Below are 143,320 nucleotides of genomic sequence, written 5' to 3'. Positions count from 1 at the left end.
CTCAGAATATTGCTAAGAAATACCACCAAAACTTCCTTTTATCCAGCGCTGATGATCAAATCCAAGCACTCTACCACCCAAGCTACAGCTGCAGCCCTCATTTTGGTTTTTGGAGACAGGGTTTTGCTATGAAGCAATCACTCTGAACAATCACTCTGCCTCCTGACTACTGGGATTTTAGGCATGGACCACCACACCTGCACAACTTACCTGTTTTAAATTCTATCTGTACTTTTGAAAAACCAGGGCTTCAGAGCCAGGGTTGGTGGTATACAGCTGTAATTCCAGCACTCAGAAGGCTTCAACAGGAGAATAACCAGGATTTGAGAGCAGGCATAGGCTATGGGGTCATCTCAAAAGAGCAAACAAAACATGGCAGGATTTATAGTTTTTAAGCAAGAGTGGACCATCATTAAGGTGTGAAGATGTGTGCATACGTGCGTCTTACTGTTTCTTTTGGGGAAACCTGACCCAAAGGCAATTCAGTTGCCCCAAGCTCCCTAATGTAATCAAGGGATGCAGTTTATGTTTACCTTCCCCCCTCCCCCCACTCCGCCCAAGGAGCTCACACCTGCACAGAATACCTGGGATGCTGTCAGGGAAATACACACTTTATCATGAGCATGCCCCATGGGCGGAGCTGCAGCATATGAAGTTTGCCACACCCCCTTTCCTGAGGTGCCAGAAAGACTGCAGCTCAGGGCACAGCCCTCCTCTGCCTATAACGAGCCTCTTATCTCCTGGGACACTAGGAAACAATTAATTTTGTCTCCTGGCTTCCCAGACTTAGTAATTACCTTGCAAGTTCTCAGACACACACATTAGTCATTGCTCGTGTTATGTAACACTTGCATGTCTTGCATCTACAGAGGCATGATAGATCTTAAGCTTCCCCTCGACCTGTAGACCCTTTAAATAATTGCATTTATTGCATGTCTCCCAGGGGCAAGATAACATTGGATAATGGTTTCCTAGTGTAAATTTGTTAAACCTATTATTTTTTAGACAGGGTCTCTCTTATATGAACCTTTTCCTTTAATACAGGAGTTCATTGCTTTTCTTATGTATGTGTGTAGGAGTTTTGGGTTGGTTGGGTTTTGGTTTAAGACCCTCTTGAGAGAGGGTCTCTGGTAGCCCAGATTGGCCCCAGGATGGCCTCAGACTCGCCGTGTAGATGAAGAGGGCCTTCAGCTCCTGACCCTGCTGCTCCACGTTCCAAGTGCTAGAATGGCAGACATGTGCATATTTCTAAGGTGCTGGGGGCAGGGAGGGGGGAGTCCAGAGCCTTATGCCTGCCAGGCAAGCACTCTATTGCAGCTGGTCTTTGCTACTTTGTGGGTTCATCTTTTCCTACCCTTTATACCCTTGGTCTCACCCTTCTAGACACTAGATAGGAGAGAAACAAGAATAGAGGGGAGAGAGGAATTAGGAAAATCAAATTTCTTTTTTTTCTTCTTTTTCTTTCTTTTTTTTTTTTTTTTTTTTTTTTTTCCTTTTTTCGGTCTTTTTCAAGACAGGGTTTCTCTGCATAGCCCTGGCTGTCCAGGAACTCACTTTATAGACCAGGCTGGCCTCAAACTCAGAAATCTGCCTGTCTCTACTGGGATTAAAGGCGTGTGCCACCACACCCTGCTCAAATTTCTTTCCTTTTGTTTCTTTTTTGACCATGGCTACTAGCAAACCACAACTGGCTTCCCTAAATGACCAATGGGGCTGTAGCATTTATGTACCCTCTGAGAAGTTCCCAGAATTCCAAATCTCACACAATCGCAGAAGCTATCTACAGCGGGCAAAACCACGCCTCTGCTAGAGCACAAGGCAAATCATAGTCAGCTGCTGTGGACAGTCCGAAGCAGCCCCATATCTCTACACCTGGGATTAAAACAAAAGCACAGTCATATAATATTTCTCTACCAACTCAACTGCATCCACAGACTTGTCCGTTTTGTTTGTTTGCCTTTTTAAAGACAGAGTCTCCTATAACCTGGGCTGGTCTGGGACTTGCTATGTAGCCAAGAATGACCCTGAACTCCTGGTCTTCCTGCCTCCTCGGAGTACAACAGGATACCATGGTACCTAAACTGTCCTTTGTCTCTGAGTGTATGTGTGTGTGTGTGTGTGTGTGTGTTAGTGTGTGTGTGAGTGTATGTGTGTGATGTGTGTGTGTGAGTGTGTATGTGTGTGAGTGTGTGTTAGTGTGTGTGATGTGTGTGTGAGAGTGTGAGTGTGTGTGTGTGAGTGTGAGTGTGTGAGTGTGTGAGTGTGTATGTGTGTGAGAGTGTGTGTGTGAGCTTGTATGTGTGTGATAGTGTGTATGTGTGTGTGATAGTGTGTATGTGTGTGAGTGTGTGTGTTAGTGTGTATGTAAGTGTGTATGTGTGTGAGTGTGTGTGTTAGTGTATATGTGTGTTAGTGTGTGTGTATGTGTGAATGTGTGTGATGTGTGTGTGAGTGTGTGTGATGTGTGTGTGAGTGTGTATGTGTATGTGAGTGTGTATGTGTGTGAGAGTGTGTGTGAGCATGTATGTGTGTGTGTGTGATGTGTGTGAGTGTGTGTGTGTACATGAGTATGTATGTGTGTGTACATGAGTGTGTATGTGTGTGAGTGTGTGTGATAGTGTGTATGTGTGTTAGTGTGTGTGTGAGTGTGTGTGTGTGAGAGTGTGTGTGTGTGTGTGAGTGGGTATGTGTGTGAGTGTGTGTGAGTGTGTGTGTGTGTGAGTGGGTATGTGTGTGAGAGTGTGTGAGTGGGTATGTGTGTGAGAGTATGTGTGTGAGCATGTATGTGTGTGTGTGATGTGTGTGAGTGTGTGTGTACATGAGTATGTATGTGTGTGTACATGAGTGTGTATGTGTGTGTGTGATAGTGTGTATGTGTGTTAGTGTGTGTGTGAGTGTGTGTGTGAGAGAGAGTGTGTGTGTGTGTGAGTGGGTATGTGTGTGAGTGTGTGTGTGTGTGTGAGTGGGTATGTGTGTGAGAGTGTGTGAGTGGGTATGTGTGTGAGTGTGTGAGTGTGTGTATGTAAGTGTGTATGTGTGTGAGTGTGTGTGTATGTGTGTGAGAGAGTGTGTGTGAGTGGGTATGTGTGTGTGTATGTGAGTGTGTATGTGTGTGTGTGTGTGTGTGTGTGTGTGTGTGTGTGGTGTGGTATTTGGGTCACCTGCAGCTATAGTCAGTAGCAGTTGTGAGACACCCAGCATGAGCCTTGGCGCTCTCTGTAAAAGCAGCAAGGCTCTTAACTACTGAGTCATCTCTCCAAACCCTTCCCCCTGCTTTTTTGAAACAGGATCTCTCATGAATTCCAGGCTAGCCTCAAACTCACTAAGTAGTAGAGGGTGGCCTTGAACTTCAGATCCTCCTGTCTCCACCTCCCAAGTGCTGGGACCACAGATATGTACCACCGCACCCTGTTTATGCAGAGCTGGGTAGCAAGCCCAGGGCTTCATGCATGCTAGGATTAGCACTCTGCTAAGTCAACTTCATTTCCAGCCCCCTGTTACTTGTTTGTTTGTTTGTTTGTTTTTAACCTCCAGAAAAATACCATCCCTAGCATGGGGAAGGGTGCTGCTGCCACTTAAACATTCGGACCAATCCCCAGAGGAGACACCATCACTGTGACACCTGCTCTTTTCCATCCGGCCCTCCTACTCCTTTGTCCTGGGCTAAACTTCAGACTTCTATTTTGTGCTGAACATACTTCCTTTTTCCCATATGGAAAGAAGGTCAAATATGTGGTCAAAAACAAACAAACAAATGACAACCATAAAATTGAAGGTGGAATTGAAAAAAATAACAAAAACGTTAGAAATAGAGTTTTCCTCTGCTTTTCCCTTTTAGAGCCAGTGGTGGGGTTGACAGTCTTCTATGTGTTTCTTATAAGATGTTTCTAATTACTTTAATCCTGCTTCCCTCTCCATCTGTTGAGTGTTTAGTATGTTACCCAGACTGGCATTGAACTACTGGGTTTAAATAATCCTCCTGCCTCATCCTCTGACTACAGTAAGTAAGTGAATCAAGTAACACTCTGAATACAGGGAGGGGGCTGGATAGGTGGCTCCGTGGTTACGAGCACTGGCTGCTCTTACAGAAGACCTGGGTTCCTATCCCAGCACACACTCAATGGCTCACACCCATCTCTAACTGTAACCCAGGGGACCCAATGCCCCGCTCCTGGCCTCACAAGCACAGCACTGCACACACATACGATGTCACAGCATACATGCAGCCAAAACCACCCATGTATATAAAATAAAAATAAAAGGTTAAGTTTTTTAGATACATAAAAATATGGAGTTTCTTTTTTTTACATTTATTGTTGATTGTGGAGGAGACATGGACATGCCAGGATGTGTGTGAAGGTCAGAGGCCAACCTGCACCTTGTGGGAGTTGGTTCTCTCCCTTTTCCACTTGGGTTCATGGGATCAAACTCAGGTCAATAGTCTTGGCAGCAAGCATGCTTACCCAATGAGTCATCACACCAAAGCCATACGTATGAGTATTTCAAATGTGCTGTTATTTTTTCCTTCACAAAATAACCCATTGCACATTGGTAGGTATTTCATTATATATATATATATATATATATATATATATGGCACAGTCCTGAAGTGTGGCTTGGTGGTAGAATGTTTGCTCAGCATGTATAAGAACCTGGGTTCAAGGCCAAACTGGCAGGAAGGTAGAGAGGGAGACATTGCAACAGGCAAGAGGTTTGGGGCTAACCTGAGCTACATAGTGAGACCCTGCCTCAAAAGCAAAGAAATGAAAAGTCTCTTTATTTTAACTATTTCTAACAGGGTCCCTTTTTATTAAGACAGTAGTCCAGGTTAGTCTTGAACTCGCCACAGTCTTCCCGATTCAGCCTCCCAGGAGCTGATGCTACAAGTGCGTGATCTCCCAGAATGCACTTCCCCAGCACCTTCTAGTTTGAACATTCTTCCAAAGTGATGCTTGGTTCTGTTGCTCATAACAGGGACTGGGTTATCATTCATTTGTTCAAACCTTTACTGAGAAACAAATACCATATTTTCAATTGATTTGTTATAACAACAGTTTATTTAGTGAATATCCTTTTGTGTAAACTCTTAAAAGTGTTTCTTTTTTTAAATGTATTTATTTTATTTTATGTGTATGTGTGTTTTGCCTGAATGCAGGTATGTATGTAATGTACATTACATCTCTCTCTCTCTTTCTCTCTTCCCCTCTCTCTCTCAGAGAGAGAGACAGAGATGTTTGATGCCCAAGGAAATCAGAAGACAAATGCTGGATCCAAGCCTGTTAGGATTATATAACAATACCTAGGTTCAAAATAAAACACACATGCAAACACACACACACACACACACAGGGAGACAGGGATACGGACAAACAGATGATAGATAGATAGATAGATAGATAGATAGATAGATAGATAGATAGATAGATAGATAGGTTGTGGGTTCTAAAGTTTAAAATTGATAATTTTTTTCTTTACTTACTCAATAGAGATTCAGCAATTTCCTCTCCTGGAGACACAGAACAACTAATGAGGAGGGAGCATGCCACAGCTACAGTCGAACATTCACATTTAAGCCATTAATCCAAAAGAAACCATGGATATTTTTAACCCCCAAATAAGTGTGTCTTTATGAGAGTTTCTGGATCTTACAGCTATTCAGACAGTGTAATCCTTCAATCAGCTTTCTGTTAAGGAAGAGAACAGTCACTAACTGTTTGGACTAATCTGACCAGAAAAGGTTCCAGTAGTTTCCTAGTGTGCTGGATTAAGCACATGATTAAAAATAAAATCCAAAGACTATCCTGATGACAAGTTTTACAGAGGGTTCACATGATAGACAACTTCTGTTTAGTACCCAGATGCCAGGGCATTCGCCACCACAGTTCCCCCCTTTAAGTTTATAAGTTTAGTATCTAAAAAGTGCCTTCCAAAGGGGCTGGGTGGGGTCATTTCCTCCAGCATTTTGTTTGTAAGAAATTAATCTAAACTCCTATCGCTAGGAAAATGGGTCAGGGGAGCATCCATTGTGAGATGTTGTGTTTAGTGTCTGTCTGTCTGTCTCTGCGTGTGTCTGTGTGCAGGTGCACCAGTGCCTGTGGAGGCCAGAGGTGACAGTTGGTGCCCTAGTTTCATCTCTATTGCTGTGAGAAAATAAAATATCCTGACAAAATGCAACTTAAAGGAGGAATTTATTCCACACACGCCCCCCACCTCGATTTAGCTCGTCTAGCTTTCTCTAACCCCAAGTCTAGGAAACCCTAACTAAGACAATGAAGGACAGACTTAGCTTTCTATAGTCTCATATAAAGTACCAGTTCATAGCTTTGGTTCATATTTCTGTTGGCTTGCTTTTTTCCCTTTACTTACCAACATGTAGAAGTTCTAATATGTATACTAATTCTTGACATGTGTATAGTGAATATTTCCTTCCATTCTATTGCCTTTGTGTTGTTAGTCCTTTAAGAGTTTTACACACCTGTGTAACCCATTCTCCTGACTCTCCATGCCCTCTCTTTTCTCCAACCACTCTTTCTCCTCCCTCACTGACCCTTCCCCATTCATGACTTTCGGTTTTATTGTGTGATCCGTTTAGTTTAACCAGGGCCATCTATTGGATCCTGAATTTGGGAGGAGTGAGGAGAGGACCTGGGAGGGGCTGGAGGGGAGAAGGAGGAGGGGAAAAATGCTGCAATTACATTTTAATTTGGAAAAAAAAAAAAGGTTCAAAAAGAAAGTAAGACTGAGTCAGTCTGAGTAACAGTAGCATCTTCTCTCAAAATCCAAACAATAACAAAGTTGTTGAAAGGACAAATAGCATACTGTTATATTTAGATGAAGTGCCTAAAACAGTAAGGGCAGAAGGAAGGATAAGGAATTTAACAAATACAAAATCTTACGTTTGGGAAAAATGGAAAAGTTATAAGAAATGGTCTGGGAATGTGTCTCAGGCGGTAGAGCCCTTGCCTAGAATACACAAAGCCCAGGATCAACTTCTAAGCACCACATAAAACTGGGGAGGGGAAGTGCATACCTGTAATCATAGGACCCTGGAAGGAAAACCGGAGGATCTCTAGTTCAGGGGCATCCTTGGCTATATTCAAAAATTAAGTTAAATTAAAGAAAAAGAGACCATGAATTTGATAGAGGGCAATCAGAGTACATTGGAGGGCTTGGAGGGTGGAAATAAAAGGGGAAAATTAGGTAATTATTCTAATTTTTAAAACAAATTATTAAATAAATAAATATGCCCCCCCAAAAAATTGAGGGCTAGAGAGATGGCTCAGCATGTAAGACCACTCGCTGCTCTTCCAGAGGACCTGGGTTTGGTTGCCCTCTTTTGGTGTTCCTGAAGACAGGTATAGTGTACTCACATACATAAAATAAGGTAGCTCAAGAGTGTTTGACTACCACCTAGAAATGCCAAGCCCTCCCAACACATCAAATAGTGCACTCTTCAAGATTCAAAGCTCATTTGTTCATGGATACAGGAGAAGTTCTACTTCCTGCTACTTCCCAAAGGACATATGGATTCCTGAGAATAGTTCCTCCTCTGGCCTAGCACATCTACTAGTTCTGGACGGCTAGCCTTGTCTCAAAGTCGTCTTTGCAGCTTGGCTTGTCTGAAAGCGACTCTGAAGCAGTTCTTACTGCTCGGGAAGGAGGAACTTAGTGAATCTGGTCAATTTCAGGGACTTCCTGAAGCTATTGAGTTGTTTTCTTCCTGTCTTAAGAACCTTTCCTGAAGGATGAAGTATTTGAGACCCCTCACTCAACCACCTTGTCTGAAGTTTCCTGTTGCTTCCTGTTCCTTTGTATATCCTAAGTCTTAAGTTTCCCTCCAAAATGAAAGGTTTCAACTGGGAGGAAATTGCTACACAGCAGGCCAGAGGCTGTCATCTGCTGTCCTGCTGTATCACTGTCTTTGTGACTCTCTCCAAACATGTAGCATATCATTTTCCAGGTTGGTCGGCTGACCAGCAAGCTCCTGAAATCCTCCTGTCTCCCTGCACTGGAGTTACAGATACATGTGGCCACAGTTAGCTTTTATGTAGTTGCTGAGCATACAAACTTGCCTCACAGGTATGCGGCAAATAAATACTCTCTCTTTCTCTTTTGAGCTATGTTTCCAGCCCTTATTCATTTATTGCTCTTTTTTTTTGTTGTTTTGTTTTGTTTTGTTTTGTTTTTCTAGACAGGGTTTCTCTGTATAGCCCTGGCTGTCCTGGAACTCACTCTGTAGACCAGGCTGGCCTCGAACTCAGAAATCCGCCTGCCTCTGCCTCCCGAGTGCTGGGATTAAAGGCCTGCGCCACCACACCCGGCTTATTGCTCATTTTTATTATAAGTATCCACACGATTTATATAGCATCACAGAGGGTTGGCACAGAGATAAACATGGCAAAAGCACACTACTTTCATGTTGTACATAAAGAGCCGTCAATAACGCAATGTTCATTATGTTGAGAAAAATCAAGCTTTAACACAGTTACTCTTCCTAAGAGTGCAGAGTAAAGGGTCAGAATACCCCAAGATCAAGTTCTCAGCACAAAGATTTAGTTTTCTCAGAGACAGAGAGCAGGGAATAAGAGGCAATGACAGGAGATGAAGAACAAAGGGATGAGGAAAACCAGTTAGCGTAGGGAATGGCTATATATCCCCTGCCAGGGGACTGGGGACAAAAAGGACTGCCTCTGGATAGAGAGGAGACAGCCTTGCCCTTCCCCTCTTTCTCATTAAAAGCTGTTAGGTTACATTCCTAAACCTAGCCATCGAGGTCTACTCCCTTAGTTGGGTACTTCCATCTCCTGAGACTGGCTACCAAGCTCCAGCTATCAAAGTATTGAAGTCCAGCAATCAACAGCTCCCTTTGGCTCCCCCAATTAATATGCCCAATTAAACTTCAACACCTCATCCTAATAGGGAGTTTCCCTCATTACCTTTATATAAACTGCCTATGGCCCACATCTGTCTCTTTTATATCCAAAAGCAGTCCTTTGTCCCCTGGGGATAGGTATCCCTCCCCCCTCTCACTCCTCTTCGATGTCCTGTCTCTGTCTCTTATTCCCTGCCCTTTTCCTCTCTAAGAAAAATAATTCTGCTTTGTGTTGAAAACTTGGTACGTATCTTTACTATCAGCATTCTGGAGGCAGAGGCAGACAGGTCTCTGTTATGTTCTATGTTAAAATGCTCTCCATATCAAGTTTCAGACCAACCAGGGATACAGAGTGAGTGAGACCCTGTCTAAAGCAAAGCCACACTTCCTAGAAAGGAGCTCAAGCAAAATTCCTTACGCAGGAGGGATGAGAGTGGGGCGGGCGGGCGGGGGCTCAACAGTTAGGAGCTCTTCCTGCTCTCTCATGAGGACTGGAGTATGTAGCCCAGCCTGTCACCCCAGCAAGAGGTAATTGCAGTAACCCATGCATGCACAGACACATGACCCCACACACACGCACACATACACACAAACATACACAAATAAGTACAATTAAATGTTAGTATATAACTTTTTTTTTCTTTCAAATCACATACACAGATTCAAGGAGCCTAGCATAGTGGCTCATTCTTGTAATCCAAGAACTCGGGAAAGAAAAGCAGGAGAATTTCTGTAAATGTGAGACCGGTGCGGGCCACACCCATAGAACCGTATTGCACTGTCAAAGTCAGTAGCAGAAATTGTGTCCTCACCAACGTGCTGGCTGATGAGCCTCCTGAATGCCTTGCCTGTGAACGCAAATCCGGTTCATGGAGATATCCTAAGGAATAAGTGGATTCCAGGACTGTGGCACTGTGCATGTTTCTCTGGGAATGATCCACCAGAGGACGTGAGAGGCTGTCTTCCTGCAAAGTTCAGAAACGTCCAACACAGCATCCGCCATCAGCCCAGCTCATCTGAGGAGCTGCCCTTTCCCACAAGACCCTTCCTTGTCCGTGTGAGATTGTCCGTGTGAGATCCTAGGTGTCTGTTTCACACTGCTGCTGCAGGCAGCCTGCCAGCCTCAACTAGCCTCCTGACTCTGTCTGACAACACAGTGGCGGGGCTATTGGTGTGCTCTGCCATACTTGGCTTTTTAAGTGGGTGCTAGAGATTCGAACTCTGATCTTCACAATTGCACAGCAAGAGCCCTTATCCGCTGAGCCATCCCCCCAGCCCCCAAGGCAGTGATTCTTGAGCCTGGTGGATTCAAATTTAATTCATCTACCCTTCCCTCCTCTGCCCTTGAGGGTAACTCATGACAACATAAAAGAAAATCTAAAACAAGGGCTGCATGCTTGCTTACCTAGCCCTAGCCCTGGCTCACTGAAAGTGAGTCTCTTGTGATTGCTCTGTGGTCCATGAAGAGCCAAGCTGTCTCACAGTTAAACAAACGACAAAGAGTTTCATTCTCCCCAATATCTAAAGAGGCAACGCGTGAAAAAGACACACTCCCCACAATTCAGCCCCTTGCCTAAATTCTCATTGACCCTAAGGCTTCTTCAGCCTGCTGACCCCTACTAAGGCCTTAACAAAGCCCCAGTGACATTGGCAAGGCCCTCCAAGCTCCCAAGGGGCTTTCCAAGGTCTTTCCCCAGGCCACAGCTGTCACAAGCTGACTGCACCATCATTAAAACCTACCTGGCCCAAGATAAGCCCATACAAACCTCCCCTCTGAGATAAACATCCCCACACATGAAAGGCAAGGCTTGGGAGCAAGGCCAATGCGGCCTCTCCTGAAACCTTGGTCTCTCCGTGTTTATTCTCTTGCTTCTTCCTAATTGTGTTTACTTCTTACTTATCAATTTTCTGACCAATGCACCGAATGCTGGACCGTTGTCACGGTGCCCAGGGAACTAATTACGCCCCTCCTCAGAGCTCTAAACAAAGCCAGACAAGACAGCGGAATGGAAGGAGACGCCAGATCACTGTTTATTCCTGATAGAGCTTGATTGCTAAGTGTAGTTTAATGTGAGAAGCAGAAGAGTTTCCCAACTCAGTGGTCTGAAGCTTTATTGGGAAAGAGCCCCAAATCTGCCAATTAAGCCACAGCCCAAGGGCAGAGCTAGGAAAGGCAGCCAGGGAGAGCCGGGCTTATACTAACATAACACAGCTCTCTACCTAAAAGGACAGCCAGCCTTTGGTTTGTTTCAAATTGTTTTGGTTTTTGAAACAAGGTCTCCTATACCACAGCTGGTCTTAAACCTGATTTGTGGCTGACACTGACCTTCAACTTCTGATCCTCCTGCCTCCACCTCCTGAGTGCTAAGATCACAGCTTTGAGCCGCTACACAGTTGATGAAGGTCTAGGGATCAAACCCAGGGCAAGTACTCACTCAAGTACTCGAGTCACCAAACTAAACCCCAGCTTTGGTTCGTTTTCCTTTCCTTTTTAATTGTTAGGTTTGTTGTGTGGATGTGTGGATGGGAACCAGTGTGCCACAGCGCAGGGGTGGAGGTCAGAGGACAACTTCAACCACTTCCTGGGCTCTAGGCATAGAACTCAGGCTTTGAGTGCCCTACCCACTGAGCCATTCACTTGGCCTTGGGTCGGGTGCTTTGGGCTTTGTGTGGAACAGCATCCTGCTGTGTTCCTGGGGCTGGCCTAGAAGTCCATATAGGCTGGGCTGATTGCTCTATTTGTAGCTAAAAAACAGTTTTGTTTTGTTTTTGTTTTTAATGTCCCAAGTCAGTCTAAGGAGATTAAACGTAGGGCCTGGTGTTTTCTAAATAAGCATTCTACCACTGAGGTATACCCCCCCCCCAAAAAAAAGCGTTTTTTACTTAGATACATTTGTTTTATTTTGATAGTTAAATCTCTTAAGTAGCCAGGCATGGCTGCACTGGCCTGTAATCCCAGGAAAGAGGAAAACAGACAGGAGAAGGAAAACAGAAAATGTTGGCTTGAGGCTAGCCTGGATTCCACAGTGAGACTCTGTCTCAATCGATCAATTATCCCTTAACTAATCAATTAGTTAAATGAGAACTTCTCAGGCTAACACACCACTTGGAGGCATCAGATGTGCCTCTGGAGCCTTGCTGTTCCCAGGTAGGCATTGACCTTGTGGTAATCCCCCTGCCCCAGGCTCCGGAATTCTGAGGTTATAGGTGTGTGCTACCTTACCCAACTTGAACATTTAAAGAAGGAAAGAGAATGTGAAAAGGGAGAGAACGCTCTTTAGACTGTTATTTGCATTTCCTTGCTTGTCTTCAAAAATTGTGTAGCTAATCCATCCCGCTCCCCTCTCCCCGCTCCCTGCTCCCCACCCCCAACCCCCACCATTCTCCCCTTCTCAAACTTCCAGTCCCTTTCTCTTTTAACCACGACCTCTCTCTGTGTTCGGAAGAGCCTTTTGGCCTCCTCTAGTTCTCCTCTCTGCCAGTGCCCCTGCTTAGTTCAACAAAGGCGCTCTAGTGAGCACAGGGCACAGAGGGTACAAAGCTACAAAGCTCGCATTCTTCCTGGTAGACAAGAAAAGAGGTGTTGGCAGCGCGCATCATTTAAAAGCGTGTATCCTCTGCCCCAAAGGCATAAATAAAATTCCAAGTAGGCCAGAACTCAGCAGGAAAGAAAAGAAAACTCAATGTCAAGGGTCACTCAGGAAGGGGATCTAGGTAGACTTAAATTTGTTGTGACTTTGGTGGAGAGAAATCAGAACCGTGAATCTTGGGTGGAGGCAGACAATGAATGAAATGAGATTCCTAACGGGGCCAGGTCCCCGTCTGCAGGCCAGGAGCTGGGAAGGGCTCTCCAGAGATGCTGAGCATGGGGACAGGATGAAGAGTGAAGAGGAAAAAAAAAAAAAAAACGATGCACGAATTCACAGCAAGCATGCATGGACTTCACTGACAGCTACAGATTCTGGGAGGGACAATGAGAGACAGCACCAGAGTCACCTAATCCACCTCACCATGCAGAGCAGAGGAGTCAGGAGTGCAAGTGACACTTTCCAGTCACATTTAAGAATATCACCAGCCCTCTACATCTGTAAACCCCCTGTGTGGGTTCAGCCACCTGCTGGTGGGAAACATTTGAAATATATTTGGATTTTTACTCTTGTTATCTCCCAAACAGCGCAGGATGACTGTTTGCATAGCATTTATATTCTGGTGGGTGTTGTAAGCATTCTATAGATGATTTATAAGATTTATCGTGCTTTTAATTTTATGTGTCTGGGTGTGTGTGTGTGTGTGTGTGTGTGTGTGTGTGTGTGTGTGTGTGTGTGTGTATGTACAAGGAGGTGCCATATTGTCCGGAAGAAGGTATCCCATCCCATGGAGCTGGGGTTGTAGACAGTTGTGAGTGGCTCCAAGTTCGTGCTGAGAACTGAACCCTGTCCTCTCTGAGAGTAGTATGCACTTTTAACCACTAAATCACCTCTCCAGCCCATCTAGGCTCACTTAAAGCCCAGAGAAGGGCATGTGTCCGTTGCAGACAAATGCTGTACCATTTTACAGGAGGGCTGTGAGCACCCAGGGAATCTGATTCCAATGGAGATGCTGGAATGAATCCACTGGAATACCAAAGACTCGTGTAAGCATTCTTAATGTGCCAGTGTAGCATGTTACCACCGGCAGCCTAGCACACAGTCAATACCTCACATATTTGGGACTGACTGATGAGGTGGCTTAGGGTGCTAAGATGCCTGCTTGAGTTTGATCTCTAACTCCTGAAGGCTGTCATCTGACCTCCACACAGGGGCTATGGTATATGAGGATACATATATACATGCATGCATACATAGATTCATGGGTTTCACCGGGGCAGAGTTCCTTTGTAGATGTTGTAGAAGACAATCTACCTCCCTGAAATCCTGCTTCTTTGGCCTTATAACCTCTTTATTTTTCAGAACTTCCAAGGTTGCAAGGTAGAGTCAGTCCCCATGTCACTACGGTTCTATCTGGTCCACATTTCAGGATGATGTCATTCCAATAGAACCATCTGAATGATCCAAGCTGACTCCCTACTGTAAGGTCAGCAAATTAACAAATTTAATTCTCTGCAGCCTTAATTCTCCTTTGTCATAGGACATAACATACTTGCGAATTCCAGGTTTTTTTTTAAGATTTATTTATTTATTATATGAAAGTACACTGTAGCTGTCTTCAGACACTCCAGAAGAGGGCATCAGATTTCGTTATGGATGGTTGTGAGCCACCATGTGGTTGCTGGGATTTGAACTCGGGACCTTTGGAATAGCAGTCAGCACTCTTAACCACTGAGCCATCTCACCAGCCCCAGGTTTTTTTTTTTTTAAACATCTTTTTTTTAAATATATTTATTTATTCATTTGTTTGTTTGTTTGTTTGTTTTTATGTGTATAGGTACACTGTAGCTGTACTGATGATTGTAAGCCATCATGTGGTTGCTGGGAATGAAGGTTGCTCGCTCCAGTCTGCCCTGCTCCCTCTGGCCTAGAGATTTATTTATTATTATATCTAAGTACACTGTAGCTGTCTTCAGACACACCAGAAGAGGGCGTCAGATCCCATTAGAGATGGTTGCAAGCTGGACAGTGGTGGCGCACGCCTTTAATCCCAGCACTCAGGAGGCAGAGGCAGGCCGATTTCTGAGTTCAAGGACAGCCTGGTCTACAGAGTGAGTTCCAGGACAGCCAGGGCTACACAGAGAAACCCTGTCTCAAGAAAAGAAAAAAAAAAAAAAAAAACAAGAAACACAGATAGTTGTGAGCCACCCATGTGGTTGCTGGGAATTGAACCCAGGACCTCTGGAAGAGTAGTCAGTGCTCTTAACCTCTGAGCCATCTCTCCAGCCCAAATTCTAGGTTTTAAGATTTGTCTATTTGTTATTTTTCTTGGCACATTGACTGAATACCTACCAGGAGCAGCTTTAGGGAGGAGGAGTTTACTCTGTCCAGGGGATGCAGTTAAGGCAACTGGAACAGACCCTTCAAGGCAGCACCAGGGAATCAGGAGCAGCCTGCAAAGTGGAGCAAGAACTAGCCTATAACCTTCACGGCTCACCCCAAAGCCCTGTTTCTATCAGAGAGGCCTCATGTCCCAAAGGTTCCACAACCTTGACAAACTGGGGATCAAGTGTTCAAACTCATCAAACCATGAGCCTATAGAAGGACATTTCACACCCAAACCACAACAGACCCTCTTTGGAGAGGGGATTTTTCTTCCCACCATTTAGCCAAAAATGCTATGAAGACAAAGGGATGGAAAGAGGAATGGACCATTCTTCCTCAGCCTTAGCTTCCTCTGAAAAAAATGCAAAATTGCTCTTGTTTGAGTTTTGTAGCTTTCATGTTATGATGTGTTGTGTTGTGTTGTGTTGTGTTGTGTTTTGTGACAGGGTCCAGGCTACTGACAAACTTTTGATCCTTCTGACTCAACTTCCTTATGGGTCTATGCTAGCATCGTTGGCTGCTCTTGGATTTTGAGGATTCATTTGATTAAAGGCCCTAGAATAATCCTCAGTCCCCTCCATTCTAGGGACCAACATCAATCTCATCTACAAAGGCCCTTTTACCATGTCATATAACCCAGTCACAGACTCTACAGGGATCTCTGGAGGCCATCCATCTGTCTGCCACATCATATTTATTATAGGACTCTGAAGGGACTCTAAAGTTGCACATTGCTAATCATCATAAGGACTTTATTGATGGGTATGATTATTACAATTCAGTCAGAAAGCAGAAGTGAAGAATCACTGCGAGGGCTGGAGAGATAGCTCAGCGGTAAAGAGCACTGACTGCTCTTCTAGAGGTCCTGAGTTCAAATCCCAGCAACCACACGGTGGCTCACAGCCATCTGTGATGGGATCTGATGCCTTCTTCTGGTGTGTCTGAAGACAGCTACAGTGTACTCATATACATAAAATAAATAATATTTTTTAAAAAAGATTCACTATGAGACAGACTAACCTGGGCTACATAACAAGACTCTACCTTAAAAAAATAAAATAAAAATAAAAACCTTAGAATGGGCTGGCAACGTGGCTGGGCAGCTTGCCACCAAACCTGATGACCTGAATTCCTTCCATATGGTGGAAATAAAAAACCAGCTCCCACAAATGGTCCTCAGGCCTCCATACTGGTTCTCTCTCTCTCTCTCTCTCTCTCTCTCTCTCTCTCTCTCTCTCTCTCTCTCTCTCTCTCTCTCTCTCTCACACACACACACACACACACACACACACACACACACACTTTTTTAAAACTCAAAACAAGGGGTGAGCCGGGCGGTGGTGGCGCACGTCTTTAATCCCAGCGTTTGGGAGGCAGAGGCAGGCAGATTTCTGAGTTCAAGGCCAGCCTGGTCTACAGAGTGAGTTCCAGGACAGCCAGAGCTACACAGAGAAACCCTGTCTGGGGCGGGGTGGGGTGGGGAGACAAGGGCTGGAGAGATAATCCAGCAGTTAAGAGCATCTGCTGTTCTTCCAGAGGACCCAGATTCAACTCTAACTCCAGTTGCAGGGGATTTGATGCCCTCTTCTGGCTTCCTCAGGCACTGCATGCAAGTAGTGGATACATGTAACATGTATACATAAAACACCCATTCACATACAATAATAAAAACAATAGATACTTACAAAATAAATAAATAAAATCAGCCGGGGTGGGGGGTGGGGTGCACACCTTTAGTCCCAGCACTTGGGAAGCAGAGGCAAGTACAGCTCTTGAGTCAGAGGCCAGCCTGCTTTACAGAGCGAGTTCCAGGATAGCCAGGGCTGCATAGAGAAACCCTGCCTTGAAGACAAACAAACAAAAATAAATTAATAAATAAGTAATATCAAAATATACACAAATGGGGACTGGAGAGATAGCCCAGCAGTTAAGAGCACAGGCTGCTCTTCTAGAGGGGCCAAGTTCAGTTTTCAGCAATGACACTGGGCTGCTCAGAATTGCCTAGAACTCCAGCTTCAGGGGCTCTGATGCCTTCTCTGATCTACGTGACCATCCAAATACAAGTGGCAGACACCCAGAGATACATACACATAAATAAGATAAAATTTCAACTAAAAAAATACAGACAAATAACTGACAACATTTTCTATCAGTTCCCTAGACAGGGAATGTTTACCTGTGTGCGTTTTTTTTTTTTGTTTGTTTTTTTTTTTTTTTTTTTGTTTTTTATCTTCTCCTGAAACCTGCTTTCTCATAGAACTCAGAACCACTACCACATGCTGGGCCCTTCCACATCAATCGAGAAAATACACCACAGGCTTGCCTATGGGCCTCTGCAGATACATGGCCCTGATCTGGGCCTTCTCTGCCCTGGAAGAAGGCAATGTTTGAGAAGCCCACACCTTGGTTCTTGGTTGCACTTTCCTTTCTTCCAGTGCATTCTCCTTTCTCTTAGCCCTAGGGCTTCAGTTCTACATTAAAATCTCATAATCGCCAGCTCTGCTCTAAAAACCTTAGAAAATACAAAGAACTTTTCACACCCAAGCTTCTATGAGCTAGCATACTTCTCTTACCGCAACATGTCCTGTCCTTTGAGAAGAGATTTCCCAAACCTGGTTTACAGTAGCTTGCTGCCCACCTCCACCCCTGCCAAATAAAGTGATGTTATTCTGTGTGCTTCAGAAGAGACGGAGGCACAGACAAAGGTGTGTTCTGTAGTGTTCTGCACAGAGAATTCAGAGGACAACCTTTAGGAATGGGTTCTTGCCCTCTCCGATGGGGTTCCAGCAGCAAGCACTTTTACCAACTGACCTATCTTACCTGTCCTGTTTTTTTATTTCATTTAATTTTGGTTTTCTTTTGGGGGGTAGTGTGTGTGTGTGTGTGTGTGTGTGTGTGTGTGTGTGTGTGTGTGTGTGGTTTGTCATTTGTTTGATTTATCCCATTCCTACCATCACCCCCATGAGGCAGAGCCTTGTCCATCCAATGAAAAGGGTGGACCCTCTGCAATGCATTGTGTGTGTGCATGTGTGTGTGTGTGTTTTGTTTTTTACTGTGTTCTTTTTTTAAAGATTTATTTATTATGGACCCTCTGCAATGCATTGTGTGTGTGTGTGTTTTGTTTTTTACTGTGTTATTTTTTAAAGATTTATTTATTATTATATGTGTGTGTGTTTTGTTTTTTACTGTGTTCTTTTTTTAAAGATTTATTTATTATTATATGTAAGTACACTGTAGCTGTCTTCCGACACACCAGAGGAGGGCGTCAGATCTCATTACAGATGGTTATGAGCCACTATGTGGTTGCTGAGATTTGAACTCAGGACCTTCCGAAGAGCAGTCAGTGTTCTTTACCGCTGAGCCATTTCTCCAGCCCCTCTGCAATGCATTACCAATGAACTATGGCGCCTTGGGGCAGCTTGTCCACCATAGCTAACGCTGATACAGAACATTTGTTTTTATGGAAACAGTTTCAGAGCTACAGATGTGGTTCAGTTAGAACACTCACCTAGCACGCACAAAGCCATGGCATGACAATCTGGGCGCACCTTTAGCTTTGGTGCTTAGAAGAAGGAGGCAGGGGGATCAGAAACTGAAGGTTGACCTTGGCTACACAGTGAATTCAAGACTGGCCTGGACTGCATGAGACCTTGTCTCAACAGAAAAAAAAAAATTATAGAAGATATCAGGCTATCGTTTTTCAATAAAGTGGCAGGGCATTGCTGGCCAGAAATATTTAATCACCATAAGGTCTTTCAGTTTGGCAGCCTGAAAGGATAAATGTGGGATCAAGTGTCGCACGGAGACAGTTGGCCTTGTTCTCCTCCAGATTATTTATAAGAATGACAGGTCACCCTCTGAGCCACACAGGAGTCAGCAAGACCTTAAACTGCCCTTGCTCAGCTGCTCTCTGCAGCCTTGAGCCACAGCTCCGAAACGGTTTCTTCACCAATACAGCTGCTTCCCAGAGTCTTCGTTGGGGTTAGAATACTAGCCAGCCACTCAGCTGCTGGCACACGGTGCCCCACACATAGCAGCATCGTTACCGTTTAACCGGAGAAAACAAAGTCTGTGCGGCAGATGGCAGGCTTCAGCGTCTTTCTCCTCAGAGCAGATCTTACAAAATGCAACCCAGGAACTTCAGAGAAGTACCAGTCAAACCCTAATAGTTGAAGCTGGGCATGGTGACCTAAGACTGTGAAACTTGCTGATGCAGGAGGATCGCCAAGAGTTATGGGCTGCATAGTAAGTAGCAGGCTAACAGGCACTACATAGCAAGACTGCATTTTTAAAAAGGAAAAAGAAAGAGAGAAACAAAAACAAGCAACAACCACACACACACACACACACATACACACCCCACCCCACCCCCCCACCCCCCACCCCCCCACACACACATGAGAAATAAGAAAGAATTAAAATTACCCAAACAATCCTTTGGCAAAACTGTAGAGATCCGTACCTGAATAGTCAGTAGTGGTTAAATTCTTACACGTTATTTTGACAAAATCAAGGCAAAGGACAAGGAGACATAATTAATTAAAAAAATATTTCAGGCCGGGCAGTGGTGGCGCACGCCTTTAATCCCAGCACTCGGGAGGCAGAGGCAGGCGGATTTCTGAGTTCGAGGCCAGCCTGGTCTACAGAGTGAGTTCCAGGACAGCCAGGGCTACACAGAGAAACCCTGTCTCAGGAAAAAAAAAAAAAAAAAAAAAGATATTTCAGGTAACATCTGTCCTCCCCGAGGTGGAGAGAAAGGCTGAAGGCCACAGCTTTAATGGAGTTGAGATATGAAGGTGAATTGTGAGGCTTCTGATTATTTATCCATGCCAAGTTTGAAAGGAACCTTAGAGTCCCAACATATACTTTTAAAAGCTTCATTTATCTTATGCATATGGGTTTTTTTTCTACATGCATATCTGTGTACCATGCTCACGTCTGGTGCCCAGGGTTAGAACTGGAGTTATATAGATGGCTATGATCTGCCATGTGGGTGCTGGGAGTGGAATGTAGGTCCTCTGGAAGAGCAACCAGTGCTCTAACTGCTGAGCTATCTCTCCAGCCCCCAACTAAGTTTTAAGAAAGAAAAAAAGAAATGGAATAGTGTCGGGCATGGTGGCGCACACCTTTAATCCCAGCACTCGGGAGGCAGAGGCAGGGGGATTTCTGAGTTCGAGGCCAGCCTGGTCTACAAAGTGAATTCCAGGATATCCAGGGCTATACAGAGAAACCCTGTCTCGAAAAAACAAAAAAAAGGAAGGAAGGAAGGAAGGAAGGAAGGAAGGAAGGAAGGAAGGAAGGAAGGAAGGAAATAGTAAGTTAATACATTTAGTTCACAAGAGATCTATGCTCTGGAATTAAGATTGAATTTACTATTATTATTTATTGGTGTGTGTGTGTGTGTGTGTGTGTGTGTGATGTGTGATGTGAGAATGAGTGCAGGCATGTGGGTGCCAAGGTACAAGTGAGGAAGGCAGAGGACCCTTCTCAGGGGTCAGTTCCAGGGATCACACCCAGGCTGTCAGGTTTGTGGCAAGCAGTTTTGCCTGATGAGCTGTCTCCCTGGCTCTGGACTTACAGTTTCTTACACAATAGAAAAAGATGGTAAAATCCTTCGTTACATGGGGCCAAGCTACTCTCTTTTATGTTGCTTTAGTAGTTGTGCTGTGTAACTGAACTTTTTTATGGTTTTTGGTTTTTTTTGTTTTTTGTTTTTTTTTTGAGAGGAAAGTCTAACCCTGCAGCCCCCTGGTCCCTGGACTATGTCACCCACAGTCACCTGACCTTAAACTCACAACTGTCTTTCTGCCTCTGGCTCACAAGTACTTGGATTACAGAATGAGCTAGAACCGGAGTCTGTTCATATTTTTATAATCCATATAAACAGTAAATGTCCTTCTAACGTAAAATGGAACAGTCTTGCCTAATCTTACGATGATGAAGTTATTATGAAAATAATAAATTAGAAATAGGTAGTATATGAATTCATGCTATAAGCTACAGAAGGATGTACATCTGGGACATTATTTACAGTTGCTACTCAGTAAAGGATATCTTCATTAGACTTTGATGTATTTTCATTAGACAATCACGTGTAACAAAGTCCTTTCCTTGGAGACGCCTGCAGGGAGTCACTTGACTTTCCTGTAATGCTGATACCCCTTCCCGCTCCATTCTTTACCTGCTGCTCTTTTTTTTAGGCACAAAGAGTACGCATCTTCTAAATAGCCCAGCTTTGAGGCCAGCTGACAGGAGCGGACTTCAAATTACTCCATCAATAGACGTTTAAAGAGCCACTGTATAACAGTACTTCAGCAGAGGTGTCCTGGGGGAAAAGAAAGTCCGTGACACCTTGTGAGGTGTATTCTCACTGTCTGCCCCCATCTGCCAAGCCATCTTTATCTCCTGGTACCCTCCAGGATGCTCCACTCCCACAGATCCACCACTGCAGAGCCACTGAACAGGCAGCATCCATTCACCAGCTCAAACTCCGTCAAGGACTTTTCTATCAGTTAAGATTTGCATTTGGCAGCTAGTAACAGAGCCCAGAAACAGTAGTGGCTTAAGCCAGATAAAAGTTTATTTTTTTCTTTTCTGTAAAAGAATTCTGGAGATAAGAGATGCAGTCCGGTAGAGCCTCGCCTATATAGTTCCTGTATCTCCCCCTTCCACAATGGACTCTCTATCTTTACAGACAAAGAGGACGCCTCAGGTTGCTTCCGCCTTCTCCATTTTGTGGACAGCCAACAGGAGACAGAAGGACACAGGGCAAACTTCTTTTCACATGACCTCAGGGCTTAAAGAGTCCAGCAGCGCTGTGAGCAGCCTCCTACGAAAGCACAAATGCAAAAACAATACAAAACAAAAATAACTTCATTTAATTATTCGGATATGGGTTTGGCTGCATGCATACATGCCATGGTGGTAGTGGTGGTGGTGGTGTGTGTGTGTGTGTGTCTGTGTGTCTGTATGTGTGTCTGTCTGTGTGTAGATCAGAGGAAAACCTGCAGGGCTCAGTTATCCCTTCCAGCACCATGTAGGATGTAGGTCCTGAGAATTGAACCCAGGCCCCTTTATTTACTGAGCCATCTCCTCTGTCCCAAGACATTTTGTGGCAGCAGCAGAGGGATACAATTTACCATGCACAAAACTTCACTATAAACATCAACAGTGTAACCCAGCGTGGTCCCCTAAGTCTGTAATTCCAGCATTCTCAAGAGAAAGAGCATGCTTTCAAGCTGCCAGTATGCAGACAGAATCCCAGGGCACCCTAAGTTACACAGCAAGACCCTGTCCCAGAGCGACCGACAGCAAAGCAGGGAGTGTTGCACACACCTGTTGTCCTAACACTTTAGGGGTGGAAACAAGAGGATCAGGGGTCAGGGTCATCCTTGGCTACATAGTGAGTTAAAGGCCAGCCTGGGCTACATAGTGAGTTAAAGGCCATCCTGGGCTACATAGTGAGTTAAAGGCCAGCCTGGGCTACATGGTAAGTTAAAGGCCAGCCTGGGCTACATAGTGAGTTAAAGGCCAGCCTGGGCTACATGGTGAGTTAAAGGCCAGCCTGGGCTACATGGTAAGTTAAAGGCCAGCCTGGGCTGAATGAGAACCTGCTCATAAATAAATAAATAAATAAATAAATAAATAAATAAATAAATAAATAAATAAGCAAGCAAGCAAGCCAACAGACAGTATAAGAGCCTGCTAATAAATAAGATAGATAGATGGCAAACAAATAGTATACCAAGACTGGAAACTATAGGGTGTAGTTTGAAACTCTTACAAGGGCACATTGCTTTTTAGAACTGTATAGTTAGGAGCTGGGTGTATAGGTGACTGGTATTGAGCACTTCTCTAGGACGTGCAAGACCCAGAGTCTGGTCCCCAGCAAGAGTCGGGGAAGGGAGCTTGGGGGAGTAATAAGAATGAGATAAAATATCTACATAGTTGGCTCACTATAGTATATGAAATTTCTGGAATTAAATATTTCACCCATTGGACTAAGAGACGACACCTAAAAAAATAAGAAAGAAAGAAAGAAAGAAAGAAAGAAAGAAAGAAAGAAAGAAAGAAAGAAAGAAAGAAAGAAAGAAAGAAAGAAAGAAGGAAAGAGAGAAAGAAAGAGACTACACCTCCAGTAAAATGTACCATATTACACCAAGGAAGCAGGGACGAGAACAGTAAGAAGCAACTTTAGTTTCCTTCTAAGCACTTTCATGCTGTGTACATCAGACTGTAGCAGAAGCAACTACAAAAAATACTGTCCCTCCTGCCAACACTTGATGTTACAGCAAGCCCAGCTTATATTCTGCCATCAAGTATGGCTTGCCCATCAGTGTGATGGAGCATTAAGAATATCCTCAAATCCAATGGTCTCATCGTTTTCCCTCGAAATATCCAGTGAGAGGTTTTAGCTCAGAAGAAATGAAAGACGACTGTGGCTAGCTAATGGATCCAGGTGCTTATGTGTGGCATGCAAGCATTTACAGGCTCCTAGAGGGATGTTGCACAACCCTTGAAGGGGAGGAAGAAGTACAAGGGAAGGCCATCTCTACAGACAAAGCAGTGATGGTCCAGGTATCTCAGACAGTGCAGCTTCAGGGCATGGGATACAGCTTAGCTGGCAGAGTGCTTGCCCAGGGTTCACGAAGCCCTGGCTTGCCGCCCTACACCTCAAAAAGGTGCATGATGGAGCATACCTGTCATCCCATTGCTAAGAGCAGGAGGATCCCAGGGACTCTCTGACCAACCTTTCCAGACAGTTAGGGAACTCCAGCGTGGAAGGCCATGGTTTAAAAATGCAAGTGTGAACAATATAGGAAGATGCCTGACTGATATCTAACTTTAGCCTCCACAAAGGGAGAGAGAGAGAGAGAGAGAGAGAGAGAGAGAGACCTTCTCATGGTTAGAAAGTATCATATCCTACAGTAACAATATAATAAAATACGGACTACAAACTTAACTGTTATTTTATGCAGGCCTTTTACTTAGCTAAGATTGTACAGAGAACCAGGCATAGTGGTGCACACCTTTAATCCCAACACTAGGGTACAGAGGCAAGTGGATCTCTGTGAGTTCAAGGACCGCTTGGTCTACATAGCAAGTTTCAAGACAGTCAGGCTACATAGTAAGGTCCTGTCTCAAAATTAATAATGATTACACACAGTTGGGAGTGCGAGGTAGCACATGCCTATATTCTTTAGAAGTAGAAGGATTGAGAGGTATAGGCCAGCCTGGTCTACATAAGATTTTTGTTTCAGGGGAGAAAAAAAAAAAAAAAACGCAACGGGCAGGGAAGTTCTCAGTGCAATCACACAAGAGCAACGCATTGTTGCCAAGCCTCCATGGAAGGTCCCCAGGAGACATCCCCTTTCTCCTCTAGATAAGCAGCCAGCACTCCCCCATTGTGCGCCCTCTTTCCCACGGTCCACAACTCAGCCAGGGACATGAGAAGCGAGCTCAACGTTTCTCAGGTGTACAGCAGACTGGGCCCCAGCGCTGGCATTCAGCTGGGGATCTGCAGGAGATAAGCGGCCACTTCCCTCCAGCTAGCTTTCCATCCCATCATTCTTTTGAGTGAAGATTGGTTTTATTTTGTCTTGCTTGGAAAGGGGAGGCGGGGCGCGCGTTGGGGGTGGGTGGGAGGCAGAGCAGAGGAGGGAGGCAGGACAGAGTGGGGAGAGGGCAATGTGTGTGTGTGGGGGGGGCAGGACAGTGGGGGGAGGGGCGGCAGAAAATGGAAACAGGTGATAAGATGTAGGAGTTATTTCAAGGTTGGGCCCACAGTTTTTAGTTTCAAGAAGTATAAAAGGTAAGACTTTTAACTTTTCTCTTTCTCTGTCTCCCTCTCTTCTTTTTTTTTTTTTTGAGAGGATAGACGCCAGCTTCCACCTCCTAACTGCTAGGATTAAATCTGTGCACCACCACCATGCCACCATGCCCAGCTCTTTTTTTGGAGTTTGTTTTTCGACATTCCCGGGGCAGGAGTCGGGGGTTGGGGGGGGGGGTCTTACTCTGTAGCCCAAGCTGGCTTGTACCTAACTATGTAGCCCAGGCTGGCCTGAAATCCATTCAATCTTCCACATCAGTCTTCCAAGTGCCTGGAATTACAGGCGTGAGCTACCACACCCAATAAAAACTTCTTTTCCTAAACATGGAAGACTCTGCAGTGGGAGACTAGGATTTAGCCCCCCGTCAGTAGAGTGCTTGTCTAGCATGCACAAAACTCTGCCTCCCCCGCACTACAGAAAACTGGCGCGGGGGTAGGGGGCTCACCCCGTGGAACCCTAACACTTGGAGGTGGAGGCAGAAAGACTGGAAGTTTAGAGTCATCTTCAACTACACATGAATGGTGGAGGTGAGAGCGGGGACTGAGTTGGGGATCAGAGATCACATTCACGAGCTCCAAACAAACCTGGGTTGACAGCTGAAGAAATGAACAGAAAAATATTAAGTTGTTAACTGAAAAACCCAAAGACAGCTGATCTGGCCCGCGGCAACTTTTGGCCTAGCCTCGGATCAACTTTGGTCACTGTGCCACTTTGGCCAGCAGAGGGCTCTCTTTGCTAATCTTCAAGTTCCAAAATAACAAGTCAACAACAACAAAAATCCCTGGGTTGCTCATTTTTATTATCCCCCCCCCCACACACACTTGGGAGAAAGCCGAAACAAGAGGACAAAGCTGAAGGCTAGCCTGGGTGACTAGTGAGACCTTGCCCCGAAGCTAATAATGGTCAATAACTTTAAAACAAGAAGGAAGAGAGAGAGAGAGAGAGAGAGAGAGAGAGAGAGAGAGAGAGAGAGAGAGAGAGAGAGAGAGAGAGAGAGAGAGAGAGAGAGAGAGAGAGAGAGAGAGAGAGAGAGAGAGAGAGAGAGAGAGAGAGAGAGAGAGAGAGAGAGAGAGAGAGAGATTGAGAATGAACCGTGGGTGGGTGTGAATGGCACGCACCTATGATACTAGCTGCTTGGAGGTTGAAACCGGAAGTTAAAATTTCAAGGCCAGCCTCTACTTCCTAGGTAATTTAAAACTAACCTGAGCTACATTAGACTTTATCTCAAAAAACCAAAAACAAACAGACGAACAAAAGACAGAAATAAGGGCTAGAGAGATGGCTCGGTGGTTCAGAGCGCTTGGTGTTCTCAAAGAGGACCTGACTGTGATTCCTCCTCGTGGGGTAGCTCACAACCACGCACATCTCCAGTTCCAGGGTGTCCCACATCCCTTTCTTATCTCCACATGCAAGACGTGCACATAACATACATGTAGGCAAACACTCAAACACATAAAATAGTTTAAACACACACACACACACACACACACACACACACACACACACACACACAGAAATAAGAAAACAAAAAAAGCTGCTGAGAGTCTAGAGGATCCTCGGAAGGTAACGATGCTTGCTGCCAAGCCTGATGACGTGAGTTCAAGCCCCAGAACGCACACGGTGGAAGCGAACTGATTCTCCAAGTTATTTTCTGGCCTTGGCACACGTTCAAGTGCTTGTGTGTGTGTGTGTGTGTGTGTGTGTGTGTGTGTGTGTGTGTGTGTGTGTGTGTGTGTGTGCGTGTGCGTGCGCGCACGCGCGCGCGCGCGCACACACACACACACACTGAAGTTTTTTTTTTATGCTGGTTCTTTAAAGAAAATGAGTCTTTTTTTCATCCATGGGCTATTAGCTTATACAGCCAAATAGCAAAACACCAACTGGCCCAAAAATAGCACAAGCAGCCACTCATTACGACAATAAGAAGGGAACTCCCGCTAAAACCAGTAACTGGGTGGAGAAGTAGCCTTGATGAGGTCGACCTCCTGAGGCCTCTGATTCAACAGGCAGACTCTACACAGAGTCTCCGCAATCCAAACTGGCCTTCAATTCTCACTCCCTTCAGTGCTGGGGAAAGAACGCAGGCTCTGTGCTAAGCAAGCCCCCTACCTCTGGGCTGCATTCCCAGCCTCTGGCCTCATATGCCTGGCTCTTGCTGGGATCTCACTCTTCAAATACCTAAATCCTGTTACTATGACCACTGTGTGGTCTGATGGCTCAAGTATGTCGTCCTACATCAGTTTCACTTAATGAAGCTTTTCCTTTAATAGTCGTGTTTCGTGTGTGCTAAGCAGCATACCAAGGAAAGGCTGGGTGGATGCGTGGTGGCAGAAGCCCATGTCTCAGTGCTCGGGGGTGGAGGCAGAGGATTAGGTTTGGGACCTGGAGAGCCCTGGCTGTCCTGGAACTCACTCTGTAGACCAGGCTGTTCAGTAATTAAGAACACATACTGCTTCTCGAAGGACCCAGCACCCACATCAGGCAGCTCATGCCACCTATAACTCTGTCCCCAGGGGGTTCTGACAGACGCTTCTGGCCTCTGAAGGAACATGCATACAAGCAAACATACGTATGTGGTTTTAAAAATAAAAATAAGGGCTGGAGAGATGGCTCAGCAGTTAAGAGCACTGACTGCTCTTTCAGAGATCCTGAGTTCAATTCCCACATGGTGGTTCACAGCCCATCTGTAATGGGATCTGATGCCCTCTTTCTGGTGTGTCTGAAGACAACTACAGTGGGCTCACATAAAATAAATAAATATTAGAAAACAAGGAGGAGGAGGAGGAAGACAACAAGGGAAAAAAAAGAAAATGTCTTCTAAAAAAATAAATAAAAATTAATTTTTTTTAAAGAGGCTTTGAGCTGGGTAGCACATACCTTTGATCCAAGCACTCAGAAGGCAGAGGCAGGTGGATCTCCAACTTAGAGATTTGCCTGGTCTACAGAGTGAGTTCCAGGACAGCCAAGGCTACACAGAGAAACCCTGTTGGGGGTTGGGGGTTTGGACCCAGGTCCCAGCACCCACATGGCAACTAACAGCCCTGGGTCAGTCCAGCTCCAAAGGAATCTGATGGCCTTTTCTGGTCCCCATGGACACTGCACACATATGGTGCATGTACAAACAGTGGCCAGAGCACTCACCCACATAAAAATATAAATAAATCTTTTGAGAAAAAAATTCAAGGTGTTCCTGTGCTAAGGAGCTCCAGGTTCAGTAGAAAACTGTCTCAAAAAATGTGTAAGAGAAGCCGGGCAGTGGTGGCGCACGCCTTTAATCCCCGGACTCGGGAGGCAGAGGCAGGTGGATTTCTGAGTTTGAGGCCAGCCTGGTCTACAGAGTGAGTTCCAGGACAGCCAGGGCTACACAGAGAAACCCTGTCTTAAAAAAAAAAAAACCAAACAACAACAACAAAAAATGTGTGAGAGATTGAGGGAGACAGCCAGTTTCAGCCTCTTAGAAACACACACACATAATACATAATATGCACATATTTAATAATATGCATGCATACATACAGAAACACACATAATATATATGCATACACACATACAAACACATACGTACATAATATATAAAAATATGTATTCCATATTTGTTTACTTATTTATTTGGTATGGGCACACGTGAGTGCACACACATGCTACAGCCAAGCATGTGGATGTCAGAGGGCAGTTTGAAGCAGTCAGGGCTCTCCCTCCACCATGTGGGTGGGGTCCAGGAATTAAGCTCTAGTTGTCAGGCTCTGTGACAGCCGCTTTACCCACTGAGCAATCTCTGTAGCCACTTTTTAGGGTTTTTTTTTGGAGACAAGGTCTCATGTAGCCTAGGCTGACCTTGAACCTCTGATCCTCCTGCCCCACTTCCAGCATGCTCAGGGCATTCTAGAATTTATTTTTTTCTACCTAACACCAATAGCATTAAGCGCTGTATCGTGTGTTTGGTTTCCTAGGCACGTAAGGGAGGCATAAATACCATCCCCATTAACTGGAGGATGCCTTAACAAACCACAGAAAACTGAACCTCTTCCATCTTCTTACCACGTGAGATCTTACTGGTAACATTATCCCCAAACTTGTATTCCTTGATCTTTCGCAGCTGGCACACCAGAGAATGCCTCCTGCGAGACTAGCTCTTCCGTGACTTACTCAAGAGCACTGTGCACTGGGGAAAATCATTTTACATTTCCATTACCCGACCAGTCTTTAGTTACCACCCTGTACTTGGCTGACCTGAGCTGGATCACAGAATATTGGGTACACGAGGTCACTCGCCCAATCTTTCTATTTACAGATGAGAGAATTCTAATTTGTAATTTCCTGCAGGGACTTTAGACAAGATGACTTATAGGTTCCTTCTGGCCACAGTCCCAGGATTCCTATTTCCTTGCTGGCATCAATGCATTCCACTGACACAGCTCAGGTTATTTTCCAAGAAAGCTAAGTTCCTAATTCATGGCCACAAACTACATACTCACAGGAGTCGAGGAAAGCAATAGTCCCTTCGTGCGGGATGAGCAGTGAATATCTAGGCTCTCATTAGAAAAGGAAGACCATGTGACGATGTTACCTGATGGCTTAGGAAAGCCAAAAGTGGCTTCATTTTGCAGCCACGCTGAGGTCAGGCTGTTATCTCCGACATGACTAGTGTATTGTGCTCATAATAGTCTGCTGGAGGAGATGGACAGGAATGTAATTACTACAGAGAATTAGGCAAGTGTTCTAAAGGCCAAACACTAGGAAGGGGCCTCAGTACTTCAGTTTTATGCCCTGGTGGTTCGAGATCTTGAACAATGGTGTTTAGCTGAGCAAAGATGTAGGAAGAAAAATCTAAAATCCTTCTCTGGGCCAAACTGTGTCAGCAATAAATAAAATACTACAAAAAAAAATTACCAAACACCAGGGACCTTAAAAAAGAAAAATCTATCACCAAGATTGAGGTATGATGGCACACTCCTTTAATCCCAGTACTGGGGAGGTAGAGGAACTTGGGGGTAGAGGTAGGAGGGATCAGGAGTTCAAGACCATCCATGGCTTTGTGGCCAGTTTGAAGCTAGTGTGTACTATTCGAGACTTTCATAGTTAATGCTGTCAATCTGAGAGCCATTGATAGCTCAGAGAGATAATACACTAGTCGCCAAGCTCCTGAGTTTGACCCCGGGACCCACTCGAAGGAGAGAACTGACTCCTGAAAGTTGGCCTCTGACCTCTCTGTGCACACAAATAAATGCTTAAAAATTATACATAAATCTGAGAATAATCATGCATGCCTTTAATCTCAATACTCGGGAGACAGAGGTAAACGGATCTCTGTAAGTTCAAGGCTATCTTAGTCTACATAGAGAGTTCCTGGACAGCCAGAGACATGTAGAAAGAGATTTTGTCTAGATAGATAGATATCTAGATAGATAGATAAATAGATAGGTAGAATTTGTATATACATGCACACATATATACACTGTCAATTAGACAAGATCTAGAATTACTTTGTCATGGTTTGTTTCCTGTTGCTGTGATAAAATACCCTACCTAAAGCAACTGGGAAGAGAAATGGGTTTATTTTTAGCTCACAGTGCCAAGCTATAAACATTCATAGAAGGGAAGTCACAAAGGCAAGAGCCTGAGTCTGCTGGCCACAGTTCACCCACAGTCAGGAACAGACAACGATGAAGGCTTGTGCACCAGTGCTCAGCTCAATTTCTTTACTCTTATGAGGCCCATGATCTTCTGCCTAGAGAATTGTGCCTTGTCTTCCCACACCAATTAACATATAAAACAATTACCCAGAGGCATGCCCAGTGGCCCATCTCCCAGGAGGTTCTAGAGTCTGCCAAGTTGACTATTAAGAGGAACAATTGCGCACCTAAGAGATACTCTGTCTCTGGGCACAGCTGTGATAGTTACAAGACTGAGTTCATTGAAATGAGAAGAGCCACCTGTTATGTAACAATTTACACCAAGATTGAAACATTCCATCTAGCAGGGAAGCTCTTTAAGCAGGGAGATAAACAACTCAAAAAAACTTCAGGAAGTCCCTGAAACTGACAAAATTCACTGTGCCCCTCCCTGCCAGAATAAGCAATAAAAACTGAGATTCCCTCTCAGAAAAGCTCAGCTGAACTACAAAGACTCTCAGGCAAGCAAAACTTCAAGGAATCCTCTGAGACTAGACCAGCTACTTAGAAGAAGCAGAAACTAACAGAGCTGTCTGGAAGAGGTTTAGACCAATGAGGCAACTCGAAAGGACATTCTCCAACCTAGTGAGCTGCCTGCAAGCTATGCGGTGAGCTCCAGGTTCCCAGCTTTGTGAGGTGTCACCTGTAGTGGCTTCAGTGACACAGCTGTCTTTCAGTCATTTCTGCTCCTGTAAGTAACTCCTCACCCATATTCCTATAGGTGACCCCAATAAAACTCACCAAGTTGGACTTCGGTGGTATCTGTAATTTGGTCTGTTACCAGCTTCCTATGTGGGGTGAGTAGATGTGTGTGCTGCATTTCCCCTGGAAAAGTTTTGTCACACAACACAATCTTAAATGTGAGTGACACTAGCTTCATGGAGGACCTGAGTCCCAGATTAAGCAAAAAGGAAAAAGTGAGCTGAACACCATTATTCATCTTCCTCTCTGTGTTCCTGACTACAAAGGCAATATCACCTGCTGCCTCATGTTCCTGCTGCCAACTACCATACTAATCCAAGTGGGGTACCATCCCCTATGTTCCAGTGACTTCCCTGTAAGATGTATGACTTTAAGCAATGCTTCCCTGCTCCTCGAAGGGAAATCTGCAAGAGATGCCAATGTCTGGAGAACCAGGGGGCTGAGCTGTGTCACCAAAGCAGGAAGCAACAGGGGAAAGCTTGCACTTACTTAAAAGAATCGAGGGCTGCTCCCAGCAAAAGACACATACATGTCACCTGAGCCTGTGAAAAGTGAAACACCTGGGGATATGTCAGACAGAATTGATCCCGTGGAAGAGTAGATTAGCAGCATCATGAATGCTAAAGCCAAAGTAGAAGACTCAGTCTCTCTAGACCAGAGAATGCCCCAGCTCCAGATATTAAGAGAAAAATCAATGAAGAACAGGCAAGACCTGAGGTTGGCGCATCAGTAGAAAAGCTTGGGATAAAGAGAAAAGAAAAGAAGACAGAGCTATAGAACCCAGATGACAGAGCCAAAAAGTCTATGTCTAGGGGCAAAGTCGTGTAAAAAGACCGCGCTTGAGGTGTAGAGGGTGGAATGAGATCCATCAGCCTCCTGCAGAAGAAGGGAAAACAAGAAGAAAAAATGCTGAAATGCTGAAAATGCAATCTGGTGATTGCAATTGAGAGAAACTGGAGCCACCTAGACTGGAACCTCAGGGGAAAAAAAATCCAAAAGATGAAAACATTGTATACACCAAGAAATTAAGAACAAGAATTCAATGGGACAGGAAAACATGTAGTAAAGACATTTAAGAAGGACAAATTGGCTTAGTGATAAATTCCAGTATGCTTTTCACCTCCAGTGTAAAGGGGAACTGTAAATAATGCTGGCCATATTTAAGGAAGGAACGAAGGAAGCTTGGAGCTTTCCTGGCTGTGCACTCTTCAAACTCCGATGGAGATCAAGACAGGGCTCATCAGGGGTCTCAGAGTAATTTAAAAGTTTTGGGGTGGGCAGGCAGGAGTCCTGCCCTCTGTCCGGCACAATAAAGCTCTGAATAAAAAAAGAAACAAATAAACAAATAAGCAAAAACAAAAAACAAAAAACAAAAAAACAAAAAAAAAACAAAAACCCTCAGCCTTTGAAGGGGGAGAAAGAAGCCCCCTGCCCCCTAGCCTCTCACCTGGGAGTGAGGACTAGGAAGCAAGGTGAGAGCTAGAAGCTGCACAGCCTAAAGGAACAAAAAGAGGAGCTGGGCAGAGCCAGGTCAGGCTCAAGGCAGGAAAGGTTCTGGGAGCAGATGATAGTGGTCTATAACTATAATCCAAGCACTTGGGGCTGAGGCAGGAGAATTGCTACTACTTCAAAAGTGAGAGACAGAGAGAGACAGAGACAGAGAGAGACAGAGAGGGAGAGAGATAGTGAGGGAGGGAGGTAGGGAGGGAGGGAAAAAGAGAGAGAGAGAGAGAGAGAGAGAGAGAGAGAGAGAGAGAGAGAGAGAGAGAGAGAGATTGACTTCTTAGGTACCCTTGTAGACCAGTGGTTCTCAGTATTCCTAATGTTACAACCACTTAATACAATTCCTCTTGTTGTGGTGATCCCAACAATAAAATTATCTTTGCTGCTACTCTATAACTGCAGTTTTGCTACTGTTATGAGTCGTACTATAAGTACTTTTGGAGATGGAAGTTCGCCAAAGGGGCCTCGACCCACAGATCGAGAACTACTCTTCTAGCTAAGTGTGTGCATATTTATGAGCCCTAATTTTTTCACAAGAATGTTTCATTTTGTAAGTATTACTCTTGCTTTTTGCCTCCATATAACAGGGCCAACTTCTCCTACCAACAAGTCAAAAGTGCTCAAGGTGGGCTTCATGGTTTTGGTTTCCCATTGCTGGAGACTGAATCTCCAGGCAAGCACTCCCTGCGTGAGCTATTCCTCAGCTCTCCCTGGACTGTTTGCATGTGTCATTTTTTTATATACCATCAGTTCCATCAAATAATCAGTCCTGTATCTTAAAATCAAATGGAGTCTTGGAGCTAGAAAATGGCTCAGTGGCTGAGCGCTTATTAAGCTCTTACAGAGGATCCAGAGTTTTGTCTCTAGCACACTCACATCAAGTGGCTCCCAACCACTGCAAACCCCAGCTCCCAGAGACCTGACACTCTCTCTTGTCCTCTAATGGCATACACGTGTGACATACACTCTCACACAGACACAAACATATACACATGATTAAAAAAAAAAAAAAGCCAGGTCTTGTGAGGAAGCTTAGACTGGCCTCAAACACTTGGCTATCCCCCTGTCTCTGCCTCCTAAAAAGGGGGACTACAAGCTTGAAGCACCATACCCAAAATCAAATGTTTTGTTCAGATACTTTCTTGTTTCAAAATAAAAACTTACAACAATATAAGACCATTCTAGAAAATACACATACCTGATTATTCCCTGTCTTAGTCAGGGTTTCTATTCCTGCACAAACATCATGACCAAGAAGCAAGTTGGGGAGGAAAGGGTTTATTCGGCTTACACTTCCATACTGCTGATTATCACCAAGGAAGTCAGGACTGGAACTCAAGCAGGTCAGGAAGCAGGAGCTGATGCAGAGGCCATGGAGGGATGTTCTTTACTGGCTTGCTTTGGGGATTACAGTTAATTAGTTGGATGAATCTCAGAAGAGACCTTGAACTTTGGACTTTTAGCATTGTTGAGACTGCTATAGACTATGAGGACTTTGAAAGTTGAACTAAATGCATTTGCATTATGCTATGTTTAAGTATGGCCCCCATAGACTCATGTTTTTGAACAAGTCTATGGGGGCCAGGGAGTGGAATGTGATGGTTTGTATATCCTTGGACCAGGGAGTGGCACCATCTGGAGGTGTGGCCTTGTTGGAATAGGTGTGACCTAGTTGGAATGGGTGTGTCATTGTGGGTGTGGGCTTAAGAGTCTCATCCTAGTTGCCTGGAAGTCAGTCTTCCACTAGCAGCCTTTGGATGAAGACATAGAACTCTCAACTCCTCCTGCACCATGCCTGCCTGGATACTGCCATGCTCCCACCATGATGGTAATGGACTGAACCTCTAAACCTGTAAGCCAGCCCAATTAAATGTTGTTTTTTTATAAGATTTGCCGTGGTCATGGTGTCTGTTCACAGCAGTAAAACCCTAATACATTCCCCAAAAGTAAATTTGTAAAAAGGAATAGCAAAATAAAGAATATACATTTTAAACCAACAGTATATAAGAATGTGTATGATGGGCTGGAGAGATGGCTCAGTGGTTAAGAGCACCGACTGCTCTTCCAGAGGTCCTGAGTTCAATTCCCAGCAACCACATGGTAGCTCACAACCATCTGTAATGGGATCTGATGCCTTCTTCTGATGTGTCTGAAGACAGCTATAGTGTACTCATAAAATAAATAATTAAAAAAAAGAATGTGTATGATATGTGTGTATAAGTATATATGTGTATGTATGTATATTTGTGTGTTTATGTGTATATAGGTGCACATATGTATTTGGAATGTATATATGTGTGTATATATGTATATATGTGTACATGTGTGTAGAATATATGTGTACATATGTATATATGTTTATATATGTGATGTGTATGTATGTGTGGCACTTATTATGTATGTATGTATGTACATATTGTGTATATGTGTGAGGGTATGTATATAAGTATCTGTGTTGTGTATATATGTGTGTATGTATATGTGATATATATATATATATATATATATATATATATATATATAATTTAACATTTTCCCCAAGTGTTGTATCACCTACCACCACCAATTGCATAGCAGTTTCTTTCTGTGACATTTCACAGTTGTCATGAAAAAAAGTAATAAGTGACATTTTAGATGAGTGCAGTGGCCCACACCTGAGTTACATGTCTGGGACCCCTTTATTTAAAAAAAAAAAAAAAAGCTACTTGAAACTTTTAAGGGAATACAGTTAGAAGGAAAATCCAGAATAGGCTGACGAGTCGGGAGACTCAGCCGCTGGTGTCACCCAGAAGCAGGCTTGTGAGATGGCTGTACTGTGTCAGGGAACCTGCGGGTTTCTAGAGTAAGCAGGTGATACCACTGAGCTAAGGCTTAGGTATCTTAGGGTTGGGACCATACACGCACTGACTCTGAGACACAGCACAGTCTCCTTGCTTCCTTGGTCACCACTGCAGAAATGTCACTCAGCCTTGGAGGAAAGTAACAGTGAAACTCAAGAGCAGCCATCTTTGTTTCCTGGTGATGCTAGTTCTGACTCAGTTTCCCTAAACTTTATGGATGAGTGTGTATGTATTTTTTGTTAGTTGTGGGTTTTTTGTTTTGAATTTGTTTGGTTTTCTTGTTTTGGTTTGGGGGCTGGTTTTATTTTGTTTTAGTGGCTGTGGAGCAAGACAGGGTCTTATGGCTACCGGCCTCTAACTTGATGTTACAGAAGCTGACCTGTACAAAATCCACCTCTGGAGTTCCAGGGTTTCTAACAAGCACACTGCACACACCAGTGCTTTTTCTGTTCCCATTTGTCTGAGCCAGGATCTCACTATGTAGCCAAGGTTATCTCAAATTCGTCATTCTTTTGCCTCAGTCTCCCAAGTGTTGCGATTACAGGCAGGTGCAACTACTATCCGCTAATAAATTACCACTTAGATACATAGGTCTCAGTCCTTTTCTACTTCAATACTGTCTTTGTATGTGGGTGACTTACTAATTATTACAAATAAACCTAAAATAAGGGCCATCCCAGAAACCATTAGGGATGGGATTAAATCCAACAAATGCCAAAAAAAAAAAAACCTACTTTAATTTTACTTAAAAAAAAAAACATAAAATTTACCATTTCAGCCATTTTGTGGTAATATTAATTCTGTTTACAAAATGTCAATTTTAAGCATTTGTTTCCAGCCAAGCATGGTGGTGCATGCCTATAATTCTTAGCTTGGGAGGCTAAGGCAGGCAAATCACCTTGAGTTCAGAGTGGACTACAGAGACAAATAACAGAGACAAGACTCACCTAGTCAGAAAGCCAGACATGGTAGCCTACACCTGTGATCCAAGCACTCTGGAGGCTGAGACAAGCGGGCCACAAGTTCAAGGCCAGGATCGTGAATCGTAGGCTAGCCAAGGTTACATAGCAAGACCCAACTCAAAAAACAAATTAATTTATAACATCAGCATAGTACTGGTTGGAAAAAAAATAGCATTTGGAGAGCTACACTGTTTATATTATTTATAAATATGTGATTGCTATTATTTATTATAAAAGATATTGCGCTAATATACTGCACATACATTAATTAGTTAACTGGGTGGAGGCGGTGAGACAAGGTCTCACATAGTCCAAGCTGGCCCTAATCTGGATACATAGACAAGGATGACCTCAGTGTCCTAACCTTACTGTCTCCGCCTCCCCGGATGACCTCAGTGTCCTAACCTTACTGTCTCCGCCTCCCCGGATGACCTCAGTGTCCTAACCTTACTGTCTCCGCCAAAGAACTCTTTCAGGCTTCTTTGTTTTGGTTTGGTTTGGTTTTTTTGGTTTTTTCGAGACAGGGTTTCTCTGTGTAACCCTGGCTGTCCTAGAACTCACTCTGTAGACCAGGCTGGCTTCGAACTCAGAAATCCGCCTGCCTCTGCCTCCCAAGTGCTGGGATTAAAGGCGTGCACCACCACGCCCTGCTCGATATTTCTAATACCTTTATGAAAACAATCTCTTTATTGTATAAACAAAGAAGGAAACTTTAAAAGGCAAAATGGTTGCTCGACGTTAGATGGCTGAGGCAGAGATCAGTAGTTTGAGGCAGTCCTCAGCTACCTAAAACCCAATCTCAAAAAAAGTATATGAAACTCAAACCCAGTCTGACCTCAGAGCTTGAGACCAAACTGCTTTACCAGTGTCAGAGTGCCAGGAACGTGCGAAATTCTTTTAGCTAGAACGTGAGCGAAGGAGTTCGCTAATAGCTTGTATTTTTTTTTAATTTAATTTTAAATATTTAGTTTCTTTTTTTAATATTTATTTTTAAGTATGTATACATGCCTGTATCTATGTGAGGATATGTGCACGTGTGAAAAGGGATTTCTGAAGAGGCCAGGCGAGGGCCTGGAGCTGGGGTTCCAGGTGGTTGTGAACATCCTACGTTGAGTACTGGGAACTCAATTCTGGTCCTGGGCAACAGCAGCAAGTTAACTCTTAACCATTGAGTCATGCCTGCAGCCTCTGGGCATCTCCTTCTTTCTTTCTTCCTTCCTTTCTCTCTTTCTTTCTTTCTTTCTTTCTTTCTTTCTTTCTTTCTTTCTTTCTTTCTTTCTTTCTTTCTTCCTTCCTTCCTTCCTTCCTTCCTTCCTTCCTTTCTTTTTCTTTCCTTTCTTTCTTTCTTTTTTTTTTGAGTTTCAGTGTGTGACTAAATACACATAACACAAATTTTATCACTTAAAAATGTTTTAAGAGTCCAGTTGAGTGGCATTTAATATATTCACAGTGTCGGGGTTGGAGAGATGGCTCCGTAGTTAAGAGCATTTGTTGCTCTTGCAGAGGACCAGGTCTGGTTCCCAGCTCCCAGCGCCCACATGGTCACATGGTGGCTTACAAACTTCAGTAAGTCAATTTCAGAAGGTCTAATAATCTCTCCTCATGCCTGCAAACCACTCATCCACTTGAAAATCTTTAGAAAAATATTTTTTTTCATTCACACTACTGTGAAATCATCGCCACTGTGTCTCTCTTTTCCTTTCCTTCTCTTTTCCTTTCCTTCTCTTTTCTTTTTTCTTTTTTACTTTGCTTAGGGTACATTGTACACTGAAAAATTTTTTAATTAATTTTATGTCATTGAATTTATTGTTATTTCATTTTATGAATTTTATGTTTTTCTATCACATTTAGAAATCCCTTCTTCACTCTGAGATTTAATTTTTAAAAAATTTCAGGGGGCTTGGCAGATGGCTCAGTTGGTAAAGTCCCTGGAAAATAGACAAGAGGATCTAAGTTCGATCCCCAGAATTCCTGCAAAAGCACTGTCAACATGGGCTCTCCAAGCAAAGGTAGGCAGCACTCTGAAGTGCAGTGGCCAGCCGGTTAGCTGACTTTCTGACTTTCAGAGTCAGTATGAGCCCCCACCTGAAAAAAACCAGGTGGAAAGTTTGGCTGGCAGACACCTGACCTCAATCTCTGGCCACGCACACGCACACATGCACACATGCCCATATGCACACACTGATAAGTACATATTCCACAGACGTGACACAACCCACAACTTCTTAAAAACTCTTTCAGGCTTCTTTGTTTATATTTATGATTTTATATTTTTCTATTCCATTTTTTCTTTCAGTTTTTAAATAATTTATTTGTGTGTGTGTGTGTGTGTGCGCACGCGCGCACACATGACATGACACAAGTGGAAGACAGAAGTCAGCTCTCTGAAGTTGGTTCTCTCCCTCCACCTGTACATGGTTTCAAGATTGAACTTGGCTTTGGGCTCAGCAAGTATCTTTACCTGTTCAGCTATTTTACCCACCCCTCTACTACAGTCTTTCTAATTCTTCAAGAATTTATCCCAGTGAAAAATACGAGATAAGGATCCCATTATATTATTGTTGTTATTTGGTGCTAGATACCAAACCCAGAGAGAGCCCTGTGCATACTGACAATTGACAATCATTCTGCCATTACTACTGGGCGTCCCCCCACCCGCCCCCATTGCTCTCTCCCTCTCTCCATCCCTCCCTCCCTCTCTCCCTCTATCTCTGTCTCTCTCTCATTTTCAAAACACATGTAGCTATCATGTAGCCTGGGCTAGCCTCAGACTCACTGCAAAGCTGAAGGTGACCTTGAACTTCTTATCCTCCTGGCTCTGCCTCTGTGGTGCTAGAACCTCCGGTGTGTGGCACACATCTGGCCACTCCTGTTATTTCTTTAAAGCCAACAACAATTAAAAATCAGAAATTTTAAATCCATAGAGGACAAAAGAAGCTGGGAAAATTCTGGAAAGTGGGAAGAAACAGAGCAAAAGAATTCATCGGAGGATTTGCCTCGCCAGAAATGAAACCATAGTCTGCATTTTTAAAAATAATATGGCCCTGGGTGCATCGGAGACTAAAGGATTGAGGGAGTTGGGGGAGGGATGAAAGGAGGAACAATGAAAGTGGAGATTGGGGGACATGGCTTGGTGGCAGAGCACTTGCCTAGCATGTACAAGACTCTGAATTGGATTCCTAGCTTCTGGGGATGGTGGGGAGGATACAAGGTAACCAAAGTTTATCAGGAGGAAATTGTAAAGGCATTGATGGGAGTTATCATATTTTTCATGGTGAATGTTCCTGTCCTAGAAAACACTTCCCTTTTTCATCTGTCCAGGTCACCTACTGTAGACTCTACCCTAGAAAGAGGATTTCACATCTTCCCACCACCCTCCCGTCCCTTAAATTGCATTAGTAAATGTGGCCTGTTCGAGTTTCAGAGTTTGTTTCTTTAATTATTCCTAATATACTGGACTTCCCTGTCTCTCCTCACAGAACAGGAGAGCCATGGGGATCAAGTCTGGTTTCATCAGACTTGCAGTCATGTGTTGCTGATCACAGGGACACCTTCTGACCAATGTGTTGTTTTCGTTGTGTGTGAACACCGAGAAACTGACTGCAGGCGGTAGAGCCCCCCTGCACAGCTAGGCTTCAGGACAGGGGAGGTTGCAGCTCCTAGCCTGCATTCTGAACAGCGGCTTCTAGATTGGATACTTTGAGTGATTGTAACAATAAGATACGTGTATCCAAACATCTAAGCCCAGAAAAGTAAAAATATTGCATAAAATAGCTTACCGAGTGTGTAAAATAAGAATAAAAACATAGCAGAATAGAAACAAAACGGAAACTGGAGTGGCCGTGTCTGCCTGTAATGCCAGGACTCGAGAGGCAGACAGGAAGACCAAGTTTAAGGCCTCTCAACTACATAGTAAGTCTGAGCGTCACTCAGCTGTCTCAAAATAAACAAACACAGATATAAACTGGTGTAGCTGCATACGACTCGTCCTCAGACTAGAACATGCATGTCTGAGAGTTGCCCTGGGGTAATCAATGAGTAACAGAAAGGAATATGTGGAGACCAGTGCCACACATCACTGTGGACTTTCTACAGTGGCCAACTGGGCCAAACATCATCTATTTTAAACAATTTTTTTTCTTAGATAATAAATTAATTTCTACAATATACTGAGTTTTTTTTAATATAACATTGTTTTTTTTGTTTTTGTTTTTTTTTTTTACTTTTTTATTTTTGCTACGTAACCCAGGCTGCCCTCACACTTACTGTGCAGCCAAGAATGGCATTTAGCTTCACCTAGTACTTCTAGTGCTAGGATTACCGGCATGCAAACTATGCTTGCCTTTAAAACAAAGCAAAACAAAGACAAAAAAACACTTGTAATAACATCTAACTTAAAACACATTGTACAAATATTTTTAAATTATTTTCCTTATGGGCTTAATCTGTGAGATCATTTTTTTGTTTGTTGTTTGGTTACTGTTTTGTTTCGTTTTGGGATAGTCTCCTATAGGACAGTCTGGCCTCTTAGTTTGCTGTGTAGCTGAAGATGACCTTGAATTTCTGATCCTCCTGCCTCTGCCTCTGCCTCTGCCTCTGCCTCTGCCTCTGCCTCTGCCTCTGCCTCTGCCTCTGCCTCTGCCTCTGCCTCTGCCTCTGCCTCTGCCTCTGCCTCTGCTTCTGCCTCTGCCTCCTCTGCCTCTGCCTCCTCTGCCTCTGCCTCCTCTGCCTCCTCTGCCTCCTCTGCCTCTGCCTCCTCTGCCTCTGCCTCCTCTGCCTCTGCCTCTGCCTCCTCTGCCTCTGCCTCCTCTGCCTCTGCCTCCTCTGCCTCTGCCTCTGCCTCCTCTGCCTCTGCCTCCTCTGCCTCTGCCTCTGCCTCTGCCTTCTGAGTACTGGGATTATAGGCATGCACCAGGTTTTTGTAGAGATGGGGATCACAACTGGGGCCTGTTCATGCTAGGCAAGCACTCTCCCAACTGAGCTATAGCCCCATCCCTTCTGTGTTATTTACTTTAAAAAATAATTTTTGTTACTGTTCAAAACAAAGTTCCAAACCTATGTATTAGCCTAGTGGGATCTAGCTTATTATTACCTGAGCCAGGTGTGGTGGTGTACAACTGTAATTCAAGCTCCTGGGGGGAGGGATGGCAGAAGAAGGAAGACTACTTGAAGTTGTAGGTGTAGTTACACCTTATATTCAAGGCTAGCCTAAGATTCACTCAATTTTAGTATGCTCACCTACCATGCACAAGGCTCTGGCTTCTAGCCAGGCAGTGGAAAACAAAAACAGTACAACGACATCTACCTTGTATCCTGTCTTCCCCGGAAGGTAAAAGTTAGGGGCAGTGACATGCATAGAATTGCTCTCTCCTTTGATGACTCTGAAGGATCAGAGACCAGAAAAGAACTCTTTTAAAGTTAATTTATTATTATCGAGTATTGTACATAATTGGATGGCTGTACTCTTACACAGTTGACAGCACCCTTGGCTTGTCTGCGCCAGGAACGCCGCAAACGTGTGGACAGTGCACAGTGCTATGATATTTCAATATGCAGAACTTTTTCTGCTCTGTTCTGTGTCTGGGACCACCGTCAGCAGTACATACCCCAATTATTTGGCTCCCACCTAGTACTGTTTAAAGGTTACCTTAGCTAGTAGATTTCTTTTGTGTGCACGCATGTGTCATGCATGGGGTGTACCTATGTGGAGGCGGGGGTCCTCACTGGCATCTCTTATGGCCCTCCATTTTTTTAGCTAGAATGGCTGGCCACTAGAACCCAGGAATCTACTTTTTCTCTCTCCACTCACCAGCCCTGGGATTAAAAACGTGCACTGCCATTGCTGGCTTTTTATATAAGTTCCGGGAATCCAAACCCGGGTCGTCATGCTCACACGGAAAACACTTAACCTCCCCCTCCCCACCCCCAAGACCTAGATGTCCATAGATTTCTATTTAGCTGTTCCAGAGCCTAAATGTAAAGGCTTCACTTTAGTATGAAAAGTTAGGGTGGATACAGTAGCACGTGCCTACAGTCCCATCTGGTTAAGAGATTACGTCAGACACATCAAGTTCAAGACCAGCAAGAAGTAGAGGGAGGGAGAAAGAGGGAGGGGAGCCATTATTAGTAGTAATGCATTTATTTTTGACCTGGGACTCATAGAGATCCATCTGCCTCTGCCTCACGAGTACTGGGATTAAAGCTGTACACCACCATGTCCAGTGGGGTTTTATTTATGACCTCCTTTGTTTGTACGCTTGTTGGTATATTCGAGGTAGGGAGGGTTATATGCAGCCCAGGCTGACTGCAAAGTCTCTCAGTATCCTAAGCAGGCCTTGAACTCCTGATCCTCCTGCCTCCAGCTCCCAAGTGCTCAGATTACAGGTGTGCTCCACCATGCCAAGCCCAAGTTTCCAAGCCTGTTTTCACAGTCACGTGCTATCTGAATCTTTATCTATGACACCCCTGTCCGGGGACCATCCAAATCCCTGCTTGGCTCACACTCAAGATGAAGACCTGTTTCTGAGACTAGCTTCCTCCTTCCAGGGATGTGGTTTTCCTCATGGACTGCTCATTCTGATCGGATGTGTCCTCTGAAAGGCAGAGGTAAGCACTGAGCCTCTAACAGAGTCCATGAATACAGCCTGGAGAGCAGCTCAAACATGTTGGTTTATGGACGGGGTCAAGGAGCTTAGTGGACTGGGAGAGGTAAGGTCAGAACTAGACAGCTAAAAAACTAAGAACATGGCATACTGGTTCAGGGGCCAATGGAGGCTAAGGCTGGGCTTCTGGCTAAAACAGACTGAAAGGAGATATCAGGAGAAATTATTTTAAGGAAAGAAAAAGGGAAGAAAAAAAAAAGGCAAAGGCAAAGAAAGGTATACATATGAGATGTCCCTGATAAAGAGAAAGACTGATCTAGGACTACTGTTTAATTATTATGACGTTTTAAAAGCTTCACTGCAAAGAAAAACATAGTTGGATCCTAATTAATAAAAGCCATCACTTGTATTAGACCTGTTCTACTAATTGAATCCTCCTAGATCTTAACAAACTCTTTCCAATGAGTTTCCTGACCCAGAAATCAAAAGGGGACTTTATGTCCCCTTCTCATCCTCACAAGGGGGGGTGGGGAACCAAACCTGGAAAACAGACAGGTTCCCCCCCCCCTTTAAGGTTAAAAAGGAAGAAAATGACACCGACTGCCTTTGTCCTGATGGATTTTGACACTCTAACCCCAGAAATAACACCTCTTTTGCTCTATATAGAGTCTATAGCCACACCTTGTATTTGGTTGGTTTATTCCTATGACGGGTAATATTCATTTCTAGGATAACTACCCGCTCCCGCCCTCCCCAAGTCTACCTTTCCAAGACAGGGGAAGGTGCGTCCTCGTCGAACTCCCGCCTGTACCTTCCTAGTACCTCTGGCCAGCAGCCTGTGTGCCCGTGCTCCCTGGACATCCGTGAATGTTTGATGCTACATCTCTACCCAAACTGAAGCTTCCCGCCTGCATTCTGTCAACGGCACTTGCGGGCGGGGCGGGGGGGGGGCAACTTTTGGAACAGAAAGCTCCACCCATCCTACTCCCTACTACCTGCAATCAAACCAGCTAAAACACCCCACCTCAGACTCCCCAACTAAGTCTCATCACATGATCTACCGTACGGTAATTTTTTTTTTTTAACAAGAAAACAAGCATCCAAAAAAAAAAAAAAAAAAATTCAAACTGCAGGCGCGAGCCAATGGGGAAGCAGGGGAAGGTGGGCGGGGGAAGCGCGGCGGGCTGGGCGGGGACCCGCGGACCTGTGGACCGAAGGATTCGTAAAACGCAGCAGGCGCACGGTTTAGGCTTTTTTTTTTTTTCTTCCAAAACTCAGTTAAGCGCGAGGCTCCGCCTGCAGCTGCAGCCTCGCAGATCCACCTTAAATCTTCAGTGGACTCGGTGCAGGGGTCAGTGGGCGCAGCCAATGCCAATCAAGTTTACAACCACCAGCTCGGGACGAGGGAGGGGGGGTTTGGGGAAGGCCAGAGGGAGAAACTTCAACTTCTCGCTTTATATGCACACATCACACACGCGCACACGCAAACACACGTACGCACGCACATGCACACGCACACAAAGGGAAGGAGGGGGCCAGAGACCGGCGCTCCGCCGCCAAGTAACAAGTTTGCAAACGCTTCTAAGCTCGCTGGCCGCGGCCTGGACGCGCTTCCCGCGTCCCGACCCGAGCGCCATGATGGTGGCTGCGGTTCTCAGTCCGGGTTCTGGAGGGGGAGCCGCAAATGATGCAATCCCCCGGCCGGCGCCCGAACCGCGCGCCCTTCTCCCGGCCTTTTTCTTAACGTTCCTTTTAGAGGCGCGTCGAGGTTTCGCGCCCAAAGCATGGATAAGGGGTTTTTCTTTTGTTTTATTTTTTAAGATTTCCTAATTTCTGGTTCCTACCTCTGCTGAGTCCTTATGCATGATAAGTCTGTGACTTGGATGGAGGCCCGAGGGACTTGAGACTTGAGTGTACGTGGAAATAAGTGCACTTTCGGTTCTCCGGGATCCGCCTGTGGCTGACCCCACCCTATTACAACCCCACGCGAGTGAAATCAGGGAGACGACCCCATAGGTTTCTAAGTAGGATCCATGGCCTTTTTACCCCTCAGTGTCGTTTGCAAGGTTTCTTTTTTGCTTTAATTTTATTATTTTTTAAAGCCAGGAAAGGGGGGGGCAGGAGTAGGGTGTGGCTCAGGTGAAAGATGGCAAATGAAAAAGAATCCATGCTCTGAAAAACAGATCAGGGATCCTAAGTGGACTTCTAAACAAAACACCTTTTAGTTCAAAGCGCTAGACGAGCAATCGTGTTTTCTGGTGATGATGGTGTAATGGCGAAGGCAATTCTCTGGCTCCCAGGAAAGGTCGCTCAGTGCAGCCAGGGTGGTGGGCACACAGTGGCTTGAAAGGCCGACTGCTTGCTCCCTCCCACTAGTGAATGTCCATAGTCCCCCAATCTAACCCATCACAGCCCCCTCCCCAAATCCTTATTTCCCCCAGTTCTTCCTTGCCCAGGTCTGCGGTTCTGGACAGCCAAGGATGCAAAGGTGGGGGGCACTTTGCAAGCAGGGTGAAGGGCAGGGCTGATCACCGAAAGCGGCAGTGGTTCTCCACAGTTAGGCGCGCATTGGTGACGGTCGCTTAGCCGCCAGCGAGCCGGGAAGGCTTTCGAAATCCGCGGGGCTGCGGATCATTGGAGCCCTGCGGTAGGGGTGGGAGCGGGCTGCTGCCCTGGAGGGTCCACGAACTCCGGGAAATTGGTCCCTTCGGGCAAGTCCCCCAGAACTCAGTGAGCGGCGGGGTGTCCTCTGGGAAGGGTCGTGGGCCTTCCATAGTGATTTTCTTCGTCTGGAGGATCGATGGTGAGGAAGAAAGGTTTCTAAGAAGTAACCCAGCCCGGCTGCGCGGATAGAGGCGCGGCCGCTTTTTTGCGGCCTGCGGGCGCCCGGGGCGCGGGAACTGCGCGCAGCCACCCTGGCAGTGCGGGACTTGCAAGTAGCCGGCGACATTAAAGACTTTTGGTCTTGAGGCGCCAGCCAGCCCGACCAGCAGTTGCCACAGTGAGCGGGCGGGATCGGGGCTGCGGGACAGTTGGGGAGACTACCGGGCCGTGACCAGGGTAGTGGGGTAGCGGGTAGCTGACGCCGGCGGCCGCAAACCCGCAAAGGGACGTTCGCGGCGGGCGCAGGAGTCCAGGTTCCGGGAAAAGGACCATTTGAACCACCAGATTGTATGTGGAGGCTTGACACAGGCGTTCGGAGGATGGAGGGCACAGTGACTTGGGCGGGGGGGATGCGTTCCTGTGGACGTGCCTGGCGCAGAGAGCATCCACCTCTTCCCGGTCCACCATTCCTAAAATGCAATCTCTCAAAATTCGTATTAAAAAAAAAAAAGCTATGAAAGGAAAATGAGGTTTGTGCAGTAACAGAGGTGTTTTCCCAACTTGGATTGACTTTCTGACTCTTGGTCCTCCTGCAAGCCGCCCTTTATATTATGTTTTAAACAGAACCACAAAAACACCTTTAGTCTTTAATTAAAATAATACCTACTTGAAGGACTTGGCCCAGCGACCAAAAGATCCATTTTCCCATCCCGCACAGGAAGAAAAACCAACTTTTGCTTTATTTTAAAAAAAGAAAGAAAACAAAAGAACAAATAAAAACCCTAGTAAAAAATGCTAGAACTACCTTGTTTATAATCCCCTTTGGGTATGGTGATATAAATGGTAGTATTTCAATGAATAATTTAAACCCAAATTTGGATTTTTCACAATTTACCCATAAAAATTTCTTATAATTTACTTTCTACCTTAACCACATTTTAAAAATAAGAGTGTTATTTAGAGAATTATTTCTGATCAACCTGGCTTTAAAAATGCTCCGTTTCTGTATTTTTTTAAGTAAAAAAAAAAAAAAATTATGCATCTCTGCTGAACAGATATGAAGACACAAGACTCTGTTTTAGTATTTTAACTTATTTTTCGGATGAATTTAACTATAATATAAATATTCAAAATTTGAAGAATTTATGTATGACCAATTTCATTTAACCTACGAGTATGGAAAAAACTTGGTTCTTAAGGATTTGTGTGTTGGGCTACTGTGGACAGGGCTGGTATGGTGGAAGTAAGGACATTGATTTTCATTGCCACTTCAAAAGTGTAAATAGAAAATCTAGAAAAGTCGTTCCATCACTTTCATTTTCAGTACTGCAGATGTGTGATCAGACTACACTTATGTAAGCCCCCCCCTTTGGTTCTCACACACTCATATCCTAGAAAACATAAATATTTTAACTAAATGGGGGCTGCTGACAGTCTTACATGAAAATGTGGCTTTTCCTCTTTCCAGTTAAGCCTTGTCTACCCATATAGGACTAAGATGAAAATGGCCACTAAGAATACCCACACCCCCCACCCCACCCCCATCACCCCCATCACCCCCCCACCCCCAAATCATCTGACTGAAATGTAGGCCTAAATGTAGATGTTTGCCTTCCCATTGTATCTGGGGCATGCCAGGCTGACTAGCTCAGGCTCAGTAAAGCACAGGACAGTTGCACTCAATAAATAACTACGGAAGTTTTCTTTATTGATTGCTTGATGTGTAACAATAATTGGCATCTTTTTCACACATTACAAAAATTATACTTGGCTCAGTATGCAACCTTTTAAGCACAGCCATACTATTTAACAAAGGCGGGGGGGGGGCTAGTCTATCCAATACAGCATTTACAAATGCACAAAACATGCCACTTTGGCTTGTATATTGTCTAGATTAAAAAAAAATCTCTTTTTAACATAAATAAGTTAGTATAATTTTCAGTGTCTTTACAGAGTTATATACACAGGCACACTTCCAAGTTTTTCTCATACACAGGCAATGAAGAAACGCTGTTTAAAGATGTAGTATCCATTTCACTTACTCTACAAGTGTCCTTTTTTCCTTAAAAAAAAAAAAAAAAAAAAAAACAACTTTCCTTGGGGGCAAATTAACAAGTAGGGTGAGAAACTTTGAATTAAAAATTATTTCATTATTTGTGTAAAGTTACAGACTTCTAAAAATATCCAAGGATTTAGGATTATGTTCACTGTGAAAAAAAGAAATAAGAATTTTTCTTAGCAAAAATGATCTGGGATAATCAAATCTAAGAATTCAGAATTCCCTATTATGCACCCCAGATTTTTGCCCAGTGTTACCTGGGGTAATTACTGCTAAACAATAAACTGGTAAATTCCAATTAAAAAAAAAAATTAAGCCATTTCTTGCTCTATAACAGAATCTTCAGAACCTCCAAGTGAGAATAAGCTTCATGTAGAAATAAATAGCAACCATGTGTAGCAATTATTCAAATTTTGATTATTTTAAAAATAAAGGATCCATTCTTACCGAAAGGGACACTACATCTTTAAAGAAAGGAATTCAAACCCTTCCCCCCCCCACCCCCACCCAGGTTGCTTCTCTTTATGCAAGTCAAATATTTTTCTCCTTGCTACAAATTGAAGCAAGTTCTTCACCCCCATGCTGACTCCTCAGCCCCACCCTGCCCTCCCATCCCTAACGTTTATGTGCTACAGAGTAAAAGATAAAAACTATATACACAGGTAGTACAACAAAGCAAATAAGGAACAACCTAATTGCGCAATGCTACATCCAATGCTTTTAGAGGCAGATGGTTTAAGAGTGCCTAAAATTTTAGTGTTATTGTTTTTGCTTTCTCAGTGCTTATACAGGATGTCCATTCAATGGAGTCAGCGATATGTATTTAAATTTTTTCATGTATATCTTCCTTGCTTCATAAAGCAGTGATGTATCTAATAAACAAGGAAATATTCTTAATTCTGCAAAAGAAACAAAAGAATTAGGGAGAAGACACTAGAGTAACATTGCCAAAGTACAGAAATTATTTTGTTGCTAGCTTAGTTAACAAATACTTCAGTAATGATGGATAAATACAGGCACTAAAGGTCTGAAGACTACAGGTATCTCCGATCCTATCTTTGCTGGATTTTTGTTCTGTTTTGTGTGGTATTAGAGTCAGGGTCCTTAACAAGTGGGCAATTTTGTGAAACCCTCCCATGCCCCAGGGGACATTTGGAAATGTCTAAGAGACATTTCTGATTGTCACAGCTTCGGGAAGAAGATTGCTACTGGCATCTTGTGGGGGAGGCCAGAGATAATGCCAAACATTCTAAAATGCACAGGACTGCCTACCACAACAAAGAATAATTTGGCTCAAAATGTCAACTGTGCAGAGGTTGAGAAACTCGCTCTATAAAATCTGGGTCAAAGAGGGTGAGAAAGAAAAGAAATTCAGGAACCATAACACATCAGAGTAGCATATTTTCGTAATCTTGAAAAATACCTGGAAATGCAATTATAAAATTATTCCTCCCCACCAAGTCGAGGAATGTTTACAAAATTGCAATTTCTTACTCATATGCAGCATATCTGCACGAGTGCTTTTGACTAGAGTCTTATGGTTGCTTGGCTAATAAATGCCTCTTTATCAGAACAGGCCAGGTAAAAATCCAGGCGGCTCATCTGAAAAGCTAGGCCAGAAGCCACACAAAGCAACTAAAGCTACAGGTGTGATGGCTAGTTAGAAAGAACTCCCATCCAATTCGACAACTTTATAGAGGGTATAATATGGAAAGTGACTCTAATGGCCATTTTCCATCTCTGAAAAAATGCTATGTCTGTAGAAGGTATATCATGACTTTATGATTTATAAACACAACAAGCTGGAACCCTGTGCCATCTCTATATTCCTTCATTTATTTTTAAATTTCAATAAATGAGGACCTGAAAAGTTAATAATAAACTGTTAAGATCTATTTGTATGCTGGGTTATAAGTGGGCTTTAGAAATAGAGAATGCTGGTTTTCTTCATAAGGAGCTTATAAACTATTATAAGTAGTTAGAGCATATGAATAGTCAATCTATGTAAATTTAGGGGCTGGGTTACTCTAATTAGGCAAGTGGGGTGATGAGATTTTTGACACATGGAAAAATCCACACTTGTGTTGGACCTTCTCAGTTGGTCCTAACATCTACTATCCATTTCCCCTATAAACATCCAAACCGTCCTGTTCCAGCAAATTAGCATACGGTGCTGACGTGTGGGAAGGCTGCTTCCTCTAGCTGTTCATTTAACTTCTGCTTTGTAACCTCAGGGTTAAAATCAATTCTGTGGGAGCATTAGTACTTCTGAACTTTCCAGTCTAATTTTTTTTTTAAGTATGAAGTTCCTTTCTCTCCAAAATTTACCAGCATACAAGGCACAACTTTAAAAAAAAATAAAAAAGTACCCAGAGGTGATGGCACACAACCTCTAATCTCAGCACTCAGGAGGCAGAGACAATACAGATCTCTGTGAGTTCGAAGCCAGCGTGGTCTACAGAGCAATTCCCAGAATAGCCCGAGCTGTTTGTTACACAGAGAAACCCTATCTCAAAAAACCAAAAACCAAAACAAAAGCAAAAGATAAAAAGAACTCGAGCCACGGCAGCTCTATTCACACTCCTAATCAAACGTGCACTATGGGTACCTAGTTTTTCTCTTAAGAACATACATGTAAGTATATATTTGCCATTTTTCTACAGTTCAAATGGTTCAAAATAGGCTATTGGCTCAAAACGAACCTCTGGGAAATGGGTTCTCATGAACTGAGACTGGAAAGGAAAACTGTCATTCCCAGCCTAAGTTTTAGTGGGATTCATAAGGATACGACCGTCCCTATCCTTTGGGGCCTTGGTGGCAAGTTCTTGCTTGGGAACCTCATTCTGATTCCACTTTAAGGTAAATATCTTGGGGTGCAAATACTGCATTATAGTCCCCTCAAGTGATTCCAGCCTTCCCCAGTGTTAATTTTTTTGATCAAGGAAAGTAATTCCTCCTGGCAGGCAACTAATCTGCCAGCAGTCCTGGGGTCTGCAGGCCCCCCGGGGAGCGCAGCCCAGATGGGGTGTCAGTTTTGTGTTCTTCCTCATTAACCCACCGGAGCTGTTTACGTCTGGCGTCGAAGGCCGGGCTTCTTGGGCGTCTGCTCCACAGTGCCAGCGTTCGGGGAACCGTCTGAAACATTTTCTTCTGTTCTGTTGGCCCTTTTGTTTTGCGAAGAAGAATCTAAGAGGGGGGCAAGGGGAAATTTTTAAGAGAACACACACAAACCATCTTTATTATCGACAACAATGGCTGACAGAAGTAGGCCCAAGGGATGAACAACCCACTCACTACCTCCACCCACGACCCCTGGACCCGTCATCCCCGGTAGCATCTAAGGACACAAAATAAGGTTGTTCCCACTAACACAAGGAGTATTCTACACCCCACGTCTCTTCCCCACCCCCATCCCCACCCCCACCCCCCCACCCCAGCCAAGGAGGAGGCAGTTGGTAAACATCCGAACTTTTGTCACGTATCTACAGCTGGCTAGAGGGGAGGAACTGTGATGCGTTCGGCTACGGAAGTTATCACATCTTACTATCTCCGGCTTCTGACTTCAAAATCATAAACAGGGCAAGCAGTCGGATAGGGGGTATGTCAAACCTAAGCTTCAAACAAGTTCGATTTCCCAGAGCTAAAGCAGAACACGCTGGAGAAAGCAAGTGAACAGGGTCTAGTAAAGGGGCGCTTACGGAGACAGACAGACAGACAGACATTTTAAGTTTTCCAAAGAGTCACTACCTTCTGCAGCAGGTCGCTTCCTCATCCCTGGACACTGCTCCGCTAACCCAGCCGGATTGTCTGACGAGTCAGGCATTTGGTCCACCAAATGCCGGTCCTCAGAGTTTGCCTGAGACCCAATTAAAGGCACCGCCTGGCGGCTCCCGCTGACATCCTGGCTCTCCTGCGCCAGCACCTTGCAGGCGCTCTTGGGGGGGCGCGGGGGCCTGTAGTAGAACTCGGGCAAGCTGCCCCTCTCCACCTCCTGCCACTCGTATCTGCCCTCCAGGGGCTTATGATTCTGAAAGTCGAAATTCCACTTGCGCTGACTCGCTTCTTCCATATCCCGGCAGTGCTTCTCCAAGTCCCGGGTTAGTTCTTCATGATTGACCGGGCCGAAGAGATTTCTGCAGGCGGAAGGCTTGGGGTGCTCCGCTTGTCTGGCGTCCATCCGCTCCAGGCTCGGGCTCCCGTTAGACACTCTCACGTTTGACATCTTCCTCCTCGGGCGGGTGTGGACCACCGCCTCGCCTCTCTCCGGAAAAAAAAAAATGAAATAAACAACAAAACCGAACAAAAGCGAAACGCCACGGATGGAGCGCAAAACCCTCTTCGAAGTTCTGCGACTGCACACAGACAGTCAAATGGAGCAGAGCCAGGCGAGCGACCGCCCGAGCCGCAGTAGCGCGCAGGTCTGGGGAAGAGAGGCGCAGGGACACCCCAGCCGCCGCGCAGCTCGAGGCTTCAGTGATCAAGTGTACTGGAGGGCGGGGAAGGGAGGGGAGGAGGCAGGAGGAGGTGGCAAACAGTCGGAGCGTAGGCTGGGGCGAGCCCGTGTGTCCCGCGAACGCAGCCCCTCTCCAAACCTTGCCGCCGCGCGAGTCTCGGAGCCGCGAGTGAGTCGGGACAAGGGATGAGGGGGGAAAACACCCCAAAAGCACGAGCCCCCCTCCTTTTTTAGTTGCCCAATATGGCGGTGGAAGGGAGGCTGACGAAGAAGAAGATGATTGACACTGCAAGTCTATTTAAACAGAGGAGGAGCTCCATTGGTCTCGGCGCCGGGAGCCGCTCCGCCCAGGCTGGCGAGCGCGCTCTTAAGGTGGCCCCGGGCGCGGCGCCGCCGCCTCTCCGCGCTCCCGAGCGCGCCGCCTCCCCGTAGCGCCGCCAGGACATTGGCTGGTCGCGTGACTACTCGGAGGTGTACGACTGCCAACAAACCTGCTCTGGCTGGCCCCGGAGAAATTAAAAATAAGACAAACAAACTAGCCAAACGGCCGGAGAGCTGGGGAGGGGCCAGCGCGGCGGCCAGGCAGGGACCCGGGGATCTAGGTCCCGGCGCTGCAGAGCTGCGCTGGCAGGCGCGTCACCGCTCCCGACTGCGACCTCCAGGTCTTTGCCCGCGAAACCTAGGGCCTGGACCAGTGGGCTCCTAGGTCGCTGGCGGCTTATTAGGAGCTTCGGTGGCTAGTTCAGCCCACCTGCATTCGCCGAGGTGGGAATGGAGGAGGGTATGCGAGAGATTCAGGAAACCTTGGCTCAGGGCCTGGGGCAGCCCACCCACCCCCACCCGGCAGGGTGCCTTAGCTGGGGTGCGGAATCGGCCGCTTAGCCTGACCCCAGAAGTCTCTGCTATGTAGGACAGGCCAGGAGGTGGTTTCAAAAAGAAGCCAGGACTGACCGCTCTTATCAGGGTGTTTCTGAATCCAAGCGCTTCCACCGTAGGATCTCGAGATTGAAAACCCCCAGTGCTCTCCCAAGCCTCTCTTTAGAGCCGTCCCAGACAGAAATCAGAAAAAGCCAGTTCTGATTTTCTTGGTTCCTAAGCACAGTGAAAGCCATTGCTATAGCGTGTGGGAACTCGCCTTTATACCCTTATGTTCTTTCCCGGGCGAAGCCGTTCCCTCCACCTGAGTCCAGACGCCAACTACAACAGTGCCTTCCTTCTCTTTTTTCTCCCACCAGCCTGTTGCTTCCAACCTACTCAGTACAATATTCAAATACAAGCAAATACTTTTAGAGAGCTGCAGGTTGTTAAAGGGCGAAAACACTTTCCTAAGGATCTAAGACTAGATTTGCAAGTGATTTATAATACCACCACCACGGTATTACCAACATCTAGTAATGTTGGGTGGGTTTTTTTCAGCTCCTTGGGCAACTTCACATTTCTCTATCACTGCTGAGCACAGTGACAGAAGTTAAAACAGAATAGCCAGGCCTGTCGTATCTCAGAGTTCAGTGAGATTTTAAGGGCTTTGCCCACTAGTATTCCCAAACAGTCTTGGTTTGCGCTAAACACAAAACATGTTACAGGAAATTAAATTTCTGGTTTAGTGTCCCAAAGAAGCATGGTTTTCCTATCTTCCTCTGGTGTAGGTGAGACTGAATATTGACTTGTTTTCTTAGCCACATCTTTGCCAGGATGTGTGTGTGTGTGTGTGTGTGTGTGTGTGCGCGCGCGCGCGCGCACGTGCACGTGTGTGTGTGTGTGTGTGTGTGTGTGTGTGTGTGTGTGTGTGTGCCTTGCCTCCTGCATTCAAAATGTAACAGTCCAGAAAGTTCTTAGATAGGTTTAGCCTCTTTTTACCAATGAGGAAATTGATACTCAGGTTTCCTGTCTGGGGACTTCTATTCAGTTGGTGGCAGAGTCTCCTCATTCTCGGCTGGTTTGGGTTTTGTCTGTTTTCTTCTGGTGGTCTCAGTGTTCCTGATTTTGTCTGGATTTGGATGGGTTGCAGTCTGCAGACTCTACTCTCTTACAAGGATCCAAAAGGTCTCTTTCCAGGCCTTGGATGCCCACAGATGTCTCCTTGATCATCAAGTGCAGCTGTCACAAGCCTTTGGTATCACTATCTACTAGTTCAGCTGAAATACAGATTCCAAAAAGATGGGTGGGGCTCATTGAGTAGGAAAGAAGGCAGCATCCAGGCGTGGACTTCAAATCCAGGCCTTCTGCACTGTTCAGTTGGGACCAAGGTGGGGAGTTGCCTCTTCTGGGGTGCTTTGTTTGCTGTGGTTTTGCACTGTGTTGGTCAGGCTGGCCTTGAACTCCTGGGCTCTGCCTCAGCTTCAGTAGCTAGGATGCTCAGCAAGACAAGAGGATCAGGAATTTGTCATTCTTGACTGCATAGCTGAGTTGGTGGCCAGACTGTGTTACAGGAGATTCTGTATCTGAAAACAAAATTCAGTCACTGGGACTATGGGTCCACCCCACTGTGTTCAGGTTGTCTTGGTTTTTGTAGATTTGGGCTAAGAGATGGCTCAGCAGGTAAAGGTGCCTGCCAAAATGCCTGACATGCTGAGGTCAGTTTTCGGAATCCATATGATAGAGAGCGAGTTGACTCCTCTTGGTAGGTGTACTATGACCTCTGACCTACCTACCTACATACATATATACACACGCTATAATTGAAAAAATATTATTGCAATGTTGTGCATGACATGCACATATGTGGACAAACTCGTCATGGCATGCATGTGTGCTCAGGTCAGGAGACTACGTTGAATCAGGTCCCCCACACACACCTTACATGGGTCCTGCAGGCTGAACTCAGGTTGTCCGACTTGTATGGCAGGTGTCTGACCCATTGAACCCACTCACCAGTCTCCCAGCTGTTGCCCCTCCCCCCATATCTAACATACCTACTTAGTTTACTGAACTTGGGAAGAAAACACAGTAAAATGGGGTGAGCCTTATGTCTCCGGTATATGCCCAGCCTTGACACCAGCACCATAAACATTTTAAATTGCTAGAGATGTCATCACTGTAGAGGTAAAGGAATTCAAAGTCCTTCTCAACTACACAGAGAGTTCACAGCCATCCTGAGCTATGTAAGACCGTGTCTCAAATATTAAACTAAAAGACAATCACTAGGCAGCAAGGAGCTCCTCTGCCTCTTTCTGTGTGAACTATAGCTCTTATGTAAAAATAGAGAAATTACAATCCACTTCAGAAGGTTTTTTTTATTCATCACGATAATGTCTGTATGAAAGCAGAAAGTTAACACTTCTGTCCCTGCACCGCCGGAGTCTCTCAGCCTTGTGCAGGAGCACCATTTTGTTGATCTGTTAATCCCACATGTATAGCAGTCCTGGCCGCTCCACCTTAAGAAGTCTGGCTGCCAGCAGAAAGGCTGAGCTTAGCCGACCTCACTACGGATCTAAAGTGTTTTGTTTACAATCAAGGCACCCAAGATCGGAAGGCAAATACCAAGAAGGCAGGCGCCTACTGTAGTAGCAGCGATGCGTAAAAAAAGGAAAAAGAAAAAGAAAAAAAAAATACTATGGAGTTGTGAAGAAGGAGGCGGAGATCAGAGCACAGTCCCTTGTAGAAAGTTTAAGGACTTGCGGAAAAGGAAACCAGGGAGAAAATTTTCTCACGGGCAGAAGAATAAAGTCCCACAACACACTGCCCTTCATCAAAGTTTGCTTTTCCAAGACCCCCTAGTCCTTTGTAAAGTTTGGTCATCTTTTCCACTCCGGGTGCTTTCTTACATAGCTCTGAGAAGTGTCACTCATGCAACACCCTCCACCTCCACCCCTTCCCCCGAGTGCTGAGACTTTGAGTTTAGCGATAGAATCGAAGACCAAAACAATTAAGAACACCTGCGTGGAAGATAAGTGTCCCAACGGGGTGGCAGGCAAGTGGCTCCCAGCAGCCCGGCTCCCAGGTGCGATCCTCTCCTAGGGCAATTATGAGCCCCAACTGTGTCTGAAGAGCAGTCTCGCTGCCCTCCCACCCCTCCCACCACAAACCCATACAAGACGACAACTTTCACTCCATACCCCCAATCTCTTCAACTGCCTTATTCTTAGAGCCGGGGAAGGCGTGCCCTGTTTCTGACACTTTTAATTCAACTTAATAAATATTTACTGTGCTCCTTCGAGTTAACGTGCTGGGGGGTTTTGGTTTTGGTTTTTTTTTGTTTGTTTGTTTGTTTTTGTTTTTTTGCTCGCTTGCTTTCCTTGTCCTAGTGTCCCGCCCGCCCACCCCTACCCCCTCCTCACCCCAGCCGGGTTCCTGAAACTCACCCTGTAGCTTCGGCTGCCTTAGCAGGCCTCCTTTCTGCCTCAGCCTCTGTGCCTGCCTCTCTTCCCCTTTGAATGCTAGGATTATGGGAGGTGGACCTCCCTACCAACTGCAGTGTTTCTCTCCATTTACTTGTTTCTTTCTGTGGGGAGTTGTTTTGGTTTTCTTTGGTTGGGTTTTGTTGTTGTTGTTGTTGCTTTGAAGCGTTTCGTGTGTAATCCAAGGTGGTCTTGAATGTGCTGCAATCCTCCTGCCTCAGCCTTTGGGTTATAGGTTGATATGACCACATAGCTTGTTTGCTGCCCTTTTCCGTATGTATTGGCATCGCCAATAAAGGAGGCTTTATCCTGGGTACTGGGGATGGAAATTAAGTTGCAGTTTTCATTGTAGTAAGAGAAGGGGAGGGACAGAAGATAAACACTAAGTAACACAAGGTGAGTATGAAGGGGAGACACTCTGGAAGAGCAACAATGGAAAACTGGAAAGTGATGAAAGGGCTACACTGTGGCCAGGGAAAGTGGCTTTCCACAGAGGCCTGAGGGCTTGAGAAAACAGGCATGCCAAGTCTGTGAGAAGAGAGTGTGGCCCAGTAACTACAAGAGGGAGTGCGAAAGCTCTGGGTGGGAGCTTGCCTGATGCAGTCAAAGGACACCTGTGGACAAGGCAAAGGAAGGGGAGAGTATCCACAGGAGCATCAACTCACACTGGACCGGGCGGGCCTCAGAATGCAGCTGTTCACAGCAAGAGGTAAGGAAAGACCAGGACACCAGGAGGGTGAAGTAGCAGAAGGATCTGACCTTACCGTGGGCGAAAATTCCCAGTGCATTTGTTTCAGCAGCGTGGGGGATTAAGAGATGACTAAATCTCAGCTCTTGCCTGTGGGGAGCATATACACTTGACTGGCAGGCAGCCACACACACAAGAACTAGAGATGGGAAGCCACCATCTATAAGGACACCTGGTGTCCTCTTCTGGGCTGCAGGCATAAATGCAGGCAGAATACTGTATACATAATAGATCTTTTTTTTAAAAATTCAAGAATATAGCCGGGCAGTGGTGGCACACGCCTTTCTTTAATCCCAGCACTTGGGAGGCAGAGGCAGGCAGATTTCTGAGTTCGAGGCCAGCCTGGTCTACAGAGTGAGTTCCAGGACAGCCAGGGCTACACAGAGAAACCCTGTCTCGGAAACACCCCCCCCCCCCGCTCAATCAAGAATAAAAGAAAATGCTGATAAAATTATGAGCATATATCAGGAGGGAAGGTGGTCTCAGATGAGGTCAGACGGTCATGGGCTATAAAAGAGAGGCAGAAAGAACCTCTGTCCAAACTTGTCTCCAGAATGCAAGCAAGCAGGCCTGGGCCTGGACCTGTGTCAGTGTCCAGAGCTTTGAACTGATCAGACAGAGTGATGTCCAGCGGTGGAAACCGTGGGTCATCTAAGAAACTGTTTAAGGATGGAGGTCACTGAAACACTGGGCAGACTTCGTCCCACTGTCGAATCGATCCAAAGGGAACTGGGAGGCAGTGCTGGGTAGGAAGCAGAAAGGCCATAAGACAAAGGAGGAAGATTTGGAGTAGAGTTGGAAACAGCCTGGCATGATCCCCTGAACCTCAGGGGCGTGGTTGCACTTGCTTTCTGATGACTCCAGCCTTGGCTCTGCACAGGGAAGTAACTGTTAAGGGCCCCAAACTGTCTTGGACAATGGGATCTTTGTCTTAGGAAGTGGAGTCTGACAGCAAAAGTAAAGGTTGGGTGTGGCAAGCCTGGAAAGACTACCTGGGTAGGTAATTTGGGAGGCTGCTGAACACTCAGACAACAGATCTCGGTGAGTTAAAGACTAGTAAGGCAATGTGGACTTGGGATGAGAAGTACCCGTTTAAGAACACTTCTTCAGCCAACGTGTGATGGAGATGCCGATAGAGTCTATCTTCAGAGGGTCAGAAGAGAAGAAGAAGGAACATGTGAACATGGTCAGAGAAGAGAGAGCATGGCATTGTAGGCCTGACTCCTGCAGCTATTGAGCATCCAACTCCCTGCAGCTGATTTCAGAGACAAAGTCGGACGTTAACACAACAGTTACTCCTCTTTTGTTCCAAATGACCGTGTTAGGGGTTCCCGTTTGTGGAACTGGCCGACCATGATTAATACAGTACTTTCTGAGTCTGCTGCAGCATCCTCTGGCTTTATTGCCACTGAGCCTGTGATGGCCATGGTGTTGATGCAGACACCATGGCCATCTCATGCAGATGAAACTCCGAGAGGACTAAGTGTTCCAAAGGGTCTCAGACTAGGGTACTCATCTTCTGGAGGGGACCGAAGAGTTTTATTTCAGGAGGTGCAAAGACTTGGTGGCTTTGCACATTGCATTCCACAAGGCCACTTGGGCTTAATTAACAGAGAACTAATCAGAAGGTTCTGGAGCTGGGAGGTAGAAGCTCAAGAAGTAGAAGTGCTTGCCTTACAAGCCAGATAGAATGAGTTCAAATCTCTAAAACTCACACAAAGGTGGAAAGACAGAACCAATGTCACGGAGCTGCCCTCTGACCTCCATACATACATCTTGGCATATGTGCCCACACACACATCATACGTGCACACACAAATGATTTTTTTTTTAAAGTTCTGGGGTAAGATAAGATTCAGATCCTTAGAGAAAGTTGACTCTGTGGAAGAAAACTAGATTTAAGAAGAAGTTAGCACGGCATGATGGGGGGGGGGGAGGGGTTTGAAGCAGAAGCCCACAAGTTTGAGCCCAGCCTGGGCTACATAGTGAGTTTCAGGCCAGCTTGGGATTACAAAGTGAGACTCTGCCTCAAAAACAAAACAAAGGAGGCTGGAGAGGTATCTCAGTGGTTAAGAGCGCTTGATGCTCTCACAGAGGACCAGGTTCAATTCCTAACAACCACAGAACCGCTCACGGCCACCTGTAAATCTAGCTTCAAGCACTCCTTTGCCTTCTTCTTACCTCTGCAGGCAGCAGACATAAGTGTGGTGCAATACATATATGAAGGCAAAGGAATTGCCCACATAAGATTAAATAAATACAAAAATAAATCTAAAATATGACTCAAATAAGGTAAGGCCAGGGTTTCAAAAAAGCTGGCCATTTTTACGTACAGGAAAAAACACTGTCAAGGAAAATGTAGTAAAGAAAGGCGAGGTGAGCAGCCTGGCCAGTGTCCTATGGCTGGGAATAAATATAAAACCACAAGTTCTTCCAAAGCATGAATGTAGCTGACTTTTCATGTGTGAAAGGTGAAATTAGAAATAGTGAGCATCCTTGCCACAGGCCCACCTTCCTCAAGTCCATTTTCTTCTTCACACTGAGAAAACATGGAGAAAACATCCCATGATTCTAACCTCAATCTTCAGTTTATTCAAAGGTACACCCAAATTAAAAACAACAACAAGAGCCCAGGGACTCCCTGCTTTCTGTCTCTGATCAGTCTCTCTGAATAATCATTCACACGATTATTTGTTCATTTCTTTATTCATAAAATTTTTAATGAGCCCTTAGCAGATGCCAGACTCTTTGGGGACACAGCGGAGAACAAAAGTAACCAAAGTCCCTGCTGTCATGGAACGGTGCTTACACTCAAGTGTGGAAGGCGCACAATACACAAATAAATAAGCGTAATATGTCATGTTGTTGTGAGTGCCAAAAACGACAAAAAGACAGGGGAGAGAAAGAGGGAGGGAGAAAGGGAGGGAAGGAGGGAGGGAGGGAGGGAGGGAGGGAGAGAGAGAGAGAGAGAGAGAGAGAGAGAGAGAGAGAGGAAGGCCCATGCTGCATCAGCAGGAAAGAATTCTTCGATACAGTGGCATGTGTGTGGAGACCTGAATGGGGGAGGCGATAGACTATGTAAGTTCCTGTGTTCCAGGCAGAGGAAACAGCAAATCTCAAGTCTCAAAGGTTCAGAATGTCCTCGAGATGGTTGAGGGACAACATGTGAGCAGTAATCCAGTAGGGATCCCATAGTGATCGGGGCTGGGTGGTAGATGGATCAGAGAGGAACACAGGGGCTTGGATGATGTACAGTTTATAAACCATGGTAAAGACTCAGCTTCATTCCAATTCCAGTAGGTTGTCTTTGAGCAGAGTTTTGATCTGACTTTGGCCAACTTGAATGGCTTTGACTGTTCAGTGAGAAGCCCTTAAAAGAGCAAGAAGTAGGGGCACCAGTTGGCAGACTGTATAATACTCTAGGTATGAAGTCTCAGGCCAGGGTGGTACCAGTGTACATGAAGAGACAGGGAAAGTTGCTGGGGTTCTTCGATATCTGTGTCTGAGAGCGAGGAGACCATAAGGACGAAGGGTTTGGCCTAAACCACGAAGGAAACCATTTGCTAGGATGGAGTGTACTGAAGAAGTAACAAATTTTGCTTTAAGCATATTGGGTTTAAGCCACATATAGTAGTGTACACTTGGAATCCTAGTATTGGGGAGACAGACATTGTGTCAAATGTACAACATTTTTAAAATTTATTTATTATACATAAGCCCTGTATCAGACACACCAGGAGAAGGCATCCGATCTCATTACAGATGGTTGTGAGCCACCATGTGGTTGCAGGGATTTGAACTCAGGACCTCCAGAAGAGCAGTCAGTGCTCTTAACCGCTGAGCTATCTCTCCAGCCCCTGTAAAACATTTTTAAATGTTAAATTTGAGATGTCTATGGACATCCAGGTGGAAGTTTAAATAGGTACTTGGTTGAATCCAAGGGAGAAAGAGATCTATGTTGGCAGTGTGACTTTGACAATTTAAGCACATAGGTGACATTAACACTGTAGGGCTAGCTGGATATAGTGGTGATGCCTGTGATCCCGGCATTTAGGAGCTGAAGACAAGAAGATCAGTAGGTCAAGATCATTCCCATCCATCTTCAGTTACACTGCAAGTTCAAGGCTACCCTAAGCAAGTGATACCCTGCATTTTTTTTTTTAATTTAAGAAGCTATAGGATGGAGTGAGAGGGGTTAAAAACCCAAGCAGTAAGCATTAGGGCACTTAAATATTTAGAAGTGGTTGAAAGAATGTGTAAAAAGGATTCTAGGCAGGGGAGAGAGCATTTCATCAAATGCAGCTGATAAGTCAAGGTTGGGAACTCCAGTAGTGTTAGTTGATCTTGAAAAGACTAATGTTGGAGCAGAGTATAGTGGCTGATACACATCTTTAATCCCAGCACACAGGAGGCAGAGGCAGGAGGATCTCTGTGAATTCTAGGCTAATCTGGTCTACATAACAAGACAGACAGACAGACAGACAGAGCTACATAAAGAAACCCTGCCTCAAAACAAACAAATGAACAAACAAACAAAATAATTATGTTGGGAGACTGGAAGATGTGGAAGTTTCCTGAGGCAGGCTGAATAGAAAGTTGTAGATAAGGTCACATGAAAACACACACACACACACATACACACACATACACACACACACACACACACACACACACACACACACACACACACACACACACACACACACACCCGAGCAGAGGCAGTTTGGAAGCAGGTCAGATAGGGGCCAGCAGTGAGGTACGGCTGTTAGGGAAGCAAGAGTATTAAAAACTTTTCTTATAGGACTGAAGTGTAGCCCAAGGGAAGACAGTGTGTTTAGTGTGCACAAGGCTCTGGGTTCTGTTCCCAGCACTGAAAACAAAAGGTGAGGTGTCTCCCACATTGCCTGCCTTCCCTTCTGTTTCGTTGATTGGTTTTACATAGCTACTTCAATTTCTTTTCTTAAATTTACTTTTTTTTTTTAATGACAAAACTTTATATAGCCCAGGTTGGCTTTGTACTTGATAGTTGAGAATGGTCTTCAAGTCCTAATTCTCCTGTCTCTACTTCCAAGGGTTGAGATAAAAAGTGTGTCTCACCACATCTGGCTTAGTTTCTTAAATTTCATAACACATTGTTGTGCCAGCAAATAGCCTTAAGCTTTTAGAAAGCTGAGTGTGGTAACTAATGCTTATAATGTTTAGTAGGCTAAGGCAGGGAATTGCCCTGAGTTAGAGATTAGTTTGGGCTATGTCATGAGTTCAAAGCTAGATTAGGTTACAGAGGCCCTGTTTGAAAAAGAAAAGGAAAAAATTGAAGCCAAGAAGTGATGGCCCATGACTTTAATCCCAGCACTGGGGAGGCAGAGGAAGTCAGATCTCTGACTTCGAGGCCAGCCTGGTCTACAGAGTAAGTTCCAGAGCAGCCAAAGATACACCGAGAAACCTTGTCTCAAAACAAACAAACAACAAACAAAAAACCAAAGCCAAAAACCAAAACCAAAATAAAACCAAGGAAACAAAGAATGGAAAACAAACTTATTTTTGAGACAAGGTCTCGTGTAGTCCTAGTTGACCTGAAACACCCTCTATAGCTAAGGCCACCCTTCAACTCCTGATCCTCCTACTTCTTCCTCCCAAATGCTGGGATTAAAGGTATGTAAAGAAGGCTTCGTTAGAAGACATGGAATAAACATTGTAAGTTTAGAGCTAAAAAAGAAAAAAAGAAGGCTTCAGTGCTCTGTTTCTTAGCCAATCACAGCAGGATACTATCTTCCTCTGAACCCACCAACAACAAACAGTATAAGGCATTATTACAAATTATTACATCAAAAGGGCAGTAAGATGGGTGGTTTTGGTTTAGTTTTGGTTCTTATTTTGAGACAGTGTCTCACTTTGTAGCCACGGGTGGCCAGGATCTTACAATGTAGCACAAGTTGGTCTGAAAGACCTGGTGGTCCTCCTGAGTGCTACCATGGCTGGCTGTACTTATTCTTCACAGAAAGCCTTTACTGCTGTCCCACTGACGGTTCTCCACAGTCTGTTTTGGATCTTAATATTTTAGTGGGCTGGGTATCTCCAGTGTGTCCAATGTGTGCCTTCCCCTTAACTCAGAATTAATTTTTTTTCTGACCCAGAATATAACTTAGTTATTTCAGAGTAACTGTCATTTGCTTTACTGAAGAGGCAGTAATATCCAAAATAGTCAGACCCTCTGGGGCCACAGGAGGACAGAAACGGGATGGTAAAAAGATAGAATTCCTCACACTATCCTGAGCAGAATACCCAGGAAGCAGAAATATGATTGGTTGAACGTGGCTCTGTTTAAAAAGCATGGAGGATACCACCGAGCCAGAACCATCAACTCCAATTCTACAAATATTCCAAAGCACAACTGTATTTGTAATCTACTTTTCTAACATACCGACAAGCATTTCAGTCTTAGGGCCTACAGAGATGGCACAGTTGTTAAGAGTACTACCTGTTCTTGCAGAGGACATGGGTTCAATTCCCAGCACCCACATGGTAACTCAACCATCCATGGCTCTAGTTTCAAGAGAGCCAATACCCTGTTCCAGCCTGAGCAGGCATTAGTGATGCGCAGACATAAATGTGAGCAAAACACTCATACACATAAAAAAAAATAAATCTAAACATTTTTAAATAAAGCTCTAGTCCCTAGAAATTTTTATTTTGTTTTGTTTTTGCTTTTGAGATAGGGTTTCTTTGTGTAGCCCCAGCTGTCCTGGAACTCACTTTATGGAACAGGCTGGGCTCAAACTCAGAAATCCTCCTGCCTCTGTTTGCCGAGTGTTGATTTAAAGGGCTGCACCACCAGGCCCAGCTTAATTCTTAGAAATTTAATTGAACTCCAAATCTGCCAACATTCTACCTGCTAAGCTTTTTTGAACAGTAACAACGTAATGCTATGAACGTAACATTTAATTTATAATAGAGTGTTTGGTAATGGTCTGTGTAGTCAGCATAACCTTTGAGAAGTAGAGAACATGGGCACTGAGGAACACGACTGTCACCCCAGCACTTGGGAGGCAGAGTCAGGAAAGCCAAAATTCAAGGTCAGCCTCAGCTACACAGCAAATTCCAGGTCTGGGATATATGTACCAAAAAAGGTGACTTCTCAGCTGGGGCGTATTTTTCACACAGTTGTGCTCACACCTATATATATGTATGCATGCACCACACACACAAAATAAACCGGACTTATTTATTTATTTATTTACTTACTTACTTATTTATCATTTTATGTGTATGAGTGTTTTGCCTGCAGGTATGTCTGGGCTTCCTCTAGACCTGGGGTTGTGAATGGCATGAGCTGCCACCTCTCCAACCTCCTACAATAGTATTAGTACACTTTGCTCTCAAAAAGTAAAATGGCTACTAAATAAGCCAACCTTCCACTCTGAAGAACTAGAACCAAGGGAGACAGAGAGCGCACTTTGCAGTTAAGAGCACTTATTCTTCTTGCAGAGGACCTGGGTTCAATTCCCAGCAACTGCATGGCAGCTTACAAGCATCAGTGACTCCAGTCCAGGGGCTCTGATGTCCTCTTCTGGTCTCCATGGGCACATGACACAAACATGGGGCACAGATATATGTGCAGGCAACACACACACATACACACTAATGAAAAATAAATATATACAAAATATCTAGAACTGGAAGTTCTTCTGTAGAATCAGAGATAATAGAGGTAAGAGATCAGGCAGAGTCAAGATGTATAGGGACCAGCAGTTATCTATGTGATAGAATGTTTAATCATGGATTTCTATGACAAAGGTGATTGATTCTCTATACTGGCTGGTTTTGTGTGTCAACTTGACACAGCTGGAATTATGACAGAGAAAGGAGCTTCAGTTGGGGAAATGCCTCCATGAGGTCCAGCTGTGGGGCATTTTCTCCATTAGTGATCAAGTGGGGAGGGCCCCTTGTGGGTGGGACCATCTCTGGGCTGGTAGTCTTGGGTTCTATAAGAGAGCAGGCTGAGCAAGCCAGGGGAAGCAAGCCAGTAAGTAACATCCCTCCATGGCCTCTGCATCAGCTCCTGCTTTTCTGACCTGCTTGAGTTCCAGTCCTGACTTCCTTTGGTGATGAACAGCAACATGGAAGTGTAAGCTGAATAAACCCTTTCCTCCCCAACTTATTTCTTGGTCATGTTGTTTGTGCAGGAATAGAAACCCTGACTAAGACATTCCCTAGATTTCTAATTACTATTCCTATGTTTGTATGATCCTTATAACTAGGTGGTTGTGGCACATGCCTTTGATTCTAGCCCCTGGGAAGCACAGTTGGGCAGGTTTCTGAGTATGAGAACAGTTTGGTCTACACTGTGAGTTTTAGGGCAGCCATGGCTACACAGAAAAGCCCTGTCTTGAAAAGAACAAAACAACCTCAAAATTAAAAAACAAAAAACAAAAAACAAAAAAAAACCACAACAAAACCCAGACCATGTGACCCTCGTAACATTCCATAGAACAGTTTTTCATGTTCTAAGAACAAGGCAGTATGACTAACATGCTTGTGACACACATGAACACGGTATGAGCACATTATCTGTGGTGACAAGTGAGAGAGTTCCTTTCCTAACTCTCACAGACCTCGTCAGAGGCAGATCCAAATTATGCTACAAGCACTCTCCATCCTCACCGTCAGAGGCAGGTCAGATTTAACAGTTAACTCTCCATCTCTGAGACTTGAATGCAATCAACCCAACCCATCTGACACAGAACATGGACAGCTGATCAAAGGCAAATTCACTCTCTCCTTGTGTATGTTAGTTATCTATAATGTGTCAGGCGTTACGTTTGGTGTTGCAATCATAGACACAAGTTCCACGTACAGCTCAGATGCACCATATGAAACCCCGAACAATGGGGCCAGGGAAATGGCTTAGCTGCTGCTAAAGGCTCTTACTATCAGGTTTGATGAGCCGAGTTCAGTGTCTGAGATCCACATGGTAGAAGAGAACCAACTGCTGAAAGCTGTCCTCTGAATGTTTGTGGGTGTAGTAGTTTGATCAAACATAGCAGAGAGAGAGAGAGAGAGAGAGAGAGAGAGAGAGAGAGAGAGAGAGAGAGGCTGGAGAGATGAGATGGCTCAGTGGTCCTGAGTTCAAATTCGAGCAAACTGCGTGGTGGCTCACAACCATCTGTAATAAGATCTGATGCCCTCTTCTGGAGTGTCTGAAGACAGCCACAGTGTACTTACATATAATAAATAAATAAATCTTAAAAAAACAAGGGGCTGGTGAGATGGCTCAGTGGTTAAGAGCGCCGACTGCTCTCCTGAAGGTCCCGAGTTCAAATCCCAGCAACCACATGGTGGCTCACAACCATCCATAATGAAATCTGATGCCCTCTTCTGGAGTATCTGAGGACAGCTACAGTGTACTTACATATAATAAATAAATAAATCTTAAAAAAATTATTAAAAAAAACAAAACAAAACAAAACAAAACAAGAACAAAAACAAGAGAGAGAGAAGTCCAAAATTTGTCTTGCCTACAAGATGTGGAGGGATAAAGATGGAGCAGGACAGAGGGAATAGCTGACCAGTGACTCATCCCATGTGAGAGAGCCAACCACTGACCCTATTAATGAGCCTGTGCTATTGCAGACAGGAACCTAGCTTAACTGTCTCCTTAGAGGCTTCATTCAGCAAGGCATGAAGGCAGATGCAGAGACCCACGGATAAACATTAGGTGGAGCTCCAGGAGTCTTGTGGAAGGAGGGGATAGAAGTGAGCAGTCCTAGGGCTCAAGGACACCATAAGGCCTACAAAGTCAACTCGTCTGGGACCATGGGGGCTCACAGAGCCTGGTCCACCAACCAGGGAGCACCAGGATGTGGACCTAGACCCCTATACATTTTTAGCAAGTGTTCATCTTGGCCTTCATGTGGGTCTCCTAACAAGTGTGTGTGGGGGGGGGGCCTGTCTCCGTCCCTGTTCCCTGCCATTGGGTCACCTTCCCCGTTCCCTGCCATTGGGTCACCTTCCCCTTACCTCCACTGCCTAGTTGGGACTCAGTGGGAGAGGATATGCCTAGGACTAGATATCCCAGGATGGGGTGGTACCCAATGGGGACTCCCCTTCTCTGAGGACAAGGGGAGGGGCAATGGGGGAAGGGATTTGTAAGTGTGGGACTGGGAGGAGAGGAGGGAGGGGGGCTGTGATCCCAATGTAAAATGACTAACAAAAAAATTAATTGTTAGGGAAAAAAAAAGTTAGAGAAAATTTAGAGTTCCCAATAAACACAGTTCTCATGACCTAAGTGGTAGATTCTCTTTGGCATTCAAATTTTTCTGACAGAACTTTTCTACTCACATACAGTTTATCAGTCATGGTGAGGTTTGTGTCAATATACTGTTTAACCAAGCGAAAACACAGGGCAGGATTAACTCATAGCTCCTCAGTGCCTTGATCACTGGTATGTGGAATGGCCTAACAAGATGGCCAGGATTCATAACGACCAAGTTCAGTGTAATTATTGTTTGAATGCACATGTGATAGGATTTTAAGGTGATACGATGTTTTGGAGTTGTTATATATCTCTTAATGACTTCTTTTCTTCATTTTTCTTTTATTTTCTGTGAGCGCCTGACTTGCCAGCAAAGCAGACGCCACAACAGGATCCTTCTGCAACACGTTTATTGGGAGAGCATTTTACTGTGTAGGCAAGAAGACCCCGAGCCCAGAACTGGTGCTGCTTATATAGGCCTAGGAGAGGCGTGTCTCACACCCGGATTGGTTATGCATTCTACCTCATTTGCATATTCCTCATCTGATTGGTTATTCTCTCTCAGTACCTCACTGAGCCTCATTATCATACCTCATTTGAATGTCTCTCATCTGATTGGTTATTCTTTCTCAGTACCTTGCAGAGCCTCATTATCATGCCTGGGCCAGGCAGTGACTTGGTGAAAAACTTTACTGTATATATACACATTGGTTGTTTACCCAGACTTATGCGTGGTGGCCAGTGGTATACAGCACCACCTTGTAATGGCATATGTGGCTTCCCACATTTTCCTTGCAGACAGTATCTTAATATATAACACAGTTTGGCCTGAAACTCTCCGTAAATATCCAAAGTTGGCCTCCAACTTGAGATCCTCCTGTTTTAGCTTTCCAGATACTGGGCTTGCTGGTGTATCTTAAGAGAGAGGAGGCACTGAGGAAAGGGAAAGGGAGATAAAGAAAACACGTCTCAAAATATGAGTGAGTCATCACACAGCCTGATGGGACGGCTCAGTGGCTAAGAGCCCTTGCTAATCTCCTTCAGGACCCAGGTTCATTTTCTAGCACCCACATGGTAGCTTACAACTGTCTATAACTTCAGTTCTGGGGGAATCTCGGCTGGCCTCCAAGGACATCAGGCACACATGTATCATGCATGCACAAACATACACACACAGTCCATGTGGGTAAAACCCCAGACACATAAAATAAAAACAAATAAGCCTTTAAAAACATGCATGAGTCATCACTGCTTGGACCCAGAATTACCACAGGTCCTTATTTACCGTGGATGGAGTCATAACTGCTTTCAATAAAACGTGAGTCTAACATTCAGCTTGACTTTTTAACACTACTCATTCTGAGAGCTCTGTCGGACTCTTTGATAGGATGTGGAGAAGTGAGCTCTTAGGACAGGAGTCTGTCTTAATGGAACAGCACTGTACAACATCCTTGGTTCAGCTGGCCCAGTAATCCCAGGACTGGAGACGCTGGGGCAGGAGGATCACCACAAGTTCTAGGCTGGTTAGGTTGCACAGTGTGTTCCAGGATAGCCGGGGGGTGTGGGGGCATGGGGGGTGGGGTTGGGCACAGAGTGTAAAACACAGGGGGTGGGGGTGGGGACAAAAAGAGACAAGACACCATTGGATTCCTCAGCACCAAAACAGTAAAAAAAAAAAAACCTTTATTCATTTCACAACACTGAGTTCTGTGGTGAGCCTACAAGGTGGAAATGAAGGTGTGAAACCACTTTCTCCTGTCTCCACTGGAGTGCAGACCGATCAAGAAAGCACTATCTAGCCAGACACTCTACACACCCACGTGACCCCAGCTACTGTTCAGGCTGAGGAAAGGCTGCAAGTTCAAGGCAGGGCTGGTTAACTTTTTTTTTTTTTTTTTTGGTTTTTCGAGACAGGGTTTTTCTGTGTAGCCCTGGCTGTCCTGGAACTCACTTTGTAGACCAGGCTGGCCTCGAACTCAGAAATCCGCCTGCCTCTGCCTCCCAAACGCTGGGATCAAAGGCGTGCGCCACCAAGCCCAGCGGGAGAGTTTATCTTAAGAAAGAGGAGAAGGAGGAGGAGGAGGAGGAGGAGGAGGAGGAGGAGAAGGAGGAGGAGGAGGAGGAGGAGGAGTAGAGTCTACCTATGTAATCCCTATGTAATCCTATGACTAAGAATGCTGAAGCAGGAGGAGCACTGAAAGTTTGAAACCAACCTGGGCTACATAGTGAGCTTAATTCTAGCTTGGGCTGTGTAGTAAGACTTTGTCTTAAGACAAAATAAGGTCAGGGAAGTACTTGTGTACTTGTACAGCATTTGCAAGGTGCGTGCGCGCGCGCGCGCACACACACACGCACACACACACACACACACACCCTGCCCCTCCCCTCCCCATCCCTCCCTCCCTCTCAATTTTTTAAAGCAAACTCTGGATCTGGTTTTAAACCTTGAGGAAGCTGCATTGGTTTGCGTTAGTGTTTTTGTCTGTATAGAGATTGAGCCTAGAACCCTGTACAGTCTAGGCACTCTACCTCAGGGCCATTTTCCCAGTCCTGGTTTTGCGTTTTATGTTGACTCAGTGTTTCACAAAGTTGCTCAGACTGGTCTTGAACTCCTTCTGTGGCCCAGGCAGGCTTTGAACAGCAATCCTCCAGTCTCCTGCTCTTATCTGTTTGGGTCTGCCAGCCTGTGATACTAGGTCTGGATGAAGCTACAGTGTTTTTGTTTTCTTGAGAAATAAGCATACATCGCTATTCTTGGCCTAGAACTGCTGTCCATTGCAACAAATGCCCTTAAGGGTAAGTTCAAAGAGCAGCACCTGTTTCAGGACTAAAGGCTCCAAGGTGGCAATGTCTAATAGAAATAAGACACACAAACAATTTGCTTCTTAATAGCCACTTTTTTTTTTAAACAAAGTAAAAGTAAAAAGAAACACATGAAATGTCATTGTAGCACGTAGTAAATATAAAATGTATCAGTTGTTGCTGTTGCTGAGACAAGGTCTCAGTATGTAACCCTGGCTGGCCTGGAACTAGCTATCTAGATAGACCTGTCTGGCCTCAAATTTATAGCCCCCCTGGCTTCTGCCTCACCGGTCCCAGGATTACAGATGACTCACCATACCCAGTTTCAAGACTTTCACATTTCCTTTTTCATTCTGATTTCTTGAAATCTAGTATACTCTATGTTTACAGTCCATCTTAATTTGGACCAGCACAGTTCACTGCTCCACAGCCTGCATGCTGTTCAACAAAAACAGGTATTTTTCTAACGCAGCGGGCAGGTAGCCTTGAAAGGCTATGACAGTAAGACCCAATGCTACTTGAGATGTCGTTGTGTACTTCTTACCAGCACACGATTTTAAAGGTTCCTAGGGAAAGTTTAAATGGCCTACACCTAACGCTAAACTTGTTATTTAGAGAGGCACTTATTTGTGACGGGGCCTCACACAATCCAACCTGGCCTTGGGCTGATCTTCCTGCCTCCACCTCCGAACTGCTGGGACAACAGGTGTGCGCCACTATGATCAGCTTCCTAGGTGACTTTACAGAATGCTATTTTCTGTGTACCTACTTGTAGTTCAATCTATGAGTTCAATATATGATGGAGCTCTGGGCAATAAAATACAAAGGGGTGTCTGCGAAGTCATAGTGGGAAGCAACTGTCCTTACGAGAGTGACTTCAAGAGGAATGCTGTAAGCTACTCACACTCCTTACCTTTACAGATGTTAAAGATTAAGTAGCACAGGCTGGCTCCTGTCTCAGCCTCTTGAGTGCTAGGATTATAGGCATATGTTACCCTGCCCGGATGTCTCTTTCCTTCTGTTTGGAACATTTCATATGGAGAACACGTTTAGGGGGGCGTGGCAATTGCCTTGGGATAATGACAAAAGATTTTTAACACAGTAAGATAACAGAAGGGTTCTTTTCTTATCAGAGGTGTACATTTATGAAGCCAACCATGCAAACAAAGGGCAAAGGGAGGCAGGGACAGAGTTCAGTGGACTCTTCCTAAATAGTAACAACCCAAACCTACCCTTCTTCCTGCTGCTGCTTCTTTTGCGGAAGGCTCTGTCCATCATTACTACTTCTTCTTCTTTTATTTATTTATTTATTTATTTATTTATTTATTTATTTATTTATTTATTTATAGACAAGGGTCTATGTAGTCTTAGCTATGCATATGTAGACCAGGCTGGTTTCAGAAGGCTCTGTCCATCATTACTACTTCTTCTTCTTTTATTTATTTATTTATTTATTTATTTATTTATTTATTTATTTACAAGGGTCTATGTAGTCTTAGCTATGCATATGTAGACCAGGCTGGTTTCATACTCACTGAGCTAGCTCTTCCTGCCTCTGCCTCTGGAGTGCTGAGATTAAAGGTGCATGTGTCACCACCAGCTCACGTCATTCCTTCTTAAAGCATAACAAGGGCCTTGTATGTCCGAAAGCATAGAACTCAAAGTGACAGCAAGGATTTTAAAAAGAAAAAAAAGTTGCCCACCCTGCCCCCACCAGAAATACCAAGAACTTGTGTGTATTTTGTCAATACATAGACACAAATGACAGCAGACTTTTTAGTACTTTATGAGGTCATGGCAATCACAGGCAAATCTGCCTAAAAAGTTGGCTGCAGAAATGACACTGTCAGTTTTTTCAGTTACTGACTGTAAAATCTTTGCTAGGTATATTTTCTGAGTTACACGGGAGACTAAGTGGGTGACCATTACTCTGGTTTGATTCTTCACCAAAGGATTCCTTTTCAATGAAGAAAGACATTTTGTTTGATCACTTACCAGGCCTACACTAATTTTTATCACATGTAGGCAAGTTAGAAACTCAAGGCTTCACTTTCTTTTAAATCCAAATGTCTTACATTTAGTGTTTGAGTGTAAAGACACTACAGCCCACATGTAGAGGCCAGAGGACAATCTTTAAGAGTAGGTTATCCCCTTCCACTGTGTTCATCCAGGGGATCAAATTCAGGTCATCTGCACTTGGTGGCAAATGCATATACTCACTGAGTAGTCGTGACAGCCCAGCAACCTTTTAATTGTCTTTTTGTGTTTTCTGTTGTTATCCATTGCCAGGTTGTTTGAGACAATGTTTTCCTGCACTCCTTAGGCTGGCTTTGAACACCTGAAACTCCTAAGCCTCCCAGAAACTAGCTTTGAAGATGAAGGTCAGACTTTTATCTCTTGAAGAAAAAAAAAAAAAAGACAAAAAAATTGTTTGCTGTGTGCATTTACATGCATCACGTGTGGTTCCCACGCTGGGCAGGAAAGGGTACTGGATCCCCTGGAGTTGGAGTTCTCAGAGTTTATGAGCTGCCATGTGGGCAGTAGGAATTGGACTCCAGTTGTCTTCAAGAGCAGCGACTGCTTTTCATCGCTGAGCCATCTCTGCAGCCCCGATGGACTCTTCATCTAACTCCCATACAGACTTTCCATTAGAGCCAGATTATACTGTTCAATGCAATCCTTTAGGGTGGCTAAGGTGGCGTACCTCTGTAGTCCCCGCACTTGGGAGAATGAGACAAGAGGATTCCAAATTTGAAGCCATTCTCCATTACATAGCAAGACCCTCTCTCAAAAAACAACCAACCGCTACAATCTGCAGTGATAGCTTCTTTGAGGACAGATGTCAGTCTTAACAAAGGAAGCCCTTTTTGAGTTAGTCTAGTCATAAATATGAACAAGAAATTCATTCACCCTCTCTGTATTTTCTCTCTTATGAAGGAAATGTCAGGTCAATATAGGTGTGGAAAACTGGTTATCATTCTACCTCAAGTAAGCTATTGTTCTTATCTATAATAGAGAACCTGTTTCTTTGTTTAAAACAGCGTTTCATGTAGCCCAGGCTGGTTTATGACTCCATACGTGGGGATTGCCCTGAACTTCTGATCCTGCCTCTATAGGTCTACCACCAAGTCCCATTTTACTCAGTTCTGCATAAATCCGTGGCTTTTAGGCAAGGAGCCTACCAACTGATCTACAAACCCCATTTTTTTTCTTCTTCAATGTACCACCATACCCAGATTGTATAGGAAAAAAAATGTTCAAAGTATGCTAAATTTTACTATTATATTGAACATAAAAAAAAAAATCCGAGGTGAGATGATAGCTTCTCTTGAGACAAATGTTGGAAGCATGACAAGTCTTCAAGTTCTGACCTCTTCTGTTCACATACATACATTTCCCCCTTCTTACTGGTTAAAATCTCACTTTTTCTGGTAGAAAAATGTTACAAATCTAAAGACTTCAATCTCACCGGTCAAAAAATAGGGTCTAATAAAATTGCCAAATAAATTCCATTGTTTTGAAAACTAGAAAAATGCTCAGGCTTAGCTAAGTTGCCAGTTATTAATTTTTTTTGAACGTACTGGAATCTATCAATAGAAATTCCTTCACAAATCAGTTTGCCTCTACTTGCAAATGGATAACCATATCTAAAATAATCTATGCTTATCAGATAATATTTTATGAGCACTGTCTGAGTCTATTTAGAGCGGACTTTGAAGGGACATTCAGACTCTTATGAACTAACTGGCTTCTGCTTTAAAGGGCTACTGCTTCTAGTGTCAGCTCTTTCTAGTTTCAAAATTTGCATGGCCGCCTTTCTGAGTCGCCTTCAAGAACAGTCTTAGCCCAGTCAGGAATTGCTCGAACTCCGGCGGCCTTAGGGTCAGGCTTATTTGCATCTTTGCTAAACAAAGTCCATCCTTTGAGGCGTCAGCGCCGCCGGTCTTCGCTCTCACGCTCCGCTGCTCACTTCAGCGACGGTGGCGTGCACAGCACCTGGGTCATCTGTGCTCACGATCCTGCCGCGACACCGACTCTGGGCGTTGTGGTTCTCATTTCAGGGCTCCGAGATTCCCACGGCACACTCGGCTGCTCGCTCCCTAGTCCCGGGACTAGGAGGCGCGGTTTTCCCGGAGAAATCCACGTCAGCCGCGCAGGCGCAGGCGCAGGATCTGGGCGGAGGGAAGGGGCCTGCGCTCGGCCCGCGGTAAACAAGCACTGCGCAGGCGCCGTGCGCCAAGGTGATTTTTTTTTTGTTTTGTTTTTTGTTTTTTGGTTTGCATAGCATCATAAAAAAGGGGGAAGGCCAAAGCAAACCCTAGCATCTTAAGACGATCGACGGTGTGGCTTCTGCTACTCTCACTCTGAGGCACCGGCTGCGCGACCATGGCAGCCATAACTCTTCCACAGAGCTGCCGGCCTTGAGCTCTTTCGCTCACTGTCTACACTGAGGCTGAGAGGACAGAGAAAAGACAGAGAAAAAAAAGAAGAAAGAAAGAAGATTTAAAGGAGAGGTGGTGGGCGGTTCCCACAACGCCACCGTAAAGACCTCTGTGCCTCTTTCCCCAGACAACGCGAGATCCTGTGCCAGCCGGGACTCCGCCCCCGCCCCGCCCGTGGCTGTGTGCGCATGCGCTGGGCTTTTTGGCGCGCAAACCGTTCAGAACTTCCTGCTTGGTCACAGGTGGCCCCGTCGGCCCCCGAGGGATGTCAGTCAGGTCGGAGCCGGGGATTCACGCCCACTGCGGCACGTCCTTAGGGATTTTTCGGTCAAAATTCCACTTGACTGTAACTCGCCCCCCCCATTCTTCTGTTCTCGTATGGGTCATGAGGTCTCCGCGAATCCAAGAGTCAGAGTGGGAAGAGAACCCCTCGCGGTTTTTAAAAGATGTTGCGATTTCGTTGTGTGGCACGCGAGCTAACTGGCATAAAAGGATAAATCTGGGGAACGAACGGGACTTCCCCCCCCCCACCCCCGAAGATTCTGAGAGGCTGTGAATGTGGACCGGGCTAACACAGTGATATGAAGATGAGAAGTTTTAAAAATGGAAGGAGCCAATGAAGGCTTGAGAGATGAGGCTAGGAGGAATTAGAGCAGTAGAGGAAGTTTAGCTTAAAATATTTACGCATATTTATAAGCAAGTAGGCAGCAGTGCCGCATATTTAGTCTACGATAGCGAAGTGAAATGGGGATGTCTTTGAGTGCAACAGAAACATTTTTTAAAGTTGTCGCAGGCAAGAGCTGAGGTTGGGGCGGGGTAAAACAGATAATCTGGAGTCTTAGGATGTTGCAAGTGTGGACCGCTCTGACTGATTTGGCCTCTTTTCTCTCTCAGGGGACGTGGAACACCTGCACAAACTGGATTTTTGCCCTATCACGACTCTGAGGTACCATCCGGCAACTGAAGTGTCCTCTTTCCAATAGAATGCCTGGCCTCTCCCACCAACTTCACGGTTCAGCCGGAATGAAATTTGGCTAACAAGTCACTCAGATGAGTCACTGGCTCATTACAAGATTATAGATTTCTAATCTATAGCCTTCCAGTTGTGTAGATCTTAGGATTCACTCTAATATTGGGAGCAGTGCTATATAGTACAGACAGTATTGTCATTTTTACTGTCCCTGGAGATTGTTTGCAGGACCTTGCACAAGTCCCGCAATGCATGATGCTCAAGTCCCCTGCGTAATGAGGTATACTATTTGCATATGACCCTTGTACATCTTTCTGTAAAGTTTAAACAATCTCTAGATTATTTGTGATATGTACATCGATGTAAATGCTATGTAAATAGCTCCTGTACTATATTGTATAGGGAGTAATGGCAAGAAAAGCATTCAGTACAGATGCAAATTTATCTTCTCTATTTTTATATCTGCTTTTGGCTGAATGTGAGGATGTGAAACCCATGGATGTGGGGGGTTGACTCCTCTCTCTCTCTCTCTTTCTCTCTCTCTCTCTCTCTCTCTCTCTCTCTCTCTCTCTCTCTCTGCCTGTGTGAAAGAGTTACCTCACTGTATTGATCAGATATGCCTAAATGGACTAAAAAAATCTAGTCTCTTATCTCAACTTTCTGAATAGCTGACACTCCCAAGTGTGTGTTGGGTACAGTTCTGGATATATTTTGATCCTTTGTGTGCTTTATAAAGAAAATGCAGGAAGATTGACGGGATATATAATTTGACTAGTCCTAACAACAGAGTAGCAATATAGCTTCCTTTGTAAGAAAACAAAGAATGGAAGGTCTTAGGATTAAAGCTGGCAGTGATGGAGAAGGCGCTATGTTTAGAGGAAAGCCCTTGGAAACCAGGTATAGGATCATACACCTATAGCCCTAGCTACCCAGGGATGAGCCAGGAGGACTGCTTGAACCTATCTGGGACATAGCCTGGGGAGGGGATGGAGAGAGGAAGGAACGAGGGAAGACAGAACCAGACCCTCTCAGACAGTTCCCTGTAAAGCACTGTATTTTGGCTGATTGTATTCTGTTGTGTGGGTTGTTTGTGCTGAATCCACAGGAAAATGAAGGGGAAACATGGGTACAATATAATAGGACTTCTGGGTTGACATCTAAATATTTGGTTTGGGGGATTGGGGTCATCCGTCATCTAAGTGTAATGTCATAGGTACTGTTTAGAATTGGGGATCAGAGCCCTGAGGTGTGACCTTTGGATCTGCCGGTTACACCTTATGACATCTCATTTCTTCATTTATAAGTAAGGATTACAGTAAAAGGAGAATAAGGATGAGGGTATCTTTTTAACAGTGACTTCATTTTACCTTGGTGGTATTCTTGCCTGCATCATATGTTTGTGCACCACTTGTGTTCTTGGTGCTCTGAGAGGCCAGAAGAGGACGTGGAATCTCCTGAGTTACAGATGTCTCTCTGAGGGTGCTAGGACAGAATTCAGCCTCTTGGGCTTGCTTTCTGGAGCAGAAAGAGCCTTTATCTGTTGAGCCATCTCTTTGGCCCATCAGGTTTTTTTGTTTCCTTGTTTTTTTGAGACAGGGTCTCTCTTAAGTAGACCAGGCTGACCAAGAACTCACAGAGTCACAGAGATTTTCTTGTCAGCACACAGACCTGCATCTGTGTCATCTCTGCAGCTCTAGACACTATCTTTCAGTGGGTCCCATTTTGTAGGGAATCAAGCATACATGTGAACGAGTCCTTGTGGGACAGGCAGGAATGCATGAGACATTGGTCTCTGTCCTAGTTGTTCTGTCTTTACACTTTATTATTGATGTGTCTGTGCTGAAATTAAAGGTGTGCACTACCATGCCCACCCTCCATCAGTCTTTTTAAGCTACTATTACTACTATTGCTACAGTTGAGAACTCCTGCTTAAAGAGTTTCTGAAGAAAATGAGAAGAAGCTAGAGCTAAGGCTTAAGCCCCTCTGCTCTGCACAGTTATCTATTTGAAGGGATTCTGAGGAATAAAGCAATGGCTTGAGATGAGCAGGCGAGTCGGGCACAGTGACATAGATTCTGGAGGGGAAGCGCTGAAATAAGCATACTAACTTGGGAGCAGTTAGTGTCGTCATTACTGTGGATGCCAGGAACACACGGAATTGGCTGGATGGCAGACTTTGAACCTCCCAAACTGGCCCTTTGATCTAGCTCAGGTAACAAAAAGATGTCTTGGTTTCTTTGCCACCTGGAGCTCTTCTGCTCCTCTGCCTGGGGAAGGCATGATTAAAGTGTTTGCACATGGGTGGTCTCTCCTGGGAGGGCAGGTGGGAATGCCTTTTTTTTTTCTTTTTTAAAGCAGGCATTGATTATGAAGGCTTCCCGAAGCCTGTCAAAGGTATGAGATTCATCTGACCACACTGATGGTTTTGTTGTTACTGACATATGGGAAAAGTAGGGTTTAAGCCTACTTTCATAGCCTTTCAATGAAAACAACATCACTTGGGAGTAGGGAATGTCTGGGAGAGAAATTTTTCTTTTTTTCTTCTCTTGTGTGATTTTGGACACAAGATCCCATGTATCCTAGGCTAGCCTCTGAGCAGCTGTCTCACCTGCCTTCACGCCCTAAGTGTTAGAATCATAGATATGTGCTGTCACACAAAGTTTGTCATGTTCTGGAGATCAAACCTAGTGTTTTGTACATACGTCCTACCTAGGTAAGTAGGTAGGTACTGTTCAAAGCAAGCTACATGCCTCAGCCCCAGGGACTTTACCTTCTTACACACAAACTGTTTGATAGTACCACAACTCTGACTTGTAGTCACAGTTGAAAACACCATTGTTGGACACTATGACTAAAATGTAGTAGTTATGGCCAAGAATATCTTTTGCCACAGATTGCATTCTTAAAAACTTTTTAATTATGTGTTTGTGGGTGTGTCTGTGTCTGTCTCTGTGCATGTGAGTGCAGGTACCCTCAAAGATCACAGGTGTTGGGTTCCCCTGGATTTGGAATTACAGGCACTTGTGAGCTGCCTGGTTTGGGTGTTAAGAACTAAACTCCGTTCCTCTGGAAGAGCAGCAAGTGATCTCGACCTGTGTCATCTCTGCAGCTCTAGACACTATCTTTCAGTGGGTCCCGTTTTGTAGGGAACCAAGCATACATGTGAAAGATTGTCCTTGTGGGACAGGCAGGAATGCATGAGACATTGGTCTCTGTCTTAGGTTGTTCTGTCTTTAAACTTGAATTATTATTAATGTGTCTGTGTGTGTGTGGGGGGGGGATCAGGACAACTATCTGGAGTCACTTTTCTCCTTCCCCTTTGTGTAGGTTTCAGAGATCCAACTCAGGTTGTCAGGCTTGCGAGGCAAGCACTCTTCTTAGGCAGCACTTACTGCCCTTCACAGGTGACTTTTATGAGTTGGAATGAGCCAAAGACAAATAACACTTGAGGTTCATGACTGATTTTTCATCCGCTGGAGACCACCAGTGCTGTCGAATTGGGGACAAGAGAAGGGGGGGAATGTAGGAGGAATGGGGTTATAGCTTAGTAGTAAAACACATGCTTAGTATTTGGAAAGCCCTGCGTTCCACCACCTGCACTCCCAATTAACAAAAATTGGTAGGTTTGTGTTTTCTTTGTAGATGTGAAACAATGTCTTTTGGACTTTTTTCAGTTTCATACTATACCAATATGAAGTTCTGGTCATTCATATAAGGGTGTCCAGTCCATCTGTCTGCTTCTTTAGGGTGTGTAGAGGAATTTTAATCCAGCAACATGGCTACTCTGGCTAGGGATCATGTCCAAAGACCTTCTAGGTCTATATGATCTAGCTGGAATGCAGACATGCCCTGGGTTACAGTATGATCTGGCTGGAATACAGACATGCTCTTAGTATACACCTTAATACATTTTAATCCCTAACAATGAAGGAAAAGGTAGTTTGTATAAGGAAGCAGCCATGTTTGAAAGTGACATTTAATAGAAGGGCAGAGTGATGAATCAAAGAAAGATTTGACAGAATGAGTCAGAGATCATATACATCCAGCTCACATGATAACAGCACAAGAAAGAGAGGCTACTTAAGAGCAGAGAGAGAAGGAGAGGTGGGGAGATGGCAGTTTTGTGTCTGGACAGTTTTGCAGAGGCAAGCTGTGAAAGAACAAGCTAGACACAGGTGAAGACAGACGAGCCAGAGAATGAGAAGGAGCCAGAAGATTAGAACAGATTGCCAAGTTAGAATGTGGCCAAGCAGACAATTCAGCCAGAAGCCAGAGAAACTGGATTGAATTGGTCATCTTGGAAGGTTAGACTGTACAGAGGCTAGAAGCTCCTAGGCTTAGGGTTAGAACAGAAAAAGAGACACTCTGGGCTCAGCCTCAACTGTGTATTTGCATAGCGTGTGTACAGCTTGCATCTCATCCCATCATCTGAGGAAATAAAGAGACATTTATGAGGAGGGGGATGTTAGAATTAGGATTCTAGGGCTGGGTGATGGTAGCACATGCCAGCACTTGGGAGGTAGAGGCAAGCAGATTTCTATGATTCTATGAGTTTGAGGGCAGCCTGGTCCACAGAGCAAGTTCTAGGAGACCCAAGGGTACACAGAGAAACCCTGTTTAAATTCCACTCCCCCCTCACCCCCTCAAAAAAAAAAAAGGAGAAAGAAAGACAAGAAAAAGAGCTCTAATGAGTACTTTCCTTGGTGCAGTGGATTTTTTTTTTTTGTAATGTGTTATGTTTTTTTCTACAGAAAGCATTTGGGTGTTGGCACTATAAAGATTGAGGTTATTTTGTATTTGCTGTTATTGGAGTTGCAGCTTCCTATACCAAATGCAGTGTCATCCTGGGGGTCTGGCAGCTAATGACCTATGGACAAAAGACACCCTCTAACCACAGTTGGCTCAGCTGAAAGTAGAAGATATCAGTCTGTGATAATCCAGTAAGTGTAGCATCAGGGACCCCCAGCACTCCAGACTAAGAACAAAAGGGAACGGTCTTCAGAACAAAAGGAGGTTGCTAAAGTGGGTATAGGGGACAGACAAAGGCTTTACTGTGTCTCACTGGGATAAGAGGCAGAGTCCACAGCCGAGTAGGACTAGAACTGTGAAGTTCTGAAGAACATAGTCTGCAGAGTTGGGTAGAAAGATAGGAGAACTGGGGTAAAGAAAGAAGCAGGTTGAAAGTCACAGGAACCTTAGAGGGGGCTGGAATGATGTAGTCAACTGGCAGAGTGTGAGACTAGCATGCATGAAGCCATGGGGTTATTCCCTGTCATTGATGATGCATATGTCATTCCAGGCTTACATAGAGAGCCCTCAAGTCTAGCCTGGGCTACATGAGACCCTGTGTCAAAAACCAAATCAAAACCTAGACAAAATACTCTAACTAGTAATATGTTATAAGTAAAAATATCCAGGAAGATTAATGGGACTACTCACATTTTAGTTCAGGAATAAAAGAATCAACATATACAAGATGTTTTTAAAGGAACAATGAAGAATAAAAATTTGCTTCATGGGAATACCCAAATTCACATTTTTGATAAGGTTATTGATAAGGTCATTGAGCACCTAGTTAGCTTTGAATTTTTTTTTAATTTTGTGGCAGTTGGAGAGATGACTCAACAATTAAGAGCACCCAGATTAGATCCCCACTGCCTACACCGTGGTCCACAACCATCTGTAATTCCAGTGCCAAAGGACCTGACACCCTCTTTTGGCCTCCTTCAGTCTGCACATTGTGTGCAGACAAAAATGCTCATAAAAGAAATTTCAAGAACATCTTAATTAATTATTTTTTTTAATCTTGAAGATGTGAAGATTGGTTGGGTGAGGATCCTCCCTACAGATCTGTGAACAAGACGTAATACATGACAACCAGGGCGGCTCATGCCTCGTTCTAGCCCGTGGGTAGCAGAGCAGGAGGATCAGCAGTTCCAGGTCACCTGAAGTGACTCAAACAAGCTCTAAGCCATTCTGGGCCATATGAGACACTGTCTCAAAAAATAGCAGTAATAGCAACAACCCTTCTAACCAAAAGATTGAAATGCAATAAACTCAGCAGTAGAAGTACTATGTGTGCAAATTAAAGTAGTACAGAGTGAAAAGGGAGATGTGGCTGGGGGTGTAACTTACTATAAATGAATGCTTAGCGCACCCTTCAGCTGGGTCAGCCCTCAGCCTCAAAGATAAAAGAGCAAGGACATGAGTAACCTGATTTGGAGGGCGCTGTATGACTTACCTTTCTGTTGCTGTGACCGAATACCTGACAAGAAGTACTTTGAAGAAGGAAGGGTTTATTCTGGCCCGGATTTGAAGGGATGTAGTTTAGCCTGGAGAGAACTGCATGAGCGTGAGCTTGAGGGAGTCACATTTCATCTACACTCAGGAAGCAGAGAGGGGAGTGTTGGTGCTCAGCGTGTGTGTGTGTGTGTGTGTGTGTGTCTGTGTGTGTGTGTGTGTCTGTGTGTGGGGGGGTGTGGGTGTGGCCTATGCACTTATGGAAGCTCACCTTGTTCTTTGAGATAGTCTCTCACTGAATCTGTAGCTTACCCAGCTAGCTGGGCCGGCCGGCCAGTGAGGTCCAGGGATCTGGGATCCTGCCTTTCCAGCACTAGAATTACAGATTCTTGCTTCTGTGCCCAGTGTCTTACGGGAGTGATGGGGATCTGAACTCTGGCCCTCGTGATGGTAGGGCTGCTTCTTCATCCAAGGAGACACCGCCCCAGTTCTGAGAGGTCCCCTGGTCCAGTCAAACTGCTGCTTAACCAAGATAGGGGGAAGTGAATGAGACACAGCAGCGGGAAGATTATCTGAAAAAACAACAGATTGAGAGACCAGTCTGGTTTTAGAATGGACAAGACAGAAACTTTTAAGCCTAAAGCATGAAGGCTTGAGAGAGAGAAGTTAAAAAAGAAAGAAGAGGATTTTAATGAATTTCCCAGGGACACTTGGATAGTGGTTTTCTCTCAGGTAATGTTTGAAACAATGGGGAAGGTCCTTTTTATTTTTAAATCTAAAATTGATTGTGTTGACTGTGTGTATCTTTGAGTACACATAATACATACGAGGGTGTGTGTGTGTGTGGTGTGTGTGTGTGTGTGGTGGTCAGAGGACTACTTGTAGTCAGTTCTGTCCTGCCACATGGGTCCTAGGGCTCAAACCCAGGCAGTCTGGCTTGGTAACAAGCACCTTTACAAGCAAGCCATCCTGTTCCTGTCACTAGAAGGATTTAGTTACCCAGTTATTTAAACCATTCACTTCTTTTGTTTGGTCATCAATTGGGCTTATAAGTGATAATGAGTTTGAGGACAGTGTAACCCAAACAAAACTAAACAAGTAGATAATATTTATTCAGCTTATGGTAATTTCCTAAACGTGGCAAATGTTAAAATTAAGAGCTGAATTTCTAACGGGGTGTGGGCATATACCTGTAAACCCCAAACTGGGAGACAAGAGCAGAAGGATCACTAACTGGAAGCTAGCCTGGGCTACATAGCAAGACTGAGTCTTATATTAAAAGTACTTCACCTGACCCCTTTCATAAACTAAGAGTAGATACTGCAGGGTTGGTGAGGTGACTTGGTCAGCACAGGTGCGTGAGCGCGAGTTTGGATCTGTAGCACTCAAGGCGAAAGCTGGAGCTGGCTAGCTGGCCGGTTAGCAAATCAGTGAGTTCTGGGTTTGGTGAGGAAGTGACCATCTCAGAAAACAAAGATTGCAGAGAAGGTGCATCATCAGCCTCTGGCAACTTTCTGGAGTTGCTTCTGCATATCCATCCCAGGAGTGCACTTGAATTGTCAGGCCTTCCCTGACAATTCAACACACTGAACTAAGCCACGTTAAATTCCTGATTTGGGGTAATCCAAATGCCCTCCAATTATCTGAATTTATGTTTAAAAAATAAATTTAGCGGTCTGTAGACAAATGTATTTTCATTTTTCCTATAAAATAGCAAAACATTTTCAACTGGTTCTTGTGGTCAACATTTAGTTGTGTTTCTTCGATATCTCTGCAATATGCTATTAGGAGTTGCATGAATGGCTTCCAGACTACCGACATCTAGTCTCAAAGAGAAATGCCTTTCCTGTGTTCTTTCCACTGCCCTGTGGAAGCAGTCCGCACATGCTCTATCTTCAGTTCAGTCCAAATAGATTTTTAAGGAGAGAAGCAAGGGGGGATGGGAGGACTTCCTGTCTTAGTGTAATTGTGGGTTCCTAGAATCCTGGCAGTGTGCAGGGCCACAGCAGTCCAGTCAGGAAGAAGTCTGCAAGGTAGGTCTGGTTCTGCAAATGCTAGCTGAAAGCCTCTGCAACAATTCGGTTCTTTTCCCTTTTCTTTAGTCAGCAGGGTCCCATGGTGACCGGTTTTGAAAGCAATAGTCCCCTTCAGCAGTTACCTAGCACCATGGCAACCAGGACGTCAGCAAAGCAGGAGAGACCCACACAAAACAGCTGCAACTCGGCTTCTATCCTGCTTCCAACTCAGCTCTGCCTGAGAGGCCCACTGATGGAGCTAAAACCATCTAGGCTTGTTCACCCCAGCATTCCTGTGTGCTGAGGGGGTTTTCCCATAAGCACAGGTGTAGGAGCCTATAGTAAACTATGTCTTGAACCCCCACCCCTGTAAAAAGAAAAACAGAGTATATTTAAGGGGTAACAGTAAGTTGTAGGATAGGCTAGAAAGCAGGTATGAATTTAGTAATATAAAAACCTGATTTGTCCTCCTAAGTGAAGTAAGATAACAGTAGAGACAGTTAGAGCCCTAGCTATATGGGGTGGTTTATATTTAGATACAAGATCAGGGGGAAACTTTAACAAATATCTTTATTTACCTGAAATAGACAAATGGCTTTACGGACTGCAATGCTGTCCGTGGTGCTGAACAGTTCATCGACCAGATGTGCTATAAGGGTACCCCCCAAAATAGAGTAAGGAACACAATGGCATATCCAGATGCTGATAATAGAAAGAGGTTGAGGAATTGGGAAGAAGGCTTGATTTTCTTCCCGTATGAAGCAACTCTGAAAGCGCAGGGTAAAATGACCAGATTGAAAGGAGAAAGTGAGGAAAGCCAGAGGCCTGTGTGCCCGAGTCTTTCCTTTTCATATGGAGATTTTTCAGATCAGAGCCAATCAGGTCAGAGATTTCTGCTGCTTTGCTCCTGAAAAGAGGAGTGGGGGAAGGGAGAGAGAAGATGGCCACATTTCCCCCCCAAGCCACATGATCCGTTTCCCATGTGACACATTCCAGAGCCTTGGAAAGGAGAAGGGAGGGGCACTGAGAGAGTGGGGCTGGGGGTGGGAAGATGGTTTAGCAGTGAACCTTCACAGCGTCATCTTCTCTCTCTACCAGGAAGCAGGCTGAGGGCTGAGGGAAGGCAAAGGGGAGATATGAATGTGTTCCGAAGGTTTCCCGGTGGCTCATGGCATCCTCCAAAGTCCTGCCTGCGAGCTGTTCCTGACCAAGAAAACCCGCGGAGCCTGACTCTGAAATCCAGTCCCGATGAAGGTATGTGTTCAAGCTCCTCTATCACCGCTGAAATGTGGCTCAGAGGGACAATACCGTCTCTTCCTATTTTTTTTTTCCAGGAAATTTGGAGATTTTTGTCCCGGCTTAGATGTTTGTCAGGGGTGTTAAATTTGTTACAGGTTCAGAAAAGATGTCTAGCTAGTTCTGTAAAATAAATACTTCTCCAGAGTAAGCTCCTATAGGGGAAAACAAAATCGGTTGAAAATCATGTATAGTAATTGGTAATAAAACCAGAAACTCCCCGGTGGGGGGATTTCTCCCTGTCTAATCCTAGAAGAGGAGGAAGCGTTACTCAGAAGAGCTAGATTTCATTGTCACTAAGAAAACCCTGCCTCATCCCTTTGAGCTGCTGCTCTGTGTCTGTGTTCCCAGAGGTTACTGCCTGTAGCTTAGGAGCCTGAGTGGGCAGTCCTGCCATTCCTTTGTGCTGTTAGCTCACCCTTCTCCTGATGTCCCCAATACCAAGAGCACCAACGATTGTTCCCAAGCTCTGCTGTAGACACTAGACTGCCACAGAACCCCACACGGTATGGGAAGGAAGCCTTAGGGAGCTCTCACAGGAATCTGCCAAATGTAATACAGTCTGTCGTACACTCCTCTGGGTTTCTTTGAGTATTTCTCCTCAGGTCAAAGAGAAGAGCTAGCAAATTCACGTTTAATTTCATTTAATAGGTACTTGGAAAAGTTCTTGGTCTGTGCAAGCAATCATCCCAAGCATGTAGGTAATCATACAGATTGTAATCTAGACATAAACTCGGGCACAGAGGAGTTCAGCCCTATGCTAGGGTAACTTAGGGAGCACGTAATAGAACAAGAATTGAATCCCAAGACTCTGAACCGTAAAGTCCTTGTTCTTAGTCATGAACTGTATTGCTTGGCTGCTGTGTTATCTCAAATGATGTCAGTAGTCTGCTGGGCTACAAATGTTGTTCAGCTGACGCTACTAGAAGATTGAGTCAGCTTGCCTGGCTAAAACAGATCCCAAGCGAAATCTATATTTAATTTTGAATTATCCCAATAGTCATGTTCTGTACCCCAAATAACCCAGTAAGTAATTGCCTGTTCTTTCCCTCTCGTGCTACATAGATATCTAGTAGTAAAACACGGCGTTACTATGGTGGTCACTGCTGTCTAAAGGAAAAAGATAAACCTGGAAGTATGTTATGGTGGACTTTTTAAATCAGACCTAGAAATATTCTCTCATTCTTGGAACCTAGAAACAAGCCTACCTTAGGCTTCTGATTCCCAAAAGAAGTTAATATATCAGAACAGGTGTCATGGCTCTTGCCTGTAATCCTGGCCCCTGGGAAGGAAGAGTGCCACATGATTAAAACCTGCCTGGGCTTCAGAGTCAGTCTCAAAAAGAGACTTAAAAAGTATGCATCTTAACTACGATGCCTGACTGAGTTTGTTGTTTTAAAGTAATATGCTTTTAAAACAAAGATCTCTTTGCAAAATATTTTAGGGTTTTTTTTGGGGGGGGGCAGTTTCTCTGTATAGCCCTGACTCTTCTGGAACTCTCTATAGACCAGGCTGCCCTTGAACTCAGAGACCCACTTGCCTTTGTCTCCTGAGTGCTGGGATTAAAGGTCTCTACAGACAGGCCTTATTTTTGGTTTTTAAGGGTAAAAAAAATGTACTAATACTTTTAAATAAAGTTAGGGATTTCTGGGGCGTGGGAGATGGCTCAGTGTATAAAGTGTTTGGCAGGTGAGAGGATCTGAGTTTGGATAGTCATCACTGAAATTTAAAACAATTGAGTGTGGCTATCTCAGCGCTGGGAGGCAGAGGTGGGAGGGTCTCTTGGGCTCACCCTAAGCTTTACCTCTGGCCTGCACAGGCATGAATGCACACATGTACACATGCCACACACATAGGAGACTGAGATAAAAGGATTTCCTTGCCATGAATGGTAGAACAGTGCCTGCAATCCCAGGTGAGGACTGAGTTGTTGAAGTAGAAGGACCACCAAGAGTTCAAGGGTAGCCTGGGTGAGTTTCCGTCTGGCCTTTGTTGGTAGAAGATGCCCAATTTCATCCCTACAGGCTGTGGAGAATTGAAAGAGGTGCTAGGTCTAAAATATAAAGTGGAAAGATTTGCAAACTTTTTCTTCCAAAACATTCCATTTCCTCTGGTAGTTCATCTCAGAGCACTTTGAGCAGTGGTTGTGCCCTCGGTGACATACACGTTTCTCTGGAGCAGCTAACCTGAAGTGTGGTAAGCTCTCAGGACTCATGTGGGGAGTGTACCATGGGAAGGTTCAAGACTCTTAGCAGAATTCTACTGGAGCCGGTTTTGGGGCCTATGTCTGTTTTGTTTTTCTGGTTAGTTTGTTTTTGAGACAGGGTTTCATGTAGCCTCGGTTGACTTTAAACTTGCCGTGTAGTTGGTGCTGGCCTTGAACTGATGCTCTTGGTCTCCCCTCCCCAATCCTGAGTTACAGGCATCTATCAGCATGCCCAGCTCTGAGTCTATCTTAGTTACATATGTTTTAGTGAAACAGCAAACCTGCAGTAAGAACTTGGCAGCCGTCAAATCTATGCTTGGAGTTATGTATGTTGGCTAGGCCCATGGTGAACCAGAGCTCAGTGTTATCTATAATCTCTTCCCTGGGCCTCGCTGCTTCTCCTCATAGGCTCATTCGTACCTAAGATGAAGTCCTCCTGGTATTTTGTGGAGAGGTAAACTGGGACAACCCAGCAGTCTTTCCCTTCTTCCCCCAGATGTTTGTCTAACCCTTCCTGCCATGAAACAGCTCACATCAGCTTGAGAGTGAGCATCCCCAGTGCTCTGCTCCATGCAGTCTTTTCTCTAGTCTGCCACCCACTTCCCACCACACTGACCAAAGAGTCTCGGAACTGAATAGACCTTTCCCTGGGGACCCTTGAGATCCTAAGTGTCAACTCAAGCTTGAGCTCAAAATAGGGCAGTTAGGAGCCAAACGAGAAACTGTCTCAAAGCATTTCCCCTCTGCAACCTTGTGCTCAAACCCAGCCTCATGTGTGCTAGCAAGCTGCATTTCCAGACCTGCCAGGACACTTTTGAAAGTTTGCTTAGTACTTGAATTCAAGTTTGCAAGCTAGCTGTGATTACACTAGTCACCCCCACAATCAGATACATAAGGCAGTCTTTATTTTTCTACCTAATTAAATCATTAAAGACAAAAAGACAAAGTTTAAGAGTAAAGTGACCACAGAGCCTCCTCCCCTCCGGTGTCACCTGCTAGGTTTGGCACATAGCAGAAACTGCAGCCTGTTGGAAGGGCAGTTGCACAGCTTGCAGATTGCACATATACAGTGCAGCCCAGCTCTGGGACCCAGCGGGGCTTTCTATCTGCCCTCCTGAATCTGAGATGGGTAACCCACTGAACTTTCTGAACAGAAGACAAGAGAAAGGAGAGAGTTGTTGCCTTGAGGAGAACCCCTGACAGTGCGGTTTTGACGTGAAGGGCAGGTATGGAAGATCTGTGAGGAGGTGGACAGCAAACCTGGGTGCAGAATCTGAAACGCGAATAGCTAGGTCTCCTCTGTAGTGTGGAGTCGCATCTCTCCCTAGGGTGTTTATATCAAAAGGGCAGGGAATAGAGCCGAGGGCCAAACGTGGGTGGTATATCCTTCATCCACTATGGCAAAAGGTGGGTTGAAATGGAGGTGTGTTTTCTGAGGGGACAGGTTCAGAGCAGATGGAGAGTTACTGTCATGTTATTTCCTGTTTGTAGTCACTTTCCGCTGACAGAAACTTTAAAGAGGCGTCTCCTGTACCCTTCATGCCAAAGAAGACACCTGGCAACTGCCATAACAACCCTGACAGACATTCTCAGCCCTGGTCTCCAATGAGGAAACTACAGCTCAGAGACATTAACTAATCTGTCTAAAATCACAACTAGTAGCCAGCATTAAACTAGTTCCCTTGGATACTAGTATATTGCCAGTAATGTTCTTTCTTCCCTGCTTTAAAAAGAATGTATTTATGTATTAGACTAGTAAAAACATAGTTCTCAAAAATTGGAAAACTAGGGACTGGAGACATGGCTTGGTGGTTGAGAGCACTACCTGCTCTTCTACAGGACCCAGGTTCAATTCCCAGCATTCTTGTGGTTCACAACCATCTGTAACTCCAGCTTCACGAGATATGATGCCCTTTTCTGGACTTAGAGAGCAACTAGGCATGAAAGTAATGCACAGGCATACATGCTGGCAAAATTCCATCGTTTTTTTTTTTTAAAGTAAACTGAGAAAAAGTAGAGTACTGTTAAAATCCTGATGTATTTCTTGCTCTTTTTCAATGTGTATCACTAAAAGCAGATATTTGTTGAGATCTTGCTTTAAGTGTTTGTGTGTGCATGCGTGTGCATGCTTGCCATTGGAAGCCAGAAGAGGGTGATGAATAATCCGGAGCTAGAGATGTACTCCGTGTCCTCCTGTCTCTACCTCCCAAGTGCTGGAATAACAGGCATGCAGCACACACCTGGCTTAGCCCTTTTTCATATACTTCATTCTGACGACAGAACAGGTAGTTACTGTCATTTTAGTGATGAGAACAATAAGGACAAAGATAATTAACTTGCCAGAAGCCACACGGATTGTGAGTTGAAACCCAGATAGGCTACCTCTGGAGCAGCAAGCGTTTGGGGCAGACAATTCTTTAATGCTTATTGTAGAATGTTTAGCAGCATCCTTGGATGTTGCTTTTCAGATACCAGTAACATTTGAACCCAGTGTCTGTAGACACTGCCATATGTCTTCTGGGAGGTAAAGTTTCCACCTAAGAACCACTGGTCTTGAGCCCCAGCACTCAACCCCTGGCCTCTATAGCCTCTTCCTATCTAAAATGCACATAGTGTGCCCGAGAGGTGGCTCTCTGGGCCCCTCACAGTGGAAGGAAAAAACAGAGTCTTGTAAAAGCCAGCCTTGGGTGCACACTTGTCATCTCAGCATTTGAGAGGTAGAGGCAGAAGGATTAGGAGGTTAGGGTCATTCATGGCTACATTTCAAATTTGAGGCCAGCATGGGCTATTAACCCTTCTCCTGATAAACAAGATACAAAAACTTAAAAAAATAATAAAAGCAAGGAGCTTGGGGGTCTCAGTCAAATAAAGCACTTGCTTTGCGAGCAGGCAGGCCTGAGTTACTCCCTAGCACCCGTGTAATGCTGGCCATGGTGAGAATGCTGGGTGTCGTGGATGGAATGCAAGCACGGGGAGGTGGAGGCTCAAGGGGCTTGCTGGCCAGTCATTTTAGCTTCATTAATGAGTGATGAGCACTGTCACAAAGGAGCTAGACAGCATTCCTGAGGAAGACACTTGAGATTGTCCTGCCTCCATATATACATGCAACTGTGTACATATACACGTATATACATGCCTCCATATACACATGCAAATGTGTTCACACTGTCCACATACATACACATATACACATGCCTCCGCATATACATGCAAACATGTACACATGTGTTCATATACATATACACACATGCTTCCATATACACATGCAAACATGTACACACTGTCCACATACATATACACATATACACATGCCTCCACATACACATGCAATTGTGTCCACACACATATACAAATATACACATGCTTCCATATACACATGCAAACGTGTACACATGTGTCCATGTACATATACACATATACACATGCCTCCATATATACATGTAAACGTGTCCACATACATATATACATGCCTCCATATACACATGCAAACATGTACACATGTGTTCATATACATATACACACATGCCTCCATATACACATGCTTCCATGTACATATGCAAACATGTACACACTGTCCACATACATATACACATAGATACATGCCTCCATATACACATGCAAACATGTACACATATGTGTCCACATAAGAGTTAAAAAAGGATGTACAACAACAAAGGAAAACGGGAAACAGGAGGGGAAAGCCAGTTTTGGAGCCCCTTCTTTCTGGGTGTGTCAGATGGATGGGGACAGGGGCAGGGGCAGGGCAGGTGAAGTGTGCTAGTGTTGCCTATGGTGGACAAGGGTCAGAGTCCTCCAGAGCTGTCTCCACTTTAGTGCTTTCCTTTGGTACACCTCAGGGGGTCTTTGTTGCCATAGTTAGCTTTGTATGGGCAGGTGTTGTCACTCTCTCTCGAGTCTCCTGTGGTGGCTGTTGCTCTAGCTGGCAAGTGTAGGGGAGGCAACCACAGCCCTGAGATCTGTGCAGGCAGACCTGTCTCCATACTCGAAAGGCATCAAACATCCATCACCCTCCGGTAGGGGTATAGCTGTGCACATGATGATGCCGGAGCTGCAGAGCTCCCAGACTCTGCAGCAGTGATCCTCGTGGCAGATAGTCAGTCCCTAAATGGACCCACAAACTGAGCTTGGACTCAGGTCCTCCCAACTACAAAGTGATTCTTGACTGATGAGGTCAGCACCTAGCCATTCAGGGGCGCTACCTCCCCTTGTAGGGCCCCCTGCCCAAGCATGTCTTTGTGTGTCCTAGCTGCCCACTTCTTCACATTTGCACCCCTTGGATGTCTCCTGTGGGGGAAGTGGCAGGTTGATTCGTGCTTCCTACCTTGATTGCCAGGCCTCAGGTCCTTGGGCAGCTCTGTTCTTTTTGCTGAGTTTCTCTTATTCTCTGAACTGTTCGGCTGCCCTTCACACCCTCAGTGAACTCCCATCCTTTGCAGTCAGTTTTTACTCTGACTCTTCTGCACACACCACAGTGCAGCTTCTAGTCCTCTGCCTGCCTTCCCTACAAGTCTAGCAGAGCCTTGTAATTTCAAGGGCTCTCATGTTTTTCTTTTCTTTTTTCTTTAAAGATTATTTTATTTTTATTTCTGTCTATATTTGTATGTGTTTGCACAAACGGGTAGACAGAAGAGGGCGTCTGATTTCCTGTAGCTAGAGTTACAGGTAATTATGAACTGCCAGATGTGGGTACTGAGAAGAGAACTCTGGTGTGCAAGAACAGCAGGTGTGTAGCAGCGTTCTTTAACTGTGGGGCCATCTATTTCTCCAGTCTAATTTTGCCTTTTTTTTTGTATTGTTAGCACCCCGTCTTTCCTGGTTAACTTTTTGTTGTTGTGATAAAACCTGCTCAAAAGTAGTTTAGGGGAGGACAGGGTTTAATTCAAATTACAGGTTAGAGTCTGTCACAGAGGGAAATCCAGGGCAGGAGCCCAAGCAAGAACTTGAATGAGAAGGACTGGTTACTGCTAGCTTGCAGACGCATGCTTATTAGCCAGCATTCTCATACAGCCCAGGACGTCCTGACCAAGGAATAATGCTTCCCACAGTGGGCTGGGCCCCCCACCTCAATAATCAAGACAGTCCCACAGTCATGCCCACAGGCCAATCTGATCTGGCCATTCTCCTCAATTGAAACTCCCTTCTGAGGTTGTGTCAACTTTCCAGAGTTAACTTGGATGCCATCCAGAAGTTCTTGCCAGTCCCAGAATCCTCAGGCTTCCCTGGTTCCTTCAAGAAGCTTAGTTTCAGCTCCAGCATTCAAGCTTCCATCCATTTTGAGTTGCTTTGTATACCTGGCAAGAAATGGGAATTTCATTTCATCCTTTTTCTTGCAGATAATTCTGTCTTTCCAGTACCACTTATTGAAAAGACAGTTCCTTCTCTGATATGTGTCCTGAGCACCTTTGTGAAAACTCAGCTGGGTTTAGTTGTATAGTTGACTTGCAGGCATGTGTGTTTAATGCTTTATTTAAGTTTTGTATTACACTCCTTTGGGGGTGTTGCTTTGCATGCCATGGCAAGAATGTGGAAGGACTCTGTCAGTTCTCTCCTTCTACTCTGTGGGTTCCGGGGATGGAACTCGGGTTATCAGGCGTGGCCCCGCTCCCTGTGTGTGTGTGTGTGTGTGTGTGTGTGTGTGTGTGTGTGTGTGATAATGCCAATGCCATGCTGACTTGATTAATACAACTTGGCTGTGGCTGCGTGGGGACTTTTGTGATTTGGCATATATACATTCTGTCTCTTCCTGACTATGAAGTGTATCACTGGTATTGTGGTGGAGGCTGTGCTGACTCTGTAGCTCTCTTTGAGCGTTATGGACTTCTAACCATACTGATTCTTCTATCCGTGAACACAAAGTATACTTCTTTTCCTTCTCCCCTTCCCCTTTCTTTACCTCCTCCGATCCCTCCCTCCTTCTGTCCTTCCCTTTGTGCTTCCTAGTCTCCTTCTATTGCTTTGACCAGTATTTTACAGTTTTCAGTGTAGCAACTTTCACATCTTCGATTACATTTATTCGTAGCTATTTGTTTTGCAGCCCTTATAACTGAGTTTGCTTTCTTGAGTTCTAGTTTAGCTGATTTGCTAGTGGGCTTTTCTGTGTGAGCCCTCTAGCTTTGCGGAATTGGCTGCATTGGCTCACTGGTTCGAATAGTTTTCAGGGAAACTTAGTTTTTCTTCAAGTGAGAGCATAGTATCAGCCAGCCGACAGGTGACTTGATCTTCGCTGCCTTGGTATGTCCTTGTTCCTTTCTTCTGCTTGGGACTTTCAGTATTTCACTAAATAAAAGTGATGGAAATGGGCACCTTACCTTGCTGTAGGTCTTAGAGAACGGGTTTCAGCCTTTCTCACACACTTCAGTGGTTATTGCTGGCTCATGGTGCTTGGCTTTCATTGTGTTGTGAAGTATTTTCTCAGTTCCTAATTTGTTGAGAGTTTTTAAGTAATGAAGCAAGATTCAACTTTGTTACTATAGTCAATTATTCAATTATTCTTACTATAGTCTTTATATTCTGTTTATTTTATTTAGTGTCTTCTTACACTGTAGCCTAGGCTATCCTATAACTCACTATGTGGCCTAGGCTGGCCTGTAACTCACTATGTTACTCACAACTCACAATGTAGCTCAGGCTAACCTGTAACTCACCTTGTTGACTAGAGTGGCCTGCAACTCACCATGTTGTCTAGACTGGCCTGTAATTCACTATATAGCTGTTGCTGCTCTCAGATCTATAGTCCTCCTAACTCATTTTTTTCCCAGTACTAAGAGGCAACACCTAGCATCCTAGCACTTGGGGGGTGGAGGCAGGAGGATTAGAAGCTCAGGAATATATGAGATCCTGTCTAAAACAAACAGATAGACAAACAGAAGAAGGAAAGAAAATTAAACAATTCTTCCTTGATCCATTAGTAGTTCAAGAATAAGTTAATATTTATATATTTGTATAGTTTACAAAGTTGTTTGTTATTGATTTCTAGTTTTACTACAGTATATTTTTAAAATATACTCAATATGATTTCAGGTTTGTCTGTCCGTCACTTGTTGAGACTGTTTCGTGGCTTATCGCATGTCTGTCCAGGAGAGTCTCAGTCTTTCTCTCTCCCTGCTTTCTGCCCCCTCGTGTTCCCTTGCTCTATCTTACTCTCTCCATATGCATTTATTTATTTATTTATTTATTTATTTATTTATTTATTTATTTATTTATTTAGGCAGAGTCTCACTCTGCAGCCCTGCCTGGCCTGGCCTAGAACTCACTGTGTAGACCTGGATGGCCTCCAGTTTATGGAGCTCCATCTGCTTCTGACTCCCAAGTGCTGGGACTGAAGGCATGCCCATTTTATATGTTAAACTGGAAAAAATGTGCCTAAGATCCCTAGTTCTACAAAAGAGAATTAGTCAATTAACTCTCCATCTGAGAATGCTCACAAACTACTTAGTAGTTAGTTAGTTAGTTAGTTAGTTAGTTAGTTAGTTTCCGGGGCCCTCTTCTGACCATGGGTGAATCATGGTTCCTTGAGTATTTTCTCCTCTTCCCTAGACTCTTGAGTATGCTAAGAAAACCCTGCATAGCTGCTATATCATCAGCCAAGTTTTTTTTTTTTTTTTTTAAAGCTGTATGTATGTATGTATGTATGTATGTATGTATGTATGTATGTATGTATATGAGTACACTGTAGCTGTACAGATGGTTGTAAGCCTTCAAGTGGTTGTTAGGAATTGAATTTCAGGTCCTCTGTTTGCTCCAGTCGGCCCTGCTCACTCAGTCCCTCCTAGCTCCAGCCCAAAGATTTATTTATTATTATACATAAGTACAGTGTAGCTAACTTCAGACACACCAGAAGTTCAGATCTCATTACGGGTGGTTGTGAGCCACCATGTGGTTGCTGGGATTTGAACTCGGGACCTTCAGAAAAGCAGTCAGTACTCTTACCCACTGAGCCATCTCACCAGCCCCAATCAGCCAAGTTCTTTGTTGTTGTTGTTTCCTAAAAGTTCTGCTTAACCATTTTTATTTATTATTGTTCTAGAGGAGGTGATATTCATGTGTCCTGGCTCACACGTGAAGCAGAGGGCTTCTTGGAGTTGGTTCTTCCCTTTCCCCTTTATTCAGTTCTGGCAATGGAACTCAAGTGTCCAGGCTTTCAGGTAAAACACTTGAACCTGCTAAGCCAAATTGCTGCACCCCCTGCCCCTGTTCCTGTGAGTGGGCTGCACATGGAAAGGTTAGCTATCTGTCCTCGTCTTCATGCTCTGGCATGGTTTGTACTGTCATTATAGCTCGACAGGCCTGTGTGCCAGTGGATACTGCCATTTCAGCACTATATGGCCGGCCTGAGTCTGGGTCTACTCAAGTTCATGGTCTTGTACATTGCCACGGTTTTAGCACTAGAGGGCGATCCAAGGCCAGATCTTCCTGAAATACACAGCTGGTGTATCCTTCATCATGAGACACCTATAAAGGATGGTCCTTCCTTCCCTCAGTGTTTGGGGCTGAGGGGATGTCTATACGCCTCATGCTCAGCCCTGGCTTGTGGTCCAACACTGTGGAGTTTGGCTGAGCTCTGGGCAAAACCACTGTCACGGTGCTATCCTCAGGCTCCTGTGGTCACTAACGCTGCAGCACTGCCCAGCCTTCCAAGAGCAGTGTGTCTCAGAATCCACCCACACTCCTTTTCACTAAAACATGGACTTTGGTGCTGAGACCCTAGAGATCAGGACTGTTAGAAAAACAAAAAACCCTGTTCTTTAAAAAGGAGTTAGATTTTAGCCAGGTGGTGGTGGTGGCAGTGGCTCACGCCTTTAATTCCAGCACTCGGGAGACAGGTAGATGGATACCTAAGTGTGAGGCCAGCCTGGTCTACAGGATAGCCAGAGTTCCAGGATAACCAGAGCTGCACAGAGAAACCCCATCTCAAAAAAACCTAAACAGGGCTGGTGAGATGGCTCAGTTGGTAAGAGTACCCGACTGCTCTTCTGAAGGTCTGGAGTTCAAATCCCAGCAACCACATGGTGGCTCACAACCGTCCGTAACGAGATCTGACACCCTCTTCTGGAGTGTCTGAAGACAGCTACAGTGTACTTTACATATAATAAATAAATAAATCTTAAAAAAAAACCTAAACAAACAAAAACATAAATTTTAACAAAGTATTTATATCTTTAAACTTTAAAGATGTTTCTTATTGTATGATGTATGGGAGTGTGTATTCCCTAATGTGCATGTGGAAGTCAGAGGACACCTCTCAGGAGCTGTTTCTCCCTTCACATGAGCTCTGAGACCCTAACGCAGCTTCTCAGGTTTGCATTGCTATGTAGACCAGGATGGCCTTCAACTCACAGCGGCCCTCCTAAGTGCTGGGATTACAAATTTGTGGCACCACACCTATGGGAGACCTTGACTAAAGAAGAATGATGTAGTTATGAGAGAGCCTGGAGGGATGGAAGCTTTCCTGGCCTCCTAAAATCATTTCAAACATGCAGACCCTGTCTGATATTTTAGTGTAGGTGGTGGTTAGTTTTGATTATCACAAGTGATTAAAAAAACAAATATTGTCCAATCATACGTCCTTAAAACCATATCATGTATCATGTACTATAGTGGCCACATTAACATTAGTCCTATAGTTTGGACTTGTTAAGGATTAATGGCTTTAAAAAAAGATTTATTTATTTATTTATTTATTTATTATAAATACACTGTAGCTGTCTTCAGACACTCCAGAAAAAGGACATCAGATCTCATTACAGATGGTTGTGAACCACCATGTGGTTGCTGGGATTTGAACTCAGGACCTCTGGAAGAGCAGTTAGTGCTCTTAACGGCTGAGCCATCTCTCCAGCCCAGATAAATGGCTTTTGTGAAGGGTATTGAGTACCACTTTTTTTTTTTAATTAAATAACTCACAGAGTCCAGTTTGTGTTGCCCGTATATGCATGGTTGTTGGGCCCTCCATTAGAGCATGGTTATCCTACCAGGGATCACACCCCAGAGAAAACTGGCTGCCTCCCTTGTCCACCATCAACTGTCAGTAGCTCCTCACCTAGGGATGAATAGATCACACATTTCAATTAAACATATGCCTCTGTGGATAAACAAGCAGCTATGGGGAATGACTTTATATTCCTAGTTCTGGATGAGGAGTCCAGAAAGACCCCCAAGTACAGCCTGTATGGCCCTCTGGATTCAGATCAGGCCCCCTGTGGTCTGTCTCCCTGGGCACGAAGCTTACCTAGTTTGGAGTGAAACTCTGAGGTGATCACCATTTCCACTGTAAGACCTAGGGTATATAACTCCAGGATCTTTTCACTTGGTAGGCAGGCTCGTGATCCCATCTGGCTGATAGGATTGCACATGGGCCGTCCTTGATTACAGGAGCCATGAACTGTAGGGATGTATGCTGCCACAGCCCTACTGTAATTGAATTACTGCTGTCTTCTCAAATAACTGTAGGTGCCGCAGTCTATGTTACTATTAGACAGAAAACATTTTAAACTAAAGTACATAAAAACTAGCATTTTGAAAACTCTAAGCCAAGATTGGAGTTTCTTTTTAAAAGAAACTTAAATGGTTTTGGAGGCAGAGTCTCAGTGTGTCATTCAGGCTGGCGTCAAGATCTTTGCTTCAGCCTCCCAATGTTGGGCTATAGGCGTGCACTACCACTAGATTAAATTTTTAAATAAATCTCAGATATAAGAATGGGTATCCTGCCGGGCGTGGTGGCGCACGCCTTTAATCCCAGCACTTGGGAGGCAGAGGCAGGCGGATATTTGAGTTCGAGGCCAGCCTGGTCTACAAACTAAGTTCCAGGACAGCCAGGGCTATACAGAGAAACCCTGTCTCAAAAAACAAAACAAAACAAAAAAGAATGGGTACCCTATGGTGAGAATATTTTGTAATAAAATTGTTTATGTTTGTGAATATTTGTAATAAAATTGGTGGGTATTTCAGTAGGAAAATTCAGAATTATTGGGAATTTTTTATATGTGTGTGAATGTATGGCATGTGTATGTGTGTGTTGTGTGTGTGCACGTGTACCGTGTGTATGTGTGCAGAGACCAGAGGATGACATTAGGTGTCTCCCTTTGCTCACTCTTTACCTTACTTACTGAGACAGGGTTTCTCACTGAAGCAGAGTGTGCTGGTTTGGTTAATCCAGCTGACCAGTTTGTCTGGGGATTAGGACAAAGGCAAGGGCTGGGATGATAGGCAGGCAGGCCCCTGTGCCCACCGAGCTCTATGTGCGCTCTGGAGATCCACAACTCCTGTGTGGTACCAACGTGGCCAGCACTTCATCCACGGAGCATTTTTCTGTAGCACCCGTACTAAAGTTGTCAAACCTGTAGGTGTCATGTTGTATGCAAATAGAAACTAACTAGCCATTGCCCAGCTTGGCTGGGGTCATCCCTCCATAGGACACAACGTTTATCAAGTGTGCCCCTCTGGTATTTTGTTTTTCTTTTGACAAGGTCTAACTATGCAGCTCGGGTTGGCCTTGATCTCATAGAGATCCACTTGCCTCTGCCTACCCAGTGCTGAGGTTAAAGACTTGCACTATCATGTCCAACAACCCCTCTATTCTTTGTGGTTCTTTTCTTTCATCTCATTAGCGTCCAGTCTTTTCTCTCCACTACAGATGAGCTTCAAAAAGTTAGATGTGTAATTTACACAGACATGATGAACATGAAAGAAAGATTTATTCACTTACGATTGAAGGAGACATCGAGATAAGGGTGCTTCCAAGAGCATTTGAAGGAACACAGATCTAGAGACATTAAAAAAAAAAAGATAGGGGGCTGGAGTGATGGATCAGAATTTTTATTAGTTTAAGAGGAATTCTAAGTGTCCTTTCTCTTAAATTTTATTTTTATGCGTGTATGTACAAGAGCACATGTGCATGCGTGTCTGCAGGCCAGGGGACAACCCTAGTTGTCATCTCCAGGGACACTGTCCACCTCCTTTAGGTCAGGCTTGCTCAGGCTGGAGAGAGGGCTCAGCAGTTAAGAGCGCTGCCTACTCTTCCAGAGGTCCTGAGTTCAATTCCTAGCAATGCCATATGGTGGCTCATAACCATCTATAATGAGATCTGGTGCCCTCTTCTGGCCCACAGGTATACATGCAGGCAGAATGCTGTATACATAATAAATAAATCTTTAAAAAAAAAAAAAGTTAGCACTTAAACAGTGTCAACTGGATAGACACAGAACCGGTTAATCTCCTACAAGGCAGCAGGTGCCTCCCTAACCTTTGGGGTTATTTGCTGAGCTAGACAGGAATATTCAAGTTAACATATAACTTCACAGTGTTCTATTGAGTAGTCTGGCACTGCTCAATGGTAAACAGCAAAATCAAGTATGGGTTTGCTTTGTTTTCCAGAAACTTTATCCTTTGGAAAGCCCAGATAAGGATGCTCCAGGGTAGGTAGCTCAGTGTAGGGCATTTATTTGCCCAGTGTATACTAGGGCCTAGGTTCAATCCCCAGCATGGGAGCGGAGAACGTCCTAGCAGAACAACAAAGAGATGGTGTACCTTTTTGTATCTGTCACTTCTAAAATTACTGTGTATAGGTGACTCTAGACGTACTTATTAATTTAACAGCCATTTTTATTTCAGAAGCCTTCCCTGAAAGACATTTATTTCCAGGCTAACAGAAGCTGTTGAGAACTTCTACTCTGGGACTCCAGATCGAAAAGTTAGCAGGCTTTCCCCTGGTGCTGGATAGCAGTGTCTGAGGACTCTTAAGGTTCCTTTCTGCCTTAGGGTAGCAGTGGAACTGAGTGACTTCAGTGTCCCCTTGTCCTCTCACTTGTCTTTCCCTCTATTCCTACATCTCCAGTGTCCCAGCCCCTTGAGGACACACAGCGATCTTCTGCCCACCCCCACTGAAGTCTAGCAGGGCCACGGGCAGGAGGAATTTAAGTTCTCTCTCTTTATGGTCTGATTTAGTTAATATTTAATAAGCAGTTATTAATTCAGAGTACTACAGCTACATGAGGCATGGAGAAAAGACTAGCACCTCCTCCAGAACCCATAATTCAGTGGGGAAGACAGAAACATGCAAAGCCACCTGAAGTTCTCTTTCTTAATTGTGGCTGAGCATTAGGGTCACCTGGGGAACTCTTTTTTTTTTTTTTCCCCTTCCCTTCTCCCCCTTGCTCCAGCCCCGCTCGCTCCAGCCCATAGGTTTGTTTGTTTCATTTGTTTCTCATTATAGGTGGTTGTGAGCCACCATGTGGTTGTTGGGCTTTGAACTCATGACCTCCGTAAGAGCAGTCAGTGCTCTTAACCACTGAGCCATCTCACCAGCCCCCACCTGGGGAAACTCATGAGACACCCTGATGCCCTCTGTGTTCTAGACTCTTTAAACTAGAATCCCAGAGCTGGGGGATAGGACCCAGGCATCTGTATATTTAGAGGTCTCTGGAAAATTCTAGTGTATTGCTAAACTAGAGCAAAACAAACTTGGAAAACTTACACGAGGATTACTTCAGGGCACCACCGCCATCCTGGACAGGCTAATGCACTATCGAGTCACATTTCAGCCCACGAGTGCGGAAACTATGACCTTTCATTGTAAGTATGAGAAAGTCTTAGGTCAGTTTGACTGCAGAACTCTTAGAAAACGTACACTTTGGGAGCCTGGGAGGTGGCTCAGTCAGTAAAGTACTAACATGCAAGCATGACAACCTAACTTGGTCTCCTAGAAGCCATTTAAAAGCTGGACACTGCTGAATGGTCCAGTTTTCTCCATGGTGCAGAGCAGAGACAGGAGGGCCCTTAGGAGATGCTAGCTAGCCAGTCTGAGACCCTGTGTCAAAAATACAGTGGAAGGGCTGAAGAGGTGGCTCAGTGGTTAGAAGCATTTGTTGCTCATGAAGCTGCCCCAGCTTTGGTTCCCAGCACCCACATCATGGAAGGGAAAATAGTCATGTACATAAAATATATGTTTAAAAAAAAAAAAAGGAAGTGCAGCTTATGTAGCTTCCTTCAACCCATACCTCCGAAAGTATTCTCCGTGTGTGTCTGTGTGTGACGTGCATCTGTCTGTGTGCAGACATCAGAGCTGTCTTCCTCACCCTCCTCTGTTTTACTTTTTAAATAAATGTGGGTATGGTAAGAAAGCATAACTACTGAGCTGCGTGGAGAATCTGCAAGTTCCAGGCCAGCCAAGGTGACAGTCAAAAAAGTTATGTTATCTTACCAGTGCACAAGTCCTAACATTGACAAGGGCCACCAAGCTCAGTGTCAAATAAGGTGGGTAGTGTTTTTACCGCTCCTGGTGATACACCCAAAGGACTCTGTCTGTCACAGAGATGCCTGCACACTCATGCTTACTGCAGAACAACTCACCACAGCCAAGATAGGAAATCAGCCTAGATGTCTGTCAACAGAAGAATAAGGACAGTGCAATACGCACGCACAGGAGAGTCTCACACAGCCATAGGAATGAAATGATAGCCACTTACAAGAAAGTGAATGGAAGCAGAGATCTAGTAACAAAACAACTCAGGCAGACAATTATCACTTGATTTCTCTCTCATCTTTGGATCCTAGATTTCGAATAGCTACATAAAATCATTGATATATGTGTGTAGGTGTGTATACATATGTGTAGGTGTGTGAGAGACACATGAAGCAAAAGCAAGACTTGCTGGGAGGAGACAGATTCGCAGGAGAGGAGAGAGAGGGATGCTCTGGGGGTGAGTGTGGTAGAGCATATGACTCGGTGAATGAGAATGGCTCTGTGGAGCCCAGCCCTATACATAGTGCTGTGTGCCCGGTCTGTGCCATAGTGGGGATTCTAACGAGGGCTGTCCTGTTAGGAGGCAGCTCACACTGACACCACCTTAACAGGAGGCCTCGTTCTTCTTGTCTTATCTAGAACTAAGTGGAAAAGAGTGACTATGGTTTTTGCTCACAGAATGGATAACGACCAGCCGCCTGTGGTGACTGCCACCCTGCTGGTGCCCCTTCAGAACAGCAGCTGCGCGGAAGCAGCTGAGGCCCTGCTGCCCCATGGCCTGATGGGATTGCATGAGGAGCACAGCTGGATGAGCAACAGGACAGAGCTTCAGTACGAGCTGAACCCTGGAGAGGTGGCCACCGCCAGCATCTTCTTTGGCGCTTTGTGGTTGTTCTCCATCTTTGGCAATTCCCTGGTATGTCTGGTCATCCACCGGAGCCGGAGGACTCAGTCCACCACCAACTACTTCGTGGTGTCCATGGCGTGTGCTGACCTTCTCATCAGCGTGGCCAGCACGCCGTTTGTCGTGCTGCAGTTCACCACCGGGAGGTGGACCCTGGGTAGCGCCATGTGCAAGGTGGTCCGCTACTTCCAGTACCTCACCCCCGGCGTGCAGATCTACGTGCTGCTCTCCATCTGCATCGACCGCTTCTATACCATCGTCTACCCGCTGAGCTTCAAGGTGTCCCGAGAGAAGGCCAAGAAAATGATTGCAGCCTCCTGGATCTTGGACGCGGCCTTCGTGACGCCTGTCTTCTTTTTCTACGGCTCTAACTGGGATAGTCACTGTAACTACTTCCTCCCTCCCTCCTGGGAGGGAACTGCCTATACCGTCATCCACTTCTTGGTGGGCTTCGTGATTCCCTCCATCCTCATAATCCTGTTTTACCAGAAGGTCATAAAGTATATCTGGAGAATAGGCACGGACGGGCGGACGCTGAGAAGGACGATGAACATTGTCCCCAGGACAAAGGTGAAAACGGTCAAGATGTTCCTGCTCTTGAACCTAGTGTTCCTGTTCTCCTGGCTACCTTTCCATGTGGCTCAGCTCTGGCATCCCCATGAGCAAGACTACAAGAAGAGCTCCCTTGTCTTCACGGCAGTCACGTGGGTATCTTTCAGCTCTTCAGCCTCGAAACCCACTCTGTACTCTATTTATAATGCCAATTTTCGGAGAGGGATGAAAGAGACATTCTGCATGTCCTCGATGAAATGCTACCGCAGCAATGCCTACACCATCACGACCAGCTCACGGATGGCCAAAAGAAACTATGTGGGCATTTCGGAAATCCCTCCCGTGAGCAGGACCATAACCAAAGACTCCATCTATGACTCATTTGACCGGGAGGCCAGGGAGAAGAAGCTCGCCTGGCCCATCAACTCAAACCCTCCAAACACTTTTGTCTGATTTCTAAGAAGTCTTTCACTGTTATGTGCCAGAGATTAAAAAGCTTTCACTATAAAGTGAGAATTGATTTACTTAGTTTTCACTAAACTTCCGTTTTGTAAAACATGTTCACTATTGATTATGGTTCCTGTGGATTTTGTTCTGGTTGCTTTTTGCTGGTCAGTAGTGCTCCCACTATTAGAGCCTATAAAAATTCTTTCCTGGGCCGGAGAGGTGGCTCATTGGCTAAGAGCACAGGTTGGTCTTCCAAGGACTCCAGCACCCACAGGGCAGCTCACAGCCATCTGTATTTCCAGTTTTAGGGAATCCAGTGACCTCTTCTGGCCTCTCGGAACACTACACACTTGTGGTGCACAGACATTCACACAAATGAAACATTCACACACATAAAATTTTTAAAGATTTTAAATATTTTTTGTTTGTTTCAAAGTTTTGTTTGTTTTTTCGTCTGAGCAGGTAAGTTGGCCTAAGAACTTGAGTCCAATCCCTGTAAGTCACACGTGAAGGAGAGAACCACTTGTAAGTTGTCTCTGATTTCCACACAAGTGTTGTGGCATGCAAGCACACGAGTGTGCACACACACTGACACTAAATGTACAAGAAAAATTGCAAACACTTTGCTATTCTCGTTCTGTCACTGGGTCATTACACACAAGTCTTCTATTTTTTTGTTCTGTCTTGCTATACTATATTTTGTTTTAATTTTCTTTTCCCTATTGAATTTTTCTTCTTTTTCTTTTTTTAAAAAATTTTCTTCCTTTTTTTTTTTTTTTTTTTTTTTTTTTTTTTTTGAGACAGGGTTCTCTGTGTAACCCTAGCTGTCTTGGAACTCACTCTGTAGATCAGGCTGGCCTTGAACTCACAGAAATCTGCTTGTCTCTGCCTCCCGAGCACTGAGATTAAAGACGTGTGCCATCACTGCCTGGCAGCCTGCTGAACTTTTCTATGGCCTACTAATTCACTGACGTCCCATACGCATTACATTTCAAGAACTTAACTTTTCCCAGCCTGGCGACACAGTATGCATTTGCATATTACCTTCTGGAAAGGAGTGGAGGATAGCACTGGCTAGACCATACACCAGAGCCCAGAAGAACTGGTTGGGAAGCTGGCTGGGACGAGTTTAATCATTCTTTGGGAGCGAGTGCCCAGTCATCTACAGTCTTTGCCTTTTCTGGTTTCCATCCTAATCCAAGCAGCTGGGGAAGCCTTCAACATTCTTTTATTTAAATTCATGTTATTTATTAGTGGTGGCGGTAGGCTGCACTTGTAGAGATCAGAGGGCAGCTGCAGGCATCAGGTCTCACTGTCCACCATGGTGTAGGTTCCAGGGCTTGACTACAGGCACCTTCTCCCACTGATCCGTCTTACTGGACTAAGCCTTGAAAGCACTCTGTGCTATTTCCCACATACATGCTGTGACCCATCCATACGTACCCTAGGACACGTGTCACCTTCTCTGAGTCATACACAAGTAAAGCAGCAAGTGGCAGTGCTAGGCTTGCCAAAGAGAGGAATGACATTTTTCTGGGCTCTGCGATCACAGACACCCTCAACTATGGCTCTACTGTGACCCACAAGGACACCAAGGGCAAGATTTGACATTTTCTATAAATTCAGACAGGAGGCCTTTTATTGTAATCACATTTTTTTCTTACTTATGTGAATGTGTGTTGGGGTGCCCCCAGAGGCCAGAAAAAGGCGCTGGATCCTGAGGTTGGAATTAAGGCTATTGTGAACTACTGAACACAGGTGCTGGGTGACAAACTTGGGTCCTCTACAAGCACAGTATGTGTACCTGAAAGGTGAGCTATCCATTCCGGCCCATGAAGTTCATCTCTGCCAGACAACCCCTTCTCTTTCTAGATTGAAGCTCAACTTGTCTTCCAAACTCACACTCTCCATTGTCTGTGTGACTCAGAGCTTGGTTCCTTGGTTCCCAGTTGTTTAAGTTTAGAAATGAACCAGTATATTAGAGAATATTTTTCATTACTGGGTATGGTAACACACACTCCTAATCCCAGCCCTCTGGAGATGGAGGCAGAAGAATCAGGAGTTCAAGGTCATTGTTGGCTACACAACAAGTTGGAGTCCAGCTTGGGCTGAGACTTTGTCTCAAAAGCAAAACAACACAAGACAAAAGGAATTTAGTTTAATGAAATAAGGGCTTACAGACAAGCCTGGTTTGCATTGCCATGGGCTAGTTAACACGAGCTGCAGATAATAAGTCATTGTTTAGCAGTCTACGTGTATTGGCTCATCCTTTCCACAATTCCACGATGTATTTATGGGTTTTGCTCTTCTGTTTTTGATTGGGTTTATAGCCCAGGCTGGCTACATACTCAAAGTGATCTTTTTTTTTTTTTTTAAGATTTATCTATTTTTATTATATATAAGTACACTGTAGCTGTCTTCAGACACTCCAGAAGAGGGAGTCAGATCTCATTTTGGATGGTTGTGAGCCACCATGTGGTTGCTGGGACTTGAACTTCGGACCTTTGGAAGAGCAGTCGGGTGCTCTTACCCACTGAGCCATCTCACCAGCCCCTCAAGGTGATCTTGCTTCAGCATCACCTGCGATGAGTTTATGATCATCTCTATTCACCAGATCATGAGACTGGAACTTCTCCATGAGGCAGCTTGTCAGGTTGGAGTCTGACAGCTGGTATTCTGACTCGGGCCCTCCTACAACCCTGTGGCTTGTTCCTCACCATATCAGCTGTCTCCTTAGAGAACATGAGTGGTCCCACCCAGACATGCCCTGTAGGCCTGATCACAACCTCAGTAGAACAGTACAGTCGGAAATAAGCCGTCGTTCTGATGGCATCAAGATGGAGTGTAATGAGCTGGCTCACACTTTTCTCTTGGCCATAGATTGGCTCCTCGACCTCTGGTACCGAATGGTCTGAGATCCAGAAGGTAGTCTGTTCTCGGTGACAGAGCATCAGTGCAGGCCAGGTGTCGGGGCACACACTTCAAATCCCAGCACTCAGGAGGCAAAACAGGCAGATCTGTGTTTAAGCCATTCTGGACTACATAGCAAGGTTCAGGACAGCCAGGGCTATGTAGTTAGAGCCAATCTCAAAGGCCAAGGAAATCCCCAAACAGAGCCGTTAGATTTTGATCTACAATCATCCACAGAAGCTGACAGGCTGGCACACCCTCATTATCAGCACTCAGGAGGCAGAGGCAGGAGGATCTGGAATTTCAAGGGTTAGCCTGGTCTACACACCGTAAACTCCCGGCCAGCAAGAGAAAGGACAACAAAATATACCTTCAGGCAAGCTTTTAGGTTGAGATGCTTCCTTCAAAGGACCAATACAAAGGCTAATAAAAACTCATTTTTTCCTTTCTTCCTTCTCCTCACATGCTTGGCTAATGTGTCTGGAATGAAATGAGTCAGACACCTGTCTCACTGAGCCCTGCATTTTATGGCTCAGACTTCAGTGGAAAAGACCCTTCTGGTTGTTTGGCTGCTTGACTGATTGATTGGTTTTCTGTTTTATTTTGTTTTTCTTCTGCTTTTCAAGACAATGTTTCTCTGTAGTCCTGGCTGTCCTCAGGACCAGGCTGGCCTTGAACTCAAAAATCTGCCTGCCTCTGCCCACCTGCAGGCACTTATTTATTTTAAAGATTTATTGTATTTTTATTTGTGTGTGTGTGTGTGTGTGTGTGTGTGTGTGTGTGTGTGTGTGTGTGTGTGTGTATGTATGTATGTATACACAGTCAGTGTGTGTATTGTAGATGTGTGCAGGTGCCTGTGGAGGCCAGAAGAGGACATCAGATCCTCTGGAGCTGTAGTTAGTTGTGAGCAGCTGAGTGGGTGCTGGGAATTGAACCTGGGAGACCAGCCAATGCTCTTAATTGTTGAGCTATTTCTTCAGACCCTATTTAACTTAATGTGTGTGTGTGTGTGTGTGTGTGTGTGTGTGTGTGTGTGTGTGTGTGTGTGTACATATTCATGCCAAGCTCACTCAGCAAGCACAATGGCTATCTTAGCTTGCTTCTGTTCCTGTGGTAAACACCATGACCAAAGGCTAGTTGGGGAGGAAAGGGTTTATTTTGCCTCACATGTCCCTATCACAGTCTATCACGAAGGGACGTCAAGGCAGAAGCCTGGAGTCAGAAACTGAAGCACAGACCAGGGAATAATGCTACTCACTGGCTTGCTCAACTTGCTTATTTACACAGCACAGGACAACCAACCCAGTGGTCTAGGCTTTCCCATATCCATCATCTGTCAGGAGAATACTCCAACAGGTGTGCTTCCAGGCCAGCCTGATGGAGATGTCTTCTCCATTCGGGTTCCTCTTTCCAGATGACTCTAAATAATCGGCACAGCTGCCCAGCTTTCCTTATTTGTGGATTTTTGTTTCTGATACAGTCTCAAGTAGCCTAAACTGGTTTAGAACTTTATATAAAGACAAAGTTAGCCTTGAACTCCTGACTCTCCTGTTTTTACCTTCCAAATACTGGGGTGACACCAGTTTGCAGCACCACATCTAGCTTTGTTATTTTATGTTTTTTTTAGAAACTTAATCTTTTTTTTTTTTTTTTTGGAGGGGGTTATTTGTCACTATGGAGACCAGGCAAGACTCAGACTCATATAGATCTGCCTACCTTTGCCTCCAGAGTGCTGGGATTAAAGTCATATGCCAACATGCCCCGAGTCTTAAAATTAAAAAGGAGGAGGAGGAAGAGGAGGAGGAGGAGGAAGGTATAGCCAAATGGCAAAGTGGTGGTCTAATATGTAAGAATTAGGGTTAGTCCCCAACATTCCCCCAACCCACACAGACTTAAAAATCAGAAAGATGTAGGCAGGTTTGGTGGTTCGTGCTTTAGCTCTTAGGAGGTTGAAGACTGTCCTAAGTTGGAGGTCGGCCTGGACTATCATAGTTGAGTTCCAGGCCAGCCTAGGCTACAAAGTAAGACTATGTCTCATAAAAAGTAAATAAATAAAAGTATTAATTTAGAAGGCTTGGAGAAATGGCTCAGTGGTTAAGAGCACTGACTGCTCTTTTAGAGGTCCTGAGTTCAATTCCCAGCACCCACCGGGCAGCTCACAACTGCCTAATTCCAGTTCCAGGGGATCTGACGCCCTCACACAGACATATATACAGGCAGAACACCAATGCACATAAAATAAAAATAAATTTTAAAAATATTAATCTAGGGGCTGGTGAGATGGCTCAGTGGGTAAGAGCACCCGACTGCTCTTCCGAAGGTCTGGAGTTCAAATTCCAGCAACCACATGGTGGCTCACAACCATCTGTAACAAGATCTGACTCCCTCTTCTGGAGTGTCTGAAGACAGCCACAGTGCACTTACATATAATCAATAAAAAAATCTTTAGAAAATATTAATCTAAATTACATTTTTTTCCCAGAGCAGAGGAAGCCTCTTACCTTTTACAAGACTGAAATCAAGCCAATAAGTAAAGTTAAGGGTGATCTACCATTCCTGGCAAACTAAGTGGGTGAGATGGCTCAGCTGGTAAAGGTGCTTGCCACCAATTTGACTGAGTTCTGTCCCTGAACGGAAAGAGCCAGCTCTACAAAGTTTTTCTTTCACCACACACCTGCTATATGGTTCTTCTGCTATATGGTCCCCCCCCCCGCCCCGACCCCAATATATTTTATTTAATATTTACTTTTAATTTGGTACCCAGTTCTGTGTCACTCCTGCTTACTGCGACACAATTCGTGTGTTGGAGAAAAAAAAAAACGTCCTCCCTGCGCGCAGACCTTGAAAGGATGCACACACAGCCCGCCTTTGTTCAAATTCACCAGGAAGGGAAGACTGAAGAATCCGGACGCAGTTCTGAGAGACGCCGCTTGGCGGCGCTGTGGCTAGCGGGCAGAGTTTTCACCCAGCTACTCATTGGAATTCAGAGAAATCTTGGTCTCTTAGCAACCACACAGCCAAGCTTGCAGAGCACCCAGACTCAGCTGTGGGTTCATCAATCAGTGTGCTCCAAACGCAAAGCTTCTAAACATCAGAGGAAATTCCCCAGCAAATAATACCCGTTACGGGCGCGAAATCGCTACTCAAAATATTGTTTTAAACTATTTTACAAATGTGATCATGCTCAAAAGGCCCCAACAGACCGCCAAATCCACAGCACTTACCGTGGCCTCTCCGTTTTCTGTTCCTTTTTTTTTTTTTTTTTTTTTCTTTGTAAGTCAGCTTCTCATGTATCCTGGGCTGGCTCTGAACTCCCCGATCCTCCTGCCTGTACGTCCCCAGTCCTGGGATTACAGGCACGCGTGACCACACTAGATTTTTTTCATTGCTGGCAGCAACCCCATCTGTTGCTTGGACTTGGTGCACGCTCGGTGAGCTCTGTACAGACCGAGCTCCTGCCTGCCCCTCGGCTGCTTTCATAATTAGGTTCAGAGGACATGCAGATGTCTCCATGGCAATACACGCTTTCCCCTGAGTGGGTGCGCATGTGCAGGGTTAAACAGACAATTTGACTTGGTGTGGAAGGAATTCACTGCAGGCCGGTCTCACTGACCTCAGGCCTCTCAGACCCTCTTTAATTTTTTTGAGCTGCTACAATCTGGTAGGTTCTGGACTTTTCCCAAGTGTGGACATGTCAAGAAGTGCTATCTATTCTTTCGCAGAAGCCTCTTTTAAGAGGGTTTTTGGAGTCCAGTGAGATGATTCAGTGTTTAAGGGTGCTTGACACTGAGCCTGGCTCCTGAGTTTGGTCCCCTAAACCCACAAGGTGGAAGGAGAAAACAGATTCCCATCGTTTGAACTCTGATCTCTATGCATGCTGTGGCGCGCGCGCGTGTGTGTGTGTGTGTGTGTGTGTGTGTGTGTCTATTATAACCCTTATCTAAACCCATGTCTATAACCCCAGCATGTGGGAGGTACAGACAAGAGAGTTAGGAATTCAAGGCCAGGATTGGCTACAGGAGTGTGTGGGAAAACAAAAACCAAACCAAACCAAGTCAAAACAAAGGTATTGCTTTAGTGACTGACTCCATCAGCTCTGAGTTATACAGTAGACGTTACAGAGTTTGGATTGCCTTCATACTTGAAGGACGTGGGATTTTAGCTCCCCAGGGTGACCAAACGCAGGCTGAGGAGGCAGACCTGGAGGTCGGAGGACATCATGTGGTTTGGAGCATGCAACAGTCGACATGGCCTTCCAGCACTTTACTAACCAAAGCGTAGATGCAGAAGACTGATGCTCCTTTAGGGAAACGTTCCAGAGACGCTGCAGTAAGGTGGATACTGTTCTTTTATGTAGTCATGGCAACCTGGCTCTGGTTCCCATCTCTAAACCCAGCACTGGATAGGTGGCCACAGGAGATCCCTGGAACCTGATGGCGGGAAACCAGTGATTTCCAGGCTCATTGAGAAAAGAAAGTGCAGAAGATTGACAAGGGTCTGATGACAGCCTTCCCTGCTCTGTGCTTCAAGTTGGCCTGTACCCACCCCCTGTTTAATGAATTCCTGTCTCATTTGTTAGGTTCGCTCTCTCCCTCCTTTTGAGAAGAGTCTATCACAGTCCCTCGAACCCTGCTCAGGGTGACTTTGAACTTCTGATCTGCCACCTCCTGCGTGCTGGGATTGCAGGTGTTCACACCCTGTCTGTGTGGTGCCGGGGACGTTTGAGCTGGTGTCTGCCAGACAAGCACTCTACCCATCGAGTTCAGCGCCTGGCCCGTTTCCGCATTTGTCCTCAAGACGCTCCCATGATGTCCCGCTCCGGGAGGCTTTAGAGTTTTCAAAGACTTTTTTTTTTCCATACTAGGCAGAGTTCCTGATCTCTCTGGTTGAAAAGCTCATGTTCTCATAGTTTTGTCCTTTTTGGCTGGGAATACTAAACGACGAGGGTCACTCTAACAAGGCCCGGGGCATTCTCCACTTGCATCTCCTCCCAGGCCTCACAGACGAGCCATGACGTGAAGGGATGTTTGCTGTGTCTTTCTGATATTCCTTTCTCTTCCCGTGGCTCTTGGGTTTGGCTGCTCCAGCTTGAACAGCACGTTTGTATCAGTATTTTTGCTCTTCTTTGTTTTGTTTGGTTATTTTAAGACAAGATCTCTCTCTATAGCCCTGTCTGGTCCAGAACTATGTATTGATCTTCTTGTGTTTTTTGAGTTGGCATCTCATATAGACCTGGTTGGCCCCAAACTTGTGATGTTGCTAAGAATGAACCTTCTACCTTTAGCTAAAAGTGGGCGGGACAAGTTTAATGAGGATCATTTCCTGTTTGTTGCTGTAGTCCCAGTAGGGGTGCTCTGGCTGTGGACCTGGGTGGTCTGTCCTGGCCTTCAGACTCAGTTCAGAGTCATTGGTCCCAGAGTCTTGAAAGTGCTTGCCAGGAAGAGGTTGCTGAGGGACACGAGACCGGACTGGGCTTTTCCCGTTCAGATCTTTATCCAACAGAATAGTCTGCTAGGCACAGCTCACTGCCTAACTCCAGCCCAGCCCAGCACAGCCCAGCACAGCCCAGCCATGCTTGGGACCCTGTAACAAGCAAGTAGTAGATTAGTTGAGTTTGTGGTGACCCCAGGATTAAGAATTCAACTGAAGGCTGGGTATAGTAGCATAGCCCTTTAATCCCAGCACTCAAAGAAACAAGGCATGTCGATCTCAGTTCCAGGACAGCCTGGTTTACAAATCGAGCTCCAGGCCAGCCAGAACTGCATAGTGAAACCCTGTTTAAATAAAGATAGAAAAGAAAAATAAACACAGCTGATCTTCTGCCTCATGGTTCCTAGAGTGGGACAGGGCTGCAACAGTTTCAGTCACAGCTACAATGTGTCCTGTGCCATAATCTGACTTTCTGGACAGCTCCGTGCTGTTTACAGTCTGAGTTCCTTCAGCCAGTTCTTCACCCTCTATACTCTGTGTCTCAGATGTACTGTTCTGAGCTGTATTGACCCCCATTTTGGCCATTTCCAGGGGTGCATCGGAGCCTGACTGTCCATGGTCTGTAGCATTCACCTATATCCACAGAGTACACACACCTATACCCCTGCTGAATAACTACCAAACTGATGTCACTGAACAGGGAGAAGAGGCACACTTACTTGGGTTAAAGCAAGCTGTAAAATGCCATTATTTTGCATACTTTTCACACAGGCACCCCTAGTGAGTTGAGGAATATAAAAAGGTGTGCCGATTGAGTAAGTTCTAGGCAGGCCTAGGCAACGGGAATGGTTCAATGAGCAGATGGTAGGAGGTTTTCTTCCATGAGGGCTTCTTAAGGGGGAACTGGATCTGGAGATCAGGCCCATCAGACACTTTAACTGAGTGACTTTGTGCAGTGCACACTCAGCAAAACTTTACATGACAGTCCAGACAGATTAATGACCACTTGTAATCAAGTAAGACAGAGAGTAAATAAGTGGTTCTTAAAATGAACCTAACTAATTGAAGGCTATTATTGCCACAAAGAGCCTCCAATTATACCAACTCAAAGGATAAGTATAACAATATATAGAAACCACCTGGGAATATCCTAATACTGCATTTTGATATGAGCTCATTAAATCTTTTTTTAAGATTTATTTATTATATGTAAGCACACTGTAGCTGTCTTCAGACACTTCAGAAGAGGGTGTTAGATCTCATTACAGATGGTTGCAAGCCACCATGTGGTTCCTAGGACTTGAACTCAGGACCTTCGGAAGAGCCGTCTGCGCTCTTAACCACCGAGCCATCTCACCAGCCCCAAACACTTCTATTTTTGATAACTTAAATCCTTACATACTGTGAATATTTTTATTTTCAGATTTATTTAGTTTGTCTATGGGTGTGGTCAAAAGACAGTTTGGGGGAGGGGGCTTTCCCTTCTGCTGTATGTGTGGGTTCTAGGGATCAACTCAGGTTGTCAGTGTGGTGGCAAGCGCCTTTACCTGCTGACCATCTTGCCAAGCCAATCCCGTGTTATTTAACAGGCAGGTTTTCATACCCCTGTGACTCAGAAAATGGACTAAGGACCCGCCCCATACATTTAAATAAGAAAGGATCATGTGTCTGTGTGCTTGCCTTAGTGAACGCCTATGCAACACCTATGTGCAGGGGCTCATGGGATCTCCTGCAACTGTAGTTAGTTACCTGGGTGCTGGGAACTGAACCTGGGTCTTCTACAAGAGCAGTAAGCAGTCTTCAGCACACTTGACCGTGGAAGCAGAGGTTAGCCCACCACTCTAGTTCTCCCCGTTCTACCATGTGGGGCCTGAAGTCAGGCTGTCCGGCTCTAGCGGCTGTAGGTGTACACAGTTACCCCAGTGCTGTCAAACAGGCAACTGAACGTTATTTTGGTGAAGATACTTTATTTTTCATAAAAATATAATTGTACAATTCTTTTCTGAGGAAAAAAAATCCTTCATTTGCCCCCAAATACCATGTGGTTTAATCATCTTTCATCTTTTAAAAAACAAAATATGTACTTTAATATTTGTCACAGCATGCAGCTGATCTCTGTGAAAAATAGTATTTATTTTTGTTGATCTTACTTGACTTTAACTAAAAGTAAAGCACAGCTTAAACCTGTGTTTCTATCACCAGCCAAAGCAGACCCACTGTGGGGCAAAGACGCTGAAGTTACAGCTGGTGCCGCTGAGCGTGTCCACGAGGCAGGCAGTGGCAGGGACCGCAGCACTAAAGCTCTGATTTGGGCATCCCAGGAACATTTTAGATAAGGACAGAAAACAAATTAATAACTTCACCTACAGCCTAAATGTTGACCTGACCAGATCAACTCCATATTGCACCAGTTGCTCCAGTACGTGGGAAGCAGATGCTAGAGTGGCAGAGTTGGATTGGTGTGAATGTGCAAATATATTTTCTCCTTAATCTCTGAAAAAAAAAAAAAAAAAAAGAAGCCAGGCACTTGGCCTCTTCCTGCCCTAGAGAATGGCCTTGGGCTCTGTCCTCCCAGCTTGCTCTCCTCTGGGAAGGAACTGCAGTTAGCCTGCAGTGCCTCGATGGATGGGAGTGACAAGAGATGCTGCAGCTGTTGGAATCTGGAACAGTGATTAATTAGATCACAGATTCGGGAGAAGGGCCAGCACAGTAGCTGAGCAATCACCATGCCCCCTTCAGATGCTGAGGGCCATTATCTTGGTTTGATGGCTCCAAAACACTAAAGAGATACAGGCCCTAGAGAAAACTCAAAGCGTAATCAACATTCACTCCAAAGTCCATCTCTTCTACTTGTGGATGACCGTGTGGTTACAAGGACAACCTGGGATGACCCTGAAACTACAAGTACAACCTGCAGAGGCTTCAAGCACAGTGAGACATTCCACTGAGAGGCCACACTCATCCTGGAATGTTTGCTTTAAAAACATTTTTTTTTCCTGGAGAATTCAAAAAGTAACAAACAAAGCAACACAAAGTTCTGCAAAGTAAGAGTCTACGACTGAGTCGCCCCACTGGCAGAACACGCCATCCCAGTCAGAACACTACATTGAAAACACTTACATTCGAAGGGCCTGAACATCAACAGTCCTTGTCTCCACTTATGGTCCTAAGAAGACATTAAATACCCTTAATGCCCATTTTTCTAAAACACAGCGAATCCCAGCAAGCTGGGCAGGTGCTCTGTCGGCGGGCACACACACCTAGCATGGAGATCTGAGTTCCACGCCTGCGCTCAAGGGATCTTCAGCTAACAGAAGGCAACTGGTCAGGAGACATGCCTGTCAAGAGATCACAAGCTACACAGTCCATCTCTCGTCCCACCTCACAGACAACCTTCCAGGCACGTCTGAACCGCAGCTTGCAGGCTGCGTATACCTCAGAATAACTAGGAATGTGGCCCAGCACTAAACTGTAAACTCACTTAAAACATTCAATTCTCAGGCTTCAAGTCACAACATCAAAAGGTTGGACATGCCTGTAACTATGATACCTCCCTTCAACTGCCAGTCTGTGGCAAATACTTCTTTTTCTGGAAGTCAAATTCCTGCTTCATCAGAGGGAGGAACAATTGTAATTAGCAGCAACAGAGAATACATATGACTGAACTAGTGAGAGAAGCGAGTAAAGTAGAAATTCCTTGTCTCTGAACCTCTCCTACTATGAGCTTTGCCCCTAACCACACTCCACGTGCAAATTCGGCTGTGCTGGGAACCATACAGAGCCACATGCGACTCCAAATACCCACCAGGCCCCAGGCTGCAGTACAGGGTGCAGCTCAGGATGCCCCAGCACAGTGGGGGCACAGGCTAAAGCAGGTACAAGCACACAGTAGGCTTCTTTCTCTCTGGCTCAGAACACATTCATAAGGACACTCATGTCAGGGAAGAACTGAGTATTCTGCCAACAGCAGCAGCCATAGCGTCAGCAGCAGGATGGCCTGTGCTCTACACAGCAGATACCCAGTCTCAGCAGCTACGTTCATTCTGTACGCTTTAGAAAAACCCCATGCCTCAGCTGAGTGCACAAGCAAATGTGTGTGCCAATGTGTGTACATGGAGACATACAGCAGAAACCACGTCACACATACTGCAGGTTAAGGTAACGGATGCTACTAAGAGAACTTTTCACTTAAAAATAAACTGTGGCTAATTATTCTCCAAGCATGGATTTGGCCCTAGCCAGCTTTCATAAATACAGTCAGAGGAAGAGCAAAATGAGGCTGTCAGGGGCCTTGTATTGGGCTTTGTTATGGACATTCTTTAAAACAGGCATATCACTATGGGTTATAAAAATAGAAGTGTGTATATCTGTTAATACTCACAGCTTATGCTGGAATGGCTCACAGACAAGCAAACATTACTCAAGTAACTAGAAAGGAGTAATATTGGGTCCATAAAGGCTGAGAACCACGGGAGACAAACAGCCTATTTGGTTTCTTTTTGTAGGGTGATTAAAAACAAGAAAAGAAGTGACAACTAAACACACACACACAAATCCATCAATTACATAGGACAAGTAGAAATTAACCATGAAAGCCACAGGGCTAAGGTGCAAACGTGCGCTTCCATCCACTTCCTCCGCTCCCACAGGCTCGGCATCACGACTGTTAACCGATGTGGTGAGCGACACAGAGCAGGTCTGAAGGTCGCCGGCAAGTCTAAGTGCTGCGCAAGGACCTTCCCGACGCATCATCACACATTACGGTAGAAACTTTGGGTTCACAGAGACGCTTACTGAGCAGTAAGCAGAAAATGGAGCCAAGAAGCAAAGTCCTGCCCCATTCGTCCTCCATAGACATCACACCATTGGCTTTGATCACGGACTGCCTTTTATATGATCTTCACCCTGGACACAAAGCAAATGCAACAAGAATGATGTCAATCATTTTGAAGTTTGCTTAATCAACTCTAAAACTCATGACTTTATGTATTTGTTTGTCCATTCATCTCTATCATCTATCTCTGTGTGTGTGTGTGTGTGTGTGTGTGTGTGTGTGTGTGTGTGTGTGTGCAGGCATGTGTGTCATGGCACACATGCGGAGGTCAGAACACAACCTCAAGTCCAGGCTTTACCTTCCACCATGTTTGCGATAAGGGCTTTGTTGTTTTTCTTTTTTTTTCTCTTTCTTTCTTTCTTTTTAAAGATGTATTTATTTATTTATTTATTTATTTATTTATTTATTTATTTATTTATTTATTTATTTATTTATTTATTATAAGTACACTGTAGCTGTTTTCAGATACACCAGAAGAGGGCATCAGATCTTATTACAGATGGTTGTGAGTCACCACGTGGTTGCTGGGATTTGAACTCAGGACCTCGGGCTGGTGAGATGGCTCAGTGGGTAAGAGCACCTAACTGCTCTTCCGAAGGTCAGGAGTTCAAATCCCAGCAACCACATGGTGGCTCACAACCATCCACAATGAACTCAGGACCTCTGGAAGAGCAGTCAGTGCTCTTACCCGCTGAGCCATCTCTCCAGCCCTCTCTCTGTTGTTTTTTGACTGTGTACACCACAACTGCCAGCCTATGAACTTGCACAGACTCTCCTGTCTCCACTTCCCATCTGACCGCTGATGTGCTGGGATCCCAGAGCATACTCCTGAGCCTGGCTTTATGACTCGGTCCTCATGCTTTTGTAGAAAGCATTTCACTCACTGAACTATAGTCAGCCCATCCTGAGTGGCTGCTAGTTATTCGAGTCAGGGCTGATGTAGTGTTTCTCAAACACTACTGCACCAGAGGATGACCGTGAACCCCTCTCGTCAGGTACTGCAATTACAGGTGTGACACCCAGTGCCAGGGCAAGGGGGAGTGTGTGGGCACATGTGCATCCTAGCACAGCACAGAGCACCCAGTGCCAGGGCAAGGGGGAGTGTGTAGGTGTGGGGAATTGTAGGCTGGTATCCAGTTGAGCTGAGGTCTGAACCCTGATGGTCATAATTCACCTACATGACACAGTAGGCGTTCCCTTATGCTCCTGGAACTCTGGCCCCTGCCTAAGTTACCGACCCCCCACAGCCCACACAAGAGAAGCATGGTCAGTAGTCATGTAAGCAATGGCCCAAGCTTCTGACCTTCAGGCTAAACTCTTCCCCAGTTACCTAGCAACAGTGAAGACCATAAAAAGGGATGCTCAGCCGCCACCAAGCTCTCTTACTCCTTTGTCCTCTCACTTCTCTCTCCTCTTCCCTTTCTCTTTGTCTTCTTCTTTCCTCTCCTCTCTCCTTCTTTCTCTCTAGCCTTTTCCTCTTCCCCCTCTCTCTTTCTCTTTCTACCTTCTCTCTTTCTACCTGCATTTCTATAATAAAGCTCTTAAACCAGAGTCTCTGCTCCTTCTAGATTCACTACGCCACTCTCACCAGTGTTGGGAACCTCTTCCCTTATCCCTCTCTCCTATAACCCTGGTGGCTTTAGCAAAGTAGCTCCGGGGTCCCCAGGCAGGGCTGCCCCTTGGCTACCCCCTGAAGAGTGGGATAGAGTAATGCCACCCAGGGATGAGTGGATAGGATAGGTAGCAGCCCTCCCATGCCTGACTGACCAGAGAATAGGGAAACTCTGGTGGGACGTGAGCCTCTTTTCCCTTTCCCCACTTCCCCAGGGCCCCCCCTGGGCCTCCCTTTATTTGTTCCCAACATGTGGGCACACGCATCCTAGCACAGCACGGAGCACTCAGTGCCAGGACAAGGGGGAGTGTGTGGGCACATGTGCATCCTAGGTCACAGGAGGCTGACAAGGAGGATGCTGAGTTCCAGCCAGCTTGGGCTGCATAGTAAGTGAGACCCTGCCACAAAACACAAAAAAGATAACACAAAGAAGCCCCAGCAACAGAACAAAACCCTAAACTCAAACACGTCTCAAAATTATACACACACAGAGACACACACACACACACACACGAACAAATGGCCAATCTGCACAAGGAAAACCATTCAGAACCAATGGTCATTAAGGAAATGCACAATGGAGATACTGAGATGGCTCAGTGGTTAAACATGCTTTCCACACCGTCTCGGTGACCTGCGTTTCATCCCCAGGACTGATATAAACCTAGGAGAGAACAGACTCCACAAAGTTGCCCTCTGACCTCCACACATGCTCTGTGTACAGGTACAGTCTGTCATGCACACACACAGTAATAATAAAAACATGACAAAATATTGCTTCATGCTCACTAGGAGGGCTATAGTTTTTAAAAAAACAACCTGGATACTGGGCATGGTGGCACAGACCTGTAACTGTTATCTGGGAGGGGAGGCAGGCGCAGAAGGATTGCAGGAAGTTCAAGGTCAGCAGAGGTAGGAATATTTGAGTTGAAGGCCAGCCTGGTCTACTGAGCAAGTTCCAGGACAACCAGGACTACATAGAGAGACCCTGTTTCAAAAACCAATAAATAAGTAAAATTTAAAAAATCAAAAATAGGGCTGCCATAGTGGCACGTGCCTGAAATCCCTGCTACCAGAGAGACCGAGACAGAAGGATCACTTGAGCCCTGGAATTCAGTCAGCCCCAGGCAACAGAGTGAGACCTCATCTCTCACAAAATAAAATAAAAGATAGTAATAAAATAAAAGTAATGATGAGATGTAAATAAAACCAATTAGTAAAAATGTAACACATTCTGACCACCATAGGAAACTGTTGGCCCAGCAGTTTGTCCCCAGGTGCACACACACACGAGCTGTGCTGCATGTAGTGTAGTCCCAGCACCTGGGAGCTGAAGGCAGGAGGATCAGGATTCAGGTTATCATCAGCTATACAGTGAACTCCAGCACACCAGACCCCCAAAATGTCAAGCCCCACACAGTCATATACACATTTTCACGGCAACACTGTTGACAATAGCCCAAATATCAACAGGTGGAAACACATGGCTCTCAATGGATGGGTGGATAAATAACTGTGGTATGTGCATCTATAAAATAATGGACCATAAGAAGGAATGACATTGTGATACAGGTGGAATATGAAAAGGTGGGCTGGGGAGATGGCTCAGCCGGTAAGAGCACTGACTGCTCTTCCAGAGGTCCTGAGTTCAATTCTCAGCAATCACATGGTGGCTCACAACCATCTGTGATGGGATTTGATGCCCTCTTCTGGTGTGTTTGAAGACAGCAACAGCGTACTCATAAAATTAAATAAATAATTCTTTTTAAAAATGAAAAGATTAGGTTAGGCTAAAGAAGTCAGATGCAGAAGTTAATAAATGATTCCGTTTTTACAAAATATGTACAATGGATCAGTCCATTGGGATCTCAGGTCAATGGTTGCAAAGGGCTGGTGGGGAAGGTCAAAGGATTGAATGTTTACAGGCCAGGGGTCTCAAAGAGTGATCACATATTTGTAGTTAGAAATGATAGTTCTGTAACACTGTGAATATACCAAATAGCTCTGCATTGTTATTTTAAAATGGTTGATTTTTTTGAAGTTTTTCATTTTGTGGTACATGTGTTTTACTTCAACAAAAATAAAAACAATGCTGAACTGGGGGTATAGAGAACTTACTCATCGTATCTGAAGCCACAGGTTCAATTCCCCACCACTGCAAAAGAACAAAAAAAACCATCCTCAGTTACACCTTACTGTAGTCACAACCTAGACCTGAGAGACTAGCCTCTGGCATTGTACTCTGAACTACTAGGAGCTCACCCAGCTGAACTGCTCTCTCTCCTTTTATTTCCCTATTTTGGTTTTTATCTTGGGCTTGAATATAAGGCCTAGAGCAGTGGTTCTCAATGTGTGGGTCTCGACCCTTTGACAACCCACAATCTTTACATTACGATTAATCTTTTGGATTGGTTTGCTTTCTGTTTTTGTGTTTTGTTTTGTTTTGTTGTTTTGTTTTGTTTTGTTTGGAGACAGGGTTTCTCTGTGTAGTTCTGGCTGTCCTGGCCTCATGCTATAGACCAGGCTGGCCTAGAACTCAGAGATCTACCTGCCTCCCAAATGCTGGGATTAAAGGTACGTGCCACCACCACCCAGTTTATGATTCTTAACTGTAGCAAAGTTACAAAGAAGCAACAAAAATAATGTTATGGCTGGAGGGGCCACACAACATGAGGAACTGTTATAGGGTCACAGTATTAGGAAGTTTGGGAACCACTGACCTAGAGTATGCTAACCTTTCACACACAGCCTAAGCTAAGCTATAGGCACTGAGAATATGATTCTTTAGCATTACTACTGGGAGTCAATGTGGGAGCTCGATGTTAAATCACCTTGTAATGTACTTGTAAAAACAAGTCAAAGAGAGTAGCTTTAACAGCCCCCTGAGGATCACTTCAAGTTATAGACTGACTACCATACCATTCATCAGCTGCCTGGGTTATTTTAGAGACACAGTGTCTTTCTATGAATCCCAGGCTGGTCTCCAACTTGGTGTCTCCCTAGTGATGGCAAACCAGGTGTACACCACCACACCCAGCCTTCAGCTTTCATTTCAGGATTAGGATCCTCTGACAAAACATTTGCTGATTAGCATTTTACAAATGACATTAGTACTTTACTTTATTTCAAGCTACACTGCTTAGTGGTCAACAAACATTCTACCTTGGGATGCTTGCTTAACAAAAATGCTGCCATAGACAGTACTCACACGAGTTGGTGTCAGCGTCTGTCTTCCCAGCTTTGGGATGCCTGCTTGAGCTCTGCTGAGGCTTGCTCTGCTCCTCGCCAGTGAGTAGGGCCCTTATTTCAGAAGGGATTTTCCCTTGGTCCATTGCCATGCACCACTGCTTGTACTGAAATATTTAATACACTCAGTAAAACGCTAAGTCAGAGTCCAGGCAGCACACGTGGAAATGCTAGACACAAGAGCTCTCCTGCAGGCTTGTGTGCAGCTCAGTGCTATAGCACTTGCTTAGAAGTCGCATATGCCAGGCAGCCAGCCATGAGCTTCCGGACACTGCTCTTACTGCCTCCATCTTGCCAAGGAGAGCGGGATTACAGATTGTGCACTACAGTATATCCAGCTATGTGGGTCCTGAGGTCTGATCTCAAGGTACGCTGCTCACTAAGTCATCTCCTGAGCCCTGCAGGGTTTTAGTTTTATTTTCAGACATAGTCTCATAGAGTCCAGAGGATGGCCTTGAACTCCTGATCCTTCTGCCTCCATCCCCCAAGTGCAGGGATTCCAGGCATGCACCACAATGGCCAGCTTTATTGCTTTTTGAAGAGCCAGCTTTTCAACAGTCATGGTAGTACCACATGTTTCCCCACCTGTCACCTCATCCCTGAGTGCACGGTGAAGGGGTTTTAATTGTTTTATCTATTCTCACACTTTTACAGTCCCTATGAAGTCTGAATGAATCATGCAGAGTAAACTCATGGAAACTCTTAACGGCAGCCTCCTTGCAGAACTGTGGCTGCTGTGCAGCTGTCCCACTTAGCGATACATTGTGAGCACCTTCCAGATCAGTAGATATGGATGTGCACTGTGACTCCCCACCTGGTCACCTGTAGGCTCATATATGAATACAGCACGGCTTATACCTAAATCTGCTACTGCACCTTTTTGTTTATTTGGAGGGAGGGGTGGATTAAGACAGGGTCTCATATATCCTAGATTGGCCTCCAACTCACTGTGCAATTGAAATGACCCTGAACTTCTCCTCTTCCTGCCTCCATCTGCTAAGTGCTGGTCACAGGATGTGTCATCACTGTTCATACAGTGCTGGCATCACACTCAGGACCTCGTGCATGCTAGAGAAGCACTCCACCCGCTGAGCTACCTCCCCACCCTCTGTAACTTCTCATTACACTTCCTACAGTGTCATGGGCATGCCTGTGGGGGTCAGAGGACACCTGCAGGCCAAGGGTGGGTTTAGGGACTGGAGGGTCAACAGCCTTGCTGGCAGGTACCTTGGTCTGCTGAGCCACTCTAACATCTTCCTTTTTCCTTTTCCTTCTAAAACTGGGATCTTTGGGGTTTGTTTTGTTTTATTTGTTCAGTTTGGGGAGAACTCCAGCTCTTTTTTTTTTTTTTTAAGGTTTACTTGTTTATGAGTACTTTGTTTGCAAGTACACCTGCATACCAGAAAAAGGCACGGGATCCTGTCATAGATGGTCATGAGCCACCATGTGGTTGCTGGGAATTGCACTCAGGACCTCTGGAAGAGCAGTGAACACTCTGAATCGCTGAGTCATCTCTCCAGTCACCATTTTTTTCCTATCAAAACATTCTGTAATGTTGGCACCAGCACTGTATTAAAATGTGTATTTGGTCCCATCTGGTGGTGGTGGTACATGCCTTTAATCCTAGGCATAGGCTTAGGCAGGAGGACCTCTGTGAGTTCAAGGCCAGCCTGGTCTACAGAGTAAATTCTAGGACAGCCAGGGCTACACAGAGAAGCCCTACTCAAAAATCAAAAGCAAACAAAAAGCCTCCAGTGTGAAAAGAGCTCCACATTGTCTCCAATGTGAGCACTGATGGCTAAGGACAGCTGTAGCTCCTGTCCTGCTGGGCCCCTCGTGACCTGCCAGGTTGGGACGGGTGTTTTATTGTTGGTGAAAGACTTTACCATTTCCAGTTCCTCTCGGAGTGCACATATAGCTCTTTCCCGACTGGATACCAACTCCTCCAAGTACTGGTACCTCAGCTTTTTCCTGGCCCGGCATTCTCTCGCACTCTGCCGGCTTCGCTCAAGTTTCGCTTTCAAGTCGATTTTGGCTGGCTTCCGTCCTCGCTTACCAGGCTTCTTCACTTTGCCTCCAACCACCTTTGCAAGAGAGAGGAGACAACATTTTCCTTTTAGTTTTCTTTATGGAAAAACAACTATGGCTGCCTACTGGCAAAGAGAATGTTTATAAACAAGGAAGCAAAGCCTACCCAGCCAAGAAAGCATAGTCCTGTCTCATCATCCTTCTGAGTCCTCGTTTTTTCCATAATTTTAATACTATGAATGTGAGATTGAGTAGAAAGCTTTTATTAATTCTTCAATAATAATAATAAAAATTTAAATTAACAGTGAATTCTATAATCCATATGAATATGGATATTTAAAATTATGTTTTAAATTATGTGTGTGTGTGTGTGAGAGTGTGAGAGAGAGAGAGAGAGGGAGAGAGAACGCGATCGAGCAGTTACCACGGAGACCAGAGGAGGTCACTGGATCCCCTCCAGGGTGAGTCATGTCTCACCTGCTGGAGACTTTCTGAAGCAAATGCTGGGATCTGAACTCATTCCCTGTGCAAGAGCGGTACCTGCTCTTAACCACTGAGTGAGCCATCTTGTTAGTCCCTATAAATAATGTTTATTGCCTTGAGAAAACTATATTAAAATTAAGTAAAATCATTCAAAACCCTGGGCTGGAGAGATGGCTCAGAGGTTAAGAGCATTTGCTGCTCCTGTGGAGCTCTAGGTTTGACCCTCAGAATCCAGGTGGTTGCTTATAAACATCTGTGGCACCAATTCCAGAGATCTGATGCCCTCTGCTGGCCTCCTCTGTCACTAAGTATGCATGTGGTGCATAGACATACATGCACTTATACACAGAAAATACCAAAACAAAAAATTTAATTAAAAAAGTAAACTTTTATCATGATTTTTAAAAAAGACTTTATTTTCTGTGTATGGGTATTTTGCCTACACATTTTTTTGTAGGACATGTGTGTCTGTTGCCTGCTGAGGTTGGAAGAGAGTATTGGATCCCTTGGGGCTGGAGTTGCAGACAGTTGTGAGCTGTCATGTGGGCACTAGAATCAAGCCTGGGCCATCTAGAAGAACAAGTACCCTTAACCACTGAGCCATCTCTCCAGCCCTAGTTTATCATGATTTCAACATAAGAAAGTTAACAAATGAGGACTTCCTTGCTTGGCATGGCAATGAACAGGTTTAATCTCATGTCTATTTTTAAGGTACTTTCGTTTTGTTTTGTTTTAAGGATGGCTACTGGGAGTTTATTCATTGCTTGGTGCAAGGCAGGTGCAAGGGTTCAGGAAAGGTCAATGGTGTGAGAGAAGAAGGGCTCTCTCCAGCTCCTGCTGGTGTCTATTGCTGCAGCAGCTTGCCTATTTTACTGGTGGGGTGGGCGGGCAGAGCTCTGGCCTAGCATCACGGAATCCGTGGGCTAGTTGGTGGTGCTGCCAGCTCAAGATGGCATCCTGGTATTAGCCTGGCCAGAATGTTTCAGTTTCAGGAGCAAGGCCATGGGTGATCAGGCTTCTGGAGGCCTGGAGGGATCTGCTGACTACTCAGGAAACTCCAACACTGTGGCTAGGCATGAGAGGATGGACTTCCCGAAGAAGAAGCTGGCACATTAGTGGCTGTGGTTGGCCTTAGGGAGACCCCAGTGCAAGGGTAGTTTCCCCCTGGGTACTTCCACAGGAGCTGTAGCTGGGTGAGGAGCCCAGTGGGCAGGTTACTGGTCATAGGATTCTAGGAGGCAGCTGCTGGAAGGGATGGCTGCTGTGCTAATGACACCTGAGCAGTGTCCTTCCTCACTGGCCTAGGCACAAGGTCATGGGTGGCAAGTTCTGGGGCCCTCGGCTGTGAACCTGTTTACAGGTATGAGTTATTACCTGTGTGCGTGCATACTTACTCCCTTTTTAATTTTAAATTTTAAAAATTTACAATTAGACAAAATATATAATGCCTACATTAAATCATATATAGATTGTAGGACCATGAAAGGCAGCCTGGTTCCTGGTTGGAAACCCTGATGACCCTGAGGGATGGCAGGCATTTTGCCTGGTTCCCAAACAATAGGCTCCTGACATGAGCCACAGCCCTCCATAGATCTGTGGCCATCAGTCACATAAGGGCAATGCCCCAAGCCCCTCCAAAGGTAGAGGATGTGACCTGTGGTCACATAGCCTCAAGACAGATCTCCATTTTTTGGGGGGTGGGGCAGGGTTTCTCTGTGTAGCCCTGGCTGTTCTGGAACTCACTCTGTAGAACAAGCTGGCCTAGAACTCAGAAATCTGCCTGCCTCTGCCTCCCAAGTATGGGGATTAAAGGTGTGCGTGCCACCACTGCCCAGTCAGATTTCCATTTTATGAGGTATCTAAAGGCATGGAGGCTTAGCCAATAAACTTCCCTTCCCAGACACTCCTCCCCTGCAAAATATATTTAACCTCAGGCCTGCCCTGAGAGGTAGGGTACTGTTTTATTCATCCACTTTCCACCATGACGATAAGTGTCTTAAATCCATGGATTGTCTCTTTTTGTTGCGATCTGCTTTGGGGAGCAATGGAGCAGGCCTTCACCTAAAGAGCCAGTTTCTAATCTCCCGCAGGAAGGCCTCTCAGCCCTCCCAGTCACCGCCTCCACTAAGCCAAACCACCCACAGAACAAGCCAAGGACACTACCCCTGCAGGACCCAGCCGGAGCACTCCCATTTTCCCCTTTGGCCCCAGGCTAGATCCAGCTCTTCTGAGGCTCCCAGCAGTGCTTGGGTGCCCAAGAGCCTGAGAACCAGACGGCCTGGCCTCCTTGCAGGCCCAGGACCACTGAGCCAGCTTAGTGTCCCCTGGATCTCAGACTGCACTCCCCCTCCTCACCCAGTGGTGTCCCCTGGCTTCCCATAGCCTGACATCTGCTCCTCTCCCCCACCCCACCCCACCCCCGCCCCTGGTATTGGAGTGGGTTAAGCGTAGTCAAACTCCCGTGTCCTGGACGCAGGATACCATAAACCCTACAGTAGATATATATGATGTTTCTAAGCAACTTAGCTATAAGCTCACTCCATAGATGTACTGAGCCCATAGGAAGACAGAAGATGCCCCTGAAGTTTTCAGTCATCGTGTCCAGCCTCTAGAAACTGGTTATTACTGCCCCAGACTAGCTCAGGTTTCCACCTGCTTCCACCTGTGTCACAGACAGGCTCTCCAGATCTGCTATTCGCTAATTGCTTAGGCACAATTATCAGGAGACTGGCAAAGAACGCCCCTCCCCCCCCAGGTTAGTTCTGAAACCAAGCCACCTTGGAGGTCACACTCCAGCAATGCCTTCACACCTTTCTTGGGGAAGGCCCGTTGGATCCAGTTTTTACAAACCCTAACATTGCCTTACTACTTCAGAGCTCTTCAAACATTTCCACAATTAGATTCTCCATCTCTACTTGACAAAACTGAATGATGTCCCATTTTCTCTGAAAACCACCTTTAGAGTAAGGCTGTATCTGTAGCTCAGGGACAGAGTTGGGGATTAGTGGTAGAGCCCTATTTTGTATAAAGTCCTGAGTTCAAGCTCATTTCCACCCACACAATCACTCTCATGAATGCACATTTATACCCTCAATGTACTGAATGCTTTTCAGATGATTCTAAAAGAGGTGTAAAATAAGACACCAGCAGTCAATCACTTCAATAAATCTAAGTCTGCAAGGCAACCAAGCTAAAGGACAATACTTATTTGTTTATCTATGACCATTATTGGTATCACATACAACAATGCCAAGTACACTATAAAAACTGGACCACTAAGTATAATGGTTAGATTTTTTTAAAAACTAAGGCCAGTGTTGTGGCACATGCCTTTAATCCCAGTATACTTTAGGAAGAGGTAGGCGGACCTCTGTGAATTCTGGGCCAGCTAGGGTTACATAGTGAGACCTTGACTCAAAATAAACCTAAACCAAACAAACAACAAAATAAAACAAACAAACAAAAACCCTATTTATTCATTTACTTATTGGTTCTGGAGTTCCAATACAGAGCCTCAGCCCTAAGAAACAAACAAGCAAACAAAACAAAAACAAAAACCCTAAAAACATAACACCCTCCAACCTTTAAAACAAACAGGCCACTTTTATACCCTTATCAAATTCCACTTCTATCATGATGGCTAACCATGGCCTCTAGTATCTTACAGGACAGCTTAGAAAGGAGACAGACTACTCCAGAGCTGTGGGGGAAACAGTACCATTTCCACTTGGTACCATATTAGGAGCTAGCTGGGGACTGGCATGATGGCTCAGTGGTTAAGAGCACTGGCTATTATTCTAAAGGACCAGAGTTTGATTCCCAGCACATCTACGGTGGCTTATCATCTGTAACTCTAGTCCCTGGGAATCCAATGTTCTCTTCTGGCTGCACTTGTAGGCACTGCACGCACTTGATGCATATACCTGTATGTAAAACATAAATTTTTGGGGGGGGGGGTTGGAGACAGGGTTTCTCTGTACAGCCCTGGCTGTCCTGGAACTCACTCTGTAGACCAGGCTGGCCTCGAACTCAGAAATCGCCTGCCTCTGCCTCCCGAGTGCTGGGATTAAAGGAGTGTGCCACCACGCCTGGCTTAAAACATAAATATCTAAGAAGCCAGCTACTTTAATACTTTGCCCTGGTAAGTTTCAACTTTTCAAAAGCGGGTCTGTGAACACTTTTAGGTCTGTACCATCATGTTTACATTCCAGTATAACCATACATTCCTCAGAAAGCTTTCCAGGGCCAAATGTTTGTGAGACATTGCAGAATGGCCTCAGTGACCTCAGCATTATGAAATTTTAGATGGTGCTTATACTTAATAAACTACCCAAGCTTAAAACAATGGTTTGAATGCATCTTGCATTACATCTGTGACTGTGAGTTTTTAGAAAGCAATATACAGGGCCAGGGACAAAGCACAGTGGTAGAGCACTTGCCTCGAATACACATGGTACATGCAATATAGAGCCAGGCATGGTGGAACATGCTGTATTCAATTCAGGAGGCCAAGGCAAGAGGACTGCTTTGAGTTCAAGATCAACTGCAGCTACCCAGAATGTGACCCTGTCTCAAAAGACACATACAGAAGGGGGGAGGGGGGAAGAGAGGAGAGGAGAGAGGAAAGAGGTGTATAGCATGTGTCTGTAATCTCAGCACTCGAGTAACTAAGCAAGCTCAGGAATTTGAAGGCAGACTGGGCTTTCTTCATATGGAGACCTTATCAAGGAAGGAAGGAAGGAAGGAAGGAAGGAAGGAAGGAAGGAAGGAAGGAAGGAAGGAAGGAAGGAAGGAAGGAAGGAAGGAAGGAAGGAAGGAAGGAAGGAAGGAAGGAAGGAAGAAGCAAGCGAGCCTGGTAAGATGACACAGAGTAACGGTACTTGTTGCATAAACTTGATGACCTGAATTCAATCCCTGAATTGTATGGTGGGATGGAAGGAGAAAATCAACTCCTCAAAAGTTGACTTCTGACCTGCATATGCAGGCCCTGTCACAAGTGTGCTCTCTTCATCTTTCTTTTCACACACTTACCACAATAACAATTCTTAGAAAGAGAAGGCAAGCCATGTGACATGACAGGGCAGGGAGTCAGCAATCACATGGTGCTAAATCCATTGCCTTACATACTGATGCTCTAGTTAATTCAGAGATGGCTGCCTTTGAGAAGCCAGCAAGACAACAGAGTGTACAGCAGTCTTCTTTGAATTCTGAATTAAATCTATCACAACCATCATAAAAATCAAGCAAAAATCATAAGTATCTATTTAGCTTTCATAGCAAAATATGTAATTATTGAATTTCATTTATTTTGCTTTTTGTGAATGGGTACTTTGCTTGCATATACCCATTGTGTGTGTGCCCAACACTGTGTGCCCAATACTTGTGAAGACTAGAAAAGGGTGATGGGTCCCTTTGGAACTGGAGTTAAAGGCAGTTGTGAGTGTTGAGAATCAAACCTGAGAGTCCTCTGAAAGAGCAGCCAACGCTTTTAACTGCTGAGTCATCTTTTCAACTCCAGGGATTCCTTTCTTAAAGTTGAAAGACATAGTAAATTAATTGGGAGGTTCTGTACTTTGTTATCAATACAATCAGGTTAATGCCATATGGCCACTACTGTTCCAGTTTAACTGTTTCTGCAGTGGCCAAAGTGTGAGCTTTTTGTAGCAGCCATGGTGTGTAACTAAGTACATCAGTGTTCTAGGTAGTGGTTAGTAGAAGAGGATTGTTGAACATGACCTCAAGCTTTAGAATACATTATAATAGTTTGCAAAACCAAAGTATTATACAAATATAGGTTAGTATATCAGTTGCTTTAACACCTGAACTCTGTGCATTTCATTAGCCATTCATGTATCTGGGCAGGGTCAGGAGAGATGTTAAAAGCATGTATTAGTCTTACACAGGGCCTGAGTTTGGTTTCCAGTCCCACTCAGGTAGCTCACAATTGCTAGTAATTCCAGCTCTAGGAATTTACTGCTTCTGTGGAAACATACACACATATGTGCATCCCCACAGACACACACATGTGCACACCCCCATGTTCACCCCCCAACATGTATACCCCTACATATGTGCACCTGCCCACACACACATAAAAATAATCTTTAAAAAAAGTATTAACATTGACTAAATTTCTTTCCCTTTCTGGCTAGTCAGGACAACTATATAGATCAGACTCAAATTTGAAGTGACCCTCCTGCTGGGATTTATAGATTCATGTCTGCTAACTATGGTTCTATCATTTTTTCCTTTAGCTGAGTAGTGGTGGCATACGTTTTTAACCCCAGCATAGGGAGGCAGAGGCAGGTAGATCTCTGAGTTCAAGGCCAACCTGGTCTATGGAGTAAGTTCCAAGCCAGGACTACACAGAGAAACCCTGTCTCAAAAAAACAAATCCCGTCGGGTATGGTAATGCACGCCTTTAATCCCAGCACTCGGGAGGCAGAGGCAGGCGGATCTCTGAGTTCGAGACCAGCCCGGTCTACAGAGTGAGTTCCAGGACAGCCAGGGCAACACAGAGAAACCCTGTCTCGAAAAACAAACAAACAAACAAACAAACAAACAAACAAACCCAAATCCCACCCCTTTAATCATGCTATATACTTATTACTCTATACTCAGAATTAGGACATTGTCCTAGGTTATTTACTTTCTAAAAGTCATGAAACTTAATTTTAGCTTGACTTAGAAAAAAAAATTTTTTGTGTGTTTTTTTGAGAGGGTTTCTCTGTATAACCCTGTCTGGGAACTTGCTCTATAGACCAGGCTGACTTTAACTCAACAAAAATCCACCTGGCTCTGCCTCCCAAGTGCTGGGATTAAAGGGCTGTGTCACCAGTACCTGACAAAATATTTCTTAATAGCCAGAGAAGACTAGGAAATTAGAAAACTATTTTGAGAAACAGATTATATTGCAATTATAAAAATTACAAAAACCCCCTTTAAGATTGTCTTACTTATGATTTCTAGTCCTGCACAAGCATCATGACCAAGAAGCAGTTGGGGAGGAAAGGGTTTATTCAGCTTATACTTCCACATTGATGTTCATCACCAAGGAAGTCAGGACTGGAACTCAAGCAGGTCAGGGAACAGGAGCTGATGCAGAGGCCATGGAGGAATGTTCTTTACTGGCTTGCTTCCCCTGGCTTGCTCAGCCTGCTCTCTTATAGAACCAAGACTACCAGCCCAGAGATGGCACCACCTACAAGGGGCCCTCCCACCTTGATCACCAATTGAAAAAATGCCTTACAGTTGGATCTCATGGAGGCATTTCCTCACCTGAAGCTCCTTTCTCTGTAGTAACTCCAGCCTGTGTTAAGTTGACATACAAAACCAGCCAGTACAAAGATGAATGAAAATGAAAAACAAAATACCAAACCTTATGTGATATAACTGACTGCTGTTCAGAGGACTATCCCCACATAAACATTAAAAAGAAAGCTTTAAAATCAATAACCCAACTTTCCACTTCAGAAGCTAGAAAAAGAGCAGAAATGGGGAGCCAAAGCAAAAAAGAGACTGCAATGAACTGCAATGAACATGAACAGGGAGCTCTTAGCCAAGCAGGCTTAAGAACAAAATGCATCTCATAGACCTGTAACAAGTAGTCTAAGTTAGTTTTACACACACACATACATATATATATATGTATGTATGTATGTATGTATGTATGTATATATATTTTTTTTTCAGAGAAAAGCAAGCTTCAGGCAACTCCATCAGTAAATTATACCAACATTTAAAGAATGAACATTTAGGCTGGGCATAGTAGCCCGTGTCTATAACCCAAGCACTTAGGAGGTATCATTCAAGATCAGAGTTAAGGCCAGTCCAGGTTACATGAGACCCTTCCTTGAACACTAAAATGAAATAATTAACACCAACAAACTCTATCAAGAAACTGTACAAGGAAAGAACAATTCCAATGAGGCTAATACTAAAAGGAGCCAGGGATGTAATTCTAGAACACAGGAAGCAGAGGCAGGGGGAATCACATGTTCAAGGCCAGGCTGGGTTACAGAGTCTCTGTCTCAAAAACAAGAAAAATGGGCTGAGACTGTAGCTCAGCTGGTAGAGTGCTTATCTGGCAGAAGCCTGGGTTTTTCCCAGCATAACATTAACTGGACGTGCTGGCACAGGTCTGCAATCCCAACATTTGGGAAGTATAGGTAGGAGGATTAGAAGGTCAAGGTCATCCTTATCTACAGATTGAGTATGAGATCAGCTTGGGCTCACAGGACAGGAAAATCACTGGTTCTTGCTGCCTTTTAGCCTGACTGAGAAAATATGAGCTCCAGATTCGAGAGAAATCTACTGAGCCAGAGAGTCAACCTGCCTCAGAGAACTAGATGGAGTGTGACGGAAGGGGACAGTTACATGTGCAGCTGCACACACACACACACACACACATGTACACGGACACAAACACTAACAAGTCCCCCAAACAAACAGTAACAACACACAAAAATGAATGGATAAAATCTGTAAAACGGATTCAGGAGCAAATAAAAAGGGATTTATCCTTGGAATAAAGCCCACTTTACTATCTAGAGATCTTTTATAAAACATCATATCAACAGGAAAAAGAGGGAGAGAGAGAAAGGGGGGGTGTTCAAGGATATTCTGGGCTACACAAGACACAATGTCAAATAAACAACTCCCCCACCCCAATCCTACAACCATATACTCAAAGTTTTTTTTCAAGATTCAGTTTTCATTTTAATTATAGGCTGTACTGGCTAGTTTTGTGTCAACTTGACACAGCTGGAGTTATCATAGAGAAAGGAGCTTCAGTTGAGGAAATGCCTCCATGAGATCCAACTGTAAGGCATTTTCTCAATTAGTGATCACGGGGGAAAGGCCCCTTGTGCGTGGGACCATCTCTGGGCTGGTAGTCTTGGGTTCTATAAGAGAGCAGGCTGAGCAAGCCAGGGGAAGCAAGCCAGTAAAGAACATTCCTCCATGGCCTCTGCATCGGCTCCTGCTTTCTGACCTGCTTGAGTTCCAGTCCTGACTTCCTTGGTGATGAACAGCAGTATGGAAGTGTAAGCCGAATAAACCCTTTCCTCCCCAACTTGCTTCTTGGTCATGATGTTTGTGCAGGAATAGAAACCCTGACTAAGACATAGGCTTATCCACTTCTTTTACATAAAATTCAAACACAGCCTTATCCAAAATGCTAAAAAGTTACAAAATCTTTTGTATGGTATAGACTATACAATAAACACACACACACATACACACACAGCATCTCTGCAGACAGATGTCTCAACTGCTGCCTTAGAAGTCTGCTCACGGGAGGGACCTTTCCCAACCAAATGTGTGGTTAGGGAGGGGATGGAACTTAGCTGAGCAGAACCTAAGTGATGGATAAATGGGAGGCAGGGCTTCAGTGGTGTCAAGAGCACAGGGCATCTGAGCCTCTTCATCCATGGGGGTGATCTGTACCACATGGGAGGCAGTCACAGCCTTCTCCTCTAGGGTTGAACTGCCAAGAGAGTGGCCAAGGCCAAGGCCAAGGAGACAAACAGCAGTAGCAGTGATCCCCCGGCCTCCATCTGTGTTTCAGCCACTCCTCAGCTTCACCTGGATTCTCAAATTCTACATGTAGCCTTTGGAAAGATGAGGATGCATCCTTTCTCTAGGCATGTCAATCATTTGATTTTCCCAGAGGTGGAATCTATCTCCTTGGTGTGAGCCTTGGTCACATTCATGTTGAGTCTCTCAGTGTGCATTTTGGTGGGTTTAGCCTTGTCCTCTTTCAGGTGGCTTGGATTCAGAGCAGGAGTGCCTGACATGTGCAGGCACTAAGGAGGTCTCAGGAGCCAGAGGAGCTGTGGGTCAGACTGGAGCTTCCTGAGCTGCAGCTGATGCGGAACTGGATAGAAGCCTGCTTGCGCCTGAAGCATGGCGCCTGTTTAGTCTTACTCCTGCCAGTCTTTGCTCTAAGCCTGACGCCCTCCAGCTTTAGCACCATCACTGGAGCAGTCCTGGGGTTTGGTAGGAGCCCTAGTACTGGGATTTTCATTGCCTTTGACTCCTCAAAAGCTCTTATTTTTTTATCTTGATAAATTCATTCTCTCTTTCCGAAGTGTTCAGCAGCCATGGCCGCCTCACTTAGTCTCAGAAGAGCATCCTCATCGATTACAATTAGGCCAGAGAAGCTTCATCCAGCAGCTGCTACCTCCTCATGCTCCTCTCAGACACTAGCGCTCAATTTTTTAAAAACAAAATTCTAAGGCCTTTACATGATAAAACTATACAGCAAAAATTACAGGGGGAACTTTCTCAATCTGATAAAGGTCATCTATAAAACACCCACAGCGAACATCATAGTTGGTGAAGAAAGACAGAATGCTTTCTGCCAAAGATTAGAAGTGAGACAAGGACCATGTCTTCTCTTACCATTCTTAGTCAACAGGAAGAAAAAGCAATCGAAGGCAGTTGAGATGGAGGATGAAAACGCCAAACTGTCTGTTTGTAGATAACATGATCTTGTATGTGGAAGATCCAAAAGAATCCACACAAAAACTATTAGAGCAAATGAGTAAGTACAGCAAGGTTAGAGAACACAAGATCTACATACAAAGAGCCATTGTGTTTTTATTCTGTTCACTATCGAGGAAAATCAGAAAGCACGTCTAGCACTGAAGATAGAGCACAGTGCCTATGCTATGAGCACTGTGGCACTTCCAGAGGACCCAGGTTTGGTTCCTATGACCCACGTGGCGGCTCAGAACAGGTGAGTCACTCTAGTTCCAGGGAATCCAATATCCTCTTCTGGCCTCACGAGCAGCCAAAAAGATTACTCACTGAACTTCATTACAAACTCTGCGCTTTAGAGACATTATGAAGGTAAGAAGACAACTCACATTAGAGTTGAAAATATTCAAGTCACATTTAAGGTAAAGGACTTGTACCCAGCACACTGAAGAATTCTCCAAAGTCAATAATGAAAAGACAACCCAATTACAGGGGGGCAAAGGCACTCATAGCATCATGCAATAGGATGGGACACTGGTTAACACCGGTAAGCTAATGCTGAACTGAGTTCACACTAGTGTCCGTGTGTGTTTTGACAAAAGCACACCACCACTGCCTGATAATGCAGTATCACACGGACAAGTTCCTCCCTCAAGATCCTCTGTGCTCCACCTACTCTTTTCTCCTCTGAAGCCCTGGTATCACTGATGGCTTCTCTGTTTCCAACTTTTTCTTTTTTCCAGATTGTCATACAGTTAGTAGTATACATATGCATCCTTTTCAAACTGACTTCTTTTGCTCAATAATTCACATTTAAGGCTCCAGGAGCCTTAAGTCACTCTATGGAGCCTTTCGTACCTTAGTATGTTTTCTTTATACTGTCTAACACTGCATTGTATGGATGCTTTAGCTCGTTCATAAGACAGAAATATAATGAAATTAGTGGTGATTGTCACATAACCCTATGAACATACTAAAAAGCAAATCACATAATTTATATGTGACGTGAATATATGATGTATGAATTATCTTTCAATAAAGCTTTTATTTAAAACAACAACATGGGGGCAGACTGCACGGCTCCCCAGTCAGGGGACTTGAGTTCAATCCTTGGAACGCATTTGGAGGAAAGAGAGAACTTCCCACAATTTGTCGTTTGACCTTTCCTCTACATGTGTGAAGTGGCATATGTGCACCTCCTTCTACACAAATGTAATGCCTTTGAAAGTGAGAGGACCAGTAGAAAGGGAAGCATCAATATGGCACCTGGAAGCTTATGTAGAATACAGGTCTCAGGAGTTCAAGGTAATCCTTTGATATACTGCAGGGAGAAAAAACTCACATAGGCTGAGGACACCGCTCAGAAGAGCACCTGGTTAGCATGCACAAAGCCCTCATCCACTAATTTGCCACAAAGAACAAGAAACATATGAGAGTGTTATGACCAAGAGAATCCTAAATGATCTAATCAGGAGATTTAAAAAGCCCAGAATTAAGATTCATCCAAGGGAGACGGAAAGAAACCAGTCTTCAAGCAAGACCTGATGATGATATCTTGGACAGCTCAGGCTTCAGTGAGCAGCTGTAACTTCTGCAGCAAGCAGGCACATGACTGTAGTTGTGTGTTCTTTAGGAACTTACTGGGTTTCTCAAAATCAGGGACCCTCATCCTCTTCCAAAGACTCTTAGAGTATGTACCTTCAGTCTTTTGAGAAAAGAGAATACACTTTTTTCTTGGTTAAGCAGGATGTGCAGGAGAAACCACTGTTTGTAAGCTGAGCCTTGAGTGAGGAGTCCTCTGTGCTATCTCATGAAGCCGCATCCCTTCACATGGACACCCCTGTCCTCATTGTTTTCAGGTAAGAGGGAAATCCATTCCTTAAGAAACAAAAACAATTTGTGTTTCCATATTTTTATGTTGGATATGTTCCCATGCTGGAAGTTTTTGTTGCTTTGGTTGCTTCTGGAATATCTTTTCTTCTCCCTAGCCTCCTCTTCTGGCTTGGGAACAACTTGTTCATTTTCAGTGAGGATCATCTCCATGAGGCAGGATGGGTTTAAAGATGCATCCTGGATGCTCAGTGATGAGACAACCTACACCTAAGCCCTCAAGTTCAGCATTACTCTCTGAACTTTTAACCATGTGCAGTAAAAAAATCAGCACTCTTCTTGGGCCACTGACCCTGTGTGCAGTCTTAGTGTCTGGCCTGGCATAACTACCAGCTGTACTATTATACGGACACTGCTTCTTTAAAGTGCCATCTTTCAGGCACTGGGTAGTTTTTCAGTTAAGTACATCTCTGATGCCCTGGGCAGTTACACAGGTGATCTTAAAGTGAACACGAAGACTTAAAATTAAAAAAAAAAAAAAGTTAAAATGCTCCTCAATTAAAAAAAAATTGTTTTCTCTATTTTTTTATTCTTATGGATGTTTTACCTGCATCTAAGTCTGTGTACCACATGAGTGGCTGATATCCTTGGAGGCCAGAAGTGGCATTGGATTCCCTGGAACTAGAGTTTAGATGGTTATAAGTCTATAAGTCACCCTGTGGGTGTTGGTAATTGAACTCAGGTGCTCTTAACAAGTTGAACCATCTCTCCAGCCCCTGGTTGATTTGAGCCTCCTGGTTTCCATAATTTTTTAAGGTGTCTGGGTAAAGAGAACAGTGAACCATTTTCACAGGTCACTTCAGGTGGCTTGCAGGAAGAGGCAGAAATATACTCAATATCCACTTTGACTAAATACTGTAAAACACTATTTTGCCATCTTTTATACATGCATTTACATTTAAATGCTCTAGCGGTTTGGGGTTTTTGTTTGAAATTGTTCAAGCTGACCTAAATTCACTATGGATTCTAGAATAGCCTTGAACTCACAACATTCTTGTGCCTTGGCTTCTCAAATGCTAGAATTACATCTCTGGCTAATAATGCTCGTTTTTAAGACAACTCATTAACGATCCAGTTGTTATATTCCACTTTACGAAGTGCTGCCGCAAAGCAACGTGGCACACTGCCTACTGGATAAAATACAGCTATGTCCTAGCCACTGCCCTTCCCCACCTTAAAGAAAAGAAATGGCAGGAGAGTGTCTCTCTGGGCTCTGAGGGACTTCCCTACTGTGTGGCTCGGGACTTTTTTTTTTTAACCAGAGTTTCAGAAAGCAAGAGAGTGTAACCATGTCTTCCTGCTGCTAACCTTTCTGTTAAGTCTCTCCTGTCAGGATAAAGAAAAAAATGCAGGCAGGCATCTCTAAAACCCAGCAATAATGCCCACATTCCCATTTTCACCAAGGTCTACCTTGGGGCCACACACCATGATTCTGTTTGACCCTGGAGCTGAGTAGCACGGTACAGATAACTCTGTGTGGACCTTAGCAATGCCTGTCTCGGTCTCATGGTCTATACTGACTGCGTGTGCTTCTCTGCTATCTATGTCTTCCACAGTTGGACATGGTTTGGCTTCTGCCCTATCACTCTTCTGAAACTGTTCCTGGTACGCATGGGTGTGGGTTTTTTGTTTTGTTTTGTTTTTGTTTTCTATTTAAGAAGGGTTTCATGTGTTCCCAGACCAGCCTCAAAATGACAATAACCTTGAAATCCTTTATTTTATTTGACAGAGGGTCTCAGTACATAGCCATGGCTGGCCTGGAACTTGCAACCTAGATCTACCTGCTTCTGCCTAAGATTGAAGGCTGGTGCCACCATGCATGGACTGCCTGGGCCGTGAGATCACAGGTGTGAGCCATCATGCCTGACCATCACCTTCATTTCTCGTCTCAGCTCTAGTTACTCTTCTAGCTGTCTGCCTCACCCACAGCAAAGTTCTTTTAAAATAGCTATAAGTTCTTACTCATTCCCATCTCTACCATTTACCACTGGCACACTCTAGGTAACAAACACTTGATAAATTAAAGAACAAACAAGGGAATGTTTTCAAATCCCTTAAAAAGCAAAACATCTTAACTAAGATTTCACTTAGGTTTCTTTTGCAGGGCAGGGGGTGAGGGAGGAAGAATGAAACAGATGTGGCTAGCCTTGACCTCCAGGTATAGCTGGGGATGGCCCTGATCTCCTGATATTCTTGTCTATACCCCAAGTGCTGGGGTTTCAGGCACATGCCACCATACCTGACTCTGGTTTCCAAATAAACTGTGGAGTACCCAAGCTCATGGACAGATTGCCTGCACAAGTTTGTGGACAGGACAGGCAAGCAGGCACACTAACATCTCCTGTCAGACATTTGTTCAGATGTGCTGGCTTTTCCATCTTGGTATTGTGGAAAGTGTTGGAGGAGGTGGTGGCTAGGAACAGGAGCAGATTGCTGGCTTATGTGAGACTCCTAGTAGGGTGGCTCCAATGTGGCAGTGGATGGCTAAGGGGCAATGGAGAGAATTTCAGGGTCTAAATGTCAGGGCTTTGTTTTGAATTTAAATCTCTTTACCAGCACCTGTTCAGAACTACTATAAGGATAGAGACCCTTGATGGGTACAAAAGAGGTGAGCAGAGAGTGAGAAACCTCATGTTTACAGAACAGTGTGTACCACAGAGCGGACAGGAAGAAGGAACAGACCCATATTAGCATTATAGCCAGTAGCTGAGCAACTCCTTCAACGAAAGTGTGCTATATTGACAGGCTGGGCAATACTCCATAGAGGTCTTTAACCAGCTTTCAGACTGGTAAGAACACATCTGATTAGAACATTTCAATCTATTCATTCAATAAACATAAAAGTCAAAAATAAAAGCAATAGTCTTCTGTGATTGAAAATAATATATCTCTACTTCCTTTCAAGACTGTAGGTCAAAAAAAAAAAAGGCTTTCAAAACAATACAAACAACACTTCTTCCTGATGGAAGATTTGAAGGAGGCCTTAGAAAATGACCTTTGTTAATGCAACAGGTAAGGACAAAGCTGAAGTTCATTTTATATCCAATTATGCCCCTCTTGTCCCATCTGGGGTATATTTAGGGCACTATCTAGTGTAACCATGACTACAAATGTCACTTAGCAATGACTAAAACAAGGATATTAGAACCCACAGACATCTTTGCTTGGTAAGATGATAAGGTCATGTTTGCAGAGTACTGACTGTGTGTTAGAGTCAGTACTAAACACTCTTAGATCTACCATCTCAAAGTCTGCTTGAACAAGTCTCCAAGGAAGGGACTGGCCTCATTTAAAAGACTAGGTAGAAGTTCTGAGAGCTGCAGCCACTTGGGAGTTTTTTCTTCTTTACTACTCTAATGAAAGATCTAGGAAAAATCTCGGAAATTCTGCTGCTTAGGCACTTTTCCAAGCCATCCTTTCTAGGTGATCAATCTAGCACCCAAATTCTATTGTATGCTCTTATCTTTCCTAGCTGTAACAGTACGTCTGGGCTGGCTGGTGAGCACACCTAGAACATAATAATTAACAAAGCCTAGGTACCTCTAGGCAATCTCAATGTCTTTGTTTCAAACAGTCATTTTAAACAGCATCTTAAGACACACTACTGTGATAGTTTGTATATGCTTGGCCCAAGGAGTGGCACTGTTAGGGGCTGGTAGCCTTTAGATGAAGATGTGGAACTCTCAGCTCTTCCTGTACCATGCCTATCTGGATGCTGCCATGTTCCTGCCTTGATGATACTGGACTGAACCTCTGAACCTGGAGGCCAGCTCCAGTTAAATGTTGTCCTTTATAAGACTTGCCTTGGTCATGGTGTCTGTTCACAGCAGTAAAACCCTAACTAAGACAACTACTAAATAAAATTTTATATTGCCCCTAACCCCACTATCACGTTCTAGTTTCAGAAATAACCTCTATGGAGTTGGGGATTTAACTAGTTGGTAGAGTGCTTATCTGGTATGCACAAAGCCCTAGCTAGGTTTAATCCCTATGCCCACATATAGCCAACTATGGAAGCACAAGCCTGCAATCCCAGTCCTGGAGAGGTAGGAGGAGGAGGATCAGATTCAATGCCATTCTTGGCTTCACTGAAAATTGGGAAGCCCACCTAAGCTACAAGAGACTCTTTCTGAAAACAAACACCCCTCAAAAACAAACAAACCAACAACTGTATGTGATCTTTTGGTAAGTAAAGTATTTTAAAATTCTATGTACTTTGGTTGGAACTACTAGAGATCTTAAGAAAGCTGTTGAATATACCAAAGGTCTGGAAAAGACTATAACTGAAAATTATATATTATACAACTGTAAAAGTATGTGCAAGTCTCCAGGTGAGAAAGAAGACTACTACATTCTTTCAGTATCCGTGAGATGTTGGGAGGAGAATGGATATAGTTTGCAGACTTCATTTCAGAATCAACACTGAAAGATCAAGGTAGCAAAGACTGGAAAAATATTTCCTGGAAAACTTTCAGAACTCTCCCTTTCTATTTTGAAAATACCACTTCCTGTCAGGAGGAGTTTGTTATTGCATAAGCAGTTGGTTCTCCTAGGTGTGTCCAGGAGGCAGATTACAGTGCTAGGCTCTCCTTTCTATCACTTCTCAGAGCCTGTCACATAAATGGGAAGCATTAATAAAGAATAAAGCAACCGGCCAAGAGAAATTGGATTTCCCCCACACCTGTCTGAGGATATATGAAACAAACAAACAAAAAACAAATTTAAGAGCAACAAAATTTTGTTAGATGGAGAAAAAAGGGAGAGGGTACCTAAAGGAAAAAGCTCTTCCAAGGAATATAGCAGATTATGACAATTAGACTTTGAAAGGCATAGGGAAGCAATGGCTTAATTTAAATATTGGCAAAATGTATGCTAAACATGAGGTTCCCATTGGCCATCCCAGCCCTTAGCAGGTGGAAGAGGCAGGAAGACAGTTGAATACCATCTTCTACTACTGAGAGAGTTTGAGGCTAGCCTGGGCTATATAAGACCTGGCTCCACAAAAGGCAAATTTAAATGTTTGATTCCTTGAAATGAAAGGACCAATTACCAGACATCGTAAGACATTGATAAACTCTCTGACCACTCCTATCTTCATGGAATGTGAAGCAAGAGTGCAAGAGTAACATGAGAAGACAGAACCACAAATCTATGAGTTAAGGAGTGCTATTTTATAGTCATAAAAGTAAGTGCACTAGAGATTAAAGGGGGGAAAGGCTGGATATAGGACACTAAGTTGGATTAAAACCGGAGAAAACGACTGTTTTTCTAAAAAAAAAAAAAAAAAAAAAAAAAGGTTTCTAGAGGTTAGATTACAGGCGCTCTGGCCTGATAGCAACAGGAACTGTTTCAACCAGCCCCAGGAAAATAGCTCAGGGTTGGGGGAGTGAACTGGTGAGATGAACGGGGCATTGAGTGAGCGAGGCTGATGGAGGGAAGGAGGGAAAACCATCAAGGGTGATTATGCCTAGTTCGGGACGCACGAATTAACCTCTCCTAAATGGAAAACGCTGCGAGGGGCTAGAACAGGGCAAAAAAGGAAAAAAGAAAAAAAAAAAAAAAAGCACCGTAGTTTCTTCACTTATTTCGACCAGCACGTCAGAGAGGGGGGCTTGCACTCCTTGGAATCCTTAGCAAACACTGTTAACAGAGTGTGAAATTTTTGCAAAGGCGAGGGCCCGTGCTAGAAAACTGCAGCCCGATGCTCCCCAATGTCCTGGCGGGGCGCCAGGGGACATGAGGCACACTGGTATCTATGGCAGGTGTTTCGTGAGTGCTCGCGTGGACTTCTGAACTGAGACTGGGCGGCGAGACTACGTGCGGCGACAAGCAGGCGGCGGCGGCCAGCTCAGGACTTACCTTGCTGTCATCCATCTCCGCAGACAGGCCGGCCCGGCCCGACGCCCTCCCGGCCCTCCCTCTCCTCAGCGGGCCAGGCCCGGCCCCCGCCCCGGGGAAGAAGGGGATATGGCTCTGACTGCCTCCTCCTTCGCCTAACAGTTCGCTTCCCTGAAGCCACGGTCACGGGGACCCGGACCAGTTCAGGAATGGCAGAGCGGACCCTGGAGGCTGCCCCAGGCACCTCCCCGCTCGGCCACCGCCTCCTCCTCCCGCCCCATGACAGGCTCCCGGCGTGTTTACAGACGCACTGGCAAGCGGCCCAACCCGAGGGGGGCGGGGCTCTGCAGGCTGATTGGCCCCCTCGGCCGCCATAGTACAGTGGCATTTTGGGAATTGTAGTTTTCCCTTGCGTGTTCTCTAAGCGACCGACTGGAAAAGGAACTACAACGTCCATGTAGCCTCCGCTGCCCGGGCTGTTTTCCTGTGGCCTAGCAGCGCCCAGGAGGCGGGCCTGAATCAAGACGGAACTATTTCCTATAACATTTAGTTTTAATAATGTTTTGGTTGCGGAGGGCCCGGATCTTTTAGAGAAGGGAAACTGTTCGAGGCTCTGCGGAGGCCGAACTGGAGGTGGAGAACTGGAAAACCCTCTTTTGGAAAGCTAGGACAAATGTTTCGCCTTCTCCCCACCCATGACGGCCCGCGGTAAAGTGGGGCAGATGCTTTGGGAAAAAAATTGGGCAGTTCTTCAGAACATGAAACACAAGAATTAGTTACCATATAACCACTTCTAGGTATTCAGTC

The 143,320-nt window shown here is 44.8% G+C and overlaps 3 protein-coding genes and 2 long non-coding RNA genes across 21 annotated transcripts, besides 1 other annotated feature; 1 reads left to right on the top strand and 4 right to left on the bottom strand.

The window, feature by feature from the left end:
* Positions 1 to 21,260: 21,260 nt before the first annotated feature.
* Positions 21,261 to 43,887, bottom strand: Lockd (lncRNA downstream of Cdkn1b). Of its 2 annotated transcripts, none has more exons than NR_037956.1 (2): positions 43,694 to 43,887; positions 21,261 to 21,673 (listed from the first exon to the last, which is right to left on the bottom strand). It is a non-coding gene; the product is annotated as a lncRNA downstream of Cdkn1b (long non-coding RNA). The 2 variants fall into 2 exon arrangements; NR_037955.1 differs by having other exon boundaries at positions 43,719 to 43,887.
* Positions 43,888 to 47,453: 3,566 nt separating this feature from the next.
* On the bottom strand, positions 47,454 to 52,578 carry Cdkn1b (cyclin-dependent kinase inhibitor 1B). The gene is made up of 3 exons (NM_009875.4): positions 51,585 to 52,578; positions 50,896 to 51,023; positions 47,454 to 48,736 (listed from the first exon to the last, which is right to left on the bottom strand). Exons 1-2 carry the CDS (start codon positions 52,057 to 52,059, stop codon positions 50,905 to 50,907), a joined length of 594 nt encoding a protein of 197 aa, NP_034005.2. The 5' UTR covers positions 52,060 to 52,578; the 3' UTR covers positions 47,454 to 48,736; positions 50,896 to 50,904.
* A 19,615-nt stretch (positions 52,579 to 72,193) lies between these two features.
* Positions 72,194 to 75,018, bottom strand: 2810454H06Rik (RIKEN cDNA 2810454H06 gene). The gene has a single exon (NR_029441.1). It is a non-coding gene; the product is annotated as an RIKEN cDNA 2810454H06 gene (long non-coding RNA).
* Positions 74,785 to 103,887, top strand: Gpr19 (G protein-coupled receptor 19). 13 transcript variants are annotated; one of them, NM_001362051.1, is made up of 5 exons: positions 74,785 to 75,147; positions 75,766 to 75,817; positions 85,194 to 85,349; positions 95,645 to 95,762; positions 102,536 to 103,887. In NM_001362051.1, the coding sequence occupies exon 5, from the start codon at positions 102,537 to 102,539 to the stop codon at positions 103,764 to 103,766; it is 1,230 nt and encodes a 409-aa protein (NP_001348980.1). In that variant the 5' UTR covers positions 74,785 to 75,147; positions 75,766 to 75,817; positions 85,194 to 85,349; positions 95,645 to 95,762; position 102,536; the 3' UTR covers positions 103,767 to 103,887. The 13 variants fall into 13 exon arrangements, 12 of the variants coding, with proteins under 12 accessions (NP_001348980.1, NP_001348979.1, NP_001161172.1 ...); NM_001167700.2 differs by lacking the exon at positions 95,645 to 95,762 and adding an exon at positions 80,592 to 80,780 and having other exon boundaries at positions 75,054 to 75,147; NM_001362048.1 differs by having other exon boundaries at positions 75,054 to 75,147; positions 75,766 to 76,121.
* Positions 74,838 to 75,373: a transcriptional cis regulatory region, noted in NCBI's record as "promoter|chr6:134847728-134848228 (MGSCv37/mm9 assembly coordinates) targeted for CRISPR interference". NCBI's record gives its function as "positively regulates Cdkn1b and Gpr19 gene expression in mouse ES cells" and the evidence as "EXISTENCE:mutant phenotype evidence [ECO:0000015][PMID:27783602, PMID:31784727]".
* Crebl2 (cAMP responsive element binding protein-like 2) lies at positions 92,399 to 142,852 on the bottom strand. 4 transcript variants are annotated; one of them, XM_011241329.3, is made up of 8 exons: positions 142,630 to 142,852; positions 142,535 to 142,571; positions 123,679 to 123,876; positions 121,755 to 121,899; positions 120,665 to 120,701; positions 109,895 to 117,005; positions 93,927 to 94,036; positions 92,399 to 92,909 (listed from the first exon to the last, which is right to left on the bottom strand). In XM_011241329.3, exons 2-5 carry the CDS (start codon positions 142,547 to 142,549, stop codon positions 120,688 to 120,690), a joined length of 372 nt encoding a protein of 123 aa, XP_011239631.2. In that variant the 5' UTR covers positions 142,550 to 142,571; positions 142,630 to 142,852; the 3' UTR covers positions 92,399 to 92,909; positions 93,927 to 94,036; positions 109,895 to 117,005; positions 120,665 to 120,687. The 4 variants fall into 4 exon arrangements, with proteins under 4 accessions (XP_011239631.2, XP_011239630.1, XP_030111216.1 ...); XM_011241328.3 differs by lacking the exon at positions 142,630 to 142,852 and adding an exon at positions 134,708 to 134,833 and having other exon boundaries at positions 142,535 to 142,564; XM_030255356.1 differs by lacking the exon at positions 93,927 to 94,036 and having other exon boundaries at positions 142,535 to 142,844.
* Positions 142,853 to 143,320: the final 468 nt, after the last annotated feature.

Source organism: Mus musculus, chromosome 6, assembly GCF_000001635.26.
Source record: "Mus musculus strain C57BL/6J chromosome 6, GRCm38.p6 C57BL/6J".
Classification (NCBI taxonomy): domain Eukaryota; kingdom Metazoa; phylum Chordata; class Mammalia; order Rodentia; family Muridae; genus Mus; species Mus musculus.
This window is presented reverse-complemented; position numbering and strand designations above follow the sequence as displayed.

Excerpts from the sequence above, each read along its gene's own strand:
- Gpr19 (NM_001167694.2), top strand. The coding sequence starts at position 102,519 with ATGGTTTTTGCTCACAGAATGGATAACGACCAGCCGCCTGTGGTGACT.
- Cdkn1b (NM_009875.4), bottom strand. The coding sequence starts at position 52,059 with ATGTCAAACGTGAGAGTGTCTAACGGGAGCCCGAGCCTGGAGCGGATG. Across the intron at positions 51,024-51,584 it reads GAAGCGACCTGCTGCAGAAG|ATTCTTCTTCGCAAAACAAA; the intron begins GTAGTGACTCTT and ends CCCCCCTCTTAG.
- Crebl2 (XM_011241329.3), bottom strand. Across the intron at positions 121,900-123,678 it reads TCCGAGAGGAACTGGAAATG|TACAAGCAGTGGTGCATGGC; the intron begins GTAAAGTCTTTC and ends TAAATATTTCAG.